This window comes from Lissotriton vulgaris, chromosome 6 (assembly GCF_964263255.1).
Source record: "Lissotriton vulgaris chromosome 6, aLisVul1.2, whole genome shotgun sequence".
Taxonomy (NCBI): Eukaryota; Metazoa; Chordata; class Amphibia; order Caudata; family Salamandridae; genus Lissotriton; species Lissotriton vulgaris.
The window spans coordinates 1,461,082,030-1,461,226,208 of NC_141694.1; positions in this window are offsets into that span (position 1 = coordinate 1,461,082,030).

Consider the following 144,179-nt stretch of genomic DNA (forward strand, 5'->3'; position numbering starts at 1 on the left):
TGCATACGCACGATCATGACAAATAAAGTATGTACCCTTGGCAGCCAGAAACACAGGGGACGAGACCATCGGCAGAATGTAATTTTCAGTGCAAGCACTCTCTCCAAGTCGGGCTTTTGATCTTCGGCCACGACCCATTAGACAAAAATTACCAATGTGGGGTACGACCCATATCGGAGGCGAGCTTTTAAGTTGTTTTTCACTAGTGAACACACTATACTCGCCTCTACTCAGGACCCTGTAGGCTTGTACCTCTTCTTCTGGAATAAGTGAGGGATCATAGATATCGCTATCTAAGTCTTCAATCGCTATAGACAAAGGTTTTTGATACGAGCTAGGACCAGAGTAGGGGGAACGTGGTTCTCGAATGGGGTGGAAGCCTAGTGCGCTTCGAAACATTGTTTGAAATGCTCGAGCAGACCCTTGGGAACTATACGGTAACACCAGATATGGAATTCCCTTATCCGTAGTGTGTGGCATCAACCCACACACCCAACAATTAGTAGTGTTAACCACCAACTGATGCTGATGAAGGAGCTGAATAAAGGAATTGTTGCGGAATTCTGCACGTCTAGCCTGCTCGTGTTCAGGTAAGATATGAAAAGAATGAGGAGAAGCAGTGGAGGTGAGTTTAGGGTCAGGGGTAGGAGTAGGTATGGCAGAAGGTAGGAAGTAAGACATCGTGTAATACACCCCACCCGCCAATAATGCAGAAACAGTCAAAAGCAATACGAATATTTGGAACATAAAACATTTGGTACGACTAAGTTGTTGCAACCTGAACCTTTTCGCCTGAGCTCCTTCCAAGTCCATCAGCTTCGAAAATGCCATCCCCTACGACCGTCCGCAACGTTTCTTGGCGCACTTCGTTCTGTGTAGCAGTAGTCAATCCCTAGGAGTTCCCAGGAACCGACGGTCTTTAACCTAGTGTCAAGACCTACTAACCAGAAGGAAGTACACGCGCGGCCCTACGGCCTTTATTCACAATTATGTGTATGCAAAAGTGTCTCTCAGCTGTGGAAGCAAAAATATGAGGAACGAAACTCAGTGTATATATACAAAATAATTACAGTGATACGAGTGTTCAAACTGATCGTGGAAAACGGGATAATGCAATTGTCAAGGGACAGAACAAGATCTTTTATTAGTCTTTAGTGCTGGATCGCAAAAAGTATCGGGTTTTCCCAGGACGTGTCTGTTCGTCAAACAAAGGATCCGTTGAAGAGACAGCGTTCTGTTGATCAGTTGAATGTTCTGGTCTTGAGTCTTTTGATGACAAATGTTCAACAGTGTCTTTCTGCTGTACTGAGGATTCTCCGACAGGTTGTGCGTCGCTGAAAGGTACAAACGCCGTCAATCCTTCGGTTTCAGTTGATGCAATGCCTCTCCTCACCCACGAGTCTGCCGGCAACGGAATAGGGACCCTTTTGGTATGGGTGGCATGTACCCAGTTTTTCCGACCCTCTAGGCGAACTGCAGTTCTCGTGGCAAGGAGGACCTGGTAGGGTCCAGTGAATCTTGGCTCCAAGTTCTTCTTGCGCGAAAAATTGCGCGTCACCACCCAGTCTCCGGGCTGGAGCTGGTGGCCTGGACCCTCCGTCTGCGTCGGCAATGCTTCGTAAACCTGTTGGTGAATTAACCTCAGTTTAGCAGTCAAGTCATGAAGATAATCGATCAACATTGGATACTCAAGATCACAGAACACACCCGGCCTAGGGACCCCCCAAACATTGGCAGGACGACCGAACACTATTTCATAGGGACTGAGCCCTACTCGGGAGTGTACAGTTGCCCTTGTTGACAATAATGCTAAGGGTAAAGCGTCAGGCCACGAGAGACCAGTCGTAGCCTGAATCTTCGCTAGCTTCAGTTTAAGGGTGCCGTTGTACCCCTCAACCAAACCAGCTGACTGGGGATGATTGGCGCTATGGAATTTCTGATTAATTCCAAGGCCCTTACACACACTCTTCATCACACTCCCCACAAACTCACTTCCGTTATCCGACCACACAACTCTAGGCATTCCGTACCGAGGAAAGTATTCCTTCAGTAGGATTTTCGCAGTTGACAAAGCAGTGTTGTCCTTAAGAGGGTAGGCTTCGATCCATCGGGAGAACGCGCAAACCACAACTAAAACGTATTTCAGGTTATTGCATCTCTCCATATGGATGAAGTCTAATTGGATCACCTCAAAGGGACATGAAGGGGGAGCAAAACTACCAGGAGGAGTTGGGGTTCCCTTACCAGGATTGTACAACATGCATACCATACAGTTCTTAACCAAGCGTTCAGCACACTTTGTGATACCATCATTCTTCCACACAGGAGACAACAACTTACAAATACCTTTCGCGCTAATATGTGCTAACCCATGTGCCATAGTCACAACAGCCAGCACATACGCATCAGGCAACATCCATCTTTTCTGATCCGATAAGTCAATCCAACAACCATTCGCATCCAACTTTCCCGTACTTTCTTTCCACTTCATCTTTTCAGTCTCGGTGGCCTCATTCTGAATTGCTTTCACACTCTCGATAGTGTCCTCACACATACTCGATTCTGTAGGCCACCTAACCGAACTCGTCACATACATTCGAGTGCTAAGGTTCCGGGCAGTCTCCTTAGCAGTCTCATCCGCAAACGCATTACCACGACCAACATCATCCGTCACCTTACGATGCGCACTACATTTAACAATCGCCACTTGCTTAGGCAACGTAAGTGCATCCAAAAGATCATTCACAAGCTGGCCATGCTGGATCTTCGTACCATGCGATGTTAGAAAACCTCTCTCTCTCCACAACCGTCCAAAGCTATGTGCGACGCCAAAAGCATATTGGCTGTCGGTAAACACATTCACACGTTTCCCTTTCGCTAACACACACGCTCTGGTGAGAGCGATCAGTTTTGCAGCTTGGGCAGAATTCTGATTTAATCTTGCAGCCTCAACAACAGTATTCAACGTTACAACAGCATACGCAGTAGTCACATCACCATTCGGTAATTTAAAACATGAACCATCCACATACAGCGTTCCATCTGGGTCTTCCAAAGGAGTGTTTTTAAGGTCCACTCGACCTTTTGTTTCCTCTTCTGTCCTCAAATAACAGTCGTGTTCTGTTATTTCATCTGACTCTGAGCTGATTGGTAACAAAGTCGCCGGATTCAGGACATTACAACGTTTTATCTGAATGTGGCTTGCCAGCAGCGTCAGCTCATACCCAGACAATCTCGCACTCGTCAAGTGCTGGGTTTTCGTACGATTTAAAAGAGTGTCGACTGCATGCGGAACCATCACCGTAAGCATATTATCCATGACCAATCCTGCTGATTGTCGGATGGACACCGCAGCTGCCGCTGTTGCTCTCAAACAACTCGGCAATGCTCTAGCTACCGGGTCCAAGGTCGAGGAAAAATATGCACATGGACGTTGCTTACCACCAAAAGGTTGCATTAAGACACTCAACGCACAACCTTCCCTCTCGTGAACATATAATGTAAACGGCTTGCTATAGTCAGGAGTACCTAACACAGGAGCCGAACACAATGAATCACGTAATTCAGAAAAACTTTTCTGACATTCTTCCGTCCATGGTAAAGGAGTCGAAACATCCTTGCACGTAAGAGCTACCAATGGTTTCGCTAGCAATGAAAAATTTGGAATCCATTGCCTGCAGTACGACGTGATACCTAGAAAGGCACGCACATCTCTTTGGGTTGTTGGCACAGCCATTCGCGCAATTGCTGCAATTCTCTCTGGGGTCAACCGCCTTCCCTCCTTTGACAATAAGTGACCTAGATAGGTTACTTCTTGACAACAATATTGGAGTTTAGAAGGTGACACCTTGTGATTTAACTCGCAGAGATGTTGCAGCAGCGATACCGTAGCAATTTTGCAAATGTCCTGAGTATCTGCAGCTACCAATAAGTCGTCGACATATTGGATTAAGGCCGCACCAGCCGGCAATGAAAACGCATCCAGTTGACCCTTCAAGGCCTGACTGTAAATCGATGGACTTTCACAGTAGCCCTGAGGAGCGCGTTTAAACCGGAAGCTGCGTCCACCAAGAGAGAAACCGAAAAGGTCTCTGCTCTCTTCTGCAATAGGAATGCTGAAGAACGCATTTTTCAAGTCAATCACCGAAAACCAAGATGCAGAAGCCGGAATCAGAGTCAGTAGTGCCGTGATGTCAGGCACAACGGGGAACTGAGGAATCACAATTTTATTCACCTCCCGTAAATCGATAACAAAACGATAAACAGGTGGTTTCGAAGGATCAGTACGTTTTAGAATGGGCAGTACAGGACTGTTGCAAACGTTTCCCCGCGTCTCCTCAATAACATCTTTCTCGATCAAATCATAGATGATCGCTAACAATGCTCGTTCACCATCAAGAGAGATACGATACTGGGGAATACGTGGCAACCGCACATTAGATTTCAACCGAACAACATAAGGGGAGATGTCAAGCAGGCCCACGTCGTTGGGACCTGTTGCCCACAAAGATGCAGGAAGAGAACTCAATTCCGGTGGAAGCTTATCGAGAGACAAGTACATAGGAGAGACAACCCTCTCTCCCAACGTAAGCTTTACACCCGCAGGGGAACAATACAGAGTTGCATACAAACGTTTAAGCAAATCCAGACCCAAAAGATTTTCACCACAACCCGTGGTCAAAATCAACGGAGCTTCTAGTTCACGAGGCCCAATTGTAAGGGGCAAAGGGCGCGAAACTGGATTGCTAACGGGGGCGCCAGAGAATCCAACGGAAACATTTGTTAAGCCAGACAAAGGTGCGCCAAGGAGTTTCGAATGCTTTATGGAACTTTTCGCTGCACCAGTGTCCAACAGAAAAGGCTCAACGACGCCCGATGTAGCAACTGCGATGTAAGGCCCTCTCTGATCAACCGGAACTGATACCACTCCCTCTCCTTGTCTTCGGCTGTCCTAGTAATTACTATCGTCAGTTCCCTGATCGACGTAATAATCGTCTACATTGTACTGCGCAGATCGTCCTTGTGATGATCCACGCTGATCAAAACAATTATCGGAATTTGATGAGTTATCTGAACGATCATTTTGAGCACCACGACCTCTACCGCGTGACGTCTGCTGTGAACCACCACGACCTCCTCTAGATGAATTACCACTATTACGATCGTTTAGAACAGGACAATTGAATTTGATATGACCCTCCTGTCTACAATAGGCACATTGATTGTACCCTAACGAAGATCTTTGGGAAGAGGAGTCATTACGAGATTGTGATCGGTTCGATTGCGGCTGCGATCTATTTTGTTGCGAAGCATTCTGATTCGAACGTGGAGGATAGGCCTGCTGTAACAACACTTTAGTTTTGAGTTCTTTCGTCTTTTTATCAGCACGGTTGTTCTCTTCTTTCTCTCTATTCTCATAGTATTGTGCCGTAGCCAATATTTGAGCGGAAGTAGAAACGGCCCACGCACTTTCCGAATTTTTCAATTTATTGCTCAAATCGGGCAATAAGTTTGAAACGAATTTGTCCACAAACAACCGTTGACCACCCTCAGTGCTCATATCCTGGCCACTATGGTCGATGAATGCCTCCTCGAATCTCGTAAAGAAGTCGGAGACACTCTCGTCCTTCTTCTGTCTACAAGCTGACAATTTATCCCAATTCACTCTCATAGCTGGCATGAGTGTTTTCATTAACGTGATTATTCTTTGAGGGAGAGCAGTAATGAGTTGTTCAGGCTTAGCCCCACCAACTTGTCGCGTATCGGCCGCAATAAGAGCAGCCCAATCGCCACCTAATTCATTTGGATGATTCTCCTGACGAATCTTAGCCCATACCGGTTGAGGCACGACATTGCCGAACAACATGTCGATATCGGCAAGATTCATTACCGTAGCATCTACGAGCTGCGATAATTCCTTGTAATACCCTGCAGGATTTTTGCGAGGGTCAGGCAAAGATTGCTTTACCTGTAACACTTCTGAGCGTTTCCACGGGAGATGTATCCATACCCTCTGAAAGAACGGCAAGATCGGGGGGTTTGCCCCAGGATTACCTGGCATCCACACTGGTGGAACTTCTCGCATAGGAAACTGACCAGACTCATCTGGATGACTTTCAACATCCTCAACAAACAAGGCTTGAGGTATAGGAGTGGGACGAAAAGATAACAATCGTTCAACAGCACGTCGAACATTGGTATCCACTATCAGTCCAGTCGAGAACTGAAGTTGCAAATCAGACAAAGCGGTCAGCACCTCGTCAGGTGCGTCGGCCGATATCTGATCACGAAGAACCTTACACATTTCTTCGAACACGAATCTTTGGGTTGGTATATTGAATTGACAAAACGTGTCGAGCACAATACGTGGTGGATTTCTAAGGGGATGCGTCATCCAACCCATCGCCATATTATATAGCGAAGCGCGTTCCCTGTTTCCTGGAAGCTGACTACGTCTCTGAGGACCATCGGAACCAGCGGACCCAAGAACAGGTCCGAGAGAATGGAAGAAACTAGCCGCAAGAGGAGAAGTACGACTACGAGTAGAGGGAGAAGTATAGGACACAGGACTAACAAGCGAAGGAGTAGAAACAGAAGCAACAGCAGGAGTTAACAGAGCAGGAGCAGTAGCGCGAGCAGGAGTAGGTGGGAGCGGAGGAGCAGTAGGGATAGCAACAGGCAAAGGAGCAGGAACAGTCGGAAGAACGGGTGCAGGTTGAGGAACAGGCAGAGGAAGAATAGGTGGAAGAATAGGTACAGGGGGAACCACAGGGGCTGTGGTACCCTGTACATACGGAGGTGGCGACTTCATGAGATAAGACATTAAAGGATCCTCAACTGCGTCTTCCTTCTTTTCTGGCTCCGTAGGCAAAGCAGGATAGCATTTATCTATAGTCATGCGCTGTAGCCTATCAAACACTTCCTTTTCCTTAACCTCCTTATCACGCTGAAATTGCTCTGCTTTCTTTACAATGGTAGTAACACCATCTCTCTGATTTCGTTTAGTCTGTCTGATTTCTTTCTGTCGGGCTTCTTTACGCCACAACCGAAAGGCATCAAACATGGCCGGCCTTGACTTTTTCTCGAACAACTTAGCCTCTAGGTTATCTAAGATCGGGGTCTCAAAGCTACCATGAGGTGGCCAACTAAGGACACCGTCCTTCTTAGTATAGCGAATCCAATAATCATTAAAAGTAATCGGGCCTAGCCCATGTTTACTGTACAGTTCATAAGTCGGAGTCCCAACCGGAGGTATCGGACACAAGTCCTCCAGTCGGGAATCCGTACCACAACGTCTGAACCAACTAAACAAAGTACTGCGACCAGGCATCTTGCACACTAGTCGAGTTTCACAAACTTCAAGGGTTACGGGATTTACCAAGTCCCAACAAAAGCAAAAACCCTCGGTTTTTGGCGGCTGCAGTCGTCAAACAACACAACAAAGTACCAAGAACTACAAATGCAATGGAACCATGCAACCACTAAGCAACCACAACCAAGAACTCTGGGAGCGACCCACAAATACTTAACTCAAAGATCGATGGCGTCACCAGGAAGGCCCGTCAATCGTCTCGCTCTACCAAGGTCTACGCCAGGCGCCAAAACAGGTCTACAGTCAGGGCAGCAGTCCGTCGCAGCCGTCAGGAGGCGGGAATCTTCGCGGGAAAAGTCTTCGGGCCACTTGTTTCGACAACATTATAGAAGAAGCGGAGTGCACCTTCCCTCAGAGATTTCACACGAAGTTCCTCACGATCGTCGGGCTTGGACCGGTACCACTGATGCAGCCCCACGAGGGCGCCAACTGGAGGACTGGGTTCTTTAAGACCCAGCGGTGCCAGGGGACAACACCTGAAACCTTCGTGGGTAACCTGCTCCGGCGTACGAATGACAGAGACACGGGACACTTCCTTCGGCGTCAAAGATTCAAGGTTTATTTGCTGCAGGGAAACACAGAAATCACGGAAGTACAACGAGTGTAGTTCAGGGAGACTGCTTCAAATTGGTTCTGTGGATCGCTCCTTTTATACACAATTTTCCCATAAGTTTGCATAGCAGACAAAGGTTTACAACCCGGTTCCCACAATTATCCCCGAGAGGGGTCGCTTTGGTCACTTTGATACTCATAAAGTCCGGAACATAAGTGCGGAAACATTTGGCGGTTCCCAACTGTAAAAACCCATCTTCCCACCATTAGTACATTCCAATCAGCAGTAAAACAGATCGAAAAAGGAACAAGGACAGGTGCAGAGGAAGATGGAGACAGTGGGGGGATTGGAAAGGGTGTAAAAGGGGAGGTATCGGGAAACACGAGCTACAGGCATCAAAGGGACGTGCCTAATGAGATGCACTGCTGACAATAAACCGGCACGGCAAGATGAGCCTCGAGCGGGGCCATCTGCCTTACAGTATCATCCCCCTCATCATAAAGACACTTACAAAGAACATGTGTCTTCCGCAAGTATCTTGGGAGTCCCAGGGTCGCGAAGCGGACAACGTCCGTTCGCTGGCTACTTGAGGGCAAGAGACAAAATGGATGCCGCATCTAAGATGGAACCCGTGGGTACAGATGAAAAACCCGCGTAGCAAACGAACGGTTTAAGTTAGCACAGCGAAACTGCGCACACTTACTAAACTCGTCATTTGCGGTTCGTAGATACTAAACTCGACTATATTTGTGCGAGTCGAAAACATCACTTACAATTGTCACGGAACCTTAGACGCTCCTTTTGCCCTCATGTAGGCAAGCACTAGTCGGAATCATACTCGATATTCATCAGACCATCTAGATGTTGCTGTAGCATAGCTCTGTCCAACCGAGTTCCATTGGTAACAGGCGGCTGTCTCATACACGTTGTAGCACAGAGGCCACATAAGGCGAGTCGAAAACATCACTTACAATTGTCACGGAACCTCACGCCGCCGCTCGTTCCGTGGCTGCTAAGAGCCGCTCCTGTAATTCACGCCTCTCTGGCCTCTGCCTCTCTATCTCCCGCAGTGCCTCCTCAGCTTTCTGAACATCAGCCAGTACCACCGTTCTTTCACCTGAGTGTTTACTAATGCATAACCCTCTCACTACCACTTTAAATGCGTCCCACTCAATTGCTCTAGTAGACGCTGACTCTCTATTGACAGTGAAATAGCCTTCAATACCTTCTCGAATGTTGAAACTAAAGACCTGATCCTCCAGGGTGTCTGGACGTAAGCGCCAAGAGGGGATCACGGCCCTCTCATGTTGCCATTGAAAGGACACCAGCTGAGGATTATGATCAGATATAGTTCTGGCCAAGTACTCAGAGTGTGTTGAAAAAGATGCTAACGAGTGGCTGCACAATATGGTGTCAATTCTAACATGCAGTTCGTGGAGCGCGGAAAAAAAAGAATAATCCCTACCCATTGGGTGGTGCCCACTCCAGACGTCAGTTAACCCCCACCCATCTTGCCATTCCGCCCTCTGCTTCGCAATTCTGCGGACCTGGGAACCAATCAGTGGTGGATGTGACCTGTCTAGTGCTATGTCAGTGATCAAATTAAAATCCCCTCCCATTATCACCTGACCCGCCAAAAAATGTGCCAGCATCCCCGAGAGCTTGTCTAAAAATCTGGGCTGATCCGTGTTCGGTGCATAAATGCTGCATAGCACTACATCTCTTCCATACAATCTTCCTTCCACTGCCACATACCTGCCCTCCGGGTCAACGACACTATCTGTGGCTTGGAAAGGAAACCTTGCTCTCACCCATATTAAGACCCCCCTGGCAAACGCAGAGTAGCCAGTGCCAAACACCTGTCCCCTCCACTGCTTCTGCAAAGCAGTACATTCCTGCCTGTTAAGATGGGTCTCCTGAAGCAGCGCTATCTGGATTCCCCGTCGCACCAAGTATGCATGCACCCTGTGGCGCCTGGACATAGTATGCAATCCACGTACGTTCCATGTAATACATTTCAATTCAGGTAATGTCCCCATTGCAGTATACCCTCAGTGTCTCCTCCTCCAAATTTCACCAGCCCACACCAGAACCATTAAACCCCGAACACTTAACACTTTGAACAACACCCATGACCATCCCCCCGGAACAGGACCCAATAACAAATTATCAGTCCCCATCCAAACTTCCTCAACGAGTCACACAATACTATCTTGCAGTAGTCACTACAGGTTGCCTTAAGGGCAATGGGTGGGTGGTCCAGCCCCGACAGGCAACAGCACTCGCCCCAGCTCCACAATCCCTGGTAATAAGATGGTGTAGGAGAGTAGGGTCTGCAATCCTATGATCACCCAGATTTTTTGCTTTTGTTTCACTGGTTTACGACTTTCTCTGGCTGTGGGCCTGCTAATCAGACCCACAGCCTGGCTGTTCTCTTTCTAAATTACGATATGTACCCTAGGTGCATTTACCAATTGGTACTGGGCCACCTTATCAGACCCTGTAACTCAGGGCATAGGCGTACCCAGGGCCGCCAGGGGCTGCAGCATGTATTATGCCACCCCTGGCTGGCCTCCTAAATTTGACACAACTGGCTGCATGACAGCTGGGGCGAAGTCGTGTAATCACCCTTTGCTTTAGATATAGTAGCTCTATATCTAACCATACAATGGACACCCGAGTCCCTATCAGTCACTCCTATGGCAGGCCTTGACAATCCTGAAGGCAGAGTGCATGGGCTCGCGTGAACTGTGTTCTGGCCCGAGCCGAGCCGGTTGCAGCTTGCGGAGAAAAGACCCAATGGCTGTTCCATGATAACGCGTGCCACATCGGTAACTTCGGTGTCGCGTTATCAAGACATGTCGAGTAAGGTGTCATACGAATCGGGATGCTGCCCTCTCACCAACTCTGGCGACGAGGTTAGCATTCCGCCCTTCTAGAGGGACACGACATGTACGTAACTGTGAACCCCGGTTAACGTTAACGAAAGCCTCAGCTCCACAAAATGGATGCTGCCACCACAGACACGAGTCTGACCTCCTGCTGCTGGGAGTCCTTCCAGCGAGGAGCGCTTGGACAAAGGGTTTCCTGTCGAGGGCGGTGTTCGCACCGTCCCAGACAGGGTTTGTGTATTCTGGGTAGGTAGGGCTTTTGCGAGAAGGTGACTGCGGAGTGGCACCCCGGTGCTCACTACGCATCTGCCGGTTAGAACCAGTTCCAGGGGCGACAGCCCTGGCCTGGGGAAAGTCCGGCAGGGGAGAGGGGTGTAACTACCCCCCTTCCTGGTCCCACCCTTAGGGCAGGACCTAGTCATGTACCCACCCCTTTCTTTAGGATAAAGGCCGGAGCGGGGACCCTTCCAAATTAGATCATCTTTGAATCAAGAATACTTTCTACGAAAGGACTTCAAGACTCTTCTCAAGATTTCTCCCTTGTGGCTAAGGAGTAGTCACCCTGCATCAGCGGGCACCATCTAAGAACTCTGCGGTTTGCTGTAAGTCCTTCCTCAAGGAATCCGACGGCCCAGCTCGACGAGAACCGGCTTCCCTGGCACCTCTGACCTCTACCCCCGTCATCAGCTCAGCTGTGATCTGTGGGTGCGACGAGACCTCGAGGGACCGGCCATCATCAGAACCTGCACGCTCTTAAAAACCAGCACGACCATCGAGGTAACTCTCTGGTGAGTGCTCTGGGGTCCGAGAAGCCCCGACCCTGAGCCGCTCCAGCTCCGAAGTGCAGTCCCCCAGCATCTCCACGATCTGCGTGGGGCCCTTCTGCTCGCTGCTCAGCACGTTGTCTGGTCACTAGCCGCTGGCTTGTGTCCTTCTGCGACGACATCCGAGAATCATCACTGCCGGTCTGGTTGCTCCAGACTGGCCCTTGCTTCCATCTTTTCGAGAAGCACCCCGGACCCTCCTGGTCCACTCAAGACGGCGACAGCGTCATCCGTCGTGGGACAGCTCGCACCTCCACCGTGGTCGCCGACAACGCCTCCTGGTCCGTGAGACTGCAGAGCCTAGCGTCGCCCACTCACCTGGTCGAGGTGACGGCCAACTGGTGCCTTCCTGGTACCCTCTGACTACTGGCTAGTAGTACGAACTTGGTCCCCTCTGCTTTCAGGTTTCATCAATCTCCGATCCAGGCTTGGATCTCTACGAACTATTCATCACTGGTCGCCGGCCAGCAACTCCTTTCCTTCCGGCTCCTGGCTCGTCAGCGAAGACCCCGACGCCTGTAAGACTTGTGCAGCCGCAGCCCTCGTGGCTAGGTAACTCGGCATTTCAGTGCCTGCATAGCCTCCTTACTCTAGGGTCCCGAGTCCCTCGCTTCCGACTTGCCTTAACCTTTCCGTGTCCTCGGACACTTGTTTTAACTGTGCACTTAAAGTATTTGCTAAAGAGATTTGGTTTGTGCTAAGTACCCTGTCCTCATAAAGAGTACAGGGCTGTTGTGATTCTTAATAAATATACTGTTTATTTTCATAACACTTGTGTGGTGTCCTTTCACTGGGTGTTCAAGGGGTACATTTGTGGTAAACAGCTGGCTTAACACGCCCTCTCGAGTCTTTAGCCTTAGACTGCTCGTATCCACGCTACTAGGATAGCTGGTCTATAGGTTGACTTACAACCAAACACCATAAGGGTCGTTGGAACGATACATAGCGGTCGCTAGAATAGCGAACGTTGCATATCGGGCCAACTTCTCACATTGGTGAGCAGCGGTTGGGATTTGAGCTTGCTGTTGTTTTACCACACGTATCCTAAGAATATCTTGTTGAAAGATCGCGCAAGTACTGTTAGTACATATAACTAAAGCTTAGAATACTCTGAGTTCTACTGAACCAGCTGTTGTAGCTCCTCAAGGCTTAGCACACCTTGGCTACAACTCTTAGCAAGGGATCAGTAGGAAAACACATAGTGTAGGTAGGTGCATCACTTACACCACACTAGAAACAGTATGTCGGGCCAAGGAGGAAACTCTGAGTCTCCCCTTGTGTCAGTTGACCCTCCACAGGTCATCCCTTCAGGATATACTGTGCTGAGCTTCAAGGAGTTAAGACGACTGTGTCACTCCCGGAAGATTCAGCAGGGGTCTAACCCCACAACGTCCTTTCTGATTGGTCTCTTGGAGACTTATGATGCCAGGAGAGCTGAGAAACTTCGTAGCTCTTCTAATCCAGAAGGAGACATGCCTCCCCTCGAGGGAACCCGAGATGATCCTGACCTCATCCACCTCGTAACTGAGAACGAAGAGGGAGAGGAGGACGAGGATGAGGATCTCTCTGGGGACGAGGCAGATAAGGGACAGGTAGAAGTCGTCAGACTAACACGGTCCAACTTAAGCAGACACGATAGTGGTACTGGGGGAACCCCGGCGCTACTGTCGGTTCCGCTTAACCTGGGGAATGGACGAGCCCGATCTCTGTCAAGAGACTCTGGCAGATTCCTTCATACCAACGGCTCTCACAACTCTTCTCAAAGAGGGATGACGTCCCCTCAGAGGAGAGTGTACGAAGCGAAGGAAAGGGCAGCTAATCTAAGGATCGAAAGGGAAGAACTTGCCCTGGCCAAGGAAAAGCTTGCTTTCGCTAGAGAACAACAGTTAAGTGGGGCAATCCCCACTGGTGGCAGCAATGTACCTAGTAATAGGGAAAAGAGTTTCGATACGAAACACCTTGGGAAGATAGTGCCCCCCTTTAAACAAGGGGACGACATCCACAAATGGATTACTGCTTTGGAGAGGGCCTGCACTGTGCAAGGCGTTCCCCAGAGTCAGTGGGCAGCTATCTTGTGGCTCTCCTTTGAAGGAAAAGGAAGAGACAAGCTCCTCACCACAAGGGTAGAGGACGCTAATAATTACCAAGTCTTGAAGAATACACTCGTTGAAGGGTTCGGCCTAACCACTGAGCAGTACAGGGTGCTGTTCAGGGATACCCAGAAAACGCAGGCTCAAGACTGGTCTGATTTTGTCGATTGTGCCACTAAGGCTTTTGAGGGCTGGTTGCTGGGCAGTAAGGTTACTGATTACGCAGGATTGTATAATTTGATGATGAGAGAACAAATTTTAAACAATTGTCAGAACCAGTTGTTGCATCAGCATCTTGTCGACTCGGATCTGACCTCTCCCCAAGAATTGGGAAAGAAGGCAGACAGATGGGTTCGTACGAGAGTTAAACAGAACCAGGGCCAGAATCAAGGTGGTCAGAAGAAAGCAGACCAAAAGGGTAAAGATTCTAAGGGGGAACAAAATGACCAGAAGTCTTCGACAGGTCCCCAACAACCCAAAGAGGGTGGGGGTCAGGCTCCCCAAAAGAAGAAAGAAGGCCAATCCAAAAGATGGTGCCAGTACTGTAAAAGTAAATCTCACTGGTTTAGTGAGTGCACCAAGAAAGGAGGAGGGCAGACTCCTGCCACTGCAGCCCCTAAGGCACCTGTGCCCCCTAGTACAGTCAGCAGTGGTAGTGCGCCTCCCAAGGGTTTAGTAGGGTTAACCCTGGGTTCTGAGGGGCGTGACAACTTAGTTGGCACACTCACTCAGGCTGTCCTTGTCAGTACGGGGGACGCGGACGTGTCCCCTGACATAAGTCCCAATACGCTGGGCAAATACCGACAGACGCCTTTCATAAATGGAAAGATGGCTCAGGCCTATAGGGACACTTGTGCCAGCGTCACCATGGTGACGCCTAACTTTGTGGACCCTGGACAGATCATGCCAGGTACAGAATTCCTGGTGACCAATGCAAGCAATGTCACTACCAATCACAGTATGGCAATTGTAGCTTTCTCCTGGGGAGGGGTAACTGGCCAAAAGAAGGTTGTAGTTAGTCCAGACCTCCCAGTGGATTGTTTGTTGGGCAATGATTTGGAGTCGTCACAATGGTCAGAAGTGGAGCACCGGACTCACATGGAAATGTTAGGTTTGCCAGCACATGTGTTCGCTGTGACTAGGTCACAGGTCAGGAAATGCCCCACTGAACAGGTGCTGGATCCTGGAACAACGGACCAGACACCTCCCAAGAAAAAGAGCAGTAGGGTTAAGGCTGCGCCTTCCCCCTTGCCCCAGGTCGAGGATCAAGTCTCAGAGGAGGCTGACCTACAGGAATTGAGGGAAACTGAGCCTCGGAAGTTCGAACTTGATCAAGTTGAATTCTTGGGCTCAGGGGGACCCTCAAGGGAAGACCTGGGGAAGGACCAGTTAGACTGCCCTTCTCTTGAACCCCTCAGACAGCAGGCTGCTGCTGAGGCTGCTGGGAACGCCACAGGTACCCACAAGGTATACTGGGAAGATGGACTCCTGTACACTGAGTCAAGAGACCCCAAGCCTGGCATGACCAGGAGGCTGGTCGTCCCCTTGTCTCAGCGTGGTTTCCTACTTACCTTGGCCCACGAGATTCCCTTAGCAGGTCACTTAGGCCAGACGAAAATGTGGGACAGGCTTGTCTCGCACTTTCACTGGCCTCACATGAATGAAGATACCAAGGAGTTTTGCCGCTCCTGTGTCACCTGCCAAGCCAGTGGTAAGTCAGGTGGCACGACAAAGGCCCCCCTTATACCAATGCCTGTGGTGGGGGTGCCCTTTGAACGGGTGGGGATCGACATCGTCGGTCCCATGGAACCACCAACAGCATCAGGGCACAAGTTTATACTGGTGGTAGTGGATCATGCCACCAGGTACCCTGAAGCTATTCCCCTTAGGACCACTACAGCACCTGTTGTGGCAAGAGCCCTGGTTGGAGTATTCTCCAGAGTGGGCTTCCCTAAGGAGGTCGTCTCCGACAGAGGTGCAAACTTTATGTCGAGCTACTTAACTGCTATGTGGAAGGAATGTGGTGTCAACTACAAGTTCACTACACCCTATCATCCACAATGCAATGGGCTTGTTGAGAGATTCAACAGGACCCTAAAAGGGATGATTCATGGACTACCGGAAAAGCTTCGGCGTAGATGGGACGTCCTGATCCCCTGCCTCTTGTTCGCCTACAGAGAAGTCCCACAGAAGGGGGTTGGCTACAGCCCTTTTGAACTTTTGTACGGGCATCCTGTAAGAGGACCCCTGTGTTTGGTGAAGGAAGGATGGGAGAGACCTCTCAAAAAGCCGGCAACCAACATAGTGGACTATGTGCTCGGCCTCCGCTCGCGGATGGCTGAATACATGGAGAAGGCATCCGAAAACCTTAAGGCCAGCCAAGAACTCCAAAAAGCTTGGCATGACCAAAAGGCTGTCTTGACTGTTTACCAGCCCGGACAGAAGGTGTGGGTGTTGGAGCCAGTGGCCCCAGCAGCACTCAAGGACAAATGGTCCGGGCCCCACACCATCCTGGAGAAGAAGGGAGAGGTCACCTACCTGGTCGACCTGGGAACTCCCCGGAGCCCCCACAGGGTGCTTCATGTCAACAGGCTAAAAGCATATGTCGACAGGAAGGACATGAGTTTGCTCATGGCCCTAGATGAGGGACAGGAAGAGGAGAGTGACCCTCTCCCCGACCTGCTCACTCAGAATCCTGACGATGGCTCGGTAGATGGTGTTGTCTTTTGTGGCAGCCTCTCCGAACATCAACAGAGCGACTGTAAACAGGTTCTTCAGTCGTTCCGACATCTGTTTTCTCTGACACCCAGTCAGACCGATTGGTGTACCCATGAGGTCGACACTGGCGACAGCTTGCCCGTAAAGAGTAAAATCTACAGGCAGCCTGATCACGTTAGAGACTGCATCAAAAGTGAAGTGCAGAAAATGTTGGAGCTGGGAGTCATTGAACCCTCGGATAGCCCTTGGGCTAGTCCCGTAGTTCTAGTGCCGAAACCTCACACCCAGGGTGGTAAGAGAGAGATGAGGTTCTGCGTAGACTACAGGGGTCTCAATGCAGTCACTAAGACTGACGCCCACCCAATACCAAGGGCAGACGAGCTTATTGATAGGCTGGCTTCGGCCAACTACTTAAGTACGTTTGACCTGACAGCTGGGTATTGGCAAATCAGGTTAGCTGAGGACGCCAAGCCTAAAACAGCATTTTCAACCCCTGGTGGGCATTATCAGTTCGTGGTGATGCCCTTTGGTCTGAAAAATGCACCTGCCACCTTCCAACGGTTGGTGAATCACGTCCTTACTGGGCTGGATGACTTCTGTGCGGCGTATCTTGACGATATTGCTGTCTTTAGCTCCACCTGGGAGGATCACCTGGTCCACCTGCGGAAGACATTGGAGGCGCTGCAAGCAGCAGGCCTCACTATCAAGGCCACCAAGTGCCAGATAGGGCAGACACAGGTTGTATACCTGGGCCACCTTGTAGGTGGAGGTCAGGTTCAGCCACTGGAGAGCAAGATACAGTCAATCAGGGACTGGGCTCCTCCAACCACCCAGACTCAGGTTCGAGCTTTCTTGGGCCTGACTGGTTACTATAGGAAGTTTGTCAGGAACTATGGTTCCATCGTGACACCATTAAATGAACTGACAAGTAAGAAAATGCCAAAAAAGGTTCAGTGGACAGCGAGCTGTCAAAAAGCATTCGATGACCTAAAGCAGGCCATGTGCACGGCGCCTATCCTCAAGAGTCCGGACTACTCCAAACCATTCATTGTCCAAACAGATGCTTCTGAGTTGGGTGTGGGAGCTGTTCTTTCTCAACTGAATTTTGATGGTCAAGACCAGCCCATTGCTTTTATAAGCAGAAGGCTGACCCCTAGAGAGAAGAATTGGTCAGCTATCGAGAGGGAGGCCTTTGCTGTGGTGTGGGCCCTGAAGAAGCTGAGGCCATACTTGTTTGGCACTCACTTCAAGATTCAGACCGACCATAAGCCCCTCTTGTGGCTAAATCAGATGAAGGGTGAAAACCCCAAACTGCTTAGGTGGTCCATTTCCCTACAGGGGATGGACTTCACAGTGGAACATAGACCTGGTACTGATCATGGCAATGCCGATGGGCTCTCCAGATATTTCCACTTAGAACAAGAAGACTTACCTGGTCAAGGTTAGCTAGTTGTTCCGACGTTTGGGGGGGGGGTCATGTAGGAGAGTAGGGTCTGCAATCCTATGATCACCCAGATTTTTTGCTTTTGTTTCACTGGTTTACGACTTTCTCTGGCTGTGGGCCTGCTAATCAGACCCACAGCCTGGCTGTTCTCTTTCTAAATTACGATATGTACCCTAGGTGCATTTACCAATTGGTACTGGGCCACCTTATCAGACCCTGTAACTCAGGGCATAGGCGTACCCAGGGCCGCCAGGGGCTGCAGCATGTATTATGCCACCCCTGGCTGGCCTCCTAAATTTGACACAACTGGCTGCATGACAGCTGGGGCGAAGTCGTGTAATCACCCTTTGCTTTAGATATAGTAGCTCTATATCTAACCATACAATGGACACCCGAGTCCCTATCAGTCACTCCTATGGCAGGCCTTGACAATCCTGAAGGCAGAGTGCATGGGCTCGCGTGAACTGTGTTCTGGCCCGAGCCGAGCCGGTTGCAGCTTGCGGAGAAAAGACCCAATGGCTGTTCCATGATAACGCGTGCCACATCGGTAACTTCGGTGTCGCGTTATCAAGACATGTCGAGTAAGGTGTCATACGAATCGGGATGCTGCCCTCTCACCAACTCTGGCGACGAGGTTAGCATTCCGCCCTTCTAGAGGGACACGACATGTACGTAACTGTGAACCCCGGTTAACGTTAACGAAAGCCTCAGCTCCACAAAATGGATGCTGCCACCACAGACACGAGTCTGACCTCCTGCTGCTGGGAGTCCTTCCAGCGAGGAGCGCTTGGACAAAGGGTTTCCTGTCGAGGGCGGTGTTCGCACCGTCCCAGACAGGGTTTATGTATTCTGGGTAGGTAGGGCTTTTGCGAGAAGGTGACTGCGGAGTGGCACCCCGGTGCTCACTACGCATCTGCCGGTTAGAACCAGTTCCAGGGGCGACAGCCCTGGCCTGGGGAAAGTCCGGCAGGGGAGAGGGGTGTAACTACCCCCCTTCCTGGTCCCACCCTTAGGGCAGGACCTAGTCATGTACCCACCCCTTTCTTTAGGATAAAGGCCGGAGCGGGGACCCTTCCAAATTAGATCATCTTTGAATCAAGAATACTTTCTACGAAAGGACTTCAAGACTCTTCTCAAGATTTCTCCCTTGTGGCTAAGGAGTAGTCACCCTGCATCAGCGGGCACCATCTAAGAACTCTGCGGTTTGCTGTAAGTCCTTCCTCAAGGAATCCGACGGCCCAGCTCGACGAGAACCGGCTTCCCTGGCACCTCTGACCTCTACCCCCGTCATCAGCTCAGCTGTGATCTGTGGGTGCGACGAGACCTTGAGGGACCGGCCATCATCAGAACCTGCACGCTCTTAAAAACCAGCACGACCATCGAGGTAACTCTCTGGTGAGTGCTCTGGGGTCCGAGAAGCCCCGACCCTGAGCCGCTCCAGCTCCGAAGTGCAGTCCCCCAGCATCTCCACGATCTGCGTGGGGCCCTTCTGCTCGCTGCTCAGCACGTTGTCTGGTCACTAGCCGCTGGCTTGTGTCCTTCTGCGACGACATCCGAGAATCATCACTGCCGGTCTGGTTGCTCCAGACTGGCCCTTGCTTCCATCTTTTCGAGAAGCACCCCGGACCCTCCTGGTCCACTCAAGACGCCGACAGCGTCATCCGTCGTGGGACAGCTCGCACCTCCACCGTGGTCGCCGACAACGCCTCCTGGTCCGTGAGACTGCAGAGCCTAGCGTCGCCCACTCACCTGGTCGAGGTGACGGCCAACTGGTGCCTTCCTGGTACCCTCTGACTACTGGCTAGTAGTACGAACTTGGTCCCCTCTGCTTTCAGGTTTCATCAATCTCCGATCCAGGCTTGGATCTCTACGAACTATTCATCACTGGTCGCCGGCCAGCAACTCCTTTCCTTCCGGCTCCTGGCTCGTCAGCGAAGACCCCGACGCCTGTAAGACTTGTGCAGCCGCAGCCCTCGTGGCTAGGTAACTCGGCATTTCAGTGCCTGCATAGCCTCCTTACTCTAGGGTCCCGAGTCCCTCGCTTCCGACTTGCCTTAACCTTTCCGTGTCCTCGGACACTTGTTTTAACTGTGCACTTAAAGTATTTGCTAAAGAGATTTGGTTTGTGCTAAGTACCCTGTCCTCATAAAGAGTACAGGGCTGTTGTGATTCTTAATAAATATACTGTTTATTTTCATAACACTTGTGTGGTGTCCTTTCACTGGGTGTTCAAGGGGTACATGTGTGGTAAACAGCTGGCTTAACACGCCCTCTCGAGTCTTTAGCCTTAGACTGCTCGTATCCACGCTACTAGGATAGCTGGTCTATAGGTTGACTTACAACCAAACACCATAAGGGTCGTTGGAACGATACATAGCGGTCGCTAGAATAGCGAACGTTGCATATCGGGCCAACTTCTCACAGATGGCACAATTGTAATGTCCACAAACATTACCAGAATCAGCAGCCCCACCAGGTTCAGTCCTCCAACGACGGCCCACACGAAAGCCGGTGGAACCTATAGATCGTCGGCAGTCCTGGGCGTCACTTCCGGGCCCCTGGTGCTGTCTTCGTCTGAGAGTTCAGTGCCCGACTGTCTCTTGTCATCATCGGAGTTCGTTCCTCTAGTCGAGTCCTCCTTCTGCGATCCCGTGATCGCCGCCGTTGCCGCCAGAGCCCCTTGTTTGTCAGCCGCTAGTTGTGCAAGCTGTAAGGCTTGTTGGATCTTGTTTTTCTTGCGGAGACGTTGTGATTGGCGCATCCGCTGCAGTTTAGGTTGTCCTCTGTCCCCTTTGCCCCTACGATCGGTGTCTGCTCTATACGATTAGAACCATGACCAAGCATCCTCGGGTGATGTGAAAAACTGTGTAGAACCATCCATGATCACTCTTAATTTGGCTGGGAACAGCAGCGAATATTGGATCCCCTCGTCTCTAAGCTCTTTTTTGATAGTCCAATACGAGGCCCTGCGTCTTTGTATCTCTTGAGTATAGTCCGGGAAAATCGTGACAGTGCCGTTCTCCACTTTGAAAGGCCCTGTTGAGCGGGCATTCTGAATCAGCAGATCTCTATCTTTATAATGTAGGACTCTGGCCACAACAGGTCGGGGAGGGCGGCCCGGCAAGGGCGGTTTGGCAGGGACCCTATGTACTCTCTCAAGCGTGAAGAAGTTGGAGAGACCCTCTGGGGCCACGTGAGTTTTGAACCAGTTCTCCAGATAGGCAATCATGTCTGTTCCTTCTATTTTTTTGGGCAGGCCTACCACCCGCATGTTGTTACGTCGATTACGACTTTCAGAGTCTTTGGCCTTCTTCTCTAGCGTCGCCAGGCGTCTCAGCGCATCTTCCCGTTTGTGTTCCACCGTGCCCACCGCTGGTTTCAAGTCTTGAATTTATTTTTTATTTATTTATTTAAGGTTTTTATAGAGCGCGTAGTCACCCGTGAGTATCCCAGCACTACACCTCGAAATCCAGAGGAGAGGAGTACAGAAGAAATGGGGGGTTTATGGGAAGAGAAGAGTTTTGAGCGATTTCCTGAAGCGGAGGAGGTTCGGTTCTGTTCTTAGTTTCAGAGGGAGCGCGTTCCATTGCTTCGCTGTGTGAACCGAGAAGCGGCGGCCTCCTGAGCGGGCTTTTTTCACTCTGGGTACCACTATGAGGTTTTCGTGGTCCGATCGGAGTGCTCTGGTAGGTCTATAGGGGGTAATACAGTTTTTATGAATTGGTGGGCCTTCGTTGTGGACCAATTTGTGAGCCAGGCAGAGGGCCTTGAATACCACTCTTTCCCTGACCGGCAGCCAGTGCAGTTTCTTCAAGGCGGGTTTCGCAGATGCTCTGGCCGGGGTGTTCGTGAGCATCCGGGCAGCGGCATTCTGGATTTTCTGTAGGGTCTGAAAAGTGGCTTCGGGGGCTCCCAGATAAATGGCGTTACTGTAGTCCAACCTGGATACAATCAGGCCTTGGATCAACAGTTTCCGGGAGTTAAAAGGAAGTAGGGGGAGCACTTTCCTACATGACCTTAGAAGGCCGAAACAGACGCCGGCCGTCTTCCTTGCCTGCGTTCTAAAGGTGAGATCTTTTTCTAACCATATTCCCAAGCTCTTGACCTCCGTCTTGGGGGCAGGAGGTTCACCAAGACAGGCGGGCCAGATGTTCGGGGGTAGAGAGAGCCCTTTTTGTCCCAGGAGCAGAATCTCTGTTTTTGACCCATTAAGCTTGAGGGCTGAGTCGTTCATCCATTGGTGTATTTTGGAGAGACAGCTGTGTAGGTTGGAGGGTTCTTGCTTGGGGTGAGATAGAGTTACCACCAGCTGTGTATCATCAGCATAACTGATGATAGTCACTCCAAATGTCCACTTCAGTCTCCTTGACTCTTTCTGCCAACTTTGAGTGGTCCGCCCTCAGGAGTCCCAGTCCTGTCGCGACTTGTGTGATATCCTGGTGAAGGGAGTCCTTCGTCGCCGCTATGGCATCCAGGATTTGATTGAGGCGTTTATTCAGTCTTCGCTCCGACAGCGTGCCTTCCGTATCGTCCCCCTCCTCACGGGCGCCCTCATGTTCCACAGCGTCGTTATTTTTACCTTTGGGTTTCATTTTAAATGGGGAAGTGGTCCGCTACTCCGCAACCAGACCGTGTTCTGCGCAAGAATGCCTCCACCAAGGGCCTCACAGAGCAACGTATGAGCCCCGCGCCACCAGGTAGGCCCTCAGATCACATAACTTGTTGTTCCCGAGCTCCGCCGCACTGCACAGTTCGGATTTATAGTGAGGGACACCGCCTGTCGTCTCACCTCAATCCGCATCTAATGGTGGAGTTACCTCAGTCGTACAGGCCCATCAACTCCCTTTGCGGTGGTGTTGCAGGCCTCAACACTCCACTCGTCATCATGCACTCCGCTAGCCGATGTTCCACTCCCACTAATCAATCAATCAATCAATCAATCAAGGCATTTATATAGCGCGCTACTCTCCCGGAGGGTCTCAAGGCGCTTGGGGTAGGGGAGTCTGCTACTGCTCGAACAGCCAGGTCTTGAGTTGCTTCCTGAAGGAGAGGTGATCTTGGGTCAGGCAGAGGTGGATGGGGAGGGAGTTCCAAGTCTTGGCTGCCAGGTAGGAGAAGGATCTTCCTCCCATGGTGGCTCTTCGGATGCGTGGGATGGCGGCGAGGGAGTGGCTGGTTGATCGTAGCTGACGGGTGGGAGTGTAGAAGGTCAGGCGGTTGTTGAGGTACCTGGGGCCCAGGTCGTGGAGGGTGAGGAGTCGGAACATGATTCTCTTGCTGACGGGGAGCCAGTGCAGGTCTCTCAGATGTCCGGAGATGTGGCTGTGTCGGGGGATGTCCAGGATGAGACGTGCGGAGGCGTTCTGTATGCGTTGGAGTCTTTTCTGTAGTTTAGCTGTGGTTCCGGTATAGAGGGTGTTTCCGTAGTCCAGTCGGCTGGTGACGAGTGCCTGGGTCACCGTCTTCCTGGTTTCGGTGGGGATCCATCGGAATATCTTTTGGAGCATGCGTAGGATGTTGAAACATGAAGATGAGACGGCGTTGACTTGTCTGGCCATCGAGAGGGAGGAGTCCAGGATGAAACCCAGGTTGCGTGCGTGGTCCGTTAGTTTGGGTGCGCTGCCCAGGGCAGGGGGCCACCAGGAGTCGTCCCAGGCAGAGGGTGATGATCCGAGGATGAGGACTTCCGTCTTGTCTGAGTTCAGGTATCCAGATCTCCGGGCAATCACTCAGTGGTACTTACATGTCCGAGCCCTTCACATTGTCCACAAGCCAGTGGGTAATATAGTCCCCTCCTCCAGGGGATCACGCACTCAGCCACACTGCGCCACCCAGGAGGTTATGACACGGACTGCCACAGGTTCAAGGCACACACAATCCAGTAGGGCAGGAGCTTTCAATAGGCCAGGATGAATAAGCACTATTTAGCCACAGTCTAGGCAGTCTGCACTTTATGCTCCCAGCAACCGGCAGGTCGGGCAAAAGGACCGCGGGGCAGCGCTCTCATCCCCTCCAGGTACATCCGTTGCCTTGCCCGCAATTGTGCCTCCGCCTTCCCCGCTTGCGTGTGGCCGCAGCCCTGCACCCGCCCCCACCTCCGTAGCACCGGGCGCAGTCCCACGCCAGCACACTCATCAGAGCTGCAAGGGGCAACGTCCATCAGCCACTCGCCATCACCTCCATTTCCTCCATCCTTTCTCGGGCACCGCTATGTTCTGCAGACCGTCGGGATCCCCCAGAGTGTCCTCCGACCAACGTTTCTCGGCCTCAGCTCCGCCACTCACATCGGCCCCTCTCGGGCCTCGGGATTCCTCAATCCGGGTGCTGTGCGGGCGCCGCGGTCCAATCCCCAGTGTCCGCTGGCTCCCGAAATCACTGGGCCATCTCCCAGCTGCGGCTCCTATCTCGCCGTGCTCCACGCTCAAGCTGCCCGGCAGCCGCCATCTAAGAGCCCCGGGCAGTTCTCCCCTCTCCCTACCGACGTCGCTCCCGCCGTATCCGCACTCCAGGTCCTCTGAGCAGTTCGCCGGGACGGCAGGCAGCTCCACTCTTCGCCCTCACTGCACTCCTCTATGCGAGCCTCCGCTGGGCCCTGCCTCAGGTATTAGAACTCCGGGCAGTCCAGTCCATCGAGGGTCGCCGCCATTTTGTAGTTCACTACTCGGCCCCTCCGGCACTTCAAGCGGCCCCCAGGCACAGCGGAGCCCCGGATTGCAGCTCCGGTGGTCACAGAATCAACTCCAGGTGTTCCGGTGTACGGTCTGTCACTTTGAACTGAGTGCAGGATATTTAATCAGGATAAAAGCCGGGGTCGGGCGCGGAGCTATCGGCTCACGCCGCCTCTCCCATCGGCGCCTTAGCCACGCGCTTTCTGATGTCATTAGTTATGTAGTCAGTGATGTAATTTGAGATGTCATCAGTGATGTCAATGAGTATGTCATGAGTGATGTAATATGTGAGGTAATAAGCAGTGCATTGTAGAGATGTAAGTTATACGTAGCTCAGGTAACTATAATTGCTGAATTTCTATGGTTTTGTACGAGTGAAATCTGAGACTAACTATAACATCCCTGTAACCTTATGTTTTATGATGGAATTTCTATGTTTTATAAAAAACTTTTTCCTCTATAATGTCCTTGTAACATTTGTTTTTCCAGTGGATTTCTAAGGTTTTTTCAATTGTATTTCCCAACTATAATTTCTCGGGAACCTTTGGCTTTTGCAGTGAATTCAAAGTTTTTCAAATTTTTACTTCCTAACTTTAACCTGTATGCTGGGTGTGTGAGTGACTGTATAGGTCAGTGAGTGGATGTATGAGTGGCTGTATGGGTCTGTGAGTGGGTATGTGAGTGCCTGTGTGGGATTGTGATTCGGTGTGTGAATGACTGTGTAAGTCTATGACTGGGTATATGAGTGGTACTATAGGTCTTTAAGTCGGTATGTGAGTGGCTGTGTGGGTCTATGAGTAGGTGTGTGAGGACTATGTGGGTCTGTGACTGGGTTTGTGAGTACCTGTGTGTGTCTGTGAGTGGGTATGTGAGTGACTGTGTGTGTCTATGAGTGAGTGTGTCAGTGCCAGTGTGGGTCTGTGCCTGGATTTGTGAGTGGTGCTATCGGTCTGTGACTGGGTGTGTGAGTGTATGTAAAATAACGCACCCAGGCAGACAAACAAGTTACTGGCACACATTAAATGGCAAAAACAAACCACAAATAATAAGGGTTTACAACTGTTTTAGCATATAAAGTACATTTTAATTTGATACAAACAAAATATATGAAAAAAATCATTAAATCAGTGATAAGACTCTGTAAAAACCATTCTGCATTATTTCATATGCATTAATTGATAAAAGAAATATGAGAATATTATATAGATCATGGATGGTTTCCTGTCAACGCGTTTCGACACGAGGACCGTGTCTTCATCAGGACTTTACCATCATGGTGCTGTAAAATAATATAGACAAATTTTACTAAATAGTCTATCTAAGCTAAAACAGTTGACAATGATAAGTACAGATTACCAAAATTCTGTGGCCAGTCAGTGATACAAAAGACACATGATATACCGCCTAACTAATAGTTCAGCATAACAATAATATCATCAAGACTTTCAGTTTTAATTTTAAATCTCCTGTATAGACATTCCTTAGGTTGAACAACATAACTGTGATTGAACATCATAATAAGTTTCAGTACCATAAGTAACTGACATGTCATGTATATTTGTACAACTTTTAGGACATAAAACATTTAGGATATTTTAATAGGTGTCTCACAGGAAAGAAAGGGTAGCAAAAGGTTTAAAGGAGACAGTACCAGATGGCAGAAATCAGGAAAAAAAGGGGGAAAAAGTGGGTATGTCTATTTATTTTTCATTTTAATGCCACATTTTTAAAAGTTAGGAAAAAAGGGGGTGGGGGGTTTGGTTTATTTAGGCAAACCATCATATTATTATGCCTCTGTTCCTCACTATTTCCTACACTCTTACCTGACTAAAAAGACTCAGATAGGTATTTTGTTTAAATTTCTTGGAAATGTTCCGAATATTCTTCTATATATAGCTGTATGAAGTCTGTACAAGGTCTCTGCTGTATTAGATCAAGGCAGGTGACCGTCTGCAAAGTACATGAAAAAAAAAAATCTTTTATATAGACACCAGCCTTATCATAGAGACGCATCATAAGGTTAAGAATCACGGTAGATCTTACCTATTCTATTTCATTTGATGCAATGTCGAAAAGATTCTGAATGTTCCTACTAAGGTTACCGGCTCTCTAAAACATAAAGGCAACCTTTGATTAATATTGATGTAGATCGATGTTACTAAAACTAATAAAACCATGATAGCTGTTGCTACATCGCTCATCTGTTCAGAACATTTGAGGGATGCTTCAAAATTGCACGTATATTCAGAGATTGGACGATACTGATTCTTTTTCTAGTGTACGACTTCCTGCAATATAATAATGATTCATCAGTAACACTTCCCGCATTATTTCCTAGAAAAAATATTTGAACTGATTGCATTCTGCCCGAAACTAGACATAGATTAGTTCAAAGTTTGTCGGAAAAACGGCTGCCCTGATTATTTGAACCGTGTCGATTAAAGCCTTCAGGAAAAAAAACAAAGTAGTAGGTTATTTAAATTCGGGCCGTTTTTCAGTAAATAATTGCAAAACGCAGGTGCTCCTAATTATTACCTGGAGCGTTCCCTCGTGCACACTCTACACCGTGTAATCTTGGTCGTTGTTAAACAATATATCTTCTTCAAATCGCGAGTTGCCTAAAATGAAACAATCGAGTCTAAGTTTTATCGTTATGTTATCGTAGTCGTAGCCGTTCTACTAATTAGTGTTTGATCATATCTCACCGTTTGTTAAGTACGGATACGATACATGAAGAAGGCGCTTTCTTACGTCCAAATCTTCCGCAAGCAAAGTCACAATTTATCTAAAATAATACAGAGACCACGCATTATTCTCTAATCTCTGTTAAAACACGAACTGTTGCTATTCTACAATAACCCACGGTTTCTCTTACCGATAAAATATAGACGGACGGCGTGCCGGATAAACAGCTTCTATCGTCTCGGTCTGCAGCAAAAAGCATTGCTAGACCATTCATGATAGGTATATATAACCCTGGTGGTCATTGGATAAGGCGGATACTTCGCCACTTAAAGGTATATACCGTTAAACATGGTAAATCATTAACAAAATACTTTAAAGTTTATACCGAAAGAACGCAATGGGTATTTTTTAAGGTAGACGGCCAAGATTTACTTTTACTCGAAAGTGTATACCGTCAAATACGATAACACAGTATCAATACACAATAAGGTTTATATTACGGAACAGGATGGTTATTCATTCAGGTGGGCTCCCAGAACTAACCTTATGTCATAAAGATGAGTTCATATAGTTTCTTCCTCCATTATTTTATCTGAATCACACCACATTCAGTCACTTTGCGCATGAGCTGCATTAGTGGATATATTTTATGTATCTAGTTCAGTTTATTTTAAAAATCAACATTGAAATAAGCCTGTCTGTATCAGGGAAACACTAGAAGCACAAACAATCTTTTGCTAAAGCCTAAAAGATTCCGCAAGGAAAAAACCTATAAACGCTCTTTCTCAGGAATGGCTCCCAGGATTTGGAACTCACTCCCCCCTGAAACCAGGCTCATCCCCTCTACCACACTTTTCAAGAAAGAAGTAAAAGCGATCCTCATGGCTGAACCACTAAAGGGGATCAACTTCAAAGACTCGATACTGATCTGTACTACTTGTTCGAACCCTTTGCATTTTTGTATGACTTTGAAATTGAATTACTTGATTGTTTATGATATCACTACACTGTACTTTTAACACTATTGATGTATCTGTGTATATATGCTCCCCTCCTCTGTAAAGCGCTCTGATATCTGCGAAGATCTTGTTCGCGCTATATAAAACTTTCAAAATAAAATAAATAAATATATATTATGTACTTAACTCAGTTAATTTTTAAAGTTAACATCAAACTAAACCTATTAGTATCAGGGAGGGGTTTTATTATATTTAAAATGTGTTGTGAATTACCATTATATTTACAACAATGCAGTCAAGCCCATTCCATAAAAAATATATTATGCATCTTATAGGCTTCTCTACAGTATTGCATTTTCCCAGGGCAGTTCGTTATTCAACCCATGAGAGAAAGTCCCTGGGTGTGTGAGTGACATTAAGGATTTTGGGGATTAGAATACTAAGAGAGAAGCATGTTCTCTGTTCTCACCAGGAGATGACAAGAAAGAAACCACTCTTCACAGTCACTACAGATCTGATTGTGTTCCATTTGATCAACGATGCATTCAACTCCATTCAGGATTTCAGATTGTTTTTCAACGTGGAATATGAGAGGAAACACATTTGTTTTGCCTTTGCCAAGCCCAAGAAGTTATGAACATTTGTGCTTTGCTGAAATGGAGCTTCAACTGGGGTACCTGCTATGTATATATTTGTAAGTCCTTCTCATTGAGGTTAAGTTTCTGTGAAATGCACACCTGACCCATACTGGAGTCTCATTTTTTCCTATAAGTGTCTCCAGCTTTGAGAGCGGAAGACAACCCAGCATGGTCTGCCGTTAGTGGACTTGTCCAACCCTCCCACCCCCTCATCCCATGTAATCCTGCTTCCACTTCTGGAGCACTGTCGCGCAGGGCAGAGACGCTGCAGGGAGCTGCACCCATGGAAACAACGAGACACTTTGGGATTTTGCAGAACTCTGACAGCCATCCTTTTGTCACTGGCACTTGAGGAATGATAGATGCCTTCTGGTGCTGCAGGAGTGGTGGAGGCACCTGACGAGGGAGAAAACCTGCGGCAAGTGGTGCCGGGTAGCTGCTGCTGCTCCGCAAAAGTTACAGTGGTCTTCATGTACAGGCGTTATGGTGCTTAATTGTGGTCAGAAGTTAATTTCTGGAGCTATTGGTTTAATTTTGGCAGTCTCTTCTCTTATGAGGTTGTTTCTTCTGTCCATTAAACTTTGACCCCCCTGAATAACTGTTAAGTGGGTGAATTTGAAGGCTTATTGAGAAAGCGGAAAGGGAAGCATACATATAATCTTGACTGCTTTGATACTATTGGGATTGCCATCTTTGTTACTAGGAGAAATACACTTCAGTCTGGGCTTTCTTCTTCTTTTATGCTCCCTTAAATTTGGGTGGCCTTGCCTATAGGACCACTCACATTGGCTATTGTTATGATGGGAAAGCATTTAAAGATCGCTAATGTAATGGCGCATGTCGATTCCAATGTGGGCCTTAAATCTAAATCTCATGCAGCTCAGATGAAGATTGCTTTAGCCGCAGCAAGAGCGAGCATTCTCAAAAATCTCGCCGAGGGTCAGTCCCAATATCTAGCCCCTTAAGCTCGGAAGAGGATATGGTGGAGCATGGAGTGGGTCTTAAAGAGGATGGACGAGTTTTGGAAACTTCTCAGCAGGGAAGGTTGGCAGAAGAAAGAGGCTCTAAGGAGCAACCTCTGACTCAAATTAGCCCAGCCGGTAAAGCGGACACTTCCAAAAGAGACAGCCAGATAGCAGAAAATACTGGGGAGAGGCCAAATCAAGAACAATCTAAGGAATAGCCTTTGTTTATGAAGCCCAAAACAACTCCAATGTTAATAGCTACGGCACAAATACAAGAACAAGGATCCACCAATGATTTACAATCAGGATTGCTTCGAACTGACCAATCTCTCGTTCTGCCACAAAGTATTTTGAATTTTGAATAAAGGGACTCCTTCTCAACTTTTTGAGCCACAGAACAATGCCTCTATGGATTTTCAGCCATGGCCTACAGTCTCCGATTTAGGTAAATCCACAGAGGGGAAAGCATGACCAGGCGCGGCGAGTCTTAGAGGGAGTCCCAGGAGGATGTGAAGGTGGACAAGCCCATAAATGGGTTGAGACATTTATTAAAAATACCATATTGACGGAGTTTACAGGAGATCTTACAATTACAAGAGCACACACAGCACAGCCGTTATCCCAACTCATAGCTGCCTTGAAAAATCTTAGCTAATTTAGAAGATTTCCATATAAGAGAACAGATACTCACTAGGACCATTTAAAAGAGACAATTTTCAACCAGTGATATACCTAGCTGCCACATCTTTGCGGACATGTCAGCAGCAATTGCATGTCATCGCAAGGAATTTGTCAAACTTTTGTATTTGTTTAAGGCACAGGGTGCTCAAGCAGTTATTGCTCAGCAATCCAAGTTACAAGTATTAGTTCAAGGGAGGTGTCATACGTTCACAAATCTTGATGAAGCTCAAAAGCTGTTGCATGATATTTCTACTGAAAAGTAGACAAGAAATGACAATTCAGGATGCTCTTTCATAAATGAACTTTTTAATCATTATGGACTACACGGGATGAGGGGAAAGGGGTGATACACTTAGGGTGCATTACCATGGTACCCAGACTAAGGTCAAACTGAGGGAGTATAGGCTTTGGGTGGGTAATTCCCCTATTGCCAAGGGTGGGTGGGGGCACTGTGGGTAGTAAGGGTTTGAGGAATGTGTGAGTTGGGGGTGGAGGGCACGTTTAGGAGCAATAATGAAAACTGAGCAGAATTATAGTAGAAAAAGCTATTGTGAGCAAGGAGAGTAAAAAGTGAAAAAAATATATGGATTTATTATGTAGAAGCTTTAATTGTCAAATGTTCATAGTTGGTTTTACCTGTAAGAAATGATGGCTCTTATAATCCGTATAGTCTCTGTAAATGTAAATGGAGTTTATAACAAACAAAAATATGCCGTATTGATTAGATGGTTAACTTCTCTTTCCCCTCGAATTTTATTTCTTCAGGAAACTCATTTAATAACAAATACAATAAAACTTTTTATCCCCAAATATTTTTATCAGGCGTACTTTGCCTCAGCTGGGCTGGCAATAAGAGGAGTAGCTATTTATTTTGGGCAAGGTATTGACTGGGAGATCTCACAAGTCCTGAGAGACCCCCAAGGAAGGTGGATTTGGGTTGTCGCTGGGGTGAACAGGACACTCTATAATTTTGTGAACTACTATGCCCCAATAGAAGACGACCCCAAAGCTATTATAAAGATCAGTGAGCTGGCTGGAGTGGACTGTGGGTCTCATAGTCTTAGATGGGGATTTTAAATTTATGGCTGCACGATCTAAAAATAGAAGGGGCCGTAAAACAGAATTGCAACAGGTAGTTGATTTAGCTTTAACACAGAGCAATAGTACTTTGGGACAACATGCTGTAGTAGAGCAGCACTTAACCAAAGCTAAACAGAAGTTAAGGAAATTTTTCATCCTTGAAGAGATAAATAGCTCACGGTTGTTCCAGCAGTGCCTATATGAGGAAAATCAGATGGTGGGGAAACTACTGGCTTGGTCAAGTAGATTTAAGCAGGAGGAAACAGCAACTTCAGAATTGGAAGAACCAGGGACCGGAATTCTGGTAGCCGATAAGGAAAAGATTGCAAAAAATGTTTTAGATCATTTTCATAAGATCTACACAACAAAATATATGGCATAAAATGAGGCGATCAGTCCATACTTTTATGGCACTAAGCTCCCTCAGTTAACAAATATTCAGGTAGAAGAATTAACAGCGGATATTACAACTGCATAAATTCAACGTGTCCTTACCTCGATGTCTGGCAGGAAGGCCTGTGGTAACAATGGCCTTCAAACTGAGTTCTACAAAGTATTCTCTAATGAACTAATACAATTCTCGGTTGAGCTTTTCGTGAAAGTGGGAGATGAGACTCCATCTATTTTTAAAGAATCTATTATAGTTAGTTTCGTAAAGAAGGGTAAAAATCCCAAAGATATCAGCCATACAGGCCAATTAGCCTGTTGAACGTCGATTATAGAATATTGCTGAAAATTTGGGTGAACTGGTTCTCTCTAATAGTACAGAAGGTGATCCATAAGGATCAGACAGGATTTGTGGTGGGCAGATCAATGTTATCAAATACTGGGTTTTTAGTCGAAGCACTTGATTTTTTTAATATCAACAAACCCCTGCATTAATTATGACAGTCGATGCTGAAAAAGCATTTCATCTTGTCAATTTGAATGCTCTTTTTTATATTCTTAGAACAATGGGGTTCCCGTTATTAATAAATGACATGTTAAAGGAACCTCAATCAAGGGGCTCTGGCCCAGGTTTTTATGAAATTCTTGCCCATTAGGGCTGTTTGATGTAAATCGAGGTACTCGGCAGGAGTGCCCCCTCTCTCCTGTGCTATTTACTTTTTTTATAGAACCACTGGAGGTTAGGATCAGGAATAACCATGAGATAAAAGCACCAATAGAGGGAATGCCTAAAAATTAAAATTGTTTGCGGATGATATTATTCTCGAGCTTAGACCCCTGAAGAGCAGAATATTGAAACAATGCTCGCAGAGTCTGCGCAGTTTGAATCAATTTGGGGCTATAAAATAAATTTTGATAAAACTGAAGTTATGTTATTTATTTCTGAGTGCCAAATCCTTCCACGAAATCTTCAAAGACAAGCTTGCTCCCCTGACCTAATTCAATATCTGGGGATTTATGTTACTAACCGCTATGAGGCTCTTTTTAAATTGAATCTTGGGACAATGCTTACCAAGATTAGAAATATACTAGACAGATGGACCCTCCATCCGCTGACATTAATTGGCCAAATTGCATTCATAAAAATGTCGATTTTAGCACTCCTGATTTTTCTTCTTACTAATGTCCTAAATAAAATCAATATGTTGTAATTTGAAGAAATAGAGACAATCTTCCGCCAATTTATTTGGAGTAAGAAGGCTACAAGGGTAAAACTCTCAGTGCTTCAATTAGATATAAGTCATGGGGGGCTGGCACTCCCCCAAGCTCATACTTACTATGAAGCTTCTTTACTGAATATAATGGCTCATTTGATAGATTATAAGGGTTCTTTGATAGTTTTTTTGTGAAAAAAATGTTGCTGGATGCAGGATCTCAGATTCTGGTTTTTATTAAAATGACCAAGCTCCCGAAGAAAGCTAGATGCAAGACTTTGAAGGAGTATGGGTTTAGACTTCGGTCATTTTACTCCATGCAGACATATACTTCTGGATATGAATATTTGAAGCTTTCAGAATGTAAGAGTCTCGGCCTGTATTTTCAGAATACCCAGATAAAGTTCTGGGAAAGTAAGGGGTTTAAGGAACTTGGCCATTTTAATGTACGGGGAGACTTTTAAATTGGCAGGAGAATCAGCCTAGGTGAAGAACCCGGTGCAAGCTTTTTTTCTTAGGGTATCTTCAAATCATTCAACTGAGAAAAAGATATTGCTCTTCATTTGGTCTCGCCACAGTCTCCATATTTGCTGCCATTTTTAGAATGAAGCTAAGGGGGGTGGGAAATTGGCAGCCAAAGGGAGTGCACTTAAGTAACAGGTTTTTTAGATAGAATTACTCAAGTAACACAGTGCACTTTGCATCATGGAAACAAGGCATTAAGAGCAGCTATTTTTAAAAACAATCACTTTATTGTGTTGGATGGCTTACTATACTCCTAGAGCGCTACATAAAATGCACCCAGGAATAGAGGATAGATGCTTCAGGTGCCATCAATTGGACCAAGGGGGCTAGCATCATCATGTTTTTTACTTGCCCGGTGCTGGCCCATTTCTGGGAGAAAGATTTCTCCGCCGTAAGTGATGGTCGACAGAGGAAATTATAACCAGAGGCGATAATAGCATTTTTTAAATAGTAAGACAGAGGCAAAAAAAACAACCTCTAAAGGAGAGGATGCATTTATAGCAATTACCTCTCTTGTGGCACGGTACCTGATCCTACAGAATTGGAGGACTATCTAAATTAGCATAATAAAATGATTCGTACAAGAAATTTTGAGGAAGCATATGCAAAAAGGGTGGGCGCTACAAAAAGATTCTTAGTCATCTGGAAGTATATGGATAAAGTAGCAAGTCAGAAGCCAACTTAAGCCAGATGGTATAAACATCATAACTGTCGAATTTCTAAAAGCACTTTTTCTGCACTTTATTGAACATGTTTAGTATTGTAATTAGAAAGGGGGATTTTGTATTCTGTTATACAGGTTGATTGCATCTTTGAGACTAGATGTAATATTTAATGTAAATAGAAGGATTATGAGATCTTAAATTCCATAGATTAAATTAAGGAGATTTGGTATTTTAAAAGACCGGAATGCGCTGCACTTTATTAATTGATAAGAACGTGGGGAAACCCAATACACACTTGGAGACTTGGGCTGGAATAACGGTATAGGTGAAGATGCCTGCAAGGGATTTTATTTAGACAGAACAATTCTTTTCAATGATTCTATAGATTCAACAATAGATACTGTGGTCATCTGTGTCTCATTCTTTAAATTAGGCAATTATTGCACAAACAAATAAATCAGAAACAGAGAACAAACAACGGGATATCTTTTGCAAAAAATTATTTTGTTTTTTATGAAAAATGTATAGGGTACATTCAACACTGAAGTTGATAGTAAAATGCAAGCAAATGAAAAAAGGTACATTTTAATCACACCTCAATTTCATAAGTAAAAATCCTCTCCTAATAAAATCATAAAAAGCAACCAATATTTTCACTAAATGATACAGTCACTTAGAGTAGACGAATACATAAGGAGTTAGATAATCTAGTCGACGTTTCGGTTTTCTATCGTGCGTATCCTTTAGACCATATTCAGGACAAAATTATTCTGCAGTACAACAATGACCCCAGGGAGAACATAATACAAATTGTTACTTATATATTTTCCACATCATTAACATACACAACAAATTCAAACAGTTCAAGATAACCCGTGTAAAGTAAAATAGCGGCTTATATTAACATTGAGAGCGATTTTGTTAATCAAGTTTCGCAAATCATATCAGTTCATGTCTCTTGAGCTAAAGAAGATCCTCTTAAAACATAGGTACAGTAATTTCGGAGCTTACTTTGTTCCATATTGAACCAACTATCAACATATTATTCTGGAGTACAATCCCCCTTATTCTCATCAGAAGTGTATTCATTCTCATACAAATATTCGTGCCAGTTCCTCAAACTACTTTAAATCGGAATGCGCACAATACAGTATGCCAAATTCCCAAAAATTGATTAAAGAATGTATTTCTTACTTCCAGAATTTCAAAAATTGAAACCTTGACACTGTCGCTGAGACTTCCAGTGTGGGTGCTTCCAGTTACACTCTAAGACCAAACAGATATATTAAACTAACATGTTATTCCACAATATTTAATTATTTATTGCTAGTCTACTCTACGAGTTTATTATATAAAAATAAAAAATAAATAAAAAATGTCCTTGCAGTCCCCCACATCAAAAATGTGTCACCAAAATTTGCTGTAAACGCTCTTAGTGGCATTTAGTTAATCTGTCCATCAATGTGGGAAAAGGCCGGAAGATCTCTGCTTAATACTAAAGAAAACGGGGAGGAGGGCCACGTGGTCCTCTCTTTGGCTGTTTTTGGTCCCTGGAACACCATCCCCTGAGGCCTGGCCACAATTGAATGGGAGAAGGGAGTCACATGGCCCCCTCCCCAGCTCATTTTGGCCCTGGAGACCCCATCCCCCAGGGCCTAGCCTCAATTGAGTGGGGGAGGGAGGATACATGGTTGCCATCCCTGGGCCAATTACGTCCCTAGGGACCACATCCCCTGGGGCAGAGGCACAATTGAATGAGGATGGGGGTCATAAGGCCCCCTCCCTAGGCCAATTTCAGTCCAAGAGACCCATCCCCTGGCACCCAGCCATAATTAAATGGATTAGGTGGCTACGTGGTCTCCCTCTCCAGGCTTATTTTGATTCAAGGGACCCCATCTTCCGGGCTCTGGACACAATTAAACAGGAGAGAGGGGCTGCACGGCCCCTCTCCCCAAGCTGATTCTGGCCCTGGGGCCCGGCCATGTCTCCCTGAATGCCCTGGAGCCCACCCATAACACACAGTGTGCTAAGGGACTGCGGGTGAACCTCAAGGTCCCTGTGGACCCAGTCGGCTCTCCACCTACTGTGGGAGCCGGCATTGATTTTGCACACAGGGAGATGCAGGAAATAGAGCTCCCTTCTTGCGAGAGCAATCCTTTCATCTCTTTCCCTGCCTGCATGTCTGTCAGCAGAAAAAGATATTAAAATTCAGCTTTCAGCAAGCAGGAGCACATAGGTAGCTCTTGCTTGCTGAAGGGGAGTTAGTGTTTGTTTTTACTTTGTGGGAGCTGTCAGCTCCTGCCAAGCAAAAGCAAACAGCTATCTCCCGAGGGTGGGCACTTCGATGATAGCAGGAGCCGCCCCTGGGGTGCGGCGGTCTCCAGGGCCATATATGGCTCCAGGAGGTGGGTCTTGTGGTCCCCATCCTTTTTTAGCATGGGCCACCCCAGGGGAGGTGGGGATCCCTGGGCCATGTAGGCAGGCCGTACAGCCCCCTTCCAGTTTTTAAAGTGATTTGACCCTGGGGAGATGGTGAGCTTTGGGGCCAGGGGAGTCTGCTCGGCCCCTGCACTAATTGTATTTTAGCCCCAGGGAGGTGGAGGTCCCCAGGGCTTCAACCAGCCCCAGCAGGTGGGTCCGTGCAGCCCCCTCCATCACTTAAATAAAGCCCCAGGCCGGTGGTGGTATTTTGAGACCATGGAGGGGGTCTGCACCACATCCTTCCAAAATTATTATTAAGCCCCAGGGATGTGGTGGTCCTAGGGGCTCTAAAGTGCTCTAGCAGGGGGACCCCATGTGCTCCCTCCATTTATTTCATTTATATTAGTTTGCCCCTGCACTTTAAAAATAAAGCTTTTTGCCTCAGATTCGTGGCTCTGTTGTGATTTCACTGCAACAATGTAAAATGAAAAAGTGCTTTTTACCCTGGCAGAGTCCCTCTGGGACCACACGGCTAGTGAGTTTGGGTATTCCTCCATGCCCCCTTTTCTTTTTTTTTACATTTTCTCTGTACATGACTTAAGCTAAGTCCAGAGATGGCTTCCAGCACTTCCTGGTTGAAGTGTTGGTAGCCTATCAGACCTCAGCACAAGATCGGGAGGGTTCGCAGAGCCTTCCTGTCCCTAGATATACAAATTTGGATTTCTTTTGATTACTCCAAAAGTACTAGATGGATTTACACCAAATAACAAAAAAAACTATTTCTGGGCTAAGAGCTAATTTCCTGCCAAATTTGGAATAATTCCACCCAGCAGTTGTATTCAAAATACTTATTGGAATTTACATGGGAGATGTACTTTTATTGACCCCCCTTTTCTTGACCCCACTTCATGGCTCACCCTGAAACTTTCCAAACACAACTAGAATCAGTGGGGCTTTTTTTGGGATACATTTTGGGAATATTTGTCAAACGGTGCGAAACATATATGGAAGTCAAAAAACTATTTTCCTATGGAAACATGTATACCTATAGCTACCTACCTACTATATATATGTGTGTGTGTGTGTGTGTGTGTGTGTGTGTGTGTGTGTATATAAGGGTGTATATATGTGTGTATGTAGATATATATATATCTCACAATCCACAGCTTTTGGCAAAGGCAATTCTGTCCCCACTGTAGCAACGTAGACACGGACCAAAGGTAAGTGCAAGTTTCTTCTTTATTTGTTGTGAACTGCTGCCATAACGTTTCGGCTCCTCTGAGCCTTGATCACATGACAATGTGGTTCTGGCTTACTACAGTTTTTAACCTCTTCAATGCTAATGACAAGGGTAACTCGTCATGATGCACTGGCTGAGCTGTGCTGATGACAAGGATAACTCGTCATGTATAATGGGGTATTCAATAAATCAGCACCGGACGGGAAAACCCTCTAGCAGCCAAGGTGTTAAAGTGACCGTGCCTAATTCAAAAGTGCATCACGTGACAGATCCAGCAATAGACATAGAGAAAATGTAAACAGTGGTTCTGCTTCTTCGCAGTTACAACCACCCTTACTTCATGCCGTAATCAACCGCCTAATTTCAAAATTTAACAACTCTCTGGACTGATTGAAAAGCATATGCAACTACATATAATAAAATAAATAAAGCATATAAAATATTAGAAATTTTACACTGTGCCACATCTTAAAACACAAAATAAAACATGTATTTAAAATGTATGACCATCTGTGCAAAAAATGCAATTGTGCAAATCAAGCATGTAAATTATTATACGGCAGTTGCATCTCATGCACTGCCGATTATTACCAAGTTCTAGCGGTTCTTTCTAGGAGCCCTTAATGGCTGGGGTCCGTTACAACCTCTATTATGCGCATGTTGCTACTTAATGCTTAACTGATCTATTGGGCCTCTTGTATATGCTTCATTATCATGGTGAGGAAATGTATTTTTGGAACAACAATCATTTTTACAGGACTCCATTGATTTTTACATTGCCATCTCATGGCAAACACTTTCCACATGACCCACCTGGTAGTTTTTCCTGATGTACAAGGAAAATTCTATCAGCACAACAAAAATCCATTTTTGCAGGCCTGCATTTCTGCCCAGGAACTGTCACCCGCCCAACCCCCTGTTCTCTTCAGTTCATCAGAAAGCCACAAGGCCCTCACCCCGAGTGAATGATTCATTTTTCCTATCCTGCTCCCAGCCTGATAAAACATCCTTTACACAGTGGTCAGGTTATCTAGACAATGGTCTGACTGCTGGACTCTAATCAGGGTAAATAAACAAAATGACTTGAAAGAACCAGGCTTTGATCAGGCAATTGAACAATGACCTGAAAGAAAGAGCCCTGATCAAAGCAGAGTGGACAATGCTCTGTGTACCAAACTCTGACCAGGTCACCAACTACAAGCATAGAGTGGACAATGCTCTGTGTACCAAGCCTTGACCAGGTCACCAACTACAGTCATCATCTTGATCAAGCTACCAACTACAAACACTGCCCTGATTGGACAATTGACTGACAGCCAAAAGAATGGTATGATAAATGTATAAAAGGCTTGTAAGCTACAGAGTAAAGTAGCAAAGTAGCAGCCTCCTGGGTTTTGTCTCTGACTAGCTTGGGACTATGTTCCATAGCCCGGGCTATTGAATAAATCTGGGTTCCTCCTACAGATGAAGGCTCCTGTGTCTCCTTTTACTACATATGAAGGGTATGGAAGATTTGGGCGGTTCCCCGCTGCTGAGACCCTGTAAGCGGGTTATTCCGGTTCTTCAAATGGTGCCCGAATAGGGACTCCACGAGTACGGAGGTCAGGCCCGGTGGACGTGAGGAGGTGCATGGAGAGGCTCCGACGGAGGTGCCCTACCCAAGGATTTTTGTTTTATTCAGGTAGACCGAACAACCCACCTGTTGTTCCTCCCCACCCGGTCTGGGCCACTTGACCGCCTTCTCGCTGGAGTCCCCTAGCAAATAATTTCTGGAGCAGGACACAGCCCTACGTCTGCAGAAGAGAACTACCCCTGTAAGGTAAGGGTGGACTGATCATCCACCAAGTCTGTATGATTCTGTTATTGACTTTCGCAAAAGCCAATTTATTATTGACTTTTGCCAAAGCCAAGTAAGCGAGGTGAATTTTAAAACCCGCTGGTGTCTGTTCTGTATGAAATCTGTATGAATTATTGTCCTTTGAAAAAGACAAGCAAGAGAGGTGAATTTTTAGGAACCCGCTGGTGTCTGTTATCTGTTTAAAAGCATGCCGGTCAGTAGTAAATTCAAGAGATTATGTTGTTGTATATGTACGTAGGACTCCCAGCTGGAGGAGGCCTGCTCGCTTCCTCCAGAAGGAACTCCTGGCCACACTATGTATATTAAATATGGCCCGCTGCCATAAAGTTTTTCTCGTTTTGGGTGAAATACACCAAGAAAAGTAACGAGGAGTTACAGTGGCCATTTTTTGGCTCCTTTGATTCCCAAGTCCTTGCAAACTTAGAGGAGAAATTAATTAAAAGAAAAACGCACCCATCCATGTTTGAGTCTGTCCGATTTTGGAGGAAAGAGGTAGAACAGAGAGCTAGGAAACAGAAGGCACAAGAAAGAAAACAAGAACGAATGTCTATGGACGACCACGCCAGAGAAAATTTGCAAAATAGAATGACCAAATTGGTAGAAATAGCCAATAGGGAGCATGGGGCCCGGGTACAGAAATTTTATCCAGTCCGTGAGGAAAAATAAAGGTCCATATAGAGGGGAGAGAAGAAAGTGATTCCTTGCTTGATACCATGCTAGAAAGCCCTCCTGCGTATGCCCCTTTGTACCCTGCCCTGACGCCTCACACCCCGCATATCCCCCTACCACCACCCGCCTCAGCCCCCACTGCCCCTCCTACCTTTTCCCCTGTCACACCAGCCCTCCCTAGTTTTCCCATGACTTCGATCACACACATTAACTCTGTCCTTGCTGAGGGAATGATAACAAGTCTCCATCAGTCCAACCCTAGCGGCTTTACCCCTACCCGTCCTTCTCCTGCTACCCCGTGGTCTACAGTCAAACAAGACATATGTAAATTATTTAATTCCCCCCGAATAGCCTCCTTACGCTCAGCAGTCAGCTTTTCATCCCTTCAAGAGAAAGACCTACAGAGGCAACAGTGTGAATGTTGGATGAATAACAAAGATATTTATTCCTTTAAAGAAATATGGTCCACCTTTTCACAATGGACTATTATGGAACAAACCACCTGGGCTGAATACATGTGTGCTTTGGTCATGCAAAAATTTGAAAATGTGTCTGTTCAGATACCTACCGGATTGATGGACCTTAGGTCACAAATAAAAAGGGGTGATGTTCAGGGAGAGGGGATGTTTGGGGCTATATCTGTTTTAGTAGCTTACCGTGACATGACTGCCTTTTCAAATGCCCCTTTAGAAACAGCTATGCCAATGAGAGAGGCGGCCCCTGTCTTTGCTAGTGCACTTACCAACGCCCAAAATAATGGCCGAGGGGCTGTCGAAGCACACTGGCGCAGGCTTTGGGTTTATGTTCCTTGGAAAAGGTCAAAAGTAATGCAGTTAAAAGGACAGTTACCAGATCCCCGGAAGATTCCGGCTGCATTTCACAGAGAATTAGGTCAGATTATATCTGCAGGTACTCTCGTTCTTGAGGATATAGATTTACTTTTTGGTGCGGTTGTACCCACTGAAATATGGGACAAGATTTGGCATACTGATCATGAAGTGGCATTGGGAGGTAAATGGGCTGACCTAGAGGCTATGGAAGAAGCAAGGGTAGGAGGGACTAAACCAGAAGCTGCCATCCTGACTTTGCTCGGTAAAATAATGACGTTTATGAAAACACTTTTACCGGAAACTGTCATTAATTGGGATAAAATAAACGCCTGTAGATAGCGAAAAGATGAAAATGTGGCTGACTTCTTTACCCGTTTTGAGACTGAATACAAGGGACATAGTGGTCTGGATCCCCGGACCCCAGGTTCTGGCCCAGTGTTTGTCGACAAATTTGTCAGCATTTTTACTTCCCGAGATCTCTGCCAGGCTTAAGAAGGTTGAGAGTACATGGTCTGCCCAAAGTATGACGGGTATCTTGGCTATGGCTCAATATCATGAGAATAGGGAGAACGAAGATAAAGATAAGGAAAGTAAGAAGGTTAGGGATCTTAAGACTAAGGCACTTCTGCAGCAGGCTTATCCTCCCCGAGGTCCCAATGCCCGTGGACATTTTGGACCGCAATCCCAACCCCCTCCAAGGGCTCGCCAGTCCACCCCCTCCAGTCCTCAAGGTACGGGAGCCCTCCAAACTGATCAGTGTGCTTATTGTAAGGGGTACGCCATTTGATAGATGAGTGTCCTGTATTAGCAGAAAACATAAGAGCAGGGAGAACTGGGCCTCGCGCTCCCAGGGAAGCGAGGCCGCCCCATCCACAGGATAAAGAACGTAGGCCCAGGGAGGACGCCCCCATCCGGCAGTGCCCGACCAACAGGTTTGATGGGAACGAAGCAACACGCACTTATTATAATGATGATTATGACGAAGTTGATGAGACAGGATCCTACCAAGCATAGGACAGCCAGGAAAGGGGTATTACCAGAGTGAAAATTCCAGTGGATCAAAAGGGGCCGTATGTTAAAATGTCAGTTGTGGGGAATGATAAGAATTTTCTTTTGGATACTGGGGCCACCAGGTCTTCTATTGCACGTCTGTCAGTCCCGGCGGCACCCCTTTCTGGCAATATGAATGCCTCCGTGGGTTTTGCAGGGATGCCCGTGAACAGTCCTGTCTCTGAACCCCTCCCTCTCGATATTGGCCCTGCACATGTTGACACTCCCTTGGTGCTTACTACAGGTTGCAGTGAGAACTTGCCAGGTTTGGATTTACTAAAAGCCCTGTATGCGACCATATCATGTAGTCCCCCAGGTGTATCCCTAACAATCTCTCCGACTGCAGCTTCCTACATGTATCTGTCCGGTCTCCTCCCACTAGAGTTGCAGTCTTTACCTTCCTCCCTCTGGGCATCATCAGACACTGATGCAGGGTATCTCAACATACCCCCTCATGTTATGTTACTGGGGGTTTTGTAAAGCGCTCAGCTGCTCCGAAGAGCGTCCCGGCGCTGCAGATCAAAAACAAATACCAGCAACTAACAGAAATACCGCCAGCGACGCAAGGTGCTCAGAGGAAACAGAATTATTGGGCAAAGAGAAGAGTCTTAAGCTCCTTTGTAAAAGGGAGCAGGTTGGAACTGGCGCGTAAGGTCAGAGGTAATGTGTTCCAAAGACGAGGGGTAAGGTAGCTAAAGGAACGACCTCCACATCGTGCACGTCGCACTGCCGGCACGATTGCCCTGGCCTGGGCAGCGGACCTCAAGGGTCTAGATGGAAGGTAGAAATTGACCCTTTTTTTTGCAGATACACTGCACCGAAGTTATGCAGAGCCTTGAACGCTATTGTTAAGGTCTTGAAGGTGATGCGTTTGCGGATCGGCAGCCAGTGCAGAGCTTTAAGAAGGTCGCTGGCCCTAGTTCTTCTGGTTAGACCGAATATGGCTCTGGCTGCCGAGTTCTGGATGACCTGCAGGCGAGTCAGGAGATACTCGGGGAGACCCAAGTAAAGGATGTTAGAGTAGTCCAAGCGCGAACCTATCAGAGCCTGCACCGTGATCTTTCAGTGCTCCAAGGATAGGAACGGCAGAAACTTTCTCAGCATCCTTAAGATGGCAAAGCACTTCCCCGTCAGACCTGCTACTTGGGCCCTAAAGGAGAGAGTATTATCCACCTGAATGCCCAGATTCTTAGCTGTTACAGAATCGCTGGCTGGCGGGAACATGGCCGAAGGCCACCAGTGCTTCCATCTCGGGTCGGCGGGACACCCAAAGAACAGGATCTCGGACTTGTCCGAGTTGCATTTGAGGCCGCTTTTCCCGAACCAGTCAAACACAGCCTCAAGACACCTCAGGATGGCGGCTCCATCGAAATCACAGCCCCTGTCACATGTGAACAGGAGCTGCGTGTCATCCGCATAGGAGACGATCTGGGCCCCATGCTCCTCCACTAGCGCCGCTAAGGGTGTCAAAAAGATGTTAAAAAGAGAGGGGCTGAGTATAGATCCCTGCGGGACCCCTACCTCAAGCTGCGGCATTGCGGCGGAGAAAGGGGGAGCCCAGATCGTTTGTCTGCGGTCGGCCAGAAAAGATTGAAACCATTTGAGCACTGTTCCCCTAAGACCAATCTCCCAGAGTCTAGTAAGGAGAAGGTCATGGGGAACGGTGTCAAAGGCCGCCGACAGATCTAGCATGATAAGCATGTGGTACGCATCCAGCAAGGTGTGCTCCTCCCCCGCCTTCGGCAGTATCGACTGCCCACGGAAGGAGAAATGGCCCTGTTGACAATAATATCTGAATTGATGGACAAGGGCGTAGTGGAGGAGACACGTGGCAATATGTGTTACAGTTCCATTATTCCTGTTCTTAAAAAGACTAATGGAGATGCTCTCTCCCCTAAAATATCCAGATGTGATTGACCTGAGAGCCCTTAACAAAATAACAATATCCCAATATCCTGTTGTCCCCGACATCACTGCCATCTTGACGATGGTTCCCTCTGATGCCACACACTTCGCTGTCATTGACCTGTAGAACGCCTTCTTCAGCATAACAAAACATCCTGACAGCAGACAATTTTTTGGTTTCTCCCTTGGTGGGAGGAGTTTCAGGTTCTGCTGCGCCCCTCAAGGATTTATAGAGAGCCCCAGTATCTACAGCCAAGCCCTAAAAAGCCAACTAGATTCCTTGGAACTTCCTGACAATTCAACACTACTGCAGTATGTGGACGACCTCCTCATTGCTGCAAATTCTGCCCCAACATGTAAAGAAGCTACTCTCTGTCTGTTATGCCACCTTGCCCTCCACAACCACAAAGTCTCTATAAAAAAGCTTCAGTTTAGTCAAGAGAAGGTGACCTATTTAGGTCATCTCCTCTCGAAGGATGGAAGTCAGCTCACCGCTGATCGTGTAGCCATTATCAATGCTATGACGGCCCCACGAACACAAAAGCAGGTACGAACCTTCATAGGCCTAACCTCATACTGTAGACAGTGGATTTCAAATTTTCCAGCCATGGTCAAACCCCTTCTTGCCCTCACCACCAAGGATGTATCAGACAGTTCCTTTCCATGGACTACAGAGAATGCGCAGGCCTTCAAGGATTTGAAGAGGGCCCTGTGTACTGCTCCAGTCCTCGGTACCCCTGACTATAGCAAACAATTTTTTCTTTTCGTACATGATAGATGGCTGTGCATGCGCAGTCCTGACCCAAATGTTTGGAGGGCACCAACGGCCATGTGCCTATTTTTCAGCCACTTTGGATCCTGTTGTGAGGGCTCTCGCAGGATGCCTACGGGCGACAGCTGCAGCCGCCCTCATGGTCCGTCAGAGTACGGGAATCGTCATGAACTCCCCTCTGACTCTGATGGTCCTCCATTCTGTAGACACCCTCCTTAACAACACCAAGACACAGTACCTCACTAGCGCATGATTTATAAGGTATGAGCTAACACTCTTTGCCAGCCACATTAACATCAAAAGATGCACTGCACTAAACCCCGCCACATTACTCCCACTGGACACTCCAGATGCCCGCTTACACCCACATGACTGTATATTAAGGACAGAGGACGAGACAAAGGGATGGGTTGACTAACAGAATACCCCAATAGAGGACCCAGAAGGTACACTATATGTGGATGGATCATGTTTCAGAAGGCCAGATGGTAACACCTCAGCTGCCTATGCACTCACAACATTAGAAAAGGTAGTCGAAACAGCTCAGATTCTGCAGTGCTCTGCAAGGCAGCAGAACTAGAGGCCCTCACTAGAGCCTGTGAGTTAAGCAAGGGTATAACGGTAAATATCTACACCTACAGTCAGTATGCCTTTGGGGTGGCCCACAACTTCGGGAGGTTATGGAAAGAAAGGAATTTCCTTACTTCCCAATGGAGCAAGATCCAACATGGCCCCCTAATTCACCGACTGTTAGACTCTCTGTCACTGCCCAAAAAGGTGGCCATTGTGAAATGTCAAGCCCATAAGAAGGTGACAGACGATGTTGGGAAAGGCAATGCTCTAGCTTATCAGACGGCCAGACAAACAGCGCTGAGGAAAAGGGAAGGAATATATGTAGGAGGTCCCGCTAGGTAGGGGACAGAAGGGGGCATGGTTGAAAATACAGTACAAAGTGTGCTTGACATTCAGTCCCATACTACTCCTGAAGAACTAAGAGTGTGGGAAGATCACTTAGCAAAGGAGGGAAGTGATGGTTGCTGGGTCCGTACAACTACGGAGAGACAATGGATGTTGCCTGACAGTCACGTGCTGGCAGGAGTTACAATGGCCCATGGTCCTGCCCACATTAGCGTGAAAGGAATTTGCAAACTGTTGGAACCTACATGGTACAACTCCAAAATACCAGCATATGCTGAAAAGCTGGTTAAAAAATGTATGGTTTGCCTAATGTACAACCAAAGCACAGTTACTCCTAAGGGAGGAGTCTCTCCTCCTACCTTCCCGTTTGAAGTCCTCCAAATGGACTACATTCAGATGGACAGGTGCGTTAACTTAAAATATGTCCTGGTGGTGGTCTGTGCATTCAGTCGATGGATGAAAGCCTACCCCGTCAAAGACTACACTGCTATCACTACCGCCAGAGTACTACTCAAGGAGTACTTCCCACGCTTTGGTTTGCCCCGCTTGGTCTGGAGCGACAACGGGACACACTTTAGAGCTCAAATCATGGACCATGTCTGTACAGCATTAGGCATAAAACAAAAATGTCACGCCGCCAACCACCCCCAGTCAGTAGGCCTAGTGGAGGTATACAATGGCATCCTAAAAACTAAAATGGCCAAAATAGTAGCTGAGACCGGTGTCACTTGGGTTGATGCTCTGCCCTTAGCCCTACTGTCCACTAGAACAACGGCCCACACCAGGATAGGATTATCACCACATGAGATTGTGTTTGGGAGGCCTGCCAATGTCTGGGGTGTCCCTCGACCTAAGAAACTGTCAGATGTTTAATACCCTGTATTGACTGATTACCTGTACAATCTAACCAACAACTTTCGTACTCTTTATCACCAGGAGTACAAGGCCATACCGGACAAAAGCGAGGGCCCAGGACACATCATCCAACCTGGTGACTGGGTCCTGGTGAGGAACAACGGCCCCCACAACGCTAAGGATGCCTGGCCTCCACCTTGGGGGTGCCCAGGAGTGGACGCCTCACAGGGAAAGCCAGGATGGGTTCCACAGCGGTATTCATACAAGCGCCTTGAGACCCTTGCGGGTGAGTAGTGCGCTATACAAGTATCAATTTACATTTACATTTACATTACATTACATTTACATTTACAACTTCCAGCGTACCAAGAGCCTCGAGCCCCGCTGGACACAACCCCCGCCAAGTCCTATTGGCCACCCGCACCGCTGTGAAAGTGGAATGTCGAAAAAACTGGGTCCTCTCTACCCACTGCCGGCGTGTCCCTCTGCCTCCCCCCTACGATTGGTGGTGAGGGAAGGACTGGGAGACACAGAGACAGAGACAGTTCCAACCTTTGTCCCATTCAGCGACGCCAGGCTGCATTCCACATCCACTGAAGCAGAGAGTGACAACGTCCTAAAAGGAAGGGTGGAGCCCTTCCTTAACACTGCTCAACATCAAGAACAACTGTTTCCTGATCATACCATCCCTGCTTCCGACAGGTTTATTCTACGTTCCAGAGGGAAGGCTTGCCCTTGACTTCGCCAGGTGCCAAAGGCTGTAGGGCTGTGATCCTCCCAGGCTGAGAGTAGTGCCATTTGTAAGACTGAGGTAAACCATAAGGGCCCTCGGCCACTGCATCTGGTGAAACAACCACCAATCACAGACAGCCACTAGGGGTCCTTGGCTTAGCACAATGGCCGCCTTCCCAAACACCCGTATCCAGAAACGAGATGCCAGTCTCCGACATAGCAGATGCTTTCTGGTCACCGTGGTGACGCTGTTTGTCTCCCTCCTCCTATCAATCCTTGGTTGGCTCGTACTGATTTACCATCCTGCTACATCACCAACTCCTATCCCGACTCCCGCAGAACATCAGTACTATTCCTTACCAGCCCACGATTTACCCCGCCATGCAGAATTTTTCAATAACACCTTCATCCAAATGTTGCATCACCACCAACTGATCATGAACACTTCCAACTGCTGGGTGTGCAGACTGATGCCACATTCCATGCTACATCCTGTCCCATTCTTTCCTTATCCATTTTCCATCTCTGGGTCTTGTCTTGCATGGTGGATGTTGATGCAGGAGGCCTACAATGTCAATGGTACTGCCCATCCTGTCCTTGGTATATTCCGTGATGACTTCTGGCGGAACAGATCTGGCAATGCCAATGCTCCTTTTTGCCCGACCAGCTCTTCCACATTGCTACTACCACCAGATGAGCTTGGTGAGATGGTAGTATTCAATTCCACCACTCGACAAACATTTTCCAGGTTCCGCACAAGAAAGATACTGCCTAATGAAAGAGACACTTTGAACGTCATAAATGTACAAGGCCGTGTCTGCATCCACGGCCTAGGGACTAAGAAAGTTGGCACAAGTATTTGTTACATCACTAAGACACTAAACTCCACATCTCCTCCGAAGTTGGTGGCATCCCCCAACACCTATTTTATCTGCGGGACTGCCGCCTACACTTGGCTACCCGGTAACTGGTCTGGTACCTGCTATCTGGCCTTCCTCCTTCCACCAACATATTCCACCCATGGAGGTTACCATCTGACAATGAAGGGCGCCCTGCGCCGCTCACGTAGGGATGTCATATCGGCAGAAGATAAAGCAGGCCAGGAAGCTGGGGACTTCTTTAAAAGTATGCTTCCATTCTGGGGCCCCATGGCATAAAGTCGAGCTATACGAGGACTGACCAGGGTCCTTGAGGCCACCATCACAGTAACAGCTGGTGCCCTCTCCAACATCACTGCAGAGCTGCAGGCGGACCACCTCATAACGCTCCAAAATCGCATGGTCCGGGACGTCATCCTGGCTGATCGTGGTGGCGTATGTAAATTGATCAGCTCCAGCTGCTGCGTGTATATCCCGGACAACGCACCTACAGTGTACGATGCAATCCAACGTCTGCATCGTCTCTCTTCCGAAGTGCATCTGGATGAAGGCAACTGGTCCCTCACCGGCTGGATCTGGGGCCTTCTTTCCCAGTGGGGTTGGAGGGTCCTCATCTTCCTTGTCTCAGGAGTAGCTGTCCTGGTCTCCTGCTGTCTGTGTTTTCAGTGCCTGCCTGTGCTCTGTACTATGTGTGCCCAGACCATCAAGCCTCCGCCATCAAGCATTCACAACACTAATATGATGGTAATGGTCCAGCAAGAAACAGATGGGCTTATGAACATTGACATTTCATGAAGTATGTGCCACTCTATGGCAAAAGGAGGGTCTGAGGAAATGTATTTTTTGAAAGACAATCATTTTTACAGGACTCCATTGATTTTTACATTGCCATCTCGTGGCAAACACTTTCCACACGACCCACCTGATAGTTTTTCCTGATGTACGAGGAAAATTCTATCAGCACGACAAAAATCAATTTTTGCAGGCCTGCATTTCTGCCCAGGAACTGTCACCCGCCCAACCCCCTGTTCTCTTCAGTTCATCAGAAAGCCACATGGCCCTCACCCCGAGTGAATGATTAATTTTCCTCTCCTGATCCCAGCCTGATAAAACATTCTTGACACAGTGGTCAGGTTATCTAGACAATGGTCTGACTGCTGGACTCTAATCAGGGTAAATATACAAATGACTTGAAAGACCAGGCTTTGATCAGGCAATTGAACAATGACCTGAAAGAAAGAGCCCTGATCAAAGCAGAGTGGACAATGCTCTGTGTACCAAGCCTTGACCAGGTCACCAACTACAAGCATAGAGTGGACAATGCTCTGTGTACCAAGCCTTGACCAGGTCACCAACTACAAGCATCGCCTTGATCAAGCTATACACTGCAAACACTGCTCTGATTGGACAATGGACTGACAGCCAAAAGAATGGTATGAGAAATCTATAAAAGGCTTGTAAGCTACAGAGTAAAGTAGCAGCCTCCTGGGTTTTGTCTCTGACTAGCTTGGGACTCTGTTCCATAGCCCGGGCTATTGAATAAATCTGGGTTCCTCCTGCAGACGAAGGCTCCTGTGTCTCCTTTTACTACGTATGAAGGGTATGGAAGATTTGGGCGGTTCCCCCGCCGCCGAGACCCTTTAAGTGGGTTATTCCGGTTCTTCAAAGGTGATTGTCAGTTCTGTTGTCTTATAGAATATTCTGTCCGATCATGTTGGACCAGGCGTAACCATAATTCAGGGTAACCTGTCCAGCCGGACAGGGCAAGCATGTTTCAAATTTAGCAACCATACCCAAATTGACAATCCCTCATCCTCCTGTGTGAAATCAATGAACAGCTCAGGGTCAAAGATACATGTTATTACCACCATTAAGGATAACATCCCTAGTTGTGTTTGCCTCTTACTTAATTACGGGCGGGCTAAATCCCTTGTTTTATTCAGGGAATAGACATGAACTGTCAACATATTTCAATGACCTCTGTTAAACGAATGGGGAAAGAAAATACAAAATGGTACTCTTTCCATATCCCTGAGACTTGTACAAACTGATGTAAATCTCTTATAGTTAGTCTACTGTCAACTGGATCTGTTTTTAAATGTGCAAAAAGTGCCGAAATGTGCAAAGTGTCAAAATTTAAAAACTCTTCTAAAATCCGTTCTGTTCATGATTAAATTCCTTTGTTACTGTTCCTTAGATTCATTTCTATATTTGTACAGAATGTAATAAATATTCTTGATTCTGTATGTGTTACTCCATCCCCCGTTTCAAATTTTTCTCAGCACCTGTGAGAGTATCGCATGATGGTATTCTGTTCTGAACATAGGATCTTATTTGCAATGCCTAAACGCAAAGCTTGTTATTGCTAAAAAGTGGCTCTCGTACCGGAAAGACACTCCCGCTCAACCACTACTTCAAGAATCATATTCTAACATCTAAATGGGGGAATGGACGGATGCAGCCCTATGTCACTCGCTATCCACTGGTGACTTCATATAAAAAAACACACACAGAGAAATAAATAGAATAAATAACACTAACAACTGCATAAAATGGATATTGCAGATATAAAAGATATTACAATTATGACTGCTTGTTATTCATACAACAAAATACTAAGGTGTTATATATCCTCTACTGTATGTGTTTCATGAAGGTCATTATGTTAAGCAAGTATGTAAGTCCTCTGTGATATTCAGGCCTCCGGGATTCTTGGAGTCTAGTTGTAGAATGTACCTGGTTTCCAATTTATGCAACTTAGACTCCCTGTTCCCACCTCTTCTGCTGCCACTGATTGCATCAATCACAAAGTATTTTAAACCTGAATTGTCGCTGCAATGCCTTTCTTTAAAATGCCTCACCACAGGATAAGTGTTATCATGGTTAGCTATGGCTTAGAGATGTTGTAAAATACGTTTATGTACTGCCCACGTATTTTAATCCACATGGGCAAATTAAAACGTATTTAGCAAATTCAGGTTTACATGTGAACACTTTGTTGATCTGATGTTCCTTGTCACTGAATGAATCCTTGAAGGTTTTGACATTAATGCCATTGGCACAGGATTTACATGTCTTACATTTATAAAAAACGCTGTTCGTTTGAAGCCAGGATGTTTTTTCAATAACTTCGGGACTCGTGTTTACTAAGCGGTCTTTCATGGATGGTGCCCTACTGAAAGTTAATGATGCTTTGCGAGGTAATGTAGGGCCTATCAGAGTGTCATTTAAGACTATCGACCAATTGCAATTAATGATTCTGTGGATGTCAGAGTGCTGTTTGTTGTAACCCGTGATAATTCTAAAAGGGCCCGCTTGTGTCTTTGCTGGATTAATCATTTCACCACCGTATTTTCCCTGACTCTCTCATCCTCATGTTGATATGTACTGAGGAGTTTATGTCTATCAGCCTTCAAAGATTTGGTAATGGCATTTTCTATGTTTTTTTCTGGAATAGCCCTTCTCTAGGAATCTGAGTCTGCTTTTGTGTTGTGCTACCTTGAGTTCCTGTTCATTGCTGCACACCCCCATAGACGAAGCATCTCCCCGTATGGGATGCTTGCTATTAGATGGGCAGGGTGTACACTGGTGGCATGAAGAATAGTATTTCCAGCGGTACTCTTCCTGTACAATCTGGTACGGGACTGCTGACTGGCTCATAGTTACTGTGAACTGTAAATTAATCTCACTGTTATCGATGTTCTTCACAAACGCCTCAACTTGTTCCCTTGTACCCCTCCACACAACAAACAGGTCATCAATATATCGTAACCATTTAACAATTTTCTCCTCCCATATCGCTTGGTACTTGACTTTGAGGACCAGTTCTTCCCAGCTGCCCATGTGGAGACAGGCGTGGCTTGGTGAAAAACTGGCCCCCATTGCCACTCCCTGCAACTGGCGATATAACAAATTGTTGTACATGAAGATATTGTTAGTTAAACAATGTTCCAACATCTGTATAATCATGTCATTGTGTTCTGTGTATTGTTCCAATCTCTGTGATAGGTAATGCCTTACTGCCCTCCGACCGTCCACATGTTTGATACTCGTGTAGAGCACAGTGACATCTAATGCCAGCATCCAAAAACCATCTTTTCAAGTGACTTGTATTTTCTGAAGAAAGTCACCTGTGTCCTGAGCATATGTTTCCAATGATTTTACATTTAATTGCAGGAAAAAATCAATGTACACTGATGTCCTTTCCAAAATTCCCCCTCTGGCAGATATAATGGGCCTGCCAGGTGGCATGTCCTTGTTCTTATGGACTTTCGGAATAAAGCACAGTGTGGGAGTCACCGGGTTCTCATTCTTAAGATATTTGTACTCATTTTCTGTAAGCAAGTTTTTTACTGCGCCATTTAGCCAATTTCAAATAGTACTCTTTGTGTGCCAACTTCATTGCTGCTGCGGTAGTGTGCTCATAACAATGTCTGTCATAGTGTTGGGAATAGGCCTCCTTGTCATAATTTGTTCGGATAAGTAACACAATGTTCCCTCCTTTGTCACTTGCCCGTACGACTATGTCTTTCTCTTGACTTAATTTTGTGACTAGAGTTTCATGCTGTTGCGATTGCCTGTTATACTTCCACTTCTGATTCTGTCATTTTTTTTGTAGCTGTTTCAATTGTTAAGTTATATTATCATTGAATACATAGACTGTGTCTCGAGGCATGACAGGATTGAAAGTTGACACTGGCTTGAATGGCATTATGGGGGAAATTTGAGTCTTGTTTTGCTCTCCTGCTTCTGTAATAATATCCAATCCATGAGGTGTTGCATATCTTGCCCCTTCCGTTTCCCAGAGTTCAAGCACTTCGCCAGTCACAGATAATCCTGATGATATTATCTCCTCTTGGTTCATCACATTGTCAGGTGCTTTCTTTTTTGTATTTAACATAGAGTGCATTCGCAGCTTTAATTTCCGCACAGCTTTATAAATATTTAACCTTGTTGTTGCGTAATGAAAGTTGTGTTGTGGCGCGAAGGACAGGCCCAATTTTAATATGTTTTCTTCCTCCGTTATTAGAGTGACAGCAGTCAGATTAATGATGGTTTGGTTGACACCAGATTCTATTGCTGATTGTTGGGTGCCCACTAACATCTGCCCTTCTTTTTGCTTTGGAACTGAGCGCCTCTTCCGCGCCCTGTGCCTCTGCCTCCTCTTGTAATTCCTGTACCTTCGTTGTAATTTCTTTAAATCCTGGGCCGAAGGGTCTGCATCCGCTCATGGCACAAAAAAACGATCTCTTCTCCCGGTGAAGGCTTGGTTGATTGGCCCGCTACTTCCTGGTTCCACATCTTTGACTCCGAGTCGCTTCCACCGAACGAACTCAAGTCCGATGCTGATGTTTCAGTAGGGTCCTTGCTATTATATGTCCTCCTTGTATTAATATGCGTTTTGTTGGCTGGGCCACGCAGGGTGTCATATCTCATAGCGAAAGTGAAAATTTGTCCCAGGTATTAATCATTACGATTTCTCTGGAGTTTGTAAGTCTTCCTTTCCTTGATTTTTGCTTCCTCTTTTTTCAGTCTGGCTGTCATTTCACACGCCAACTTTGCTTTTTCTTCTGCCTGGTCATTTTTCTCTGGATCTTCATAGATTTCAGCGCTTTCTTTAAGTAGCTGCGCCCTATCAATGTCCGTATATTTAATTAAAATTAATACCAATCTGCGGGATGCCTCAAGGTTACTCTCTCTATAACTCCTTCGACGTTCATGACGAGCTCAGCTCGTCATGATGTACACCTCCATACACTCATGACGAGCTGAGCTCGTCATGAACAATGGGAATACACGAGTGCCAGCACAGGAGGAAAATAACACTAGCATCGATGGTGTTAAATATATATATTCAATTAAAAAACACTGGTTTCTGGGATGTTACAGTTGGGGATTAGCATTTAAAAAACCTTAGAAATTTACTGAAAAAAAAACACAGGTTTTAGGGATTTATAGTTACGGATCAGCATTTAAAAAACCTTAGAGATTCACTGAAAAAAAACACAGGTTTCAGTGATGGTATAGTTAGTTGGACAGGTAGTCTTCCATTACTCTTTACTGCCAGCTGCTTTTCAGGAATCTAAGCGCCAAGATACTCCTTGGAGTGGTAGCGGGCTATATAAGTGCCTTCTCACATCACATCACATCACATCACACATCACATTTCACTTGTATAATACCAGAGAAATTAGGCTGTTATAGTTAGTAGACCTAACTATAACTCAGGCCCCCGCAATGCACTGCTGAGGACGTCACATATTACATCCTTTATGACATGGTCAATGACATCACTGATGACATCACTGATGACAGCTCAAATGACATCACTCATGACATCACTGATGACATCATCCAGTGACTTAGGGTGTTTCTAAAAAGTTCAAGATTGTTATATATACATATATGCCAAGTTGTATTGAAGAATGAGTGGGTATAGGAGTGTCTGAATGGATGATTTAGTGGGTGCGTGACTGATTGTATAAGTGAGTGATTAAATGTGTCTTAGTGAATGCATGGGTGAATGATTAATCTGTGTTAATGTGTTTATCAGTCTGTCAGTTGGTGTGTAAGTGGATGGGTTGGTGAGTAGCTACATCAGTGGCTATATGGGTTCATGATTGGTTGTCTGAGTACATGTATGGGTGCCTGAGTGTCTGTCTGGGTGGAGTGTGTGTGACTCCCTGCATGGATGTGTGATTGGGTGATTCACTGGCTGTATGGGTTTATGAGTATGTGTATTAGGGACTGTATGGGTGAGGGAGTGTACATGTAGCTGTGTTGGTGAGTGAATGGATGTCTTAGTGGTATATGTGTAAATAACTACATATGTGAAAAGCAGTATATGTGAGTATTGGAGTTTATAAGTGAGTGATTGTGACAGTGGCTGCATGGAAAAGTGTGTGCTTATGTCTGTAATTGCTGAAGAGAGTATGTGTATCTGTATGAATAAGTGAGGATGTGTGTGTATATACCTATACAGGTGAGTAAATGGCAGTGTAATTAATTCTTTGGGTGACTGACTAAGTCTTTGAGTAACTCTTTGGGTGAGTGGCAGTGTGTGAGTGTCTATGTGGGTGTATGAGTGGATATATCAGTGGCTGTATTGCCGAATGACTGGGTTTATGAGTGACTGTATGGGTTAGTAGGTCTTCAAATGCATAATACATGTATGACTACATTTACATGTAGACATATACCTCAGTCACGAGAGCACGCAGACCTATAAACTTGCCAGCTTGCACTTCCCATTTGAGTTCAGAAAGAGGCAAGAGAAGTTCAGAAAGAAGTAAGAGAGTTGCAGAAACAGACAAACGAGGTACAGAAAGAGGGGAAAGGGGTGCAGATAGAGGCCAGAGAGGTGCATGAAGAGGGAAGATGGGTACAGGAAGAGGCAAGAGGGGAGCAGAAAGATCCAACAGAGGTGCAGAAGGGGGTAAGAGGGGTGCAGAAAGAGGAAAGAGAAGTGCAGAAAGAAGCAACAAAGGTGCAGAAGGAGACAAGAGAACTGCATAAAGATGCAAGAGAGTTACAGAAACAGGCAAGAGAGGTGCAGAAAAAAGGAAACAGGGATGCAGAAAGTGGCAGGAGAGGTGTAGAAAGAGGGAAAAGGGATGCAGAAAGAGGCCAGGGGAGTGCAGAAAGAAGCAACAAAAGTGCAGAAAGAAACAAGAGAAGTACAGAACGAAGCAAGAGAAGTGCAGAAAGAAGCAACAGAGCTGCAGAAAGATGCAAGAAGGGTGCAGAAAGAAGCAAGATAAGTGCGGAAAGAAGCAAAAAAGGTGCAGAAAGAGGCAAGAGAGGTGCAGAAAGATAGAAGAGGGGTGTAGAAAGAGCTAAGAGGGGTGCAGAAAGATGCAAGATGGGTACAGAAAGAAGCAACGAAGGTACAGAAAGAGGCAAGAGGGGTACATAAAAAAGCAAGAGAAGTGCAGAAAGAAGCAACAGAGGTGCAGAAGGAGGCAACAGAAGTACAGAAAGAGGCAAGAGATGTGCAGAAAGAGGCAAGAGTAGTACAGAAAGAAACAAGAGAGGTACAGAAAGAAGCAACAAAAATGCAGCAATAACCAACAGAGATGCAGACGAAGGCAAGAAGGGTGCAGAAAGAGGAAAGAGGTGTGCAGATATTTGCAAGAGAGGTACAGGAGGAAACAAGAGAACTGCAGAAAGAGGCAAGAGAGTTGCAGGAGCAGGAAGAAGGGGTGCAGAAAGAGGGAATAGGTGGGCAGACTGAGGCAAGAGAGGGGCAGAAAGCAGGAAGAGGGGTGCAGAAAGAGGCAAGAGGGATGTAGAAATGTAGAAATGTGGAACAGAGGTGCAGAAAGATAGAAGGAGCAGTGCAGAAAGAACCAACAGAGGTGCAGAAAGAGGCAAGAGTGTTAAATAAACAGGGGAAAAAGGTACAGAAAGAGGGGACAGGGGTGCAGAAAGAGGCGAGAGGTACAGAAAGAAAGAAGAAGGGTACAGAAAGAGGCAAGAGGGGTACAGGAAGAAGCAAGTGAAATACAGAAAGAAGCAACAGAGGTACAGGAAGAGGCAAGAGAGGTACAGGGAGTGGAAGAGATGAGCAGAAAGAGGCAAAAGAAGTGCAGAAAAAAGAAAGGTACAGAAAGAAGCAACAGAAATGCAGAAAGAGGCAAGAGAGGCACAGAAAGAAGCAATTGGTTTGCACACCATTAGTACCAATTTAATACCCACATTTAGCAATAAGGAACAGGTGACCATTCTAGGTTTGCAAAGGGCCTTCCACCACGCTGTAACACTTGTCGCTGCATTTTTGGTAACGTTTGAGCAGTTTGAGCTACAAACAAGGGTTTTTTTGTTCAAATTTGCAGATTATGCAGCAGATGATGGATTATGTGACAAATGCGGAAAATGTATAATAGTGCAAAAGTCAGTGCAGCCAAACAGTCGCATAATTCTAGTGGCCATTCTCATACCTCTGACTAGGTCCAGAAGTGCTCTTCAGTGGTTCCTACTTTTATTTGTCTCATCGAGTTTATAGTTTAGCTTCTATGGAAACAAGGAAGAGTAAACCTGAGGTTACCATTCCACAATGCAGACTACCATACCACATAATTACTCTCCATAACACATAATCCTACTCTACATAATTCCTTTTTTTTTTGCATGAATGTTTTTATTAAAGATCTGCAAAAATGTTCTGCTTAGACAAATAAATTGTTAACACATAGTTAACACATAGTTAAATGAGGAGAAGCGTGGCTCAGTGGTTAGAGGCGGCAGACCTGGAAGCTGAGTTCAGCCGTGGACCAGGGTTCGATTCCCCGCCTCGGCGGGTCTCGGGCTCAAAATTCCACGGAGTCGACAATTCTTGCTCCGGTGCCTACTCGACTCACGGGGTCACACTCTGCGACTCTGGGCAATAGCTTGCTTAATCTCCACTACGGCCCCTCGCGGCGGGATGCCTGGCTTTCACCTTGTGGATACCCGGCCGGGGCATCTCACAGGGGAATACCAGGACGGGTTCCCTAAGCAAGCGCCTTGAGACCCCTGGGTTAAAGCGCGCTATATAAATCGAAGCACATTTACATTTACATAGTAAGAAATGGTTGTTAAAATAAGTAATGTAGAAAAACCACACATAAACCTGCAACATTTAAACATGAACTTGACCTATTCAACTTGTTTTTTCCAATGAATAGTTTTCTGCAGAGTATTTTTTTTCCTTAATACAGACGTTAAAGTTTTACATAGATCATTGTCAAAAAAACATAGAAGTTGATATTTCAGAAAGCAAGTCATGTAGATAAATATGTGGGAAAGCAGTCTTGAATAGGACATTTTTCCTTTTTTTTTTAAATATCTTTATTCAGGATTTTTTACAACATTTATTCCCCTTAGCCCCCCCTGCACAGGACATAGGGGAAAAAAAGAAAAAAAGCACAGAATACAGTCCAATTTCAACCTTCTAGGACATTTCTATATCTCCAGTTTCATTGCCTTGGACTAACATAATGTAGTGAAGGAAAACCATAAAGATAAAACAAATATACATGAAGCAAAAAACATATCCCACGTACTTAGTATTCCTAATTTACATTAAATACCCTCCTAGCATCTCTAGAGCGGTTCTGCATTTCCCGCCACCCTATTTTTCCAATCTGTTATTGGTTTCCATATTTGAAGACCAAGTGCTCTACCCTTCTTCCCTTTCCTGGCGTATAATGCTTTTTCCATGTTATATACATACAAAAGCCTAGCCAACCATTGCTGCATAGTAGGGGGGAGCTTATCTCGCCATGCCGAGGCTATGCATAAACGGAATACTGCCATGGCTACAAACACAAATTTCTCCATCTGTGATTGTTCTCCAGTCCCATCCAATCACATTAATATTACTTCATGTGACATTGTTAACTTATAATTCAATGATCTATCTAGAAACTCTTAAATTCCCTTTTTCAGGGGTGCCAGATTAGGACATTCAGCAACCATATGCACTATATTTCCCTCTTGACTATCGCATCTTGGGCATGTTATCCCTTGTGTACACCCCCACTGCGCAACCCTAGCCGGGGTATAATATAGCTTATATAGGGTCTTATATTGTTGGGCTTGCAGTGATGAAGAGCGAAGCACCTCCTGTCCGATCTGTAATGATTTCTCAAAAATCCCCTCAGTAATCCCTAGCATATCCACCCATTTTGCTTAAAATTTACTTAAATCATCTCCCCTATGTGCTATAAGTTCAGCATAGAACTTTTTAATCGTACAACCATGTCCCCCTTCTATTACTTGGAATATTGGGTTATTACCAAAGCCCGCAGGTCCCCCTCTCTTTCCAGCCAGTAAACTTCTTGTTTGCAAATACTTAAAAAATGTCTTTGTACTGACCCCAAATAATCTTTGTATTTCTGAGAATTGGCACATTCCTAGCGGGCCTATCAGATCCCCCATTTTCTTCACTCCTAGCCGTGCCCATTCCTTAAAGACAGTATCAGCGAAAATCTCAGGGGGTAATGTGGGATCGTTCCCTAACTTAGTATATGCATGGTATCTTCCCAATCCAAAACTCCTTTTAAATGCCTTCCAAACCTTGTGAGCTGCCTCCAGTGTCTTAAATCTAGTCCTCTTGAAGTAGCTTGGTTCAGTGTATCTTAGAAACACATTTTGTGCCTCCTCGCCTAGAATGCACCCAAAAATCTCAAGTGAGCCGGAATACAATTCTGCTTCCATCTCGGCACCACCTATAAGGCCCGTTATTTGCTGCAGCATTGCAGCCCAATAATAAAGTCTCAAATCCGGTAGTGCCCCCCCCCTCTCTCTTGGTAGTGCCATATATTTTAGTGCTCTTCTTGTTTTGACTTGTGACCAGATAAAGCGATTTATTATAAGCTCTACTCTACTGCAAAAATAAAGGGACAGTTCTAAATAAATATAAAAATTTCGGGAGAATGTTCGTTTTAATAAAATTCACCCTGCAAACTATGGACATATGCAGATTGTGTACCCTATCCAGATCTTTCTTCATTTTCACGATAATCGAAGAGATGTTTAAATCCACTAAATTGCCCAGATCAGCAGTAATAGTTATCCCTAAATAGACCCACTTACCCACCACACGCATGTTGCGTATGCATTCTTTATAATTTGTGTTTTAACCTTATTTAATGCGTAACCCGCAACCATCCCAAATTGCTCTGCCTTCTGCTCTATTATACTAATAGCTTCTGCCGGTGAGGGCGTAATAATCGCAATATCATCTGCGTAGGCTAATACCTTTACCGGTCCTATTTTAGTAGCTAGCGGCCTAATTTGTTCATTTAATTCCAGTTTTTGGATGAACGGGTCTATATAAAGTGCAAATAGCAGGGTTGAGCACGGGCACCCTTGTCGAGTGCCCAGCGTAATTCCAAAACGACATAGTACGGCCAGCATTCACCCTTACACACGCCGTTGGTACTATATATAAAGATTGCATTGATTTTATAAATCCTGCTCCTATATTTCCTTTCCTTAGAACTGCCCACAGAAATTCCCACGCCACGCGGTCAAAGGCCTTTTCGGCATCTAATAACATGGCTGCCATTGGTTTCGCCTCGATCCCTTGTACATCAAATAGCGTGATCATCTTTCTAACATGAATTGTAGTATCTCTTTGTGGGATAAATCCGTGCTGATTAATGTTTACTAATTGTGTTATTACCCTAGCAAATCTATTCGCTAATACTTTAGAGAAAATTTTAACATCAGCGTTTATCAGTGTAATAGGGCGGTATGGCCCAGGCTCTGCAGCGGACTTCCCTTTTTTAAGGATAATAACAATCTCTGCCCCTAACCAACTAGCTGGAATAGAGTGCCCTGTCGTGCCTCCCTGAGTGTTCTGGTTAAATCTGTAATAATTGAGGCATAGAATACTTTATAAAATTCCCCAGGTATCAGATCCGGTCCGGCAGCTTTACCAGAAGGCAGGCTGAGCATAGCTCCTTTTATCTCTTCTGCGTCTAAATGCGTCTCTAGAGAATCTCTATCTGTATCATGTAGAACCTTGCTTGGTAGTTCTTGCAAATACCTCTGAATATCAGCCATCTCCCTGTCCTGCTCCTCCGTATACAGCTTGCTGTAAAACTCCCTAAAAATCTCTAGGATGCCTTCCTTATCTGAAACCAGATTACCCCTCCTATCTCTTATCTCTTTGATCTTGCCTTTTGCCAATGTCTGTCTTATGCGTACTGTATTCGTAGGATTTTTCTCTCTTGCTATTATATATCTTGGCTGATTTTGTTGCTATATTCTCCTCTGCATCCGATTTAGCCACCATAACCTCCATTAAGTATTGTTCCAGCTCTGACCCATCTGCAATAGCCTGTTCAAGTCTCTGCTATGCATACATCAGGTCGCTGTTTGCCTGATCCACCTTAGCTTTCTCTTTTTTCTGCTTGGCTAGGCTAAAACTCAATGTTTCACCGCACACCCCGGCTTTAAATGTATCCCACTCAATTCCTGAATTGGGGCTCCCTCTGTTAATATCCCAGAAACCCTTTATCCAAGCATGCATGTGTGTAATGTAATCTATGTCTGTCAAGAGTTCCCTTTCAAAGGTCCATGATTTAGCCTGTCTTTTAAGCCCACTGCCTGCTATTGTCAATAATAAGGGGTTGTGGTCAGACAAAATACGAGGCAATCTTGCTATTATAAGGGTATTTAAAAGTAACCCGGAGGTAAAAAAAAAACATCCAGACGCACACACTTCCTATGAGGGGCCGAGTAATAGGTAAAGCCGTCCTCACCCATTTTAAGCTCTTCCCAAACATCCATCAGGGCGTTATTTCTGGCCATGCTTAGGATTGCTCTGCACACCCTCTTTTTCCTCCCTTGATAAATGCCTCTATTATTCAGTCCAAAACCTGATGCCCCATCTATGTTAAAATCCCCTGCGAGGATCACTCTTGGTGCCCAGGTGGCCAATTCGATATCCAAGAATTCGAATATTTCAGGACATCCTCTGACGACCCATATACCGACCCAATTGTAACCCATCCCTCCCCAACTAAGCATTCAATCAGGGCCCACCTACCCCAAGGATCTTCTAGTTTTTTCCTGGTACTAATATTAAATATTTTGGTTAAGATGGCCACCCCCCTAACTTTTGCCCCTTGTTTTGAATATGCCAGCAACCTCAACACTAGTTGTTCTAGCAGAAAGGGCTTGTTTCCTTCTATATGGGTCTCTTGTAGGCATATAAATTCTGCCTGAGTGTTTTTTAATAGTACGCCTACTTTTTGTCTTTTAAGCCTATTGTTCAGCCCGCATACGTTCATCGTAAACACCTTAACCTTTGAGCTCATCCTAAATCTTTGTTATTTCTAAACCTCTCAGTCAAGATTAAGATATTTCCTTTTTTTTCCTTTTTTTTGTTCTCCACACCATCCTTACAGCACATTCTGTTATGTTTGCTTTTAGATTTTCATCTGGCTTTTTTGCCATTTTTACCTCTATAAACATATATGTGGCCCTTGTTTCCCCTACATGTGTCCTAAATTCCTTTTGAATAGTTTCTTCACTTTTATGTGACCTATTTCTTTTCCCTGTCCTCTGTCCTGTGCCCCCTCAACCCCACCCACCCCCCCTGTACAGGCAGATAGGTCAATTCTGACCTAAATGTGACTGCCTCCTAGTCTCTAGAGTGTCGCTCCCCCCTCTCTCCCTTAGTGCCAAAATTCCATTAACCAACTTCAACAATCGAACCCCATAAAACAACTTGTATGTACCAGGTAACACAATAGTTCTAGATAACCGGTAGGCTAAATCTGCCTTATCTCAGGCTGCCTATCAATACCGTACTATCTATTTTACAACCTGATACTAAAGATATTATTAATGTACTACCTGGTAAGATTATTCATTTAAACAGTTTGATCACTTACTCATTTAGCAACAGATGACCAGACCTCCCCACCGTTTCTCTTTTCCTTTAACTCTGTCAGAAACCCCTGTGCTTTAATTTCAGAGAAGAACATTGTAGTCCGCCCGTTCAATATGAATTTCAACCTGGCTGGGAACAGGAGATAGGCTTCGCAACCTAACTTCTGGAATGGATCAATTAATAGCCTTAGCCTCCATCTCCTTTCTATCGTCACGTGGCAAAAGTCAGGTCGTGTGAAAAAAGTTGTTCCCTTAAAGGTTTGTTTGTCCTGTGGTCTGGCCTTGTCCATAATTTGTTGCCTAGCCAAGTAGTTCCCCACATAGATCAGCAAGGCTCTAGGTTTTTCTTTTCTGGAGGCACCATTTGTCCTCTTTTGGACCAGAGGGAACATATGTGCCCTCTGGACCTCAACCTCCCAGTCCCAACCAGTAATTTTGGGGAATGCCTCCTTCAATAGGGTGACGACAAAGGCTCTGGGGTCCTGCTCCTCAGCCCCTTCAGGAATACCCAGCAGCCTGATATTATTACGCCTCTGCCTATTCTTGAAATCCTCGAGTTTCCACTGCGTATCATCATTGAATTTTTCCTGTGAGGCTCAGAACTCTTGCCAGCGGGACACCTCATCTTCAAGCTTCCTTGTTCACTCCTCCACCTCCGTCACACGACCCGCCATTTCCGTGTATAATTTGTTCATCTTGCTAAGAGAGCCCTCAATCTTTTTATTTATCTGTTTTGATTGCTTGGACTCTGACCCTGCCTCTCCTTGCATTTGTTTCAGCGTTGTATATAGTAAATCCATTTTAGTATTTTGCACCTGGGGCTGACCCTGAGGCTGAGCTAGCATTTGCCGTCTGGGGTGCCCACCTTGTGCCCCTTCGTCTTCCCGATATACATTAGACGTGGCTGAGTAGTCCCACACCAATTTTTTCACCATCTCCAACTGTGACGGGCTAACCGGGCTCCGCAATTTACGTCCCGTACGACTCCTGTTAGATTTCCTCTTCTGCGTCAAAACATGTCGCTGAGTAGTGTCTCCAGAGGAAGACTGTGTATATGCCTGATCATACTCTGAGTTCGAACCACCACTTGTAACAGAGTTTTCATCTGTCCCTGTCAATACTGATTCAGTACCCTCGCTCTCAGAGGATGTGCCTGACTCATCATTGACTGAGTAAAATCGCTCTTCATTAGGTGTGCCAGACTCAAAGATTTCTCTTTCCACCCGGGGTTGACCTTCCAGAGTTTTAGTGCCTTCCTCGGTGCCCTGCTCCCCCTGAGTAGCTCCTCCATCTATGTTACTCTGTTTAAGTTCAAGTTCCTTTTCGATTTCATTCACCTCTTTTGTCAATACCACAGTGTCTTTGCCACTTTCATCAGGAAGCAGTATGCCCTCGTGGTTTCTGTCTTCCAGCGATTCTGAGAGATCGGAGTTCGTAATTTTATTATTATTGTGGATGGATTGTTTACCAGGGCCCTGATGGTGTAGTAAGGCCTCATTACTGCCGGGCCCCTCTATAGTTCTGCTTACCTCTTCGGTCTGGGCAACCTCTGTCAGTGTCGGAAACGCCGCTGAGAGCGCCGCGGCTCCATCCGCTGTCCCGACCTGACCGCGGCTCGTCAGACCCTCCGAGCTCCCCTGTTGTGCTCCGATATCGCGTTGTTCTGTAGCATCTGTGGCATCTGTATTCGGCCCATCCGGAGTCTTCCTGCTCTGTGTTCCCGACGCATCGATCTTCTCCACGCTCTGATCCGCTCTCTGCAGAGGCGAGGACGCCGAAGCTACAGCCCCTGCTCCTGCCGCTGACTGAGCAGTCTGATCCGTAGTCTGACCTGTTCCAATTGACTCCACACCTTGGTTAGTAGCACGATTGCCGGTGAACACTTCGGGTAATGTGGGTTGTCTCAGATTACCCCCCCCCCCGAGCCTTAGGGGTTGCCTTCTTTGTGACACACGCTGCAGCTGCAGCCTCTTTCTGTGCTTTTTTTCCCCCCGCAGCTGATGCTGCTGTCGCCTTTCGTTCAGCTCTTGCCTCGGCTTTAGCCTCCATATCCTTTTCTTTCTCTCTTTTCCTCAGTTCCTTCTTTTGCAAGGCTGACTCCATGAAATTGTCCGTGTTCCTTGACGCCGCTTGCTGCCTTGTGACTGTTTGAGGCTCTGTAATCTTAGCAGTCTCCTCTGTATCTTTTTGCTTAGCACCGCGTGGAGGCATCCTTCTTTGCTCCTTCCCAGCCAGCCTATATTTAGGGATCTCGATGCCTCTATACCAGGTATTCCGTTGTAACAGGCGCAAGGTCTGTATTAGAAGGTTTTTTATCCGTAACCAACTAAAATGCCTCATCGCCTCGTTGGGTTATGATCATCCTGTTCATCGTCTCTTTTACCAGAAAAACGGGAGAGAGAGCTCTTAGCGACTTACTCCCTCAACTGCTCAGTGGCCATCTTGCCCCGTATGGTTTCAATGCTCTACATATTCCTATACACTAAATACCACATGCCTTTCATCCACAATAAAGTCAAAGTCTGTCCACATAATTTAACTGTACATCATAACACATAATTCCACTGCACACTACTAGAAACATTAGTTTAATAAAACTTTTACATTTACAAAGCCTATAGCTCTAACTCTTGCAAATGTGAAACCTATTACATTGCAAATGCTTCTTTACCTAGTAGTAGCGTTTGCAGAGAGGTGGTGAAATGGGGCTGGGCCTCCGACCAGCGCTGAGGAATTCCACTGCGTAGGAATTACAGGAGGTACCAGCAGGGCTTCTTGTCTCCCAAAGTCCCTCAGGAGCAAAGTGGACTTCATCACCGAACCCGTAGTGTTTGCAGAGTGGAGAAGAAAGGGGTGTGGCCTCTTAAGACATCTTACCAATACCACTGTACGGGACTTACTGGAGTTAACAGGAGGGGTAAGACTACCCCTCGTATTACCTCCAGTAATACAGTCTGTAAACGCTCTTCCTGGTGCACTCTTGGATGGGGAGTGAAGACCCCTTCGCTGCTGGGGGTTCTTAGGGGCCAGCTAGCCTACCTGAAACCTCCACTAAGCACCATATAGTGGGATGGCTGAGAGTGGTCCGAGGCCATGCCCCCTTTTTACACCACTCTGCAAACGCGCCACCTGGCACACTGCTGCTCGGGTGATGAAGCCCACTTCAGTCCTGAGGTCCTCAAACACAAGAGGACCTCATCGCCCCACCAGCAGTGTGCCACGAGGCACATTTGAGAGTGGTCTAAAAAGGGGCCTTGACCTCGGACCACTCTCAGCAATCCAGCTGTGTAGGGTTTACTGGAGATACTTGGTGAGCTAGTCGGCCCCTAAGGACCCTTAACATTCTAGGTGACTTAACCCCCCAACCCAGAACAAGCCAGGAGGCGTGTTTGCAGAGTGGTGCAGGGCCTCCGGCGAGATGCTGGCTTCTCTTTTATTTATTTTTTTAGGAGGGCGCTGTGTGGCCCCCCTTCTCTTAGAAATGTTTTAGCCCTGTGGACCCCATCCCCCGGGGCTTGGCCTTACATTGGGGACTGCAGTGTGAGCCCAATGCCCCTGCGGTCCCAGTCAGCACCCCGCCTCCTGCGGGAGCCAGCATTGCTTTTGGACAAGAGGATCTGCTGACATGCAGCTCCCCTTGTCCAAAAGCAATACTGCTTTGCATCTTGGAAGCGAGAGCAGGTTTCTGCTCACGCTTCCACGAAGCAAAGCAGAGTTTGCAATGACAGGGCAGGAGCAGTGCTCCCGCCCTGCCATTGCAAACTGCAATGTTCCGGGGGTGGGCTCCCTGGGACATTGCTGGAGCAGGCCCTGGCATTCCCCAGGGCCATCCAGGGTTCCAGGAGAGGGGCCACGCGTCCCCCATAACAAGTTTAAAGGTGGTGGTCCCCAGGGTCCGCATCCGACCCCCGCATTATCTTAATTAGTTCCCTGGGGAAGTGATCGTCCCAGGGCAGTGTGGAAGGGGCAGGAGCCCTCCCCACACTTATTTATTTAAATTTAAGCCCCAGAGAGGTGACGGCCCCTGGGGCTTGGGTGGCCCACAGGCCCCTTGCCTCAAATATATTGAAGCCCCAGGGAGGTGGCAGTCCCCAGGGCTGCAGGGGGGCACATGCCCCCCGTACATTAAGAGCATAGACCCAGGGAGGTGGTGGTCCCCGGGGCTTAGGGGCCCCCGTGGGCCCCGACTTCATATATGTTTTGATTGCACCCTGTCATGTAGTTCCTTTAAGAAGTATACAGGATCTGCACGTTTAGACAGCATACACTGTAGGATTTGTGTTAGGCAAACTCTGATCACCCCCACCCGGTATGTTGGTCCTTTTGTTCCAAGTAGCTCACAGTGCCAATAGAATCTCCTCTGAACAAGGAGAGAATAGTTTTTGGCAACCATTGAACATGACAATCCTGATCCCTCAGGACCGTAGAAACAATATACTACCTTTCGCTCAGTCACTCGTATTGTAGTGAGTGTAGTTCCTATATTCCCAATAGGCTCTGCGCATTGTAATAATATATCCTAAAGATGTGACGTAGGACTTATGTCTACTAGTTTGCTATTGAATATATTAAACTTAATTGTGAGTGCCAGCTAGCTCAGAGGTCACTAGAAATTTTCTCGAATTCACAAGAAGGGATTAGTTTCTGACAACTGCATAAACATGACAACTTTGTTTCCCCAAGATAAAACATATCTTCAGAGTCGTGGAAACAATAGATAGATATTTCACTCAGTCATTCGTGCATGCTTCATTTCACCAGAGGAGCAGATAAATAGAGAGATGGGCGTTTTCAATAAAAGTATTTATTGAACAGTCTTCTTTCTTATGCAGAAGAAATGAACTGGTACAATCATAAGACTGGCTGTAAAGTATAATGCGCACAGCAGGAAGAGTATGATAAAATAATACTCTAAAAGCATGGTATGGTTTCTAAGCCATAAAACACACACATAAATAAATAAAGACTAAAAGTACTCAACTGGTGCGTCTAAAATACGCCTACCCCGAACATCTAAAGCATGTGTTAACAATCCCACCAAAAAAATACATAAAATGCATTTGAAAATGGTTGTACACGTAAACTGAGCAATTGTACTGTACACATTTAAAAGCAATGATTTGATTTTAAGCATATAGTATGATATTGGCGATGCTAACTGAATGAATCATGAAAATTACATTTATGAAATGGCTCTGAAATACAGAAGAAAAAGGTCGAGACCATCCCATGGCAGAATATATAAACTGTTTTGGTTTGTGGATAAGGTCAACATTGTTTCTAGGAAGTATTCAAAGAATTCTTGTTCTCTAAGAATAGTTCTACTTTAAGCAGATTAATTTGTGCCTAAGTTTAATTTTGGAAAAAGTCAAATCAACTCGTTGAAAAAATATAGTTCCAAAGATAGCAGTTTTTTGTTTTGAAAAAATGAAGGTCGAATTCAAAGTTGATAGAATGCTGTGTGCTAATTTCAAAAGTCATTCTCGGTGTCAGGAGAAAACATTAAATCTTTTAAGCTGGCAAAGAAATTGCCTACCACAGTAGGTGAAAGTTGAACCACTTCATTAAGTAGATCAATCGTACACAGATGAGAAGCATCGCCGCCAGCGTCAGTCGCATTAGCAATGTTCGCAGTAGATGGTACCTGTGTGCCTGTTGGTCCACGTATCTCACCTTCAGCTGGAATTGCTGGTAAGACCTCAATGAATGCCGTCATCAGCATTGGTAGCAGTTGGAGACAACACAATGCATGAGCCGTTACCCAACCAAGCCAAGTGTCAACATCCGTTGGCAGTGCTTATGGAAGTGTCAGACAAATATCCAACACGCATTTCTCTCCACAAAGCAGGGATCGTAGAACAGGTAAGATGCAATCTTGCCAGATTGGTCTGAATGACAGGAACCACGTGGTACTCAGATCTCTTAAATGAGCCAAGCCAAGAATCTGTGTTATGCGCTCACGATACTGCATTACCAGAAGAGTGTTCTCCATGGTAATCTGAGTATCGCTGGTGACTGGACTTGCCATAACGGAGCAGAAGGAATACAAATTGTATCCCTGCTATGAGTCCCAAGATGAGAGGCAGGCCGCCGAACACAGAGTGCACAAAGTTAGGAGAAAATGCCTAGGACTGCTTCAAATGGTGCTAACAGTCCCAAAAAATCATCTTAAATACATGTACAATACCACTGGTATCAGACATGTTTAATATACGACCTAACATTTCTGCTAAATGTATGGGGCAGTTTGTTGATAATAGGGCATGAATCTCTGCAGAGGACCTTGCAACTTGCAGATCATACGTCTCTCTGGACGAGGTCAGTGGCACAGTTTTTTGTAAAAGAATGTCTTTCATTCTGCTTAAAGTATCAATTCGTATAGAAGGGATTTATTTTGAAGTTTTGTATAGCGCTAGCTGGACCCGAGAGTATCAGAGCGCTTCACAACAGGTACAGTTATGAGCAATTTGTTAGCAAAGATAAGAAAAAAAAGGAAAAAAAACAGAAATCAGCAATTTACCAACTCAAGAGCATTATGGATAGAGTTACAATACGGAACTTCAGGCTGAGGGGTTTCAAGAAGAGGAGTTAGTTGCCCTTTCCAAAGTCACTTGTGGATTTCTTGCTATGATCGAGAGCGGTCCAGGAAGAGGGCTTTGAATAATATCTTGAATTTCGGGAAGGAGGTGGTCGTTCTGATGTGGGGGGGATGGAGTTCCAGATCTTAGGTGCATTTCCCGCGAAGGATTTATTTGCGGTTTTGTGTTTCTGTGATGTCAGTGGGATGAGTAGAAGCGTGTTGGAACTTCTGAGGTTCCTGGACTGACCGCCCGTTTTGAGTTTGGTGGCCAGATATTCTGGTTTACCTGTGTGCAGGACTTTGTGCGTGAGACAGGCTGTACGGAAGCTGGCTCGTTGATCAATAAGGAGCCACTTAATTTCCTTGAGTGCCGGAGAAATGTGTTCGCATTTCTTAGTTCCTGTGACCATTCTTGCTGCAGCAGTTGAGGGTAGTGGTCAGGGGACCTAGGTGGGATTTTGCTGTTCCGGTCAGGACTGCGATTTCATAGCCAATTCTGGAGAGCACCAGTGCCTGGGTGGCCTGTTTAAGATCTTACGGGGGTAGGAAGGGTTTTATTTTGTATAGCAGTTTCAAATTTAGAAACGCACTTTTGGTGGCTTTTGAGGTGTGTTTTTTCATGTTCCGTTTGGGGTCGAGGGTAATACCTAGGGATTTCAAAGAGTCCGTTGGCGCAAGGGCACCATTGAGTGCATCTATGGCTTTGAGCCATTCTTCGATTTGAGGGTTTTCGTCTCTATTAGAGATGAGGAGAACTTCTGTTTTCTCTTGGTTGAGTTTAAGGTGGTTCACTGAGAGCCAATGTTGAACCTCTTTGAGCGTGACATTTAATCTGTGTATGTCTTTGATCGAGGTGATTTCCAGATAAAGTTGCATGTCGTCCGCATAGAGGTGGAAGGGGATGTTGGAGTTCCTTAAAAGTGTGGTAAGGGGTTCCATGTAGATGTTGAAAAGTGGTGGAGAGAGTACTGACCCTTGTGGAACTCCTCTGCTGATGGGAAGGGGGTCGGACTCAAAGTTATTGATTTTTATTCTTTGCGTGCAGTTGTGAAGAAAAGAGGAGAACCATTTTAGTACAGTCATTTCAATGTCCACTCTCTCATGGAGGACTTTGAGGAGCAGGGTGTGATCAACAGTGTCAAACGCGGCCGATAAATCAAGGAGAATGAGAAGGCTACATTGGTCTGGCGACTCACTGCTGTTTCACCGGGCGGATTCCTGATTGCTGCTGGAGGCTCACCTTCGGATTTCGGCAGGCGCGGCTCCCGCTCCACGGGCGTGCCGCTCTTCCTGTTTGCACCGCTGCGGGACTGTGAGGCAGGGACAGGACACACCTGCAGCCTCTTCCCGCAGCGGCTACGCCCTCCTGCCTGGCTGCCTATAACTTTTTGCGGCACCCGCTTTGCGGGTGCCACTCACTGCTGTTTCACCGGGCGGATTCCTGATTGCTGCTGGAGGCTCACCTGCGGATTTCGGCTGGTGCGGCTCCCGCTCCACGGGCGTGCCGCTCATCCTGTTTGCACCGCTGCGGGACTGTGAGGCAGGGACAGGACACACATGCAGCCTCTTCCCGCAGCGGCTACGCCCTCCTGCCTGGCTGCCTATAACTTTTTGCGGCACCCGCTTTGCGGGTGCCACTCACTGCTGTTTCACCGGGCGGATTCCTGATTGCTGCTGGAGGCTCACCTGCGGATTTCGGCTGGCGCCGCTCCCGCTCCACAGGCGTGCCGCTCTTCCTGTTTGCACCGCTGTGGGACTGCGAGGCAGGGACAGGACACACCTGCAGATTCTTCCCGCAGCGGCTACGCCCTCCTGCCTGGCTGCCTATAACTTTTCGCGGCACCCGCTTCGCGGGTGCCACTCACTGCTGTTTCACCGGGCGGATTCCTGATTGCTGCTGGAGGCTCACCTTCGGATTTCGGCAGGCGTGGCTCCCGCTCCACGGGCGTGCCGCTCTTCCTGTTTGCACCGCTGCGGGACTGCGAGGCAGGGACAGGACACACCTGCAGCCTCTTCCCGCAGCGGCTACGCCCACCTGCCTTGGAGGTATAAAACTACCCAGCTCATTCCGCGACGCGGGACGCGCGCGGGACGGAGCACGGGGAGAAGCTCGGGCAAAGGGTGGGCCGTTTGAGGTCGTTAGAGGGTGGGAGAGACCGGGACCGGGCCACCCCCCTTTGCTTTGGCTCTACTGTGTAACCGGCACATCTTCATACAAAGATTGGACCAAACTCCGTATCAAGATGACCACCAGAGAGACTCGGAGTAAAAGCACCTTGGCTGCAGCGGGTGCTGCTAAAGGTACGCTGGAAAACTATTTTGCTGAAGCTGGCACTCAATTGATTGATGAAATCATGGTCCTAGAGAGGCGCATTTCACAAGAACTAGACAGGGCAAGGAGATCTTCCATGGGCCCTCTAGCACATGCTAAGTCCCCTGCCAACAGAGCCGATCTTATACCAAACACTGACATCACTGACCCTAATAACGAGACATTGGGCGCTGTCAATTCTCCTATGAATATAGATACATTAAACTCTACCTCATTTAGTATTGCAAAGGACCTGAGTGAATATATTGATATGAGCATGTTAAACTTGCCGCAGAGCCAACCACACTCCATTCCACTTACCACTGTACCCCTCGTTCCAGATGTAATCATTGACAAAGGCATACCTAATAATCCTATGCAGGGGGCAAGGGAAGGAGCTATTCCTAAAAGGAAAACAGATGTCCAAAACAAAGGGAAAAAGAAGACAAAAACTACCAAGCTTAACCCTATCCCCGAGACCAATAGACCTGGCTCAATCAACACAAAAAACAGACCCATCGACACAACAGAGACAATATCTTCTGAGGTATTGCTTGTAGAGGTAACAGAACACAACAACACGCACCTTCTCGATACTTCTAGTGAGGACATCACGCTAGCGGACATAGGTGCTCTAATGAGATCCCTACTAAGCCCACTAGAAACACGGTTAATAAAGATGGAAGCTAGGCTAGTAGTTATAGAAAAATCGACTGTCCAGGTAGCTGATAGTCTGAAAACTGATAGTGGGGGCGGCAGAGGGGGCACAGAGTTAAAGAATAAAAGGGATCCCCCAACAAGCTCAACAAAGGACAATAGGGCAGTCCCTCTGGTGCAAAAGGCCAAATCAATCCCCCCCCACAAGCACGACTAACCAATCCAAGGCCATGGCAGACAATCCCAATCCACCCACTAACCAACAACTATCAAATCCCCACCCCCAGATTAACCCCAACCATACTAAGTATAATACCCAAGCCTCAAATGAGTCACACAAAGCACACAAATGAATTCCACCAATAGTTGAGGCACCTTGGAATATCAAGAAATTTAGAGCAGTGCACTTACCTCCGGAGGCGAGCCCCTATACAGTGATTTTAGCAGGGGTTCCCGAGCTGAAAACCACCTTCAGGGAATCAACAGCTTCCCTGAAGAATAAGGTGGTTAGTTGGCTATCCATGTACAGACCTTTACCGCAAGGTATAACTGGTGAGGTCCTGATGGTCAGAAGGGTTCCATGGGTAGGCAGTACAAAGAAAACCATCCATGGAGATTGTGTCCTGATTAACTTCAGAGATCACAGGACCGCCTCCTATATTTGTGGATGGCACCCGGACGACCAAGGGAGTAACATCAAGTCACTACCCCTTTCCTTCTTCTACCCCCCTTTGAACTACGAAAGGGATGTGGTGAGATGGGGTAGTTTCCCAGAGAGGGGGGGGGTGGGTGGAATCATAGCGAGAGAGCGAATTTCAACCACCCCAGAACCCAACAAGTGATTTTCACACCAACTTTGGAGGAGGAGGGTTGGGAAACCTATCATGGTAGGGGGAGGCGGCTGGGGTGGAAGAAATAGAGGAGAATACCGTCCCAGAGTCCATCACCCGATATACTTTCCCACATTTAATAGATACAGCGAACTAGAAATGGTGGATTGACAGGTAAGGCCCCATGGCAAGGAGTATCTCCATTGCCATAGAGAGGATCTCGAGGGAACCACCACACCCTGTAGTTCTACAAATGAAGCAATGATAGAGATCAGGCAGATTGAAAAATTGAGTTATAGTAGGGATGCAAATAAAACCATAATCAAGCTCCCCAATAGTAACAGGGAAGTAGGAGAAGCACAAGGACTTTTGACCTCAGCAACAATGCTCACGGGTAACATAAACGACCAAGCCCCCTCTTCAACATCACCCATAAACTTCAGGCCTCCCTCCCTGAAAATTATTTCATGGAATGTGGCAGGCCTGGGAAATAAATGGGCCCAACCGGATTGGATATCCTTCATTGACTCTAAAGACATATGTCTTTTCCAAGAAACCTGGGCGAGGGAAGAGTACTCCCCCCCTGGCCCTGCAACACTTTATATCCCCGCGATATGGGGGGTAGAGGACGCCCCTCTGGTGGCCTTGCAGTATGGGTGGCAACTCACTTGGGATGCAGGGCCACACGTCTCCCGCTGATTAGTCAAGATATATTAGCTGTGCAGCTCGATTGGACAAATTCCCGTAGACTCGTCTTGATAAATGTTTACTCTAGATCAGTAAATATAGCACGAGAATCGACCACCATTGAGGAACTTTCAGCTTTCCTTAATGAACTACCCACGGGAATACCAATTGTGGTGGGAGGGGATTTCAACTCACACTTTGAGCCTCTTGCTGGCCTCCTGGATGGATCCTCACTAGAAGAGGGTGCTAGATGGTCAGTTCCTCCAACGGTAGCCCCTCCCCCTAGAGCATGGACCCCACTTGCCCTACAGATCATCGCCCTAACTCTCAAACATGGTCTCAGGGCATGCAATGGCCGCACTAAATCTGACAACCCCAGTAAATTTACTTTTAATAAAGTGGGCAGGGAGTCAAGAATAGATTACGTTTTAGTCCAACTGTCCTCTTGGCAACACATCATTGATTTTAGGGTATTACCCAGAACAGACAGTGACCATAACGCCCTAGAATTGGACTACGCCGTCCCTGGCAAGGAGGGTAGGGACCATGCCATGGTGGCGGTAAATCCAAATCCAGGCCTCCTTCTCGAGAACAATAGAAAGAGAGTAAGGTGGGAAAATTGGCTACTAGTAGGGAAACATTATCCAGCCTTTACACGAGAATAATCCCAATACTAGAAAAAGTCGGTCTCCTTAGTGTGGAACCAAGTTCCCGGGAAACCTACAAGCTACTGGGGCTGGTACATGAAGAACTTGTTAGGGACTTGGCGATAGATCTTTTTTCCAAGGCTCATAGTAGAGGTGCTGCCTACCATCGGTCGACATGGTATAATACCACATGTCGCAAGGCAAAGGGGGATCTTGTCTCTTTTATTAAAGAAGGCAAAAGTAGACTAGAGATACAGACTAGAAGACAGGCATACAAGAAAATGGTCAATAGTGCCAAGATGGAGTCGGATCAGAACAAATGGGAGGAACTATCGAGTTCCTTAGCCGCTAGGGATTTCCGGAAGTTCTGGCGCATCGTTAATACGGGCTCCGAAGACCTAGCACCTGCAACAGAACCCAATATTGCACCAAGTGTATGGCAGGAACACTTCCAGTCCTTCTACACAGAGGAAAATGGGGCCAAATGTTACCCATCCCCATCTGTCACTAATCATCTAGAGGGGGACCTCTTCACAGAAAAGGAGGTAAGATCAGCGATTGCGGGCCTACCACTGGGCAAAACGCCGGGGTTGGATGGTCTTCCAGGTGACCTGTTTAAACAGGAGCCTGATGTATGGGCCCCATACCTATTGGTACTATTCAATGCAGTTCTGAGGGGCATGGATGTGCCTTGTACTTGGCTGGGAGCGGAGCTTGTTCCTATATTTAAGAAGGGTTCGCCTCTGCTCCCAGCCAACTACAGGCCCATAAGCCTCATAGATGTGGCCCAGAAGCTCTTTGGGAGGCTCATATTAGATTGGCTACAGAGCTGGATGGAGGAATGTGATATTCCGAGCCCATACCAGGCAGGTTTTAGAAGGGGGATATCTACAATCGATCAGATATTCCGTCTGAACCTCATTTATTGGAAGACTGCACTAATCGAGGGCGGCAGCTTGTACACGGTGTTTGTGGACTTGCGAGCCGCCTTCAATTTGGTGCCAAGATCAAAACTGTGGACCGTATTGGCAGACATGGGGGTCCCAGCAGATATCCTATCCATCCTAGTCAAATTACATCAGAATAACTTTGCACGTGTCAGGTGTGGCAGGAATGGGGACCTTACAGACAAATTCCCCGTTTACAGAGGGGTGAGACAGGGCTGTGTGCTTGCACCGACCCTGTTCTGCCTCTTTGTGAATGGGATAATCGCCCACCTTTCGAGGATTAGTGACATTGATGCCCCTAAATTGGATGGCAGCAGGGTGCCCGCCATTATGTTTGCGGACGACACCCTGCTGCTGTCCAAATCCCCCATGGGAATCCAAAAGGTACTGGATGGTTTTTTGGAGTTCTGCACGGAAAGGGGACTTGAGATCAACGCCTTAAAAACAAAATATATGATCTTAAACCCCACCCCCTCAACACGCCCTACCCCTATGCTCGGTACAGTCCGCTTAGAGAGGGTCTCCACGTTCGAGTACCTGGGGGTAACTCTAAATGAGAAAATGACCTGGGAAATACACAAGATTAAAGCCAACATGAAACTTGTGCAGCTAGTGGGTGGCATCTCAAGGATGGTGAAGAACTTTACATACCGTCCACTGGGTCCAGTCATTCAAATTTATAAATCACAGGCCAGGGGGGCAGTCACATACAGGGGCGAACTGTGAGGTCACACCACTGCTCAAAAAATTGATGTATACAGAAAACAAATTTATCAGGCAGATGGTAGTTCTCCCCACAAGTACGCCGCTGCTTCCTTTGAGACTCGACCTGGAAATCAAGCAAATTGCAGACGAATTGGGACTCAAGCCACTAACCTTTTGGCGATGACTCTGGAGCAGTAACGATCCCACCAAATACAGGACTGAGCTCCAGGAGTTTTTAAACGTACCAAATACAAGTGCTATCCCATGGCTAACCTATATAAAAAGGTCATTTGAGACCCTTGGCCTATCAGAACTCTGGACTGATCCGGAAAATGCAAGCACCAGGATCTCACGGAAAGAACTATCAAAGGCTTATTACGATCTAAAGGTTACTGTTGTGGTGAATGAGACGCGGGTGGGCTCCCTGATAAACCTATTCATCCAAAACAAAGATTACTATTCTTTCGAATGTGTTTTGGATGGTATGGCTCCCGCGCTAACCAGGAAGCTCTTTCTGCAGTGGCGGTATGGTACTCTACCTCTAAGGTCATTTACAAGCTCATGGTCTACACCCCCGGCTAGTGACGCTGTCCAGCATGCATGCATCCCCAAGAAAATGACTCACACGTGGTATTTTTTTGCGAATCCTACCGAAAAATTAGAAAATACTGGCTTATTCCCCTCCTTAAAAACATGGGTTTTAGAAACTTTTTACCTACGTACAGAATTCTGAAGACTGATCCTTCTCCACAGATAGTGTTTGCAGTGGCGAAGTATTTAACGGCAATGTGGCACACACGTTCACGCTTTCTTAAGCTGGACGCGGACTCTTAATCCCGTTTTATATAAATTGCATTTGGTTATTGGTTTTAGCTCCTATCGTGGTCAATTTGACTTATAGCGATGAGACCAATTTTTATAATTATTGTTTTTGATGCATTGTACAAATTTTATGTGATTGTGATGTGTGTACATCTTTTATGATCTTATTGGTCTAAATAAAGATTTCAAACTGGAACATTGGTCTGAGTCAAGTGACATGTGAAGATCGGCTAAGACATTTAAGATTGCGTTTTCGGTGCTGCAACCCTTTCTGAATCCTGATTGGTGTGGGTCTAGTAGCGTGATATTCTACAGGTGTTGGGTTAGCTGTGGAAGAACACATCTTTCTAGAGTTTTGGATAGAAGAGGAAGGTTAAATACGGGTCTAAAGTTGTTCATGTCCTCAGTGTCTACGCCAGGTTTTTTTAGTAGCGGCGTGACTTCCCCTACTTTAAGGCAGTCTGGAATGGTTCCCGTGCTCAGTGAGCTATTAATGATCTTGCACATTGGGGATAGGGTAAGCTTTAGGTCTTTTGCCAGGCTCGTGGGCAGCTGATCTAGGGAGTGGGATGAGGGTTTAGTGGCGGCGATCAGATTGATAATCTCTTCTTCCTGTATGGGGCAGAAGGAGGACTAGATAGTAAGTGTGTTCGTTGGGGTGCTGCCTTTTGTTGCTGGCGTCGGGGTCTCCGTGGGAGTGGAGGGATTTGTGCTGAGCGATAGATCAATTATGGTGATTTTTTTTGTTGAAAAAGCTGGCAAAGTTTTCGCAGTGATCTTTGGATGCTACAGTGTTGGGTGTCATCAGTTTGGATGTTTGAGTCCTAATGAAGTTAAAGAGTTCTTTGGGGCGTTTTTTTTCAATGTCTAAGGCACAGCAGAAGAAAGATGTCTTTTTGTCCTTAATGTGTTTATTGTCGTTTCTGCAAGCTGCCTGAGTTGATCTCGATGGAGGGCGGAGGGATTGTTCCTCCAGATTCTTTCTAATGTTCTGAGGTGTCTTCTTTCCTCATTGATGTCGGTGGTGAACCAGGACCTAGAGGGTGTGCTTCTGGGCTTTTTTAGTTTCAGGGGCGCCAGGAGGTCCAACGTGAGCGTCATATTGGAGTGGTAGAGAGAGGTAAGTGCAGTGGTTGAGAGGTGCTCCGTCGAGCTTGGGAGAAGCATGCTGAGCCCTTCTTCTAGTTTATACCGGGGGGCTCTGGCTGTGTTCCTCACCCATTTAGGAGGGGCTTGAGTAGGGGGTTGGGTTAGGGTTGGATGGTTGATATGGAAAAGTGTAATGCGGTGGTCAGACCAGTCCACGGGAATGATGTAGTCCATAGTGATTGTTTTTCTGTCTGAAATGATTGCATCTAGGATCGCTCCTCTGTGGTGTGTTTCTTCTGAGCAATGTTGGATCATACCGTTATCTAGAAGGAGGCTGTTGAGAGAAAGGATGAGCAGATTTTTTGTTTCATTCCATCTTAGGTTGAGGTCACCCAGAATTATACTGTTGTCGTTGCTGAGTGCACATTGGGTGATCAGGTCAGAGAGCTGTGCTCCAAATTCGTTGGAGTTGCCTGGAGGGTGGAACAGGAGATGGCAATGTAGCGACCTGTTCGAGCGCGATATGATGTTGACCGTTAGGCATTCGAAGGAGTCATAAAGGCATGAGGGGCATTCTGAGATGGAGAGGTCATTATTGTAAATGATTGCTATGCTGCCACCTCTATGTTCATGTCTGTCTTGGTGGATAATTGAGAAACCGGGCGGCACTAGTAGGTCCATGTTGTGGTAGGACAGGGTGTTAAGCCAGGTTTCCGTGATGAAAGCTACATCTAGGTCATGGGAGAGGATGGCTTCTGCTATTTCAGTTGCATGTTTGGAAGCAGATCTGCTGTTGATGAGCATGCAATTAATGGAAGGTTCTTCTTCTGGCTTCGATTTGCTGGGCTGAGCTCTAGGTACGGATGATAGGTACGCTGGGGGTCTGGTGGCTCTACGGGGGGGAGGGTCCCTACCCATTCCAGTAATAACTTGAATTGAGGATTTGAGAGTGGAATTTATTGGCGGAACCTGAGCTAGGGTGGGTGGAATCACTATCTGTGAGGGAAGTGCGGACTTAGAGTAGGGAATTGTGATTTGGTCGTATGATGAGGCGAGTGTGGTCGCTTCCTGAGGGGAGAGGTTGGGATTTGTTCTTCTAGGTCTATTTGCTCAAGACTCAGTCCAAGGTTTGGTGAGTGAAGAATGATATCCTGGGGGGCAGGGGTCCGGTTGGGGGGCGGTGAGTCATTCCTTCTAGTTTGAGATGGGATGGGGGAGCTATGGAATGTAAGGTGGACAAATGGATTATCACTAGGGAGGATAAGGTTTCCTTCAGGCCACTAACCAGGGTTTCAAGCTGAGCTTCCTGAGGTCAATGTTCAGTGAAGGCCATAGCGGCGACTCCCCGTCTGTCTTAGTTTTAGGAAACAATACTTGCATACAGCAAGTGAACCTGGCTGACACACTAACGAGATAGGCTATTCCTGGAAACATTCTACAACAGCTGTGATCATTCAAAATTATGTAGCTCCCATTGGAAAGCTGCCTAAAAATTGGATCTATCACTGCTGCCGGGGAACCCTGCAGGTGGCAGGATAAGTTGGTCAAAGAAACATCGCAGGGTCCATGTAAATGAATACCCTGACATAGAAGTGTACCACTTAATGTGGTTTTGCAATTTTTACCACTAAGAAATACCTCCTTTTCCCCACTCCAACATTTGTGGGTGTATGGTAAATCCCAGGTCGACTTTATGTATTCTTTACCCAACCTTCCATACAGGCCTGCTGGTATGTGCTTCATGCAATAGTGAAACTGGAAAATCGTCACTGGTATTGTGATGGTGCCATGTATTATCCATTCCACGGCTGGTTCCTCAGAAACTGTTAATGGCAATCTATCCAGTTTTTCTATGCTCAGCACCGTATAGTCTGCTCCCCTCTGTGCCAAAGAGATTTGTTTATCTGTAAGGTTAAATCCAGTAAACTATGACGTGGTATTGATTAGACGCCAAGGCACATAGCCTGAACGAAGTTTTTGTAACGTCCAGCCTAGCAACATTATAGAACGTAATTGAGACTGTCCATGTTGTAACATGAGCAAGTCCTGTTCCATTATGTCTATGGCAGAGGATACAATGCTGTCCAAAGAACAAATTCTGGATGACAGAGTTGTTAACCCATTGTCAACTACAGAGAGAGCTTTCTCTAAATTAATACGATCAATTTCTCGTATTTGTTCTGCAGTTTCCATTTGCGTGACTTTCCATGCTTCTTTATAAGCAGCATATATACCGGCGTATATGAAACGTTTATGACGTGGTTTGCGGGGTCCTAGTAAGAAGTCTCTCAAGTCAACGCCATCTTTAAGTAAAGATAAGTGTTGTTTTATATCTGGGAGTGCGGATTTTTGTAGCCACTCAAGGCACAGTTTTCCTACACTGTAAGTTGTTATTATCCCTGGATGTTGTCTCTGGACATATCTTGGATCTGGCCTAGTTACTGTAAACCCTTGTGTCTTATTCAGGAATCTATCTTGACAATTATTTGTGTCTATGGATTAGTTCTGTTTTGTTGTAAAATATATTTCACATCTACCTCCTCATCTGTAGTTCCATTACTATCAGGACTGGGCTTAGGTATGGGCGGTTTGTTTAAGTCTTTTATCTTAGCCAGGCCAAGACAAGATGTCTGTTGAACAGTTTCATTTAAGAACATTATTTGTTTTGGGATGATGCAGGCTCTAAATAAGACTTCTAAACCTTGCACCTGCCAGTCTTTTTTGCCCCAGGCAGTTCTTGTCTCAATGTTGTCTTTCCAAAAGTCAAAACCTAATGTAGACAATTGAGCATAAAAGGCAGCAGAAAAAATTTGCTTAGTACGGGTCAACATAATTTTTATTCCTGTCTTATTAACATTTGTAAAATAAAATGTTTCTGGATTTGTGACATTAAAACCTGAGAAGTATGGAAACTTTTCATAAAACGTTCTTGAGCTACCCTTTGGTGGCGTTGGACAATGTTCCCATTGGATTATAATTAAAAATATTTCTAGGGTTTGCAGATTTGTGCAAAAAATGATGACCATAATGATTAAAACAATACATATATTCATAATCTGATGAACCTTCTAAGTATTCATGTTTTGTAAATTTTGCTGACATTTCTAAGTGCCTTTATGTTATTAACAGTCTCAAAGTCCCAATCATCAGAAAATGTACTGGGTGCAACACAATCACTCAAGGAAACCTTAAATTGGTGTGGAATCTTCAACAGCTCGACAGGACCATAAATGTCATATTCAGTTCTGTCCCAACCTATACCACCAGGTAGAGGAACTGCTGTGATGTTAACTGACGACGGGTCTCTTTGCTCACGATGAGATGATTTGTGTGGTTTCAGAAACAAGTTGATGTTCTTACTTGCTGTGTCTATTTTACTATATTTTCCATCTATCAGCTTTCCCAAACTTAAAACAAGAATGAGCCATAGTAGGAGAAAAGGTATCCAAAATTCAACCCATGGTGAAACTAGATATGTATTTGTAAACTGGTGAAAAAGCTCTGTTACTTGTTCATGGAAAGTTTTATTTGCTGGCGTTGTTTCGGGCTCACTGGGATCCTCAGAAAAAGTAGCAAAGTTTATGAAATAACCAGAGGCAGTTCTGTCAATTGTTGGTATTGCATCTGGATTATTTGAAATCGCTGGAGCTTCTTGGTCCCTTGACATATTAGTAGTCAGATGCTACATCATTGTAGACGGGAGTTTCTTGACGAACTGTTATTTGGGTTTCGACAGGTACAAGTTCCATGGCTTTGTTGCATAGTCCTTCTTTTCTTATGGCAGATTCTTCAAAGGTGATGAGTCTCTCAGTTTGAACCTCTTGGATAGTAGCAAGATTTGGATGTCTGCTACACCTTTGGAGTCCACTGGGCCTACTACTTATTATTGGCCACATCATGTTATTTTACCAGGTAAATTGATGCGAACCGGTTCTCCTTTCTTCCAGCAAGGGCTGGAAGTAACACTGTTCTTGATCCGTGGATTGCTAGTACAGGTACCTTGTTTTCTGTAAGAAGGCTCAAATTCCTTCTTGTCCGCTATTTTTTCTCTGACCAGATCCCCAATCTTTGGAATCCAGACAGGTCTTGCTGGTACAGGTGGTTTCTCTTCAGTGGTCGTTGGCTTCTGTACTGTGTTGCTTAGACTTCTTCTTATTTCATTTAAGTCCTGCAAAACAGCCAAACGGTCTTTGATATCAAAGGGTTTTTGTTCTACCACTGAAGTATGACGATCGAGGTCTTCAACAATCATTCTAGTACCAAAAAGGATTTCATATGGAGTGATTGCGTATGTGCTGGTTATGGTCTTGAAGAGTTCGTCTTCTAGAGAACTCTTCAGGACCATTACCAGACTGATGATTCCAACTAAGCCCTGCACGCATAGCAGTGCAGCTTTGTGTGAGTCTCTGGCCTCGTCCTTCAGGAATAAGGTTGAAGGGATTTTTTCCTCCTTTTCCAAAACCCACGGAGAGGCGGTAGTAGCAGCAACCAGTATTGGCCAAAAACCTAGGAAGCTCCAGGATAGTCTAGATAGGTTTAATCCTTTACAATACTCTGAGGTTTTAAACCTTCTGGGTACGGTTCGGTCTGGCTCTCCCAATGATCCTTGTCCACCTGCAGTTCTTAAAACCTGCCCCAAGGTCATCGCCTCCACTCTTACACCCATGCTCAACATGATCATGGACTTGAGTGAGTACCTAAGGAAGTGGAAATCCGCTTCGATAGTCCCCCTTTTAAAAAAAACCCAGCCTGGATGCTAAGGATCCCAATAGTTATAGAACAATATCCTGTCTTCCATTTCCAGCTAAGATACTAGAGAAGGCAATCAATCAACAACTTAGCTCGTTCTTTCAGAAGACCAATGCCCTAGACCCTATGCAATTTGGGTTTCGTGCAGATCACAGCACGGAACTAGCCCTTATCAAGGCCATGGAAGAGGTTAGAACGGCAGAGGACCAGGGAGGGGCTGCTGTGCTGATTCTGTTGGATTTGTTGGCAGCCTTCGACACGGTCCATCATGGAGTGTTGATGGACCGGTTGGCGGGGCAGGGCAGGAGGGCCCGGCTTGGAGTCTCCGTAAGTCCTATTTGACCAACAGAATTCAGACAGTAGACCTGGGGGTGGATAAATCAAAGCCTTTTGCCCTTTCCTGTGGAGTGCCACAGGGGTCCTCCCGAAGCCTCACGCTCTTTAATATTTATGTCAGCCCTCTGGCGGCCTTGATAGGATCTTTCGGTCTGCAACTTACATCGTACGCAGACGATACTCAAATCGTGTCATCATTACAACGAGGGTCTCGAGTGGATATGACATGAGATGCCATGACTGTCTAAAGAGCGTGGCGGATTGGATGGCTTCCAACTGTCTTAAGTTAAACGCCTGGAAGACTGAGGTTATTTTGTCCGGAAACAATCCCAACATTTGGACCCCTGATATGTGGCCAGAGGCATTGAGAAGTCCACCTATCCCTACTGGGAAGGCCAGAAATCTCGGTGTGATTATTGACCAAAATATGGACTACGGAGACCAGGTTAGTGGAGTAGTGTCGTCCTGTTTTCATATCCTTAGGATATTAAAGAAAAGAAAATGCTTCCTACCAGTGGAGGGATTCAGTACGGCTGTCACTGCCCTTACACTGTTGCGTTTGGACTACTGTATTAGTCTGTCTCTTAATTTGAGAAAGAAGCATGAATACAGATTGCAGTTGGTTCAAAACGCGGCAGAAAGACTTCTGCTCGGGATCCCCAGATATGTTTCAGTATGTGAGCGGCTTAGGCAACTACACTGGCTGCCAGTACCAAGGCGTGCTCAGTTCAAGGCTCTGTGTACAGTCTTTAAAGCGCTGCAGGGCACAGGCCCAGAGTTTTTGAGCAGTGGTATAAAATGGTATGTGCCGGGCAGAGCGCTTCGATCAGCCAACGGCAGATTGGTTGCAGTGCCACGTGTAAAAATGGCCAGATGGGGAGGAAACCGTTTCCTCCTCTGTGCTGCAAAAGCCTGGAACAACTTGCCGGGACATCTCAGAAATGCCTCAGAGCTACTTTCATTCTGAAAGGGGCTTAAGACCTGGTTATTTATGTAATAGTCCCCCCGTTCTAGCTACGGAGTCAGTAGGCAGAGCCAGGACGCCTTTGGGCATAAGTGCGCTTTATAAGATCGTAAATAAATAAATAAATAAAATTACACCCAGAGATTTTCTTGGCAGATTGTTAAGACTACGTTGGACACTTATTAGATGTTTGACCCACCCATCACCTGAGCCTAATACCCTTGCTGTTATAGATTGCTTTATGTCACAGTTTTTTCTTTCCACAACCGAATTTCCCTCAGGATGGAATGGACTTGAGTACCGCAATGTAACGCCCAAGCTGGCCATGGCCTCCTTGTAAGCTCGAGAGCTAAAAGCAGGACCCTGGTCAGAATGTAGCGTGCCGATTGCGTATGTGCAGATAAAGACACGCAAATCTTTTATAAAAGTTTGGGCATCAGCGGAGCGCTGAGGCCACATCCAAATGAATCTTAAGCATGAGTCCACTGTGACCATAATATATTTATAGTTGCCATCCCTTTGTACGGGACCAAAGTGGTCCAGGTAAACACATGCTAGTGGTTTATCTGGAATTAAAAGGGGCGTCTGCGCTGGGCGTTTCACTGTTGAGACTTTCATTTTAAGGCAAATTTCACATTCCAAAACATAGTTCCTGGTCTGTTTCCTCATGCGCGGCCACCAGTATCTTTGCTTTAATAATCACACTGTGGCAGAAACGCCTGCGTGTGCAGCAGCAAGTTCTTCATGTGCTGCAAAGATTAGTCCTAATCTGTGTTCCATGTTTGTGATTACTCTATCCCCCACTCCAGGGATTCGAGCAAAAGGAACATTATTTGCATCAATTATATACGAGTACTTGAGTGGAAAACCTTTTGGAAGTGTTTTACCACTGTCTTTCATTAAACCAGTGACAGCTTGCATTATTTTGCTATCTATTTTTGTTTTTGAACAAGTGATTGCAGCTACCGAAGCCGTTTGCACAGCTGCCTTCATGGCTTCATCAGCCAATGAATTCCCTGCAACGTGAACGCCATCACGCTGTTGACTCAGTGTATGGATCACGTGAGTCTTTTGTAGTTCTTTCTGTAATCAGCTACTTGTTCTCAAAGCAACTTATGCTTAATTGTGCCACCTTTTGCGTCTTTGAAACCGTTTTGAACCCATTTCTTCAAGTATTTGTTGTAAGATTGGACACAGTAATACGAATCGCACACTATGAATGTGGGGAATTCGCGATCGGTATTTTCAAGCACCAACTTGAAAGCCTGTAGCTCAGCTCGCTGAGCTGTACAGTCTCCTACAGATTGAGTTTTTGTGACCATAGGTTGGAATTTACCATTGCACCGGCGACCCCTAACAATTGCACACGCAGCACTATAAGCTTGTTTTCCCCCAATTGCGGCTGTGCTGATCTGTCTATATAAATTATACATCCGTAATGTTCTAGAGGCAGAATCTCAGTCGGCAGAGGACATTCTTGTTCGTATTGTAGAAATTCTTGAGTTTTTAAGTAGGGGTAAAAAATGTATTCAACGTCTGCTGCAGCAAGATAATTAACCCATTGTATCCATCAAAGGATGTAAAGTCTTTGCATTCAGAATGATTGCTTTTGTTACTGTCTCTAAGGCAGGTACAGGAGTAACGACCTTTATGCGTTTTCCCTGTGCGAGAGCTCTCTCTTTTGCTATTGCAGTTTGAACCGCTGTCAGAATTTTTTCTGTTGAAGTGAATTTCATTTCAGCTTGTGTTTACAAGTGTGATTTATAAGCTATTGGTACCTTTTCACCTTCATTAAAGGTTAGGTATGTGAATCCGCATCTTCCTGGGATGATTCGGATTACAAAGTTGAGTACATTTACGCGTGTCTGTAAATTGGTTGTTGCTAACATGTCTGTTGGCACTGAACGCAAAAATTCTGTGTGTTTTTGAGTCCAATTAGTAGGTTTGAAATCAGGTTTTATTAGTTCGTTGAGAGGTTTAACCCTTTCTGCGTAGTTTAAAATATAAGTTCTTCCGAAATTCTGGAATCCTAGAACTGACTGTAAGTTTTTCAGCGTTTTTGGAGGTTGGAGCAGCGCACATTTTTCTAAAAAGTTTGCTGCCAGGCTTTTGCCTTCACTTGAAAGTTTGTATCCTAAGAATAGGGCATTGAGGTGGGAAATTCTTGATTTCTTAAAATTTAATTTGTTCCCTGCAGAGGCGAAGCCAAGTATTATGGTGTTCACCCTATTCAAGTGCCTGTCCAAATCATCGTCTGTAAGTTAGATGTCATCGGCATACGATAATGCCTCATCATCATACGTTTGCAGTAACTCTATTACTCTGGCTAAAAATAACCCTGGACTATTCTTGAAGACCTGGGGGAGATGACAGAAGTGACGCTGTGTCCCCATAATTGAGAAAGCGGCCAAATACCTGTTTTCAGGTGCGATATTTTGACAGAAGAAACCGTTTGAAATATCTAATGTGGTTTTATATTTTTTGCACACAATGTTATTCATCAGTGCTGCACTGTGTGCATTTTGTACTGCAAAGGTTTTGCAACAAGAATTTAAATGTCTGTAGTCCAAAACTAGACAATATTTATTGTCTGGTTTGGAGACAGGAAACAAAGGATTGTTCATGGACGAGGTGCATGTTTCAATCACCCCTTGGTATTCAGGTTGATCTAAGATCTCCCTGACCTGTTTTTTAGCTTCTTGCTTAACTGGATACTGCTTCTGAGCAGTTGGTTGATTTTTTAACTGGATCTTATGGTGAGGAGAGTTCTCATTCTATCCCACATGATTCTTATATAATGCTGGAGCCTGGGCTACAGCCCATTTTCTGGCATAGGTGTATTTTTTATGAATAGGAATATGATTTGAGAAGGCTGGCATAATGATTTCTTCGCCATGTAGGCACTCCCTGACAAATTCAGGTGGCCAGTCTTTTTCAGCCAGAAGGATGTCATAAACCTTAGATAGTTTTTCCCAAAAGAGTGCTCTTATTTTTCTAGTTATGTCCCCCTCTATCCGGAGTGTTACTTCATATAACTTATGGGGTATATTAACCCTGGTATCGGCAGTTTCAACTTGAATGTATTCATTCAGGTCCACTGTCTCCAGATGATCCTTCTGGATCTTGCGAGCTATGGTAACTTCTGCTGCGCTGTCCAGCATTGTCTGGGCCCACTCCCCGTTCTGGGGTTGTGTCCTCAAGATCCTCAGCATGTCTGATTTTTAGACTTGCTGCCTTCTTTTTGGTGAATTGAGTTTTCTTATTTTTTGGAACGTGTTGATCGTCTTTGGACTTCACGCATTCTTCCTTGTGTTCTGATCATCCTCTTCTTTCCGATTTCTGTGAGGAGGTCTGAAAGGTACCAGAGGAACATGTATCAGTATCTTGATATCTATCATATTTTCTCAAATTATCCCTGTTTCTCAGGTTATACCTCTTTTAAGAGGGGTCCTTTTGAGGAGACTTACCTCTGGATTGAGAACGCCTCTCTTTAGGAAGTGTCTGTCTACTATTTTCTCACTTCTTTTTAGGAGTGGTGAGATTGTTTTTAATAAAAACTTTTTCAGGATTTTCTGTTAGTTCACGCCTTCACTTGTTTCCCACCCAAACTATCTCTACCTAGTTCCTCATAGGATTTTTCTATTATTCTGGCGAGTTCATATGGTTGCTCATCAATTTCTTTTAGTTTTTGGCGTATTGCCACGGATGCTGCTTCACCTTTAATATTAGCTAATATTATAGATGAGACCTGTTTCAAATCCTTCAGTAACTTCATACCGAGATTTAAAGGAGGCTCTGCCCCGTATTCATTTTAAATCTGTTTCAGGACGTCTGGTATTACCGCCATGGATGGAACACCATGTGTTTTTGTGTAGATTGAAGCAAAGACTGTACCCCAAGTGTCACAGTCCTCCAGGTTTGGTGCGATCCCCATTGGTAGACAGATTGTTAGAATCCTGTGTTTCTCATGAGGGGTACTATCTGGAAATACTGCATCTTTTTGAGTAATTTTTTGAGCTAACCAGAATGGAATTTGTTACCTTTTTGTGAGTAATTTACCGATGACCGATTGTATGGTCTGTGGTGTAATTTTGTTTGTGTTCCCCTGGTGAGGGGTGTGCTGTGGAATTCTTATAACAGGTTGGACTGTTAGAGTCCGCATGACATATTTTCTATGTATTTTAATTAATTGTTTTAGCTGAGCTAATAGTTCTACATCTGTCATTCTTTCAATGTCAGGCTGTGGTGTATAGCTGGCTAGTATCGGCCATGTTGCTCCTGGTCTACCTAGTGGACCGAGCCTGGTAATGTGATTTTGATGTTGTAGGGTGCCTTTAAACCAGAGCTGATGCTCTTGGTAAGTTAGTGAAACTTCAATGTCCTCAAAAGGAACGTATTCCGCTGGAGATTCCTCTATCTTATAGAAGTGGAACACATGTGATCTTGGATTTGCTTCAGGAAAGATAATCCATGAATAGAATACCTCTGTCTGCCGATATTCGTGTGCCTATATGACAATAATTACCCTACCGCATCTCGATGATAGGCCATTTTGTATAAGCTTTATAGAGATAGTTTTCCGTACGTTTTCCTGGATGTTTATAGCATCCGCATCTGTTTCTTGAAAACCGGCAAGGTTTAAACCCGGTTGGTTTGCATTTACTGCATCTCCACCGTTTTCTTCGTCACTATTCAACATTTTATTGACTGAAAATTTGCAGAGCAAGTTTCAAGGAAACAAAGATAAGGTGCACAATATTTTGGAACACTGTATCCTTCAACGTTGAACAAACCAAAAAACTAATACATAGGATTTGTTGTCCTACTCAGTTATGGCAGATATGTTATACTTTAACCCACTCCAGGCGTCTATTGGAGTATTTTACAGGAAAAAGGGGTCTCTATGAAAAGCACAACTGAGTTACTCTAGTATCTAGCGTTAAATTAGTGCCTTACCAAATGTTGGGTGCCATGTAGTGTAGTTCCTATATTCCCAATAGGCTCTGCGCATTGGAATAATATATCCTATAGATGTGACGTAGGACTTATGTCTACTAGGTCGCTATCGAATATATTAACCTTAATTGTGAGTGCCAGCTAGCTCAGAGGTCACTAGAACCTTTCTCGAATTCACAAGAAGGGATTAGTTTCTGACAACCGCATAAACATGACAACTTTTTCTTTGCCTATATAAGGACAAGGTGATTCATACCTATATAAGGGCATGAACTGGGAAAATTACACTAGGGTCCTAAAATGCTATACAACAGTGTCTCGTCTCAGAGAGATACACTAAATAAACAGGCTGGGCGTTTTCAATAAGCAATTATTGAACAGTTGTTATTCTGGTATATAATAGATGCACTGCAACAACCGTTAGACAGTATAAGATAAAAATTGATTAACAACGCAATAAAGGTAAAAGGATGGTATAGTTCTACCATCTTACTAAATTCATGAAATCATGAATACATTCGAGTATATAAAACACATGATACAAAATGCGTACTCCTACCATGCCTCCTTAACTAAAGGTATCTAAGTGTACCTAGCTTTTGTGTAGGTGTTAAGCCAAGAATCCCTCTAGGATTTAGCAACCCTATTACCTGAAGTGGGAGACTATGGGACACGTCCTGGTCTCGAGTTGGACAGCTCGCGAGGGATGTTAGACCATTGTGAGCTGGAGTATCTGCATGCACGAACCTCAGCGTCTCTGGTCAGTGTGTCGGCCGGGAAGTCTTGGTCTCCTCTGTCTATCTTAGCAAGATGTGATGCATATATACCCAAAGGTCTCCCCATGGGATGGGGTCCCATCTTGCTGTATTACTGTGTCAGCCTAAGGATGACATCAGGCATGAACTTTATACATAGATTTCATACAGGAGATGCTAGTCCTCCTGTGCTTCCACGAATCCTCATGAATAATGTATGAGAATTCAAACTAGGGAAAACCCGCATTCTGAATGCAGTGTAATATCTAGGTAAAAGGTCAGTCCCTGTAATCCATGACAAGTGTAATGTTGGGAGAGAATATAGGTGAAGGGTAACAAGTTTACTGAGACCTATATTATGGTACATATATGGAATATAAAACCCACTCCTCTTCTGAATGGACGACATAGTTAAATTCTAAACGTACTACTAGGTGGACTAGATACTTGTACGCAAATCGGTTAAATATTAGTTTCTTGTGTTAAAAACATTTGTTTTAAAACATTAGAAACTGTTAAAAAAAAGAAAAATAGTAGAAATTGACGGCAGCTGGGGCACCCTTTAAGTTTGCTACTGAACCATTACAGGCCCCATGAAGCATTATATACTGGCATATATGCGATCCACTTAAAATATTCTCGCAGATAATACCGCATAGAAACACTTCTTTTTCCCTACTCTGGCATCGAAATCTGTATGGTAATTCCCAAGATTCCTTGATGAATTCCTTACCCATTTCTTCATATCTGCCTGCCTACATTTGTTCTAGGTAATATTAGAATCGAAAGGTTGTGACCGGCAGAGTTATGTGGCCATGGATTAACCATTCAGTAGATGGTGATTCTGCCACTGTGATGATAATCTGTCCAACTTTTCAAAGCGCAGCATTGTAGATTTTGCTCCCGTCTGTGCCATTTCTATCTGTTTTTCTGTCATATTTTGTGAAGAAAACAGAGACGTGCTGCTGTTTATGAAATGCCAAGGCACATAGACTGCACACAAAGATCGCAGCGTCCAGCTTACTAACATAATAGAACCCAATTATGATTGCCTGTGTTGTAATATAGACAAATCTTGTTCTAGTACATTGATAGCAGAAGATACAATGTTGCCCAGTGAATATATCCTGAAAGTTTTTGTTGTTAACCCATTACTGACCACTGCTAGATCTTTCTCTAGATTAATACGATCTATTTCTTGTAATATTTACGCTGCCTTCTATTGTGATATTTTCCAAATCTACTTATAGACAGCATAATAGAAACACTTGTGACGTGGTTTTCTAGGACCTAATAAAAAATCTTGTAGGTCCACATGCTCTGTAAGTAAGGATAAGTGTTGTTTCACCTGAGTGAGTCTTGAGGTCTTTAGCCAACCTAAGCATAACCTCCCAACAGTGTATGATGTCACTACCCCATGGTGTTATCTTTGTACATAGCGTGGATCTGGCCTATTGATACTAAATTCTTTAGTTTTACCCAAGAATCTTTCTTGACAGTTATTGGGATCTACGGGCCAAATCATCCATTCCTTCCAATTAGGGTCTGGTCTATTGTATTGCATGATGTCATCTATTGTAACCTCTTTTTGTGATGTTATGTTACCCTCAGTGTGTGATGGTGCTGGTACCCGAGGTGTATTCAAATCTTTGTCCCTGCCTTATCCAAGACAAGTCGTTTGTTGCACTGTTTCATTTAAAAACATTATTTATTGAGGAACAAGGCATGTTCTAAATAGTGCCTCTGTTCCTTGGACCTGCCAGTCTCTAGCTCCCCGGACGGATTTTAAGTCTATGGTGTCTTCCCATAAGTCGAAGCCTTGTTCAGACAACTGGGCAATAAAGGAAGCAGAATAGATCTGTTTGGTGTTAGTCAACATATTTTTTTGTGCTTGTGTTGGTTCAACCATATAATGATATGAGGCTGGGTCTGATGTGTTAAATCCTGAAAAATATAGACATTTTTTGTGCAAATGTCTTTGAACTGGTTTTTGGCGGTGTCGGGCAATGTTCCCATTGATGGAATGTTAAAAATGTCTAGGATTAGCAGATTTTTGCAGAAAATGATGACCATAATTTTGATAGCAATACATTGTTTCAAAGTCTGCTGTGTCCTCTAACATTTTATTATTAGAAAAGGAAGCAGATTTTTCTAAATCAGACAGCATATTATTTACAGTTTCATAAACCCAATCATCGGAAAATGTACTGGATTTAATAATATCATTCAATTATATTTTAAATAAATGTGGTATTTTAAAAGTTTGGTCGGGCCAAATATATCGTAATCAACCTTGTCCCATACTATACCATCAGGTATAGGAACTGCTGTAATGTTCACTGATGAAAGGGCTCTCCTTTCACGATGCGATGATAGTTGCGGTATCAGAATCACTTTCACTTTTTGTGCCGCAGAGCTTTCTCGAAGATAAGTTCCATTAATAAACATACTATAAACAGTTACTGGGCCTTTCAAGAAAAGAAAGAAAAGTACTCCTGTAGATACCCAGAGTGCCACCCAAGGTGATACCGGGTACATTTCTTTATGAAAATTCATAAAATCTTTAAATTGCTGTAGACAAGGTTTTGGGGCTGGCGTAGTTTCAGGTTCATTTGGATCTAATAAAAAAGTATCAAAGTCAATGAAATAGCCAGATGCAGTTCGATCAATTTTCGGTAGTTCTGCAGGTTTTTGGAAACTGTAGCTTGCTCTTGTTGGGGCATGTTGACGTAGATATCAGTTTTTGGTCAAACTGAAATTTGTCTTTCAGTGGAGTTCACATTTTGACCTTTGTGTCAAGAGGAATGAGTTCCATTGCATTGTTGCTTAGTCTTCCATTCCATGCAGGTGACCCTTCAAACGTGATGAGTCTTTCTGTTTGAACTTCTTATATGGTTGTGAGAGGAGGTTGTCTGTTACTCCGGAGTCCAGCTGGCCTACTACTCAATATCGGTCACATAATGTGGTTTGAGTAGGTCAATTGAGACAAATCTTTTCTCCTTTTTACTGGCAAAAGGTGGCAGAAGTACTGTTCTTGTTCTATCAACTGCCATGACAGGAAAAGGTTTTCTGTATGATGGCCCAAATTATTTTTTGTCCGCTATTTTCTCTCTGACCAGATCCCTGACTTTAGGTATCAAGACAGGTCTTGCCGTGGCACTTTTTACTTCCCCAGTGGTGGTCCTTTTCGCTTAGACATTACTCTGTAGTGCCCTGGATTCATTCAGGTCCTGTAAAACAGCCAAACGTTTATGGATGTCAAAAGGTTTTTCATCTGCCACTGTGCCTTCAAAATCAAGATCAGGTACCCACATTATTGTCCCAAATAGGATCTCATAAGGAGTTACACCCCATAGAGAGCTTCTTGGCTGATTGTTTAATGCCTTTTGGACTCCATACAGATGTTGTACCCAATTTCCACTCAAGCCTAATACTCTAGCTGTTAATGATTGCTTAAAGTCCCAGTTTTTCCTCTACACAACCAAATTTCCCTTGGGATGGTATGGAGAGGAGTACCGCAATGCTACACCCAGACTTCCCATGGCTTCCTTGTAAGCCGTAAAGCTAAACGTGGGGCCACGGTCAGATTGTAGTGTGTTGATCGCGTATGTCCCTATAAAGACTCGCAAACCTTTTATAACTTTTCGAGCATCAGGTGAGCTTTGGGGCCACACCCATAGAAACCTAGAGCAAGAATCCACTGCAACCATTATATACTTGTAAGACCCATCAGATTGTAAGGTGCCGCAGTGGTCCAAATAAATACAAGCAAGTGGTTTGTCTGATATTAGTAATGGTGTCTGCGCTGGACGTGTTACTGTGGAGCCTTTCATCTGCTGGCAGATGTCACATTGCAAGACATAGTCCTTAGTCTGCTTTCTTAGTCCTGGCCACCAGTAGCGTTGTTTCAATAGAGAAACAGTAGCAGAAACTCCTGCATGTGCAGAACCTATACCCTAGTGTGCTGCTAGAATTAATCCTAACCTAGATCCATATTTGATATTACTCTATCCCCCACTCCTGGAATTTGAGCAAATTCAACATTGTTTGCATATAACTTGTAGGAGTACTTGAGTGGAAATCTTTTTGGTGCTGCTGAGTTATTGCATGTGGCAATAATCGCAACCATTATCTCATGGTTTATTCTCATTTTTGAATGAGTGATTGCAGCTATGGAAGCCGTACGTACAGCCCCCTTCGAGGCTTTGGCAGCCAATGAATTCCCTTCAACGTGAACGCCATCATGTTGATGACTTAGTGTATGTATCACATGAGCCCTTGGTAGTTCATTTTACAACTCCACTATCTGTTCCCAGCGCATTTTGTGCTTAATTGTTCCACCTTTTGCATCTTTAAACACATTCTGTCCCCAGTGATGTAAATATTCATTGTATGATTATACACAGTAAAAGGAATCACACACGATTAGTGTGGGGAATTCTCGGTCAGTATTTTCCAGTGCCAGTATTAGTGCTTTGAGTTCTGCCAGCTGTGCCGTGCAGTCTCCAAGAGACTGTGTTTTTGTGCAATTTGGATGAAACTTTCCATCCTGCAGATGTCCTTTAACGATAGCACAAGCGACACTGTACTGCTGTTTACTCCCTATGTCCAGTTGAGCAGAACCATCAGTGTAAATAATGTATTCATACTGATCCAGAGGCATTATTTAATTTGGTAGAAGATATTCTTGTTTGTATTGCAGGAATGCTTGTGTTTTTTAAATTTGGGTCATACCTGTATTCTACATCTGTTGCAGTGAGAGAATTAGCCCATTGTATCCATCTTGGATGCTAGGCTTTAGAGTTAGGAACACTTGCTTTTGTTGCAGCTTCTAGGGCTGGAACTAGGGTAATTACTATTATACGCTTCCCATGAGCTAGTGCCCTATCTCTCACTTTGGAGAAGTGTGGCTCAATGATAAAAGCGGCAGACCCTGATGCAGTGGTCTAGCCCGGGACCAGGGTTCAATTACCCACCTCGGTGGGTCTTGGGCTCAAAAATTCCACGGACCTGATAATTCTCGCCTCGGTGCCTATTCCAATCATGGAGTCCCACTCAGAAACTCTGGGTAATAGCTTGCTTTATCTCCACCACGGCCCTCACAACGCTAAGGAGGCCTGGCCTCCACCTTGGGGGTGCCCAGGAGTGGACGCCTCACAGGGAAAGCCTGGATGGGTTCCACAGCGGTATTCGTACAAACGCCTTGAGACCCTTGCGGGTGAGTAGTGCGCTATACAAGTATCAATTTACATTTACTACAGCAGCCTGCACTGCTGTCAGAGCCTTTTCTGTTGATGCAAAGCACATCTCAGCATTTGTATACAAATGTGATTTGTATGCGATTGGTACTGTTTCACGTTCATTATATAGGTAAAGAGGACAGGGTTTTCGTGGACAGAAAGTAATGGCGCTCTGCTAATATTCACGTAATAGTGTTTGGATGGCAATGATATGTTCTGGTGCTGACAAGAAAGGGGAGACCCTACAACCTCTTAATCAGTGTAGGAAAATCCAAACACAAGTACATATAGCAAAAGTCATGCGCACTCAAATAGTATAGTAATACATCTGGTTGATGCATGTAAAAGCAAATGGAACCCATCCAACGTAGAAGTTCTTTGATTTCTTTATTTGGTCATCACACAAAACAACACACAGCCAGCTGACACGTGTTCATCATCAGAGAAACAGTGTTCTCCGACTCTTCAGGGCTCTATGGCTGAATTCCAAGTTAATGACATCCCCAAGCCGGATGATGATTCCTACCCAGTAGGGTATGCTAGTTCATGTCGAGGCGATTACCTCCCAAGACTCAAAATTGCGAGCTATTCAAAAGAAACTATAGATGGGGACGCCAGCATGGGTGAGTGAGTGGGAAAATTTCCCAACCGTAATTGTTACATAAGACAAAAGAATGTTTTGGCCCGGATCGGTCTTGAAATTGCACCTGTTCGTGCTCTCCGATACTTTTGTTCCACCAAGATGCTGGTGTCCTGGCGTCCGTATGGCAATAGAGGGGCCAATACATTCTATGGTCTTATGTAACAATTACCATTGGGAAATGTTCCCGCTCACTCACCCATACTGGCATCACCTTCATTATATGTTAGGTTGGTGTACCCAGATTGACACGCAAATACGCGGATCACCAGATTGTGTACATTTACGCGTGTCTGTAAGTGTTTTGAAGCTGTCATGTCAGCTTGTAAGATCGAAGTGTATTTGTGTGTTCCTGTGTCCATCCATTGTCTAACTGAAAATTCAGGTTTTAATAAATTGTAGAAAGATTTTACTCTTTCTGCGTAAACCAAAATCTATGTTCTGCCACAGTTCAGGAATCCCAGGATTATTTGTAAAATCTTTAATGATTTTGGAGGTTGGAGCAGCCACACTTTTTAAAAAATTGAGCTTCAGGCTTTTCCTTTCACTTGAAAGCTTTTATCCTAGAATAAGGACATTAACGGGGTTATTTTTGATTTTTTAAAGTTGAATGTGTAACCCTCAGAGGCAAATGCCAATATTATGGTATTCACTCTGTTCAAGTGTTCCTCCAGGTCATCATCCATTAGATAAATATCATCCACATAGGACAATGCCTCTTCATCTACATTTTTAAGTAATTCAGTAACTCTGGCTAAAAACAACCCTTGGCTGTTCATATACCACTGGGGAGTCGACAACATTGCCTCTGGGACCCTAGCGCTGAGAATGCTGTCAAATATCTGCTCCCGTGCACTATATTGCGTCAAAAAATCTATTTGAGATATCTATTGTTATTTTCTATTTTTTCTGCACAATGTTTTTCAATAATGCAGCACTGTGTGCATTTTGAACCTCGAATGTCTTAGTGCAAGTGTTTAAATATCTGTAATCTAAAACTAAACAATATCAATTTTCTGGTTTTGATACTGGAAAGAGAGGGTTATTCATTTGAGAGGTGCAAGTTTCAATCACCCCTTTATATTCAAGTTGAGCTAAGATCTCCCTGATCTGTTTTGTAGCTTCTTGCTTTATTGGATACTGTCTTTGTGCAGTTAGAGTATTTTTTAATGGAATTATGTGGTGGGTTGAATCCTCATCCCATCCAACATGTTTTTTGTATAATGCTGGTGCTTGGGCTATTGCCCACACCCGTGCATAATTATATTTTATATATTTGGGAACATGGTCGGAGAATGCTGTTAAAATTACTGTTTCTCCCCTTGGGCAATCCATGACAAATGCTGGCAAATGCTGGAGGCCAATTTTGTTCGGATAACAAAATGTCATGTTTTGGGTTCCCCCAAAAGAGACCACTAACTGTCCTACATTTGTCCCCCTCCATTTGGAGTGTTATTTCATATAATTTATGTGGGACACTTACCCTAATATCAGGTATTTCTACTGTGATATAATCATTCAAGTCCGCTGTCACCAGAAATTTGATCAGGTTCTGGCGAGCTATTGTTACTTCTGCCGCACTGTCTAGCATCGTCAGAGCTCATTCCCCGTTCAGTAGTCGAGTCCTCAGAATTATAGGCATGTCAATTTTAAGACCTGCAACCTTCTTCTTTTTGGACTGTGGTTTTGGTTTGGCTTTATCTTCTTTTTTGGAAGTATATTCTTGAGCACTCTACTTGTCTCTAGACTTTGTACGCTCTTCTTGTCTGTCTGACCGTCCTTCTCTCTCGGAATTTTTTGATGAACCCTGAAAGGAACTAGAGGAACGTCTATCAGTATCCTGATACCTGTCAGGCTTCCTAATGTTATCCCTGTTCCTAAGGTTATACCTCCATTTGGAGGGCTCATGTGGAAGAGATCTACCTCTGGATTGAGATCTGTTTACCTTAAATTTTTTGTTTTTTGTTATTGTCCCACTTCTTTTTAGAAGAAGTAGGTGTCTGCTTGAATGGGGCAGCCTGTGCACCATCCAAGGAACGGGTGTCAAAGGAGGAGCCGCTGTCTGTACCAAAAGGAGCTGTTACTACCTGTGGTGGCACCAGGAATGCCAAAATCAACATAGGAATACGCTGGGGACACTGCAGAACATGAGCCATTATCGGGTCCAGTAAAGCATCAACGTACGGTTGCGCACATGAAGGGAGTGTCAGACAGTGATCCAACATGCATTATTCTCTGCAAAACAGGCATCAGAGGACAGGTAAGATGCAGTCCATCAAGATTGGCCTAAATGACAGGAACCAAGAAGGACTTAGTTCTCTAAGGCGAGGTGTGCCTAGAAGTTGTACCATGCGTTCCACTCCAGGAGCACTGTTTCCATATCCTTGGTGACTGGGACATCCATTGCGTAGCAGAAAAATAACAATCAGGATACCTGGTGTTAGAAACAAGATCAGAGGCAGTCCTCCAAATATGCTTCCAAATATGGAGTGTATAAAGTTTGGTATAACTCCAAGGACCATCTGAAAGGTGCTTAGCAGTCCAGAACCTATGGTCTTAAATAGGTGGACAGTGCCTGTTGTATCAGACAAGTCAAAGATACGATTTACTATCACTATTTCTGTCAAATGGAAAGGGTAATTTGTACATATAATTGACTGTATCTCTGCTGAAGACCTTGCTACTTAAAGATCAAAAGACTCTCGAGCAGAGGTTAAGGGCACAGACTTCTGTGTAAGAGCAGGGCAGAAAGAACCAACAGAGGTGCAAAATGGGTTAAGAGAGTTGCAGAAACAGGCATAAGAGATAAAGAAAGAGGAAACCGGGGTGCAGAAAGAGGCAAGAGAGGTGCAGAAAGAGGGAAGAAGGGTGAAGAAAGAGGCAAGAGGGACACAGAAAAAAGCAAGTGAGATGCAGAAAGAGGCAAGAAAGGTACAGAAAGTGGAAGAGATAAGCAGAAAGAGGCAAAAGAAGTGCAGAAAAAAGAAAGGTACAGAACGAAGCAACAGAAATGCAGAAAGAGGCAAGAGAGGTGCAGAAAGAAGCAAGAGTGGTTTGCATACCATTAGTACCAATTTAATACCCACATTTAGCAATAAGTAACAGGTGACCATTCTAGGTTTGCAAAGGGCCTTCCACTATGCTGTAATACTTGTTGCTGCGTGTTTGGTATCGTTTGAGAAGTTTGAGTTAGAAAGTCAATTTGCAGATTATGCAGCAGATGATGGATTATGTGACAAATGCGGAAAATGTATAATAGTGCAAAAGTCGGTGCAGCCAAACAGTCGCATATTTCCAGTTGCCATGCCCATACCTCCGACTAGTTCCAGAAGTGCTCCTCAGTGGTTCCTTCTTTTTTTGTCTCATTGAGTTTATAGTTTAGCTTCTATGGAAATGGGGAAGACAAAATCTGAGGTTACCAATCCACAACACAGACTATTGTACCACATAATTACTCTCCATAGCAAATAATCCCACTCTACATAATTCCTATACACTAAATACCACATACCTTCTATCCACATCAAAGAAAAAATTCTATCCATATAATTTCACTGCACATCATGCCACATAAATCCACTACACTCAGCCTACAACCACTTCACTCCAAGAAACATTAGTAAAAAAAAACTATAGCGCTAACTCTCGCAAATGTGAAACCTATTACATTGCAAATGCTTCTTTAACTAGTAGACGACCTGTCAGCTGGCTCTATAAAATGCCTGTAACTGGTAGCCCTTGTATGATTCATGTTCTTATTCTAAGCTCAGTGAATGTATGTCTGATGTCTAGTTCAGGTTAGACCAGGACTGGTATGGTCTGGAGAGGGTTGATGAGAATCTGTTTCAGTATCACAAAACTTGAGCAGAGACTTAGGGCTTCTTTAGGATGGCAGAAAGACTTCCGTCCGTACGTCCGACATCCATTTGGAATGGGGACCGCCTGCCTAGAAGGCCGCAGGCCCACATGCTGAATTAGGAAGTGACTGCCACCATGGCAGTAGCAATGTCTATTCATTGTCTTGTGGCGGGGGCTGCGGTCTGCAGCACCCACTGCAGTACAAAAAAATGACATGTCACATATCCCTGCACTATGTGACAGGTACCATGTGGTGCCTGCAACACGGTGCTTGAACATGTAGTGGGGCACCATGGGTGGCCCCCATGGTCCATGTCTGAGGCCAGCGGGAAGAGGGTCTGCTACCAGCCCTCAAGTCCGTTTCCGTCTGCCTACTCACAGAGGGTTAACCACTGTGGAAAGACATGCAGAAAGGGATATTATTATCCCTACAGCTGTGCCTGGCAGGCACTACCGGAATTCAGTTGATTGTGGGTGGTCCGAAGGGCAGTAGGAATCATTCTGCCCGTCTGAACTGTGCGATCCGTCTTTCTGACTGCCACTGATCTGACTGCCATCATAATGCAGCAGCGGACCTTACGAATGGCGGGGGACCGCCACCAACGTCCTGGCAGTAGCGGTCTTCCCACCATCATAATCAGGCCCTTAGATCCTCTATGGGTAGAAATAGAAAAATAAACTAGGTCAGGGGGTTACTGGGATTATTTTGCCTTAACTGCAGCCACCTGAGAGAGATCCAAAAATGGAAAATGCCACAGTAAACAAGTTTTCTTGTTTTGATTAGGTGGCCTAGCAATAGAATTCTGCAATAATATAAAAGATGACAAAGTGAATGTCAAATCCAACCAAAGTCCAGCATCATAACATATCATCATAGCATCAGAAAACATTAGTTAAGGCTATCTCTAAAGACAGCCTTAACAGAAACCAAGCAGAGACAATAGACCAAATGTGTAATAAAACTAGTTATAAATCTGATAAAGCAGAGGTGGGCAAACATGAAAGATGATAAATTCAGTGACAAACCCAAAGCCAAGGTCGGCATCATCGCAGTTCTCCTCACTAAGACAGCCTTAATTGAAACCAAGCATTTTATATTGTATAAATAAGAAGAAGAACCAATATGCAATATAACTGAGATATCTTATAAGAAAGGGGTGGATACAGTAAGCTTTTTTTTTAGCTACACTTCTGCACAAGCAAAGAATTTGTCAGCATTAGATTCTATATTTGACATGGATTATGAAAAGAAACACACACTACCTAGCCTACCAATGCCCATTTCCAACACCCGGATATTCCTCAGGAAAGATTAAGGTGATAGAGTGGGCACATTGCATTATTCCCCCTCTTCCCAGTGAGATTTATTGCTGCTTACACTGCATCCCCCTTTCCAAGTGTGAGATCTGTTCATGATGGAACTGGATTAGATCTGTATGAACTTTTATTTATGACAGTGTAATTGGTGTAATTTTGGTAATTTCTAGGCCTGGGGGTCATTTTAAGTATGCGTGAGCAATTAAAGCAATTTGGTGTTACTCTTGCAAAGCATAATTCCCATTCTAATGCAATGACACCACATCGAGTAATCGATTCTCCCATTCAGGGAAAATCATACCATGAGATGCACTGAAGCAACTTGATAGTATGACTGCTCACACTCTCTTTTTTTTTGGTAACTACAATTGTGATTTTGTGAATGTGATCAAAACGTTCAGTGGGCTTTTCGTGTGCAAGTGAGAGTTTTTTAATGCGGGTGGTCGCAGGTCAACATTTTGGGTAGATTTTTCACCTTGAAATGCATATTTAAGTAGATATTTTAAAAGAACAGAGCATTTCTGTATTTTGTTTAGTGTGAAATGCAAATAAACTGGGAAGCTAATTTACATACGGTAGCACTTTCTTCTTCCTGTTATGAAAACTCCTCACTCTTCTTAGTTCAGCCCTTGGTTTCTTTGGCGGGAAAGCATCACTCTCTTTGTCTGCAATCTCTGCTGCATCCACACCTTTGGATTCTCAACTTCTTGGACAGATTCAACTATGTTCAATGCAGAACTTTGAAACAAGTCTGTGGTTTAAGGGAGGTCATACACCAGAATGTTTTTTTTTTGTTTTTTTTCTTTATCAGTGGGTGACCTGGAGTTTGACTGAAGTAGGGGCCCATGCGGGATTAACATTTTTAAGGGAAAGTATTTGTACTTTTTTATGCTGGAGGCCAGGGGCTAAATATACTTCTGCTCCATTTTCTTGTGTAATTTTTGTGAATTTTGAGCTGATTTAGTTTTCATTTTATTGGGATGTTGCTGTGCTATCTGCAGCCTAGTGTAGGCAGAGCTAGGATTTGCCTGTATTTTGATGTATGTTTTTTTACATTTTCACTGATGTTGGCTGTTGTGCTATATGTTTTTTAAACACCTTTAGGGGGTAGTGGTGGATGCCCAGCATTTTTTGTGAGTTTGAGTATGTGTGTCTCATGGTTGTTATATTGTGGTTGGGGACTTTTTAAACTGCCAAGACACACTATATGGTATAAGGCCCACAAAGGTGAAACAATAGACCTATTTCAATAAATACATCATGAAGGTCAATGAGTTCACATATTAAGGGGTGATATTTGACTCATGCAGTACTTGGCTACCTTGGATTTCCAACAGATACCCTCACTTTAACCAGTCTTTTGGGGCTCTAGTCAACCCTGCAAGGAACATCAGGAGAACATCTGTCCTGCCTTTACCTGAAATTTATAGAGATAAAAATCTGCCAGTTATGACCTTCTGTCCTGCTATATGGCTGTTACCATGATTGTTCCAAATTACAGCGTGAAGAGAATTTTTTTTGCAGATGATTAATTGGCTTAGCTCCATCTAGCCCTCAATATTTCTCCATGAGGAACTGGGTCTTAACTACATAGCAGATAATATAAAATTTGCCCCACAATACAACACATGCTCTTGGCAGACTAGATCTGTACACATCTTAGATTGTCAAGGGGGAAGCTGTACAAGTGAAAGACCTATTTATGATATTTTCCACGGCCAAAGGAGAAGAAAAGAAATGGAGAAAATCACCTAGAGGTATTATACTATTATCAAAATATGTGATAGTACTGAACCTTACCTGACACTGCTCACAAGTGTATGGGAAAGGACCCTCCTAACAAAAACTTTCTTGGACACAATTAGACTCTACCTTTGCTTCACTTGGGTCATTTTGACTTTGAGTCCATCTTAATTTGTCCATGTATTGAAACCTCCCACCTGACCCTAATCCATGCTGTTGTCTTTTGTAAATACTATGAACCTTTTACACGTAGATATTTATCATATATTCTAAGATGTCATGGATTTTAACAGCACAAAACTGCATTTCATTATTTACACATGTGACCCAATTCAGTTGTCTGCTATTCGGTGGTTTTTTTTTAAAAATGGTTTATGCTGAAGAAACTCAATGACTTTTTAGTTTTTATGTTTTATTGGGATTGTCTTACTTGTGTTTTTATTTAATGTATTGTATTTGTACCCTTTGACAATGTTATATCTGCTTTTATGATTATTTGAAAATAATTAAGCTCTATCTCCAGTTTAGACACGGGACCATCCCTCTAAGATGTTTTACCTATAAATGGAGGGATGTGCAAACTGCAAATTGTCCCATGTGTGAATGCATTGAGGAGACTATCCCGCATGTTTTATTTACCTGTCCTGAGTAAGAAAAGGCAAGGAATCGTTGGTTGGTCCAGATTTGTAAGAACCTAAGTACAAGAAGGTGCGCCGAGGCTCTCAAGGATACTGAAGTATGATACCAGCATACCGATAGTATACTCAGTCGCAGGGTTACTACATTCTATGTGGCATACGCATCGAAAATATTTGAAAGCGTGAGTGAAGAGACACTGGGCCCTCTTCCATCCATGATTTTCCATTGGGGCAGGACATTAAGTACACATTCTGAGACAGTTATTTTAAACTGGGTTGCACTGAAATTTGAAAAATGTATTAGAGTTGCTGGCCCTTGGCCCGGTGTAGGAAATTTTAGAGTATAGGTCATCATTTTTACTAGCATTTCTAAAATGTAAAAGTTTTTAGATAATGTATTTATTTATTTAACATATTTGCACTTCCCGTGTATGGAGTTCTACAGACTGCCATGAACCAACTCCAGCCATTTGCACTTTTCTATGACGAACCCACATGATGTACATTCTCTCCTGTTTTTATTGTCACATTTTAAATGCATTGATATGTTTTATGATTGTACTTTTTGAGGTTATGTTAACCAAAAGAAAGTTTTCGTGATGATGATGATGATGAAATTAATTAAATAAAAATAATAATTTCAAACTTAATATAATTTACATTTTTGGCAATATGGATTTAATGGTGGCAGGAAAAGAGCAGCACAGACATATTGAAAAAATAATACTGTTGCAATCCTTTTCCTGAAATGCTACAAGATGTTTTTCGGGGGGAAGGTTGACCAAGCAGGACAGGACAACGTTCTCCTTTGTTCTCAATGCCTTCTTCTTTACTGGTCATGCTGCAGTGGCTATTTTGTGTAGCCATCCTGCATGAATACCATAAGTCACCATTTTTTCTTTTTTTGTGCTTTATGCCTCCTTCTTTTCTGTCCATGCAAAGTAGCCATTTTGTATAGCCAGTGTGCTCTTTGCTTGTCATAGGCCACCATTTTGTCTTTGTTCTCTATGCCTCCTTCTGTGCTGGCCATTCGGCGGTGAGCGTTTTGTGTATCCAGTGTGGACTATGTTTGTCATATGACACAGTTTTTTTCTTTGATCTCTATGCCTTCTTTACTGCCTTCCATAGAGTCCCCATGGGCCCTGAAGGGGCACCAACAATTAGTAACGGATTGTTTTGAATTTTGCCTGCCTCCCATGGAGCTTCCATTGACCCAGGAGTGGCACCATCAATTTCTTAATTTATTTTTTTGATCCATTTTTACCTGCCTCCGACAGGAGTCAAATTGCCCTGAATGTACACCTGCACCTAATTAAAAACGTTATTACATTTTTCTCTGCCCCCCATAGCGGTCCAATGGATGGACGCCAACAATTACTGAAATATTTTATTCATTTTCTTCCTGCACCTCCTGCCTACCATAGCGGTTCCATGACCTGGATGGACATCAGTAATTAAAGAAATATTTCTTCTTGTTTTCCCCTGCACCCTCCGACTCCCATAAGAGTCTCATATCCCTAGAGGGGCACCACCAATTATTGTATTTATGTTTTTGATGTTGCCTGCCTCCTCCTGCCTCTCATAGGGGTCCATGGCCCTGGACAGGCTCCAGCAATTAATGAAATCATTTATTCAAAGTTTCCCTGCACCCACCAAGTCTCGTAGGAATCCCATGAATCTTGAGGGACAGAAACTAAGCACCTGACAAGGGAAAGGGAAGGTTCCTGAAAGCCTTGCAGTAAGGAAGGTGGTGATGATGAGCCAGTTATCATCAAAGAGGAGAGTCGCAGAGAGGAAGAACAGCTCACCTCTATTCAACCTGTATAGGATCATAGGGTTCAACCAACATTGCTGACTCTCTATTTGAAAGACCCTAGAAACCTGGCACCACTACCACCGCAGCTGCAAAAGTCACAGCATGCCCGCAGAAAGACAAAGAGCACCACCACTAAGCTTTTCCTCTAATCATTATGGCCTGTGTACAGATAGCGATCCTCCCCAGTTAGGGACTTCTTCATGCTTACCCTAATTGAGGATAACACCACAATATTCTCTGTTCCCCACAAGAAGCTATGCCAGGTGGGCACTGCGGTATTAGAGGCCTGTCACATCTGAAAAAAAGAACATGCAATCATGTGGGAAGAGCACCTTAAAGAACAGTTGCTGGTGGCGAGAAAGAGAAGCTGCAGCTGTAGTTATAATGGTAAGATTATGATCAAATGTATTAATCTGCTAAGAGTTTGAGTCACAGCTAACAAGTCGCTGTAAAACTTCCTTAGAAGCCAAGTTGACTTTTTGCCTTGCCTAAAATGCCTCGGCTCTGCATTACTAGGATGGTCAAAAAAGAATAAGCAGAAAGGCTTCTTTCTTGCCATGCAACTAATGAAACACCGCACAAATAATAATAACAACAATCGGTTACTGCCATCAGAAAGAACATTTTTTATCACCCAAGGACGATATTTCTTGTGTTATTTTATATGCCAGCAAACCACAGTGGTCATAAGGCAAGACTCCTAAATGCTTGCCTTTGTAGCATCAGCCTTATATACAACGTTTTTTTTCATTGCATTACAAGCTGTGAATAGTTAATATATAACTCACTTTCCGAGTTTTGTATTGTAAATTGTCCTCCTCTTCCTAGCAAAAATATACATTTTCAAAGCACAATATGGCAGAGCCATGTGTGATGAGTTACACTTAAAATAATAGGAATATTTGGCAACAACTGTTAGAAATAACAATAGATGTATTCCCAATAACAATTTTTCTCATGCTAGTTTATAAGTCCATGACCCACAGGGGTTACTGGGAAAGACCCATTGAACATTGATTGCCCCACCTGTGTAGGGTGGCCTCACGTCATCCAACAGGATGAGGGACCCATTGCTCCTCCCTTCTTCCACTCACAAATGAAGCAGCACCAGGCCTCACAATTTTCTTCACCTCCAGGCTATAGGACCTGTTCTTCCAAGAAATTGATGCACCAGAACCCATCTTGGTCAAATCCTCTCAGGGTCAACAATGGCTCATTGTCCACCATCTCCAAAGGAAGAGAGTCTCTGTTCAAAGTGTTCCTACTACATCTAGCAAGCATCACACTTGAGCTCACCACTACAAGTACCAAGTAGTAAAGACTCCTGTGGCCCATGCCCCATCAATCACTTTTTGCAGGGGCCAAAGGGTCAGTTCTGAAGCTTCACACTGTTCATCTGAGGGAGGTACAGAAGAGGCCCTCTTGCACGGTGAGCCAAGGCAGGAGGGAAGGGTTAACTGAACAATATGGGAAAGCTCCAGCTATTACAGTGATCAGCTTATTTAAAAGATACTAGGGGACTCAGAGACAATCATGATGCTGCAGTTTCAAGCCATAACACTCTTGTCAGAGCATAACTACCAAAACATTAGTATATTAAAACCAGAACATTTGTCTGACTCATTAAAACGTTTTTTTTAATTGACCAACCAAGCTTACCCCCACCCCTTCCTCTCAAAATGTTGATACTTGATACATTTATACATTATCTGCCTTCTAGGTCCCTTCGCTCGGGATCTAAGTTTCTTCTCGTGGTTCCCCGAGTTAGGAAAGCCAGACTGGGTGGGAAGGCTCTTTCCCACCTTGGTCCCCTCTATTGGAGTAAACTACCTCTACACCTGAGACAATTTTACAACCACCTACAATTTAGAAAGCAGCTTCAGACTACTCTTTTCTGTCTTTGATGTTGTTGTATAGTTTCACTTCTTGTTGCCCGTCCAAAGCGCAGAGATACTCCTTCAGGGGCCGATTCAGGTGCTATATACACAAATAAATAAATAAAATAAATAATACTCTGTCATTTATAAAGTAATTTATCATTTTAATGTGTGCAAAATATACATGTGATTGACAGTAGGTAAAATAACTTCTAATGTTGTTTTTAGAAATCCATCTGTATTAATATCTAGTGTATTCTTCTCTTTGCCTGGTGCTCACACAGTCATAAAGCCGCCTCAGACATCTATTAGAAACAAAACATGAGTACAAACCTCTGAGATCCCTATACAACACTACACTTATGACCCATGGCATGTGTTTTACATACTATCATAAACAAGTGCCTTTAACAAAATATTTGAAGATTTCTAAATATAAACCACAACAGCAGTGCACAGCTTCTTAAAGAAACATTTACATTCTTTGGGGGATATTCTCAAGGACGGGCGATAACTATCACCAACCTACGTTAACGCAATTTTACATAATGTGTCTGTCGTGGGAAACTAACCCCGTGTTAATGGCGTATTCTCAACACGCCGGCAACAGGCAAAAGTTTCCCGATAACGCGTCATATGTCTGCGTTAAAATTACCAGGACGCTGATAAAAAAGGAAACCAGAACGTGAAAAAAGTGGCGATGGGCCCAACAGCAATAAAAATATCAGCGATAAGCAGCGCTAGGCTTGCTATCCTCACATCAGGCGGGAAAACTCACCATAAAAGCTGGGGGAAAAAAAAAAACTGAGAAGCACCATGGAGGAAGCTGGAGCAACTACAGAGGCCAACCAGAACTCCACAGACCCGCCAGGTACCTCGGGGAAGGAGAAGTGGAAGGAGAAGAAGAGGAACCCGAGATTCAGTCTGCCGGAAAACAAGATCCTGATTACCGAGGTGATAGAACACCACCAACAACTGTTCATCACCTCCATTGTGTCATTGGCAATTACAAATGCAATATGGCAGTACATCTTGGCCAAAGTGAATGCAGTCGGAGTGCAGAGAAGGGAAGTGGACGATTGCAAGAAGAGCTGGAATGATGTGAAGTGCAAAACCAAGCTGAAACTCGCTAAAACCAGAAATCAGCAATGCAGACTGGAGGTGGGAGTCCAGCCCCACATCAGGAGCTGGATGAGATGGAGGAAATGGTGTCCACAGTCATCAGTGAGGAGATGGGGGCAGGAGTTGGGGGCCGGACACTGCTCAACATGACCTGACCCAACAGCAACAGGGTGAGTAACGACTAGGGACTAGGGGGAAAGGGGGAGATGGGCACAATGACACACATGCACAATTAAGTATAGCACAGTACACACCCACAATGACTCTGGATCATGTCCATGATCTCCTTGGCATACTGCAGCACACATAGAAACAGCAAGTACCCTGTCCCCAGAGGGGGCCCACCCCACACATCACTAATCTCACAACAAACCCATGCACATGTACTGAACCCAGCAAAGCTGCAGGTCCATGAGCCACACTGACGATGCAAGTGACACTGAATAACAATTAGCATGGCTGAAGCTCGACATCGTGATGGCCGCACGGTAGCTCGGCTCCGCCGGCCTCCCTACCCAAACTCAACTATCCTGTCACCCATCCTGCCCAAAAAGGATAACTTTTTACAGACGAAGGTTTGCTGACACTTACCATCCGTTCTGGTGGATCCGGCGTTCAGTGGGTCCGCAGCGGCGTCCTCCCAGGAAGTGCGGCCTCCGTGGGGTGGAGACCGGGGCCTTGCCTTCAGCGAGTGGCCGGCGAGACGGTGTCGGTGGCGGCCTCGGGTGGAGGATGGAGTCCGGCCGGAAGATGCCGTTGTGCGAAAAGGCCGGAGGCAACTGAATGCGCCTGGGACTACCGTCCGGTGTTCCAGAGGTGAGGTGCGGCAAGATGTGTGTGGGGGACGCCGTGTTGGTGGCTCCCCCCTTTGTTGCCTTGCCCGGCCATTCCGAACTTCATCGCTTGGTGGCGGAGAGTGATTCCAGCGGAGCGGTGGCGCTGGCGGGTCCCCCTCTTTTGGTGGTTCTCATTTCTGCACAGCGGGTGCTGTTTGTGTGCCTGAGGGGGATCCCGCGGGGACCCTGCTGGTGAGCCCACCCCAGGAGTCGGTCTCGAAGGGACGGCGCTGTATTCGCAAAATGGCGGCCGATGCCGTATGCTGTGGAACGCCCCGGGATGCCGATGCTGTGCCTCTGTACTGTGCTGGGGCCTGCACTGGGGAGCGCGAACCCACAATTGGCGACGTCCTACGAGCGTTGCGGATTTGGCAAGTGACTTTGGCCCGGGATCCTTGTGTACAAGACAATGTGGTGACCGCCATTGCTCCCGGGCCGTCCCTCAAAGATGAGAATGGGCCCGAGGTGGTCGCTGACTGTTCCCCGCTACCTGGTGGGGGTAGCGATGCCCCGATACGCAAGCGGGAGGAACTGCTGGTGATCATTGACACTGGTGTACATGACTGCCGTAAACAGCTTTTGCATTACCATCGGCGGAGGAGATCCCATGGGTTGCTTCCATTGGCCGGTCGGCGGCCGCTCCACGGCCTTTTCTCACCACTTTGTTTTCTGCCCACTACATCGACATATATCGTGGCGATAGCTAAGAAAGGACTGGGGTGAGCCCGGTTCTTAATCCGGAGGACTGCTGTTCGGTGCACAGAGTTATGGACTGCCCCAAATTGTGATAATTTGCGAATCCTTAATATGTATGGCTACCTGAAAACTTGCCAGTTTCGTTTTGGGCCGCGCTAATTGTTTGTTTGGGCGGGGGTGGGGGCTGTGCGCCCTGTTACATGGTATCCTCTCCCCTGGCTTTCCTTTTTCCCTTTTTTTCCTTTCTTTTTCCCTATATTGTCTCATTCTATATTTCGGGTTCATGTTTAGGGCGACAGGCACGCTGCTGGGGGGGGTAGGCCATAGCCTTCTGCAGGGGTGCAGGGTGGGGTGGGTGGATTAGGGTCTATTAGATAGTTACTTGTTTCTATGGCTCTTTTGTGTCCTTTTCTTGGGTCTCCATGACTGTGCGTGATTCCCGCTGGGTGAATTACTGGGGGGGAGGATTGGGTATTTCTATATAATATGGTACTTTAGGTTCTGATATCCTGACTTAGTCGCCCCGCCCCCAAGCATGTTTGCTATCTGGATTGTTGATCGCCATTATCGCCTTGAGGCGGGTACAGTAACGTGGAGTCCCTCTTTTCCCTCTTCCTAGTATTTTTGTTTTCTTTACTCTCCGGGTTGGGCTGTATAACGATTGCTACTTTATCCGTCTCTCTGATGGTTTGACTGTTATGAGAGTGATATTCTGTTCGTCTTTGGGCACATGAGGTTGCGGGTGGACACTACCGAAGTAGAATTGCAAGGGCATCTATGGTTTGCATGCTTTGGACCGTTCTGATGACAGATCTGTGTATTCCCTATTATGATGTAGTTGATGTTGTTCCCCGCCATGTGCACCAGGACGCTTACTATACAACCGATCCTTTATTCTCTTAATATATAAAATTAACCTTCTTTGATCCTATGCCGAGTGGTTCCGCTTAGTTAGCATCATGGACTCGCAGCATCGTGTAGTATCGCGTAACCACTCCGTACTTTTAATTGATAATGGTGCTTTCCAGTTTGTTCCGTGGCCGGGCCCTGGGTTGTAGTCCTGTATTTGTATGCATCCATCTATACAAATAAAGGTTTTCAAAAATTAAAAAAAAAAAACTATTAGCATGGCTGCAGTCAAATTATCATGACAAGGTGCACGCCGCGACACTAGGGTGGCTGAGTGTGGATCACAACTGTAAAGGAGCATGTCACACTCTGACACATCCACGTACACAAACAACCCCTGACGTCAACCAGACATCTGTGGAAAACCATGCCCAAGAGTCCAAACTCCCAACAAGAGCCCAATATTCCCAAGTCTGCAATGCCTCAGCACTGTATAAGTACAGAAGTGAAAGGCACACCATCTGAAAGGGATAAGGGCCAGCAAAATCAGAGCTGGAGGGGCGACTCTCCCACAATGCAGCACACACACATAAGAATCAGAGCACAGCAACATTGACAACAATGTGGTAAAACCTGCAACACTTTCACAACAGAACAGAGGACACAATTGATGTCACTTGTGTGTAGAAACTGGCCAATTACATTTGGCATAGCAGGAAACTGTTAGATGATAATGTACAAGCACAACCTCATAACCCTGATGGTGTAGAAATGTCCACTGTCCCGCACCAAATAGGCATCTCCTCCCAAACAGACACAATGTACATAGTCATGCAGTCTGTTTGTAAACGTGTCCAATGCGTGAAAATACATGAAACACACTGTTAAACCGCATCTCCCCTTTATATTGCAGAGGGAGAATAAACACCTTCTGCAGAGCAGACCGTACATCTCTTCACTGATGATGAAGAGGACCTCCACACCATTGACACCGACGCCCTCCAACAGCTTATGGGCACCCTCAGCACCCCAATCCGGGGAGCAGGGCAGCCCAGCTGCATCAAGGAGACCCAACCCCCTGCACAGACCACACAGCAGGCGGTCTACCAGGACCCCCACGACCAATACATGGCATTCCAATGCCGTGTGTTAGAGGACCAGAGGAAGATGGCAGATCAGGTGCGGTGTGGTTCGACCTCATGGCAGCCAAACTAAATGCCATACGGACACCCACAGTCCACTTCATGCTCTCCAACAAGCCATGGCTGACATCGCTGGAGTCATGACTCTGAGGCAAGAACAACTCTCTAGTCAGAGTGGCTCCAGCGAGAATTGGGACATATGCGGATGATCACGGAGAACACAGAGAAGATGCAGGTGGAAAGAATGGCTGCCATGGCTGCACACCAGCGAGATGTAGCTGGGATCTTCCATGCCATGCAGATCCTCATCATGGCATTGCTGCTACAAGGCCTGGTGCAGATGAATGCTGCTGCTACTACTCCATCCACATCTCCGCCACCAGATATGTCAGTGCCTCACAGTGCGGCAGACAATCTACCTCCGGCCCCTGGTGTGTCACTGCCACACAGTTCGGCGGAAATTCCACCTCTGGCCCCTGATGTGTCGGTGGCACACAGCACTGCAGACAAAACACCACCACCCACATGTGCAGCAAATCACACATCAGAGGACGATGATGTGGATGATTAAGTCTTTGTGGTAAGAAGGAAGCAGTAGCATTCATTTCCACCATATGGCCTGTTTCAGCTTGGTTCTGCCCTCTGTATCATGCCCTGGAATAACACCTTCCACTGTCCCCCCAAAACACTCTGTGACACTCACCTTAGCCCTCAACATGGACTGCCATGTTTAGTTTGGTTACCAATGACACAGCAATAAGACTGCGGACTGAACTCTTCCTCTTCCGATGAACTTATCAATCCCTAAAGGACTCTGGCTAGTCCTCCCTGGGGCAACAATGTAAAGTGTGGTTTGCATGGTCAGGTACTGGTCCAGCTTCAGCACTCCACTGAATGTGATTAAAACATTCTAATTCACACATATGTGTCATGTCTATGATCAAGCTAGTATGAAAGTATAGATGAATGTAGTGGCAGTGATTTCAAAAAAATGTACTCCCTGCGAACTGATATCAATGTGCATGTTGACCGTGACCCAGAAAGGCAGTGAGATGACTGGGAATGTGCGAACTAGCTGTGGCCTCATTGCTCCTAACCAACAATTTTCCAACTTAGCCCCACGTCAATGTAGGAAACATGGCAGTGTGTAAAAAGTCAAAGTCAAAGTTATGTGGATGCAACAGCTCAGAGCAGTGATTTGTTTGAGTATGCAGCAGTTGGACTCCTGGGGTGGTCTGTGCATAAGTGTGAAGGTCATTCTATGCAAGAAAACTGCGAGCAAGGACTTCTGTGTGTGGGGTGTGTATATGTTGGTCTTTGGTTAGCGCTGTGCGTAGTGTGGGAGTCATCATCAGCTACTGTGGTATCTCTCAGGGGGTGCCGGGCGCATGCAACTCCAAGGTCGAAGGTGCAGATGTGCTACCGGTTTCTAGTTCAGACAAAGCAGCTCTGGCTTATGCTGCGCCAATGAAGATACACACACAACATTTGGCATGTATGAGCCAAGACCCCATGCGGACTTGTGCTCCTTCATTTATCCATTTGGGCGAGCCCGCCCTCCGGATGCATGCTACATTGCAACATTGTTGATTAAGGGCCGGGTGGCGCAGACACTACAACAGAGACACACGCCATAGTTACTTTTGTGGCCAGCCCAGAACTGAACCACGCCCAAAGCCCAGAACTGAACCACACCCAGAGCCCTGAACTGTACCATGCCCAGAGCCCTGTGCCATTTCTTCACAGTCCTCACACGCCTACACATGGGCCACCGCCGCGGTGCTGGGATGTCATGCACTGCAGAGTATTTCTCCAGACGTTCCATCCAGGCCTTCCATTGGCCTGCCTGGGACGGGGGTGGCCAGTGACTGCGAAGGGCTCCAGTGGTGTTACCGGGACATGCTGTTGGCTGCTGGAGGTTGACTTGTGGGGTAGTCCCACGGGACGATGACTTGTGGTGCACAGAGGTAGTGGCACCTGAGGCACTGCGTCCAGCACTGGCCTACCGCCACGTGGCGATGACATGCAGTCACTGAGGTAGGCCCAACTAAAGAGCTGAGTGGGTGTGCAGCATGCGATGATGCAGAAGGCCTGGAGGCTGGACAGTGACTTGTGGTGCACTGAGGTAGTGGCACCTGAGGCACTGCATCTGGCACGGGCCTTCTGCCACGTGGCAATAACTTGCGGTGCACTGAGGTAGGCCCACCTGAAGATCTGAGCCGGTGTGCAGCCTGTGATGAGGCAGTAGGCCTGTAGGCTGGATGGTGACTTGTGGTGCACAGAAGTAGTGGCACCTGAGGCACTGCGTCTGGCACATGCCTACCGCCACGTGGTGATGACTTGTGGTGCACTGAGGTAGGCCCACCTGAAGAGCTGAGCGGGTGTGCAGCCTACGATCATGCAGTAGGCCTGGAGGTACGGACTGGATTTGATTTGTGTGAGACCTACTGGGCTGCATTGTAGGCCGGAGGGAGCAGTCAGCACACACAGAACTCCGCTGTGCCACAGGTTGCGCTGGGCACCTGTTGTGAGGAAGCCAGTGATCGGCTGAGGAGGCTGCCAAGCTCGCGGGCCTCTGGCTTGAAGATCGCACCAGCATGTGGTGGACCCTCTTGGAGACACGTCGGGGTGGCAGGTGAGCATTGAGGCCTGGGCGCGCAGGGGCAGGCAATCACCGCTGGGCGCTGGACTGGTCTGGGGACCAGCAGGCTAGGGAGCAGCAGGCGCACAGGATCATGCAGGCACCACCGGTCATGGCGGCTGCCTCGTGGTAGGGTGAGGGGTGCATCCCTGGCAGACACACCCCTGCAGGCGATGACGAGTTGTGCGCTGGGTGGCGTGTGACATAGCCACCTCGTTGCCGGTGTAAATTTGGCCATTGAAGGGTGTTGGCCTCGTGTGTGTGGGCCTGTGGTCAGGATATGCCAGACACAGAGACACACGCAGTAGTACTTTAATGGCCATCTCAGAAGTGTACCACGCCCAGAGCCCCAGGCTATTATTCATACTCTTACGCTGGACTGGCATACGCTGGCCCAGCCCACTATGCTTACAGGGGGGGGGGGGCAACATAGCTACCTGTCCACGGTCTTCCCCACTGCCCGAGGTAACATGGTTGCGTCCACAGTCCACAACACTACAAACACCAGCAGTATATGTTCACATGGACATGTCTGTGCTCTGCATTCTCAGGACTGTCCAACACATCCCCGCTGAAGGACTGGGTTCTTTAAGACCCAGCGGTGCCAGGGCACAACACCTGAAACCTTCGTGGGTAACCTGCTCCGGCGTACGAATGACAGAGACACGGGACACTTCCTTCGGCGTCAAAGATTCAAGGTTTATTTACTGCAGGGAACACAGAAGTCACGACAAGTACAACACGTGCAACTTGGGGAGACTGCTTCAAATTGGTTCTGTGGATCGCTCCTTTTATACAGTTTTTACCCATAGGACAACATGATACACAAAGGTTTACAACCCGGTTCCCACAATTAACCCCCAGAGGGGTCGCTTTGGTCACTTTGATACACATAAGGTCCGGAACATAAGTGCGGAAACATTTGGCGGTTCCCAACTGTAAAAACCCATCTTCCCAACATTAGTGCATTCCAATCGGCAGTAAAACAGATCGAAATAGGAACGAAGACAGGTGCAGAGGAAGTCGAGACAGCGGGGAGATCGGAAAGGGTGTAAAAGGGGAGGTATCGGGAAACACGAGACACAGGCATCAAAGGGACGTGCCTAATGAGATGCACGGCTGAGACAATAAACTGGCGCGGCAAGATGAGCCTCGAGCGGGGCCATCTGCCTTACAGTATCATCCCCCTCATCATAAAGACACTTACAAAGAACATGTGTCTTCCGCAAATATCTTGGGAGTCCCAGGGTCGCGAAGCGGACAGCGTCCGTTCGCTGGCTACTTGAGGGCAAGAGACAAAATGGATGCCGTATCTAAGATGGAACCCGTGGGTACAGATGAAAAACCCACATAACAAACAAACGGTTTAAGTTAGCGCAGCGAAACTGCGCACACTTACTAAACTCGTCATTTGCGGTTCATAGATACCAGACTCGACCATATTCGTACAAGTCGAAAACACCATTTACAATTGTCACGGAACCTCAGACGCTCCTTTTGCCCTCATGTAGGCAAGCACTAGTCGGAATCATATTCGATATTCATCAGACCATCTAGATGTTGCTGTAGCATAGCTCTGTCCAACCGAGTCCCCTTGGTAACAGGTGGCTGTCTCATACACGTTGTAGCACAGAGGCCACATAAGGCAGGACCGCACTGCACACAAAGGCAACACGTGAACAGGAACACCACAACGACTCCGATGATCATCAGAATCTTCCAACCCCAAGTCGACATTAGGCCCCAAAACCATCCAAGCAGCGTCCAATCCCCTACGTCCACGTGTATGGATTCGGAGATCTTATGCAACTTCGAGATGGCTTGATAAACAGTCGGAGCGTTATCAGGAATGAAAATACAGCAGCTCGAATGGATCACCTTACATACCCCACCTCGATCTGCTAGGATCACGTCTAAAACCATACGGTTTTGTAACGTCATAAGTCTATCCGCCTGAAGTTCAGTGGTGATATTACCAAGGGCACTGGCAGTAATGTTAGCTGTCGATTCTACCACTCGAGTCAACTGTCTCAGGTTCCTACTATTAACCATAGGTCCCCAAAACGGGAGGAAACCCTTGAAAAAGTCTCCTGCCTCTTGACCGGCAGTATCCTCTTCGCTAATTACGCCTCTCACAACTCTAGTCTTGTGATAATCTGCATCTACAGTAAACGTCGGAGGCAACAAGTTTGCAATAAAACATGAGCCCATGAAGTCAGAGGGCAACCATGCATATGCACGATCATGACAGATAAAGTAGGTACCCTTGGCAGCCAGGAACACAGGGGACGAGACCATCGGCAGAATGTAATTTTCAGTGCAAGCACTCTCTCCAAGTCGGGCTTTCGATCTACGGCCACGACCTATTAGACAAAAATTACCAATGTGGGGTACGACCCATATCGGAGGCGAGCTTTTAAGCTGTTTTTCACTAGTGAACACACTATATTCACCTCTACTTAGGACCCTATAGGCTTGTACCTCTTCTTCAGGAATAAGCGAGGGATCATAGATATCACTATCTAAATCCTCTATTGCTATAGACAAAGGTTTTTGGTACGAGGTAGGACCAGAGTAGGGGGAACGTGGTTCTCGAATGGGGTGGAAACCCAGTGCGCTTCGAAACATTGTTTGAAATGCTCGAGCAGACCCTTGGGAGCTATACGGTAACACCAGATATGGAATTCCCTTATCTGTAGTATGTGGCATCAACCCACACACCCAACAATTAGTAGTGTTAACCACTAACTGATGCTGATGAAGGAGCTGAATAAAGGAATTATTGCGGAATTCTGCACGTCTAGCCTGCTCGTGTTCAGGTAAGATATGAAAAGAATGAGGAGATACAGTGGAGGTGAGTTTAGGGTCAGGGGTAGGAGTAGGTATAGCAGAAGGTAAGAAGTAAAACATCGTGTAATACACCCCACCCGCCAAAAATGCAGAAGCAGTCAAAAACAATATGAATATTTGGAATTAAAAACATTTGGTACGACTTAGTTCTGCAGCTTGAATCTTTGTGCTTGAGCTCCTTCCAAATCCGTCAGCTTCGAAAATGCCATTCCCTATGACCGTCCGCAACGTTTCTTGACGCACTTCGTTCTGTGTAGCAGTAGTCAATCCCTAGGAGTTCCCAGGAACCGACGGTCTTTAACCTAGTGTCAAGACCTACTAACCAGAAGGAAGTACGCGCGCGGCCCTACGGCCTTTATTTCACAAATATATATATGCGAAAACAATGTTTCTCAGCTGTGGAAGCAAAAAGTGTAAGGAACGAAGCTCAATGAATATGTACAAAAATAATCACAATGATACGAGTGTTCAAACTGATCGTGGAAAACGGGATAATGTAATTGTCAAGGGACAGAACAGGATCTTTTATTAGTCTTTGATGCTAGATCGCAAAAAGTATCGGGTTTTCCCAGGACGTGTCTGCTCATCAAACAAAGGATCTGTTGGAGGGGCAACGTCCTGTTGATCAGCTGAATGTTCTGGTCTTGAGTCTTTTACTGACAAATGTTCAACAGTGCCTTTCTGCTGCGCTGGGGATTCTCCGACAGGTTGTGCGTCACTGAAAGGCACAAACGACGGCAATCCTTCGGTTTCAGTTGATGCAATGCCTCTCCTCACCCACGAGTCTGCTGGCAACGGGATAGGGACTTTCTTGGTATGGGTGGCATGCACCCAATTCTTCCGCCCCTCAAGACGAACTGCAGTTCTCGTGGCAAGGAGGACCTGGTAGGGTCCAGTGAACCTGGGATCCAAGTTGTTCTTGCGCGAGAAGTTGCGCGTCACCACCCAATCTCCGGGCTGGAGCTGGTGGCCTGGACCCTCCGTCTGCGTCGGCAATGCTTCGTGAACCTGTTGGTGAATTAACCTCAGTTTAGCAGTCAAGTCATGAAGATAATCGATCAACATTGGATACTCAAGATCACAAAAGGCACCCGGTCTAGGGACCCCCCAAACATTGGCAGGACGACCGAACACTATTTCATAGGGACTGAGCCCTACTCGGGAGTGTACAGTTGCCCTTGTTGACAGTAATGCTAAGGGTAAAGCGTCAGGCCACGAGAGACCAGTCGTAGCCTGAATCTTTGCTAGTTTTAGTTTAAGGGTGCCATTGTACCCTTCAACCAAACCAGCTGACTGAGGATGATTGGCACTATGGAATTTCTGATTAATTCCAAGGCCCTTACACACACTCTTCATCACACTCCCCACAAACTCACTTCCGTTATCTGACCACACAACTCTAGGCATTCCGTACCGAGGAAAGTATTCCTTCAGTAGGATTTTCGCAGTTGACAAAGCAGTATTGTCTTTGAGAGGATAGGCCTCGACCCATCGGGAGAATGCGCAAACCACAACTAAAACGTATTTCAGGTTATTGCATCTCTCCATATGGATGAAGTCCAATTGGATCACCTCAAAGGGACATGAAGGGGGAGCAAAACTACCAGGAGGAGTTGGGGTTCCCTTACCAGGATTATACAACATACATACCATACAGTTCTTAACCAAGCGTTCAGCACATTTCGTGATACCATCATTCTTCCACACAGGAGACAACAACTTGCAAATACCTTTCGCGCTAATATGTGCTAACCCATGCGCCATAGTCACAACAGCCAGCACATACGCATCCGGCAACATCCATCTTCTCTGTTCCGATAAATCAATCCAACAATTATTCGCATCCAACTTTCCCGTACTTTCTTTCCATTTCGCCTTTTCAGTCTCGGTGGCCTCATTCTGAATTGCTTTCACACTCTCGATAGTGTCCTCACACATACTCGATTCTATAGGCCACCTAACCGAACTCGTCACATACATTCGAGTGCTAAGGTTTCGGGCAGTTTCCTTAGCAGTCTCATCCGCAAACGCATTACCACGACCGACATCATCCGTCACCTTACGATGCGCGCTACATTTAACAATCACCACTTGCTTAGGCAACGTAAGTGCATCCAAAAGATCATTCACAAGCTGACCATGCTGAATCTTAGTACCATGCGATGTTAGAAAACCTCTCTCTCTCCACAACCGTCCAAAACTATGCGCGACGCCAAAAGCATATTGGCTATCGGTAAACACATTCACACGTTTCCCTTTTGCTAACACACACGCTCTAGTGAGAGCGATCAGCTCTGCAGCTTGGGCAGAATTCTGATTTAATCTTGCAGTCTCAACAACAGTATTCAACGTTACAACAGCATAAGCAGTAGTCACATCGCCATTCGACAACTTAAAACATGAACCATCCACATACAATGTACCATCTGGATCTTCCAATGGGGTGTTTTTAAGGTCCACTCGACCTTTTGTTTCCTCCTCTGTCCTCAAATAACAGTCGTGTTTTGTTATTTCATCTGACTCTGAGCTAATTGGTAACAAAGTTGCCGGGTTTAGAACATTACAACGTTTTATTTGAATATGGCTTGCCAACAGCGTCAACTCGTACCCAGACAACCTCGCACTCGTCAAGTGCTGAGTTTTCGTACGATTCAAAAGAGTATCGACTGCATGCGGAACCATCACCGTAAGCATATTATCCATGACCAATCCTGCTGATTGTCGGATGGAGACCGCGGCTGCCGCCGTTGCTCGTAAACAACTCGGCAATGCTCTAGCTACCGGGTCCAAAGTCGAGGAAAAATATGCACATGGACGTTGCTTTCCACCAAAAGGTTGCGTTAAGACACTCAACGCACAACCTTCTCTCTCGTGAACATATAATGTAAACGGCTTGCTATAATCAGGAGTACCTAACACAGGAGCCGAACACAATGAATCACGTAATTCAGAAAACCTTTTCTGACATTCCTCCGTCCATGGTAAAGGAGTCGAAACATCCTTGCACGTAAGAGCCACTAATGGTTTAGCTAGCAATGAAAAGTTAGGAATCCATTGCCTGCAGTACGACGTAATACCTAAAAAGGCACGCACATCTCTTTGGGTTGTTGGCACAGCCATTCGCGCAATTGCTGCAATTCTCTCTGGGGTCAACCGCCTTCCCTCCTTTGACAATAAGTGACCTAGATAGGTTACTTCTTGACAACAATATTGGAGTTTAGAAGGTGACACCTTGTGATTTAACTCGCAGAGATGTTGCAGCAACGACACCGTAGCAATTTTGCAAATGTCCTGAGTATCTGCAGCTACCAATAAGTCATCGACGTATTGGATTAAGGCCGCACCAGCCGGCAACCTAAACGCATCCAGTTGACCCTTCAAGGCTTGACTGTAAATCGATGGACTTTCACAGTAGCCCTGAGGAGCGCGTTTAAACCGGAAACTGCGTCCACCAAGAGAGAAACCGAAAAGGTCTCTGCTCTCTTCCGCAATGGGAATGCTGAAGAACGCATTCTTCAAATCAATCACCGAAAACCATGATGCAGAAGCTGGAATCAGAGTCAGTAATGCCGTGATGTCAGGCACAACGGGGAACTGAGGAATCACAATTTTATTCACCTCCCGTAAATCGATAACAAAACGATAAACAGGTGGTTTCGAAGGATCAGTACGTTTCAGAATGGGCAGTACAGGGCTATTGCACACGTTCCCCCGTGTTTCTTCAATAACGTCTTTCTCGATCAAATCATAGATGATCGCTAACAATGCTCGTTCACCATCAAGAGAGATACGATATTGGGGAATACGTGGCAATCGCACATTAGATTTCAACTGAACAACATAAGGGGAGATGTAAAGCAAGCCCACATCATTGGGACCTGTTGCCCACAAAGATGCAGGAAGAGAACTCAATTCCGGTGGAAGCTTATCGAGAGACAAGTACATAGGAGAGACAACCCTCTCTCCCAACGTAAGCTTTACACCCGCAGGAGAACAATACAGAGTTGCATACAAACGTTTAAGCAAATCCAGACCCAAAAGATTTTCACCACAGCCAGTAGTCAAAATCAACGGAGCTTCTAGCTCACGAGGCCCAATTGTAAGGGGCAAAGGGCGCGAAACTGGATTGCTAACGGGGGCGCCAGAGAATCCAACGGAAACATTTGTTAAGCCAGACAAAGGTGCGCCAGGGAGTTTCGAATGCTTAATGGAACTTTTCGCTGCACCAGTGTCCAACAGAAAAGGCTCAACGACGCCCGATGTAGCAACTGCGACGTAAGGACCTCTCTGATCAACCGGAACTGATACCACTCCCTCTCCTTGTCTATGGCTGTCCTAGTAATTACTGTCGTCAGTTCCCTGATCGACGTAATAATCGTCTACATTGTACTGCGCAGATCGTCCTTGCGACGATCCACGTCGATCAAAACAATTATCGGAATTGGATGAGTTATCTGAACGATCATTCTGAGCACCACGACCTCTACCACGTGGAGCCTGCTGCGAACCACCACGACCTCCCCTAGATAAATTACCACTATTACGTTCATTTAGAACAGGACAATTGAATTTAATGTGTCCCTCCTGTCTACAATAGGCACATTGATTGTATCCCAACGAGGATCTTTGGGAAGAGGAGTCATTGCGAGATTGTGATCGATTCGATTGCGGCTGCGATCGATTTTGTTGCGAAGCATTCTGATTCGAACGTGGAGGATATGCTTGCTGAAGCAACACTTTAGTTTTAAGCTCTTTCGTCTTTTTATCAGCACGGTCGTTTTCTTCTTTCTCTCTATTCTCATAATATTGTGCCGTGGCCAATATCTGAGCTGAAGTAGAAACGGCCCACGCGCTTTCTGAATTCTTTAATTTATTGCTCAAATCGGGCAATAAGTTCGAAACGAATTTATCCACGAACAACCTTTGACCACCCTCAGTGCTCATATCCTGACCACTATGGTCAATGAATGCCTCCTCGAACCTCGTAAAGAAGTCGGAGACACTCTCGTCCTTCTTCTGTTTACAAGCTGACAATTTATCCCAATTGACCCTCATAGCCGGCATAAGAGTTTTCATTAACGTTATTATTCTTTGAGGGAGGTCAGTAATCAGCTGGTCGGGCTTAGCACCACCAACTTGTCGAGCATCCGCCGCTACAATGGCAGCCCAAGCGCCACCTAATTCATTTGGATGGTTTTCCTGACGAATCTTAGCCCATACCGGTTGCGGTACGACATTGCCAAACAGCATATCGATATCGGCAAGATTCATTATCGTAGCATCTACGAGCTGCGATAATTCTTTATAATACCCTGCAGGATTTTTGCGAGGGTCAGGCAAAGATTGTTTCACCTGCAACACTTCTGATCTTTTCCATGGGAGATGTATCCATACTCTCTGGAAGAACGGCAAGATCGGAGGAGCAGCTGCGGGATTACCTGGCATCCACACTGGTGGAACTTCTCGCATAGGGAACTGACCAGACTCATCTGGCAGCCTTTCAACATCCTCAACAAACAAGGCTTGAGGTATAGGAGTGGGACGAAAAGATAGCAACCGTTCAATAGCACGTCGAACATTGGCATCCACTATCAGTCCAGTCGAGAACTGAAGTTGTAGATCAGACAAAGCGGTCAGCACCTCGTCAGGTGCATCGGCCGATATCTGATCACGAAGGACCTTACACATTTCCTCGAACACAAATCTTTGGGTTGGTATATTAAATTGACAAAACGTGTCGAGTACGACGCGTGGAGGATTTCTACGAGGATGTGTCATCCAACCCATCGCCATGTTATATAGCGAAGCACGTTCCCTGTTACCAGGAAGCTGACTACGTCTTTGAGGACCATCAGAACCAGCGGACCCAAGAACAGGTCCGAGCGAATGAAAGAAACTAGCCGCAAGAGGAGAATTACGACTACGAGTAGAGGGAGAAGTATAGGACACAGGACTAACAAGTGAAGGAGTAGAAACAGAAGCAACAGCAGGAGTTAACAGAGTAGGAGCAGTAGCAGGAGCAGGAGTATGTGGAAGCGGAGGAGCAGTAGGGATAGCAACAGACAAAGAAACAGGAACAGTCGGAAGAACGGGTGCAGGTTGAGGAACAGGCAAAGGAAGAATAGGTGCAGGAACAGGTACAGGGGGAATCACAGGAGCTATGGTACCCTGTACATACGGAGGTGGCGACTTCATTAGATAGGACATTAAAGGATCCTCAACTGACTCTTCCTTCTTTTCCGACTCCGTAGGCAAAGTAGGATAGCATTTATCTATAGTCATACGCTGTAATCTATCAAACACTTCCTTTTCCTTAACCTCCTTTTCATGCTGAAACTGCTCTGCTTTCTTTACAATAGTAGCAACATTATCTCTTTGATTTCGCTTAGTCTGTCTGATTTCTTTCTGTCGGGCTTCTTTACGCCACAACCGAAAGGCATCAAACATGGCCGGCCTTGACTTTTTCTCAAAAATTTAGCCTCTAGGTTATCTAAGATCGTTGTCTCAAAACTACCATGAGGTGGCCAACTAAGGGCACCATCTTTTTTGGTATAACGAATCCAATAATCATTAAAGGTAATCGGGCCTAGCCCATGTTTACTGTACAGTTCATAAATCGGAGTTCCAACCGGAGGTATCGGACACGAGTCCTCCAGTCGGGAATCCACACCACAAGGCCTGAAACAACTGAACAAAGTACTACGACCAGGCATCTTGCACACTAGCCGAGTTTCACAAACTTCAAGGGTTACGGGATTTACCAAGTCCCAGCAAAGAGCTAATACCCTCGGTTTTTGGCGGCTGCAGTCGTCAAATAACACAACAAAGTACGCTAGCAAAGTGTCACCGACAAAAACACTCACACAGCGTCAACAACAAAAACACTCGCAAAGGTGCATACGACAAAAGCACCAGCAAAGTGTCAACTACTAAGGACTCTGGGAGCGACCCACAAATACTTAACTCAAAGATCGATGGCGTCACCAGGAAGGCCCGTCAATCGTCTCGCTATACCAAGGTCTACGCCAGGCGCCAAAACAGGTCTACAGTCAGGGCAGCAGTCCGTCGCAGCCGTCAGGAGGCGGGAATCTTCGCGGGAAAAGTCTTCGGGCCACTTATTGCGACAACAGGATCGACGAAGCGGAGTGCACTTTCCCTCGGAGATTTCACACGAAGTTCCTCACGATCGTCGGGCTTGGACCGGTACCACTGATGCAGCCCCACGTGGGGCGCCAACTGAAGGACTGGGTTCTTTAAGACCCAGCGGTGCCAGGGCACAACACCTGAAACCTTCGTGGGTAACCTGCTCCGGCGTACGAATGACAGAGACACGGGACACTTCCTTCGGCGTCAAAGATTCAAGGTTTATTTACTGCAGGGAACACAGAAGTCACGACAAGTACAACACGTGCAACTTGGGGAGACTGCTTCAAATTGGTTCTGTGGATCGCTCCTTTTATACAGTTTTTACCCATAGGACAACATGATACACAAAGGTTTACAACCCGGTTCCCACAATTAACCCCCAGAGGGGTTGCTTTGGTCACTTTGATACACATAAGGTCCGGAACATAAGTGCGGAAACATTTGGCGGTTCCCAACTGTAAAAACCCATCTTCCCAACATTAGTGCATTCCAATCGGCAGTAAAACAGATCGAAATAGGAACGAAGACAGGTGCAGAGGAAGATGGAGACAGCGGGGAGATCGGAAAGGGTGTAAAAGGGGAGGTATCGGGAAACACGAGACACAGGCATCAAAGGGACGTGCCTAATGAGATGCACGGCTGAGACAATAAACTGGCGCGGCAAGATGAGCCTCGAGCGGGGCCATCTGCCTTACAGTATCATCCCCCTCATCATAAAGACACTTACAAAGAACATGTGTCTTCCGCAAATATCTTGGGAGTCCCAGGGTCGCGAAGCGGACAGCGTCCGTTCGCTGGCTACTTGAGGGCAAGAGACAAAATGGATGCCGTATCTAAGATGGAACCCGTGGGTACAGATGAAAAACCCACATAACAAACGAACGGTTTAAGTTAGCGCAGCGAAACTGCGCACACTTACTAAACTCTTCATTTGCGGTTCATAGATACCAGACTCGACCATATTCGTACGAGTCGAAAACACCATTTACAATTGTCACGGAACCTCACCGCCACACTTGGCATTGTGTACAATCTTATTCATGGGTCACTTGCCTCCTTCGCACTTTCTTGGTTTCCACCTCTCCACACATTCTGAAATTATGTAGCAGAGGGGCTATGCCTTTGTGGATGGTTTGTCTACATGTCTGGCCCCTGTTACCACAGTTACTTGTGTTGTCATGTCTGGTAGGTGGGCATGTTGGTTGGCATGTTGTATGTGATTTTATTACGTGTGCATTCCCACTGTTGTGAGTTGTATGATTGTGGATTTGATGTGTGTGATGTGTTCCATTGGTACTTACCAACAAGCAGTGCATTTGCATAGGTGCCATCCTGAAAACGCTGGTTGATGATGGACTATTGGAAGATGTAGGAATCATGCATACTGTTGGCGACGACATTGGTGAACCGTCCCCGCTGGTATACTATTGCCCGTACATTGATGGAATGCGTGTGCTTTCTGTTGCGGTTATTGTGTGCAATATTGGCAGGGGGCCCAAGTAGGACATGTGTGCAGTCAATTGCCTCCAACACGTGCGGGAAGCCAGCTATGGCGCAGACGCCTTGCTTGGTGTCCAGCTGTTCCTGTACAGTGTGCTGGGGGTGAAGGTACTGGGGTATCAAGCTGAAGGGGGCATCCAAGACAGGTGTGCGGAACTTTGATAGGGCTGGCTGTGAGACTCCTCCGACTCTAGCAGTTCTTGGTTGGAAGGTACCTGAGGCCAACAAGTGCAGTACAGCCAGCAGCTCTGTCTGTGGAAGGATGTTGGTTGTCCACTGTGTTGGTACCATCAGCCTGTTGGCAATGTGGGTCAGGATGCGGAAGTTGGTTGTCCTTTTGAGCCAGTTGTGGACAATCACATCCTCTGGTGTTAAGTCTCTGAGGCCGATGCATTTTCAGAAAGTCCGCTGTCTTGTTCTGTGCTGCCATGGTGGTAGTCCATGGCGTGTGGTCCTGGGGTGGGGGTGGTCCTGGGGGTGTGGTGGTGGGTGTTGTGGCCCTCTTGGGTCTCCAAGCTGCATGATTAGTAGCTCCATGGCATCTGTTGGTCTTCAAATGTGGCTCTGCCCTGGGCTCCCTTTATACTTCAGGTTTTCGTCCTACTTAAGACCAGAAAAAAAGCAGGTCTTAAGTCCCTGCTGCTAACGTGCCTTATTGCCTGTTTTTGGACCACATCGCCGATCTGGCTGTTGGTTTAGGATATCGCGAAGTGGTGTTATTGTGAGTTTTTGCACAGGAACGCCAACTCTGCATATGATTAGCGTTAGTTGTCACTGTCAGCCTTGGCGAAATTTTTTGCGCCTGCTATCGCAGGTAAACTGACGATGTCGATGTTAGTGCAGGCTTGTGAATAGGGCGATAAATCTATCGCCACTTTCGTGGTGGAAAAGTGCCACAAAATCAGCGATGAGTCCTTGAGAATATGCCCCTTTGTTCTTATTGTATGACCATTATGAACTAATGTTATTTTTTTAATTTTCTGTATTGCTTCGGACATTCACTGTTTTTCAGTGACAGGTAGATCGGCATGAATATTTGATGAGTACACAAAAACATACATTACAAATCGTATATTTATCGGTATATCTTATATACTTTCCAAACACTGAAGCTTAGCCATAGCTGGAAAGGAGAATGAAGTGTTGCCATTGCCTTGGCTAACTAGCCTACCACCAATATCTTATGATTTTCTTTGGTGTTTCCAGGTTCAACGGAGTGCTACTTTCGGTGTCCAGCTCTGGATTGTTCATACCATACAAAATTCATAAATGAGTGCATGTGCCTAAGTCTGGATTTGAATCATGCACTTATTACCAGCACTTTTCCAAAGATCCTTTGGTGTCTTAGTCAGGACATCTGATGGGCCACACTCATCATCTTGTCTTGATGGGCCTTCTCAAATGATCAGGGTCTAGGCTCCTCTACTAACTCTGTGACTGTGACTTCCATGTTCTCCACCTACATTCTGACCCTATCTCCAACTTTTTCTGTGCTGATCATCCCTTGTTCCTTCACCGAAGCACAACTTAGCTGATCTAACTCCCCCCTCACCCACAACCTTCTCTCAACTTTCCACCTTTTTAAGTATAATCTACCTGGCTTAGTTCACACCCTGGATGTTAATCTACACCAAATCCAATCCTCTCTTCCTCCTACATGCGTGTATACTATTTTTTTGTAATATAACTCCTTCCTTTTCCATCCTATCTGCCCATAATTGAAACCTATGGGTCAAAATATTACCCTGTGAGGCCAGCATCCATGCTGCCCGCTTCTGTTTTTCCACAGCCCCAGAGAAGGGTGCACTCATGTGCAAACACTTCCTCCCACCGACTACCTTAAGAATCAGTCACGTCCACCACTTTTTCGATATTTCATCGATTTCATATATCCAAATGTGCCTGTGGTAACCAACAAAAAAGCATTGAGTGGAGGAAGTAGTATTTCTGTAGTATTATTTCACATACTCTTATCTGTTTTTCTGAATCTGCCCCGAAATGTTCAACTCCCTTTCAGTAAATGTCCAAAACAGGGCACAGTCCTTTGTATTTGTACAGTGCGCATATGAAAATTCCTTGAATATTTTTTTTTCTTTTTGGACCTTCTGGGGCCAATTCACAAATGCATGCAAAAGTACATAATAGAGCCCCAGGGGAGAACTACTTTACTCACTCCACAATTCCTTGATGAATGGGCCTAAAGATGCAGCCCTGCTGTTTCCTATCTCTAATGTTCTAGTTTGCACATATCTGGTTCACAGGAAGTAGGTTGGGTGCTCACCAAGGTCGAATGCAGCTTCCTCTAGGGACTATAACCACAGGGTAGGTGAGGGCTGTGTGTAAAAAAAATCCCATATCTTATTCCACACAAATGTATGCAGAGGTCCATTGAAGAACATATTAAAAAACAAAGAAAGGTGTGCATCCAAAGAAAGTGAAATATTCACGAATCCCTCTTTAGAGCATACTGTATAAATCATGAGGACAGAGTAGCGCCTTCTGGCATTGGCAGAAGTTCAATCAAGCGCCTTGATCGAATGATGCACACGTGCTCACAGGCCAATGATTTCATGCACAGATACAATGCATGCCTATGGAAAGCAAGCACACAGATATTCCGTTCTGTGATCTGGTCCGTGTGACATTGATATTGTGAAAGGCTGAAGAGTCCTGTTCTCACTTTTCATAATCCCTCCTCACACAAACCAGACAATTGTACGAGCCCATTCTCTGCCTCGGCCTGTCTGCTGTTTTTCATCCAGTTCACTGTCATGTGCTCTTCCTGGGCAGGCCGGGATCAAAGGAAGGCCCGAGTAGAAGTGGTTATTGTAAGGGCCTGAAACCCTATATCTCTGAACACAAGACAGAAAATGGGAAGAGGATGCTGGCAGCGCTCGGGCATTCTCTGGCTCTGGTGGCCGGGCGGCGGGGGGAGCAGGTGGGGGCCGCCGAGCCCCCACAGGGGGGCTCATTAAAGACTAACACAGTGCCTATTATTGGATCGGCTCGCATCAGGTGGAGAGGCGCGGAGCAAGCTGAACCCGTGCTGACACCTGAGGCAGCCAGGGAGGCGCTGACCTTGGCGCTCGGCTGCCAAGGTTATCCGCCGCTCCTCTGCAGGATGTATTCTTGGGGAGGTCAGGAACATCCACACCAAGAGGGCAGGGGATGCTCCGGGCAGATACAGATCACTGTGGAAATAACCTGCGCGCTGACAGGACGGTCTGGGCGCTTGTAATTGCTGGGGTAGGTCAGATATATACTGCATGTCACTGGAACACCTGAGAATGTGCGTATTATTCACAGATTCAGTGGCTTACTCCTGGGTCTATGCCTGCTGTATAGGAAAGTGTATGTGCGTGTCTGTGTGCACACGTGTGTGTTTATGTTTGTGTATCTATGAGGGAGGGGAAGAGAGATAGACATATCAGGCGAATTCACAAGGCTCTTGTATGAGCAGTAGGGTCTTACCTCTGGTTCAGATGTGAGTTGCACCTGATTACCAAGTCCTTAATCACAAAACTTTATGAATCACACCCAATGTTTGTGGGGTGAGAAGGTGCATGTGTCTGCTTGTGAATATGCTTATGTGACAGAGTGTGCCTATGAGAGCATATGAATCATTAGACCTTTGTGTGTGACTCTCCAAGTCTGAGTGAAACATTTGGATGTGTGTGTGTCTCTCTGAGACTATAAGAGAGAGCGAGGAGTAAAAGAACCAAAGAGAAAGGGAGAGAGAGAAAACAGAAAACAAATAGGGTAGCCAAAACAAAAGAAATACCTACTTGTAAGGAAATAAAGCGTCTGGCTTTATGTCTGTGAGTAGCATGGCTCGTGGGTGTGAGAGTCACGGGTGTGTTGCCGGGGTTTCGCGGTGGGGTCGCGGAAGGGGTTGTGGGGGTGTCACACATTGAGGGGGGAAGCAGGTTTTTTTTTTAACTTACCTAGAGGCCGGGTCCCGCGTGTTCTGTGCTCCTGCTCTCCTGAGTCCCCTTCCAAGAACAGAAAGAGGCAGCCAGGCTCCCTTCTCTAAGCCAATTACAACGCTGCAGTGTTTCCTCTTCTCACACTGCTTGAAAGCAGGGGGGCGACGCTCCTCCACCATAGCGGAGAAGCCACCACTGGTGAGTAGACTTGTTTATTTGAGTCTGTGTGCAGGCTGTTTTCCTTCTGTTAGCCTGAGCATTTGAGAGACAGTTGGGACATATTCACAAACTGCACTTAGTAGTACATTTAGCAGTACTCCAATAGTACTACTTGTGTACTAAAAGTTTTATTCACAAACCTATATGAGGGTATCTCTGCATCTCCTTTCTTTTGTACGCATAGGCCTCCACCCTGGTTTCGGAGGTCTCCATACTCGTAGGTATATGTTTTGGTAGTAAACATGGGAAGAACATAGAGAATTGGCTGGAAAATTGTAGGGGGTTACAGAGGGGTAAGAGGAGGCTTAGGGGGTAAAGAGGGTTTAGGGAGCGACACGCAAATACAGACACACATCCCAAAACAGTACGACTATTGGTAGTCTCAAACTACATTTATAACTTTACTACAGCATAAAAGAACCCAAAACAGTCACAAATGTACTCCAGCTCATCCTTGAAGTAAGTCCTGCACCACACAAGGTGACTCACAGGTACTGGAATGCACTTCTGTGGAAAACAACGATGGCAGGGACTTAAAAAAAGACCTCATAGGAAATAATGATATGCAAAATAATGTTTTTAATGTATGTGTATACCCAATTCTTGTATGTCCCTGATGCCAGGGGTGGAAACAGGGTATTGAAACTCTGGAAGAGAGAGTCAAGATACATCATTGACATAGGAACCAGATATCCAGGGGGACACAACATTGACGGAGAATTGGGTGTACACTTACATGAGAATTAGGCCAGGATGTTTCCCTTTATTGTCATCATGTTTCATGATATTTAATCTCCACGTGTGTACCAGTTCAACATTGTCTCATGTTGGGTACAATTTTCTACAATTTTCTAGATGACATCCTAGCCCTATGCTAGTCATTACATTCTTGCGTTCATTTTAATTGCATTTGTTCATGATGTGTATTAATGTATATGCAGTTGACCCTGTAATTCATCTCATTTTATTCATTTACTCATCTAATTCATGACTCTGTTCTTGTCTATCTTCACAGGAGGAAAGGAAGGGACCCATCGGATTCAACTGTCAATTACCTGTTGGGTTAGCCTACCCTTTTCTTCACAAAGTATCCACTTCTTGTTCCACGTATCACAGATAAGAGGCAGATCTTTTTCACTTATTTAACAACAAGGGGTGGTGATGGACAGAGTTTCTGAATTAAGCAGAATACTCTCACCCAGTCAAGAGATCAGGGCTAGATCCAACACCGTTTTTTAGCTCACTGCACCATCCCAGCTCAGAACCTGGCTATATGCAAATTAATCTATTCCTGTCCCAGTGCATGATGAGAACAGGGCAAACCAAACTACCAAGCCAAATCTTACACAGGGAAGGAAACAAGCTTCCGGAGACCGGTTCCTGGCATTTCAGCCGTCGTCTGCCCGCCTTGCTTGCTTGCTGATGGTGCAATGAGCAAGGGACTCACATCTGAGTATACCCTTCCACGCTTAGGGTGGACAAAATATTTAACAACAAGGGGTGGTGATGGACAGAGTTTCTGAATTAAGCAGAATATGGTGATGGATCAAACCCTGATCTTTGGACTGGGTAAGAGTGGTCTGCCCTGTTCCCATGATGCACTGGGCCAGGGACAGACTGATTTGCATATAGCCAGGTTCTGAGCTGGGATGGTGCAGTGAGCTAAATAACGGTGATGGATCAAGCCCTGATCTTTGGACTGGGTAAGAGTGGTCTGCCTAATTCAGACACTCTGTTCATCACCACCCCCTTTTCTGAATCGATTTTGGCCACTAAAGGTGTGGCAGGGTATACTCAGACATGAGTCCCTTGCTCACTGCACCATCAGGATTCAAGCAAGCCAGGCTGACGACGGCTGAAATGCCAGAAACCGGTCCCCGGAAGCTTGTCTCCTTTCTGGTGAAGAATTGGCTTGGTAGTTTAGTCTGCCCTGTTCCCATGATGCACTGGGCCAGGGACAGACTGATTTGCATATAGGCAGGTTCTGAGCTGGGGTGGTGCAGTGAGCTAAATAACGGTGATGGATCAAGCCCTGATCTTTGGACTGGGTAAGAGTGGTCTGCTTAATTCAGACACTCTGTTCATCACCACCCCCTTTTCGAAAGCTTTTTCACTTATGTCACTTTTATTATTATTATTTGCAATTCTATTAATTTTAAGTATGCACTTTTGGGACATCTGCCTATGTCACACATCTGTGTGATATAGGCAATGTTGTTCATTTTGAGAGACCATACATGTCTTTTCTCCTAATCAGGGACCATTTCATTAACCCAGTTGGGTAGCAACAGCTTCCTTCAGGGACTTTCATGCCAGACTGTTTTTTTCCTTTCATAGTGATTACCACCTGCCAACTTGTGGATTTCTAGCCCATGTGCCATCAGTCTATCTGGGGATTTGTAGCAAGGTAACACACCCATGTATGCTATTTCCGAGCACAACATAATGAGTTAAAATAGTGCATCCATGATGGACAATTGTTGTTGCATTTGGCATGACATCTTTTCATTTACCATGTCACATTGTACCTCCATGTGTGACAGCCAATTGGGTGCTAGATATCCAGTGTGTACCTAACTCAGAAACATGAGCTAGAACTGTACCATGTTGTTTTACTGCAATGTGCTTTGCAATATGTCTCCATTCCACGATAACATTATGTTTGACAGTACTGTATTTGCGCAGTTCTATCACTATGTCTATGACATGACTTCCAGTCCTACTACTATGTTTGACTACAACTATGTATTGATGCCTCTCACTAACACTCACTGTGTGATCAAGGCTGAGGGATGGCTGAAACACGTTATTACAGATTTATGACGTAATAGATCTATTTTGCATTCATCATCCTTGCCTGAGAGCGCATTTTACTCTTCGTGTAGATATATATATAAAAATGCAAAAAGATATTTATTTTACCATTATTTTTAAATTCAATTAAAATATCAAATAAATAAAAAAAATAACGCTTTAAACTTTTTTAAACGTTTAATGCAAATGTCAATTAAATACAATTAATTAAAACAAATAGATTTCAAAAAAATTATGAAATAATATTTATATATAAAAATGATAGCGAGGGTATGTTTTTAAAATTATTTGTAATAATTATATGATAAATGTAATTAATATATTGTATTACTATTATTTATTGATCGACCAATAGCATCATCATAACCAGCATAAAATCTCAAATGCACACATTATCACATAATACATTTAAGAAAATTTCTTAAAACAATTCTTTAAAACCTTTCTTAAATCAACTGTCAATCATGCATAAAACGTTGCAATTTTACAATTCTAAAACTAGAGATACCGATATGAAAACACATATATTAAAACCAATCTATCCCCAGCGCTTATTGCAATAAAACTTTCGATCTCTGCCACCAGGCACATAACAGGAATCTAGTTATTACACAGACAAGCCACTTTGTTGTGTCTGACTAGAATATGCATAAAACTTCTGAGGGGTGTGAGAAAGAAAGCAATCAGCAGTTTGGAATAATCCATGTTTTCCTTATGCTTCCATACGGCAGGGCACAAGAAAATAAAGTGCTCTATGGTCTCTTGCGCAGTATGACAGGATGGGCACAGAGGAGATATAATAGCATTTGCTCAACTGTTTTTCCATGCATTTAATGGAAGAGTCCCTAACCTGAACTGAATATATAGTGCTCGTGCCTGGGGTGGTTCAATTTAGTCCATATACATGTCAAAGTTAAAGCAGCTTTTAACATTTAAAAGTTACAGGGTTAAAGTGCCACGTGCAACAATATCATTACAGGAAGAGTTTATAAAATCCCAATATCTCTTCTTTAGCAAAGGGGTCATTTATTTTGTAATAGAATGTGGGGCCTCCCATATTATATCCAAGCCCAGCCGATACAACCACTTTCTCCGTATTGTTAGGCCAAATTCTAACCCAAAACATCACTGCTTTGAGAACAGCAAAATGTGAAATGGATTTGATCCCTAAATCGAGGCGTAGTGGCAATATTGGTGTATTTGGTAGGGACATTGAGGATTGCCCTTAAAGATTTATTTTCCACTATCTCTAATTGTTTTGTATTCTCCAGGCCCCATAGTGCGTCCCCATAAAAGGCTGCACCTAGGCCTTTTGCCCTGTGTATTTCAAGAGTGGGGGAAATTGGGCGAAAGGTTGAGCGTCTTACCCTCCCTGCTATTGCGCCGTCCACATGTTGTAATGCCAACGCGCTCTTCTGGATTTGGGGAGTCCATGCTAAATTATAACTAATTCTGACTCCCATGTATTCAAAAACCTTAACCTGCACTAGATGTTGGGTACCCAGCATCAGTTTCTCCTTGGTGGATTTGTAAGGGTTAAAAACCATATTTATTTTTTAGAGCAATTAATCTCAAGGCCCCAATATTTACAAGCTTCAGTAAACTTGTTTAAAATATTCTGGATACCCATCGGGGTCTTAGAGATGAGCAATGTGTCATCTGGGCAAAGGGTTACCTATTAATCTGGGAGGATCACCCCCACAGTCATACAGCTCTTTTATGAATCCATTAATGTACAGGGTAAAAAGAGTTGGCGTGAGCACACAACCCTGGCGTACACCTTTAGAAATGACTATACTATTGGAAAGACCGCCATCTGACTTCCACCTGACTTTGGCGTAATTCTCATGGTGTAAACGAACCAATGACTGAAGTAAGTCACTTGGGAGTTCTAATTTCCCAAGTGTGGCCCAAAGCTTGTTGCGATTAATGGAGTCAAAGGCCGTTTTTAGGTTGACGAATACAACATATAGGTGGCCCTTCCAGATTTCAATTCCTTCCAAATAGGCAGCAACAATCTAAACACTGGATCTAGTGTACTTGTGAATGGCCTAAAACCTGCCTGCAGGTGGGAAATAATGTTATTCTCCTGCATCCAATTTTGTAGACGTAGCAGAATTACTTTGCAAAACACTTTTTGGGAGACGTCTATAAGACTTATCGGTCTGTAATTTGAGGGATCACCTTTCTCTCCTTTTTTTAAAATGGGAACTATTTCAGCTCCTTTCCAGGTTGAGGGGATATCCCTACCACATTGGATAGCATTAAAGACCTTTTAGAACAGTGGGCCCCAAATATTATGCTCAGCTTTTTACAAGTCTCCTGTGAGTTTATCTAAGCCAGGGGCTTTCCCAAACTGGAGTTGACTGATTTCTACTATAATTTCCTTTAAGGGGATGCTTTTTACATGTTCCTGTGTTGACAGTAGGATGTCTTCTCCTACAACTACTGCAGTTCCCTCCTCGAGATTAGGGGCCGCTCCAGTGTAAAGCTTTTCAAAGTATTCTTCCCAAACCTGTTGTTTGTATATAATAGTCATCTTCACTGACCTGCTATGTTGAGCCCTTAAGAGTAGGTGCCAAAACAGTTGACTATCCTGTCTAGAAGCCAATATATGCCAGTTATCAGCCTCCCAGCTTTTTTTTGCTCCAACCTAAGCTGGTACATCATTCTTCTATTCTTAATATCATCTCAAACTCCCTGCTTGACTGCCACCGTTAGAATAACCTTTGCTGATCTGCAGTCCTCATTGTACCACGGGGCAGTATTTCGTTTGGACATATTAAAACTAGATGATTTACTAAAGTATTGTTTAATTCTATTGGACAATTTCTGAAAGCTGGCCAAGATAAGATAATACTCTTTTTGGTCTAGATCACTAAAGACCATAAGAGTCTGTGCCACTTCTTCATACGTTTTTGGAAGTGTTTTCCCAACTGCTATAACCCTGGGCCATTTTATTCTTCTGTTATTACTCGTAGTTACAATCAGGCTGTTGTTTGAGGGTCTGATTATCAAAAATAGGGAGGCCTGTTAACTCCAAAAAGAGGGTATTGTGATCACTAGCATCACGGTTTTGGACGGTCATATCCTTAACATGTGGCCACTGTTGGAAATTGCCCTTTTTGCAAGGTTATCCCTTAACTTTTTGCTTTTTCCTCTTATTTTTTCCTGACCTGTGTGTGTTGGTTTTAGGACTCTGGGCACTTTACCATTGCTAATCAGTGCTAAAGTGCATATGCTCTCTGTGTAAACTGTGTTATGCATTGGTGTTTCCATGATTGGCTTATTTGATTTATGTGTCTGTCCCTAGTAAAGTACACTGTGAGTGCCAGGGTCTATAAATAAAATGCTGTTGGTGGGCTGCAGCACTGGATTGTGGCACCCACGCAAACAGCCCGTAAAGTGTAACTCTGGCCTGCCATTGCAGAGCCTGTGTGCAGCTTGGGGCTGCCATGTCGACTTGTCAAGTGCAAACACTTGCAAGCCCCTAAACCTTCCCTTTTCTACATGTGAGTCACCCCTAAGGTAGGCCCAAGGTACCGACGTCAAGGAAGGAATATTGTGCTGTTCCTCAGGGCGATTAAGTTAAAAGTCACACGAAAGCTGGAGCCCACTGTGTCTCACAAAGATCTACAGATGGAAATCCATTTGTTGGATTTTAATACCCTCACCCACCCTTTCAGGTGTCATGCTTCATCATCTGGGCTGCTCCTCATTGGGTCGGTGGTGCAATACCCAACGGGCTCACCTCAAAGAGGGGCACTTTATCGGAGATCTTTTATCCAACAGCTGTATTGTGAAGTGCGGGTGTGTGGCCAAGAGAGTGTAGAGGTGGTGGTGAATGTAAAATGGGGCTGGGAGTACCTGGAATTGTCTTTATTCTGGGGGTCTCCTGCCTCAATTAAAAGCAATGAAACCGACACTTATTGGAGTATAATATCTCCTATTTATGTGTCAGTTAGTGAAAACTGGTGGTAACGGTCAACATGTTTCTCGCGTATGTGTCAGTGGACTCGCGATTCTTCAGGACCATCTGAAAGGGAACTATCTACACTAAACAAATTATTTATATGTCAATTGGTTCATCAGTAACACAATGAAGTCAAATCTAATGTGTCAATGTACCTGAGACGAGCTGGATCTACCTAATAGTGTAAAGATTCCAGGCATCAACAGTACCGACGGTCAACACATCAGACTTTCACCCCCATGTATGTAGGGTGTAGAAGCCTTGTGTGGTGCTTTGAGACCTACCCACACCACCAAGTCCGAGTACAGGCCCAAGGTACCCCCATGGGCAGGGTGCATTGCCTGTGAAAGGTAGGACATGCCCTGGTGTGTGTGACATGTCCTGATAGTGAATTACAGCCTAATTCGTTTTTTTCTATTGCAAGGCTACCTGTTCTCCATAGGCCAGAATGGGCAGTCTGATCATTACAGACTATGATCCTAACTGACCCAGGGAGCATGGCAGAAATTCGAGTTTAGTATGCCTGAACTCAGAATGATGAAATGCATCTTTTAGTTAAGTTGGTTTTAACATTCTGTGTTTGAAAATACCACTTTTCGAAAGTAGGTATTTTCTGACCTAACCATCCAGCCTGCCTCCGCTAGCTTGTATATTAGCTGTCTGGTTTGTTAATGACTGGGGCTGGGGGAGACAGGGTGAGTCAGCAGAGCTGAATAGGCACATCTACACATAGATGGGTGGGAGAAGTACCACCTGAGTCTGAATAGGGCTGGGCTCGCCTTCCACAATGCTGGCTCCACCTCCTGTGTTGTGTCTGATGACCCTGGCCCACACTGACAAAGGAGGAAGGTGCGCACTGGCAGAATGCACCCAAAACTGGTTTGAACTAGGTACAGCCCCCTCTGCCTTCAGAGGACAAAGGAATTGCTGGTATAAATATTGGGGCCTAGACCCCAGAGTTTTAGATTACTTCTGAACTAAGGAACCTGCCAGAAAGAAGGACTGAGAAAGCTGAAGGAGGAGTACTGCCCCTATGCTGTGTGTTGAGCGGTTGACCTACAGTGGTTGCTTCTGTCTTTTGTAGGGAAAAGACTGGACTGTGCTTTCATCATCCTGCTGTTAGAATTTTCTCCCCTCTTAAATGTGAAATTGGCTGCTGCATCAGAGGGTACCCGCCCATGACAGGCTCGCACCCCGTGAGCTAAAGTAAGAGACAATACCTGCTGCCCAACTTTAGTAAGTCTTTTAATGGGAGAAGTATGAAGCTTATTAACACCCCTAGCATGCTCTTCTTCCTGTACTAGCTCTTGCACATAATCTACCAGTTCATAGGTCGAATTGAAATCGCCAGCAAGAAAAAGATAGAGCCCTCCACTACAATACTCTAGATAGTTAACTAGCGTTGTAAGACAATCACCGTTCTGTATTTACCCTTCTAAATAGAGGACTATCTACAATCTAACTGAATGTTTGACACTGGGTTTCATCACTGTAAGAATAGCACCATCATTTACTGTTTTCCTTTAGAAACAATAATGACATGAAGGTTATACTACCACACGTATATAAACTATGTTATTAACACGTACACTATCAGAGGACAACATTCTTTTACAATGATGACTTGTTTAGCTACAATGGGAGATAGAACCATTCGTGCAATTTATCTTTGGTAACACTGTCATCAATATCATTGTAATAACGTATGCCACCAGAGGACAATATTCATTGTTGTGTATCCCAGAATAGACTGTGATATGTGTTAATCAAGTGACTAACACTGTGGATATGCCACCCTATTAACCACGCAGGCGTCAGGGACCTGCAATCTAGACATACTAGTGTGTTTATACAACCATGTATTCCCGCAGCACCAGCAATTTCATTGACCAATGACGAGGCAAACTCAGTGCTGCACATACTCCCTCTACCATTATGCCTGTCGCTCTTTCGAGACACTCCCTGGCTCACGCCTGACGCGTTACACGAGGAGTGCCTTTGAAAAGCAACACGATTGGCTCGTGATGGTGAGCCCCCTTTACTAACTAGTACTCAGCGGCTGCACCGCGAGGATCTCAGATGCAGTTACAAAAGCCAGAGGACTGACGGCTGCCACCGCGCTCTAGTGAGTAACTCTGCCCCCGCCCTTGTAACATGTCAAGTACCCCTTTCTAACAGCAATCGGAGCCCTGCATGTCATTGTTATATGGCACCAGTTTAAATTTCTCTCAACCACGCGAGTTTATATTCCGAGCACTTTGGACTATCAGTACTACTATTTAACGGCGTTTCTCCCGTATTGCACGTTTAATATATTGTGCATTACTTTTCCAATTTCGGGCATTCCGGCCCAGCGCGTTATCTCGTGTGTTTTGAATACTTGCGCTTAGTCACTGGCAGTTCATCAAGCCCTGAGGCATTAACAACACCTACCCTTTTTAATGAAACTTGCGAGTTTAAATTGCGAGCACTTTGGACAATTACTATTCAACGGCGCTTCCTCTCCCCTTCAAAGAATTGTCCCGAATTGCACGTTTAATACACTGTGCATATTATTTCGAATTTCGGCACAGCGCGTATTCTCTTGACTTGTGAATGCATGCGCCCAGTGAGTGGCAGCTCATCAAACCTCGAGGCATGCATAACACCTACCCTTTAAAAATGAAACCTCCCAGCACTATGAGCCCCTCGAGCCCATTGCCCACTAATGGCTTGCTCAACCTACGCGCATAGACTAGTCCCCCTGCAATAAATCTAAATGGTGGTTTCTAAATCTTTCCCACACAGCGCGCTGAACGTTTGGAAACACCAGGACTAATCCCGGGTATGAGACATACACTCCAGTAAGGACCAGTCTTCACGTAAGTTCCCCTCTCAACACTAGTATATTGTATCTAGCAGCCTGGTCTAGCTAGTTACTGAGCCCCAGTCTCAACTTATTTTGTCTCAAACAGAATATTTAGGAGCCAGCCCTGGCCCACCCCAAGACGGTAAAGATGTCAACCGTCTGCTGATGTATGTAAATTCCTTTTTTATTATCATTTAGTTCACTTACCCTCTGCTTAAGGTAACTACAGCCTCCACATTATTCTTGTAGGCTCTCCCTTCTCACTGTCCTGATGAAGACCCCAACATGAGGCAACAATTACCCTTCTAGCGTACTTCGGGGGTCGAAACGTAGACTACGCCATCTCAGCACACCATAGGACACAAAGAAATATATTAATTTGACCTATGTGCGATGCAATTTTGGAACTTTGTACACTTTGATTGTAAAGGCGTGTTTTGATTTCAACGTGATGTTTTTAAAAAGTCACACCACCTTTACCCGATCCCTCACAACCTTCACACTTTCCCTCCCCTTCCCACTGAGAGCACTCTGAAATGTAATGATTTAATAATTGCCTTCAAGTACTTCTGCGTTTTTTGAAACATTGAATACAACTAAGCTGATTAATGTACGCAAATACCAATAGTGCGTGAACACTGACTATGCAGAAATAAATGCATAGAAATCTTTCTCCTTTTGATTCCTTTTGATAAATGTGAGTTAATCTATGATAAATGCTTATGTGGTGAGTGTCAGTTTGATATGATATAGACTAAATATTGTACATGAGTCACATTGCAACTCGGACCAACCCTAACCTGTACTATTAACACCCCTAGCATGCTCTTCTTCCTGTACTAGCTCTTGCACATAATCTACCAGTTCATAGGTCGAATTGAAATCGCCAGCAAGAATAAGATAGAGCCCTCCACTACAATACTCTAGATAGTTAACTAGCGTTGTCATAGTTTCCGAGTGCTTGTGATGGCTGCTGAACCTGGTATAAATGTTACACAGTCTAATATGGACATTCCTTTTGGACCATATCAGATCAATACCAAGAATCTCCAGGGAGTCTACCCCAAGTAGTTTAATTTCACAGTCAAGTGTTGTCCTAACCCATTTTAACTTATCAACCCTCCAGCCAGACGGCCCACTGTTGACAGCCTGGCCTCATACTAAATGTGGTGAACCCCACCCTATGTACCCGCTCTGTCGTCCAGATTTCCTGAAACATGCATACATATTTTTTTTGCAGAGTTTTTATCAGAGATTACTATCAATCCTCCTTCCCCATTCAGGGTCACTTAGCCTAGATTTAATTCCGGCAATATTTTAGGAAACACTCTGTAGTATTTGTTCAGCACCCACGCTTCCCTGTTGCCTGCAACTAAGTGTAGAATTTGCATATTTTGGTTTCTGGACTGTTTCGTTAGAGGTTAATCGGGTGAGAGGGGTGTAAACTGTCTCATTACATAAGATATTATTAATAGTTGTTATTCCCTCTACTTGGGTGGTTGTGGCTACATCATATGCCAACATTCAACTCCCTTGATTTAGTCAGTCAGGGCTATTCAAGTCAGCAAGGGCTTCATATCTATGGCTGACTTCCAAGGGAAATTTTACTTTCCTACTTGGTAGATTCTGGGTTAGATGGACATTTAGTGGGGATATAACCCAGTCAGCTTAAGATGCCTATAGAAGAAGCCTAGTGGCACTAGCTCGATTCCTTGTCCCGGGCCACACCCAGGTCGTTCCTTCCTACTTTGGAGCAACTGCCCTGCGAAATCTGGAGATCTGAAATTGATCACTATGCAGTCTCCCTTTGCAGCCTTCCATAGTGGACTGGCCCAATTCACTCTACGGACTAACAAAATATCATGAAAACAGGAATTGGAAAAATCTGTATTCAGTGTTAGCCAATCTTGTTCTTTAGCTGAGTGGTAGATTCCTTTTGGTTACCTATAAGTGACGGGACATTAGTTAAGATCACCACATATGGGCATCAATCTGGGGGAAGATGGAGAATCAAATCGTTGCAAATATATCCACCTAGGGAAACATCGTCCAATCATATATTGGACTGTCTAGATGATGCTGTTTCATTCCTATTCAATGGCGGGCTGGTTGTGTTAAGACCAGAAAAGTTAGCAGGCTTGTGCGGCTTAATATTTCCCCTACGTGCAACTTCCCGTACATCGTGACCATTTTTTTTAGCATTGGTCACAACTATGGGTGTTCTAGGTTACAATGATGATTTTCCAACATGGTGCCGGATTTCCTACGACTGTTGGCCCCCAGTTGTTCTACAGACCCAGGACATTGCGAGCCATGATTGTTTGTCTCTATAGTTAGGCTGGAAAAGGACTTTTTCACATTGTCCACACTCATTTCTAAGCTATCAACCCTGTTCGTAATGGGTAACAAACTATTTTGTTTAATTTTTTCAAACCCATCCAGTAAGACAATTAATGTCTTGCGGGGATAAGGCTGCAGAGAGAGATGGCACATCGTAGGAATTCGATTTTATTGGTAATACTACAGTAGAACTATCACTGTCCCCAGTAGGAGCCTGTCAAGCTTTTCTCTTTGATCTCGTGTTAGCTACTAATGCAGGTTGTAAGTGCATTTGCTTCCTCTTCCTTTTAGCTGGGGGACAATGTACTGGAGATGCTTGGAGTTGGCGCTGAGACAACACAAGGGGGATTAATTCAAGTGCAGGTTCAAGAACATTACAATCTAAGGCCATAGCCTTTTTTTGAGCACCTATAGGTGCTTCCTGGTTCATACATATGGTGGGGACCTACTCTATAGATAGGCGGCGTTGAACTACTAATATTTATTTATCTATAGCTTTCACAGCTCGCGTTAGGAAGCAGTCAATGGTTGAGTTCTGTAGAAGCTTAGGTGTACTCTCCCTTTCCCCCACCCATCTCACTTTTTTCATGGTCCAGGTTAACTCATTTCACACTAAATAGAAAATAGATAAATACAAAAAGTCCAAAGGGCTTACTTGGTGGAGTTCTTTTCCACGAGGTCTCACTAGTTCATACAATCCAATGTTAGGGATTGATGAGCAAGGAAAATCGGAGCCAAGAGAATAGGCCCAGCCAATCCTTATTCAGGCTTTGATGGGCCCGAGCGTGCGTGCGGGAGCTCAAACCCCCCTTTAAGCGCCTCCTGGGGCGAAGTCACGTTGACGCCTGTCCGGCGCGAAGAGTTCTGGGGGATGGAGTCCCCTGTCAGCAGCACCGGGCTGGCGTTGTCTGGCGGGAAGAAGAACAACCAGAGTGGGCTCCCGCGCAGCTGGAGCCCAAGCCCGCCTTTAAGCGCCTCCTGGCGCGAAGTATCACATTGGCGTCTCCCCGGCGCGAAGAGTTCTGGGGGATGGAGTCCCCTGTCAGCGGCAACGGGCTGGTGGTGACTTACCAGGTCCTGAGTCCCGCGCCGCCTCAGCTCCTTATTTATGTAATTTTGTTATTAGATTTTTATGTTGATAAGTTAATGTGCTGTAATATTTAAATGTTTTTTATTTCTATGTGAATAATATTTTTTTAAGTTAATTTAATTTTACTTTACTTTAAAATAACTTTAATATTTGTTTTATTATTATTAAACTTTATTCTTTTACCATAATGTTTACTACATGGATAGCTCCACCCCACTGGCAGAGATTTCACCTACATGTGAAAAGGTACTTATAGTAACTTTACACCCATAAATCCGGATCTAGCATGCTCCTACCCCAGTTTGACGAGAGCAGGGACATATAAGTCTGCACCTAGTATTAAATATACACTGAGAAGTGAATGATATCAAAAAAGTGTTAAGTTACTACAAGATGCTGTGGCAGGTTTGTTCATCAGTAAACCTACACGTGTAAATTGACCTTGGTGAATAGGCCCGTGTGTGTGTGTTATTGTGTTTGTGTGTGTGTTATTGTGTTTGTATGTGTGAACATGTATGTGTAGGTGGTGTTTGTAAACTTTTGCGTATGTGCATGTTTAAGGGTGTTAGTATGTCAATATAAGCATTCATGTGTTTGTGTGCGACTGTGTGTGTAGAGAAATGTGTCAGTGTGTTAGAGTATCTGTTTAAATGTGTGTTTGTGTATGCGAGTGTACTTCGTGTGTGCGTACACCTCTGCAACTGGATTTGTTGCTGCCACTTTACTTACAGAAGAGGATGATAAAAGATCTTTATGAAGGGCACATGGTTTCTAAGCATAGCTGTAATCTCACCCTCATTTGGTAGCTGTCACTCACTTCATTCATATTTAGTCTCCTGACAAACAAAATACCTCCACAGACTTTAATAGGGACACCTTCTTTTCACACCTTTATCACCCTCCAAAAGCCATTCATTCTCCATTGATTGTAAGGCATCCCCCTCTTTAAACATCTCTCCTTCTTTGGAGAGTCAAGAAGTTGACAGCAAGTCCTAGGGGTCTTTTAACGCCGCAGCACCGTTCTGAAATATCCGTGATTATAACATTAGTTAATTCCTGGTTCATCCATCGGGCTGTGACTGCACCAGTGGTAGTCAGCGACAAAGTCTCACCAACAGAATACTTACCCGTAAGCGGGTCCGGTGGCA